Source organism: Calonectris borealis, chromosome 15 (assembly GCF_964195595.1).
Source record: "Calonectris borealis chromosome 15, bCalBor7.hap1.2, whole genome shotgun sequence".
NCBI lineage: Eukaryota > Metazoa > Chordata > Aves > Procellariiformes > Procellariidae > Calonectris > Calonectris borealis.
In genome coordinates, this window is record NC_134326.1 from 14634968 (window position 1) to 14756374 (window position 121407).

General features: G+C 56.8%; 8 protein-coding genes across 10 annotated transcripts; 5 read left to right on the plus strand and 3 right to left on the minus strand.

Moving 5' to 3' along the window:
* The first annotated feature begins 2674 nt into the window (after positions 1 to 2674).
* Positions 2675 to 68793, plus strand: NSD1 (nuclear receptor binding SET domain protein 1). 2 transcript variants are annotated; one of them, XM_075164347.1, is made up of 24 exons: positions 2675 to 2779; positions 3000 to 3703; positions 20175 to 20310; positions 23335 to 23507; positions 25508 to 28082; positions 31741 to 31862; positions 32008 to 32290; positions 34061 to 34170; positions 35345 to 35414; positions 36192 to 36310; positions 41045 to 41188; positions 41600 to 41723; positions 42254 to 42454; positions 43865 to 44044; positions 44326 to 44482; positions 44779 to 44984; positions 45569 to 45681; positions 48386 to 48655; positions 50015 to 50131; positions 51514 to 51655; positions 52113 to 52219; positions 55434 to 55638; positions 59723 to 62056; positions 63062 to 68793. In XM_075164347.1, the coding sequence occupies exons 2-23, from the start codon at positions 3020 to 3022 to the stop codon at positions 62053 to 62055; spliced, it is 8571 nt and encodes a 2856-aa protein (XP_075020448.1). In that variant the 5' UTR covers positions 2675 to 2779; positions 3000 to 3019; the 3' UTR covers position 62056; positions 63062 to 68793. The 2 variants fall into 2 exon arrangements, with proteins under 2 accessions (XP_075020448.1, XP_075020449.1); XM_075164348.1 differs by having other exon boundaries at positions 25508 to 27443; positions 59723 to 68793.
* Positions 64330 to 71672, minus strand: RAB24 (RAB24, member RAS oncogene family). Of its 2 annotated transcripts, XM_075164349.1 has the most exons (8): positions 71528 to 71672; positions 71093 to 71161; positions 70899 to 70977; positions 70686 to 70753; positions 70480 to 70579; positions 70002 to 70052; positions 69835 to 69897; positions 64330 to 69374 (listed from the first exon to the last, which is right to left on the minus strand). In XM_075164349.1, the coding sequence occupies exons 1-8, from the start codon at positions 71642 to 71644 to the stop codon at positions 69310 to 69312; spliced, it is 612 nt and encodes a 203-aa protein (XP_075020450.1). In that variant the 5' UTR covers positions 71645 to 71672; the 3' UTR covers positions 64330 to 69309. The 2 variants fall into 2 exon arrangements, with proteins under 2 accessions (XP_075020450.1, XP_075020451.1); XM_075164350.1 differs by lacking the exon at positions 71093 to 71161.
* Positions 71673 to 71773: 101 nt separating this feature from the next.
* On the plus strand, positions 71774 to 73886 carry PRELID1 (PRELI domain containing 1). Its single transcript, XM_075164351.1, has 5 exons — positions 71774 to 71970; positions 72373 to 72598; positions 72676 to 72789; positions 73067 to 73145; positions 73595 to 73886. The coding sequence occupies exons 1-5, from the start codon at positions 71879 to 71881 to the stop codon at positions 73729 to 73731; spliced, it is 648 nt and encodes a 215-aa protein (XP_075020452.1). The 5' UTR covers positions 71774 to 71878; the 3' UTR covers positions 73732 to 73886.
* A 129-nt stretch (positions 73887 to 74015) lies between these two features.
* Positions 74016 to 75485, minus strand: MXD3 (MAX dimerization protein 3). Its single transcript, XM_075164352.1, has 5 exons — positions 75304 to 75485; positions 75196 to 75225; positions 74961 to 75075; positions 74680 to 74845; positions 74016 to 74602 (listed from the first exon to the last, which is right to left on the minus strand). The coding sequence occupies exons 1-5, from the start codon at positions 75471 to 75473 to the stop codon at positions 74493 to 74495; spliced, it is 591 nt and encodes a 196-aa protein (XP_075020453.1). The 5' UTR covers positions 75474 to 75485; the 3' UTR covers positions 74016 to 74492.
* A 1023-nt stretch (positions 75486 to 76508) lies between these two features.
* On the minus strand, positions 76509 to 80142 carry LOC142088516 (lateral signaling target protein 2 homolog). The gene is made up of 12 exons (XM_075163900.1): positions 80101 to 80142; positions 79229 to 79369; positions 79015 to 79152; positions 78647 to 78849; positions 78477 to 78566; positions 78285 to 78374; positions 78048 to 78149; positions 77480 to 77955; positions 77289 to 77402; positions 77008 to 77106; positions 76723 to 76838; positions 76509 to 76640 (listed from the first exon to the last, which is right to left on the minus strand). The coding sequence occupies exons 1-12, from the start codon at positions 80140 to 80142 to the stop codon at positions 76509 to 76511; spliced, it is 1743 nt and encodes a 580-aa protein (XP_075020001.1).
* A 2442-nt stretch (positions 80143 to 82584) lies between these two features.
* Positions 82585 to 91267, plus strand: FAM193B (family with sequence similarity 193 member B). Its single transcript, XM_075164353.1, has 10 exons — positions 82585 to 82917; positions 84896 to 85135; positions 85856 to 86078; positions 86257 to 86466; positions 86777 to 87191; positions 88193 to 88388; positions 88803 to 89039; positions 89575 to 90601; positions 90711 to 90786; positions 90874 to 91267. Exons 1-10 carry the CDS (start codon positions 82585 to 82587, stop codon positions 90968 to 90970), a joined length of 3054 nt encoding a protein of 1017 aa, XP_075020454.1. The 3' UTR covers positions 90971 to 91267.
* A 180-nt stretch (positions 91268 to 91447) lies between these two features.
* On the plus strand, positions 91448 to 98004 carry DDX41 (DEAD-box helicase 41). The gene is made up of 17 exons (XM_075164355.1): positions 91448 to 91534; positions 91632 to 91730; positions 91828 to 91987; positions 92070 to 92144; positions 92501 to 92561; positions 93179 to 93315; positions 93573 to 93645; positions 93822 to 93975; positions 94089 to 94225; positions 94427 to 94589; positions 94690 to 94821; positions 95003 to 95074; positions 95372 to 95468; positions 95819 to 95968; positions 96111 to 96182; positions 96393 to 96503; positions 96748 to 98004. The coding sequence occupies exons 1-17, from the start codon at positions 91511 to 91513 to the stop codon at positions 96882 to 96884; spliced, it is 1854 nt and encodes a 617-aa protein (XP_075020456.1). The 5' UTR covers positions 91448 to 91510; the 3' UTR covers positions 96885 to 98004.
* LOC142088723 (PDZ and LIM domain protein 5-like) lies at positions 97411 to 118972 on the plus strand. Its single transcript, XM_075164356.1, is given in 32 exon segments — positions 97411 to 97686; positions 99086 to 99379; positions 99521 to 99614; positions 99700 to 99872; positions 99954 to 99993; positions 102508 to 102614; positions 106219 to 106370; positions 106677 to 106707; positions 108365 to 108381; positions 109001 to 109155; positions 109511 to 109547; positions 109642 to 109699; positions 109740 to 109871; positions 109873 to 109995; positions 109997 to 110103; positions 110271 to 110309; positions 110439 to 110593; positions 110952 to 110988; positions 111598 to 111636; positions 111760 to 111914; positions 112264 to 112300; positions 112719 to 112757; positions 112887 to 113041; positions 113403 to 113450; positions 114463 to 114636; positions 115009 to 115045; positions 116134 to 116192; positions 116333 to 116567; positions 116645 to 116825; positions 117010 to 117130; positions 117617 to 117732; positions 117989 to 118972. Coding segments are annotated over 32 exon segments (3291 nt in total). The 5' UTR covers positions 97411 to 97629; the 3' UTR covers positions 118076 to 118972.
* Positions 118973 to 121407: the final 2435 nt, after the last annotated feature.

Sequence of the window (121407 nt, forward strand, 5' to 3'; positions counted from 1 at the left end):
AGAGTCCCGTGGGGCTGTGCTGTGCTGCATGCCCACAAGCAGGGGGCTCAGCCCCTGGCAGGTGGCACCCAGCAGGGACCAGGCTGGGACATGCCCTGCCAGCAGCGCTGCCTCTCCCAGCCCAGCCAGCATAAGGGGGCAAATCAGCAGAGCTGGTGACAGTTGGGGGCCAGGTTGGGGCCGGTCCTAAACTCCTCCCCAAGTCAGCCCTCGCTCGCTGGCTCTCAGGCGCCAGGCTATGGGGAGACACGGGGCGCTCCCACCCTGCACAGGGCCTTGCCCGCCCCCGGGGATTATAAATAAACAATTAGCTTTATTTTGGGAACGTGGCGGAAACGTGTGTGGCAGGTTGCTCCAAAGAGAAAGGAGGAAAGTTGGCTGCTGGGCCCCCGCCCGGGTGTGCCGGGGTGCGGCCGCTGCAGCCAGAGTTGATCCCTGGGTTGACTGGCTATGCCGGAGCTATTTCCCTGTTTGGGGAGAAACAGAGGGACCCCAGCCATGCTGGGTGCTGCCCCATCTCTGCGCGGGCGGGGAGGACTGTGGGAACGCTATGCCTCGGTGCCGAGTTCGTGCAGCACTGGGCACAGCGCAGTCCCAGCTCCCACATGTCGCCGCAGCACGCGGGCACCAGGCGAGATGGCCCGCGGTGGGTTGGGTGCCGCTGGCCGAGTCTGTGGCTGGGACCTCGGCAGTACAAACATGTCACAAGCAAAACCTCCGACCATGGCGCTTCCTGCCAAGTCACCCCACCCTCCGTGGGTGTGCTGGAGTGGCGTGAGACTGAACATGGCAGTCTCTCCATGGTGGCAGCGATCAGTGGGGGCACAATGGGTCAGGGACCTTGATGCTCTGGGGGAATGGTTGCCCTGTTGCCAGCTGCAGGCAGGGAAGGAGGGAGCGCCCAGGCAGGGCCAAAACGGCAGCGGGGGAAGCCGGGAGCCCTCAGAGGATCTGCCAGGCAGGGAGGAGGCAGGGCTGCCCGCAGGTGGGATCCCACCGCCCTGCCGAGGTGCCAACCCGCAGCCGTTCCAGGACGGCGTTTTTGGCGGGGGAAGGCTGCACACCGGCAGGGCATCGAGGGCTGGGCAGCGGGCGCTGCATGCCTGAGTGTGCAGAGAGGCTGCTCCGGGGCCCCTGCCCGGTGAAAGGGAGCGCGGTGCCAGCACGGCCGGGGGCTCCCGCACGGCCGGGCCGGGGCGGCGGGGGGGGAAACAAAGGGCAGCGGCGGGCGGGGAGAGCGGGTCCTCCGGGCAGCGCCGCGCCGAGCCCAGCCGAGCCCCGCGGCGGCACCCAGCTCCCCGCCCGGCACCCCGGGGGGCGGCCGGGCCCTGCCCCCCGCGCGGCCCGGGCAGCACCGCCCCGGTGCCACATCCCTGCGCTGCCCCGGCCGCTGCCCCCCGCCCGGCCGCCCCCGCCCCGTGCCTGCCCAGCCGTGCCGGTGCGGCGGCGGCGTGGCGCGGCGCCCGGACCCGCGCGGCTGGCGGCGGAGACCCCGGCCCCCATCTGGAGGTAGCGACGGAGCCGCCGTCCGCCGCGGGGCCGCCGGCCGGCCGAGCGGGGGGGTGGCGGGGCGCCGATGGCGGCCCGGCCCGGCGGAGCGGGCGGGCGCGGGGCCGGCTGCGCGCCGCTCGGCGGCGGGAGGGCGGGCGGGAGCGCGGCGCTCGCTGTCCGGGAGCGGCGGAGCCCGGCGAGGACAGCCAGGCCGCGGGCACCCGGGCGCCGCTCCCCGGCGGGCGAGGCTCGGCGAGGCTCGGCACGGCACAGCGGGCCCCGCGGAGGGCGACGGCCCGGCCCGCCGGTGCGCGGGGAGGGCGGCGGGGGAGCGCGGCCGGGGCGCCGGGCCCGGCCCGCGGGGCGCGGCGGACAATGGCAGGGGGTAACCCGAGCCCGGCGGGGGCGGGCGGCGGCCCGCGACCCCCGCTCCGCTGGCTGCCCGCTGGGACCGGGGCTGGGACCGGGGCCGGGGGCCGAGGCCGAGGCCGAGGCGGGGCGGGCGGCCCGCGCCGCCGGGCAGGAGCCGCCGCCCGCCGGGTGCCCCGCCGGGGCGCAGGGCCCGGCCGACTCCATTTTGTTGGCGCCCGTTCCGCCGCCGCTCGCAGGCCCGCGGCCTGCCCGCCGGCCCCGCGGCCGACGAGGCGGAGGGGGGGGGTGGCAGCCGGCCGGGGCGCCAGGGCCCGCAGGTGAGGTGCGGCCGGGCCGCCCCGTCCCGTCCCGTCCCGCCCCGTCCCGGCGGGGCCGCCCGGTGCCCCCCGCCGCCGCCTAAGATGGAGGTGGGGGCGGCGGGCCCGAGGGCGCGGGGCCGGGCGGGCCGGGCCGCCATGTGCGCGGGGCTGGGCCGGGCCGGGCCGGTCGGGCCGGGCCGGGCCGCAGGCGGGGAGCGGGGCCGCGGCGGGGCAGGCCGGGCCGCGGGGCGGCCGCTGGCGGCGGGGCACGCCGGGGGGGGGCAGCACTGAGCGCCCCCTCCCCTCCCCCACCCCCCCGGGCGGGCGGCGCGCGGGGGGGGGAGGGGGGCGCCCGCCGAGCGGTGGGGGGTGAGGGGGGGCCCGCGCGGGCGCGCGCTGATTGGCCGCCGCCGAACCCCAAGAGCGGGCGCGGGGGGCGCGCGCGCAGGCGCGGGGCGCGCGCCGGCGGGATGGCGGCGGCGGCGGGCGCGCGCATGCGGGGGAGGGAGGAGGGAGGCGGCGGAGGAGCGCTGGCGGGGCCTGGCCGGGCCGGGTCGGCGCGTCTCCTTCTCGGCCCGCACCGGGGGCAGGCGGCGAGCCGGCCGCGGCGGCCGCAGGTGAGCGGCGCCCCGCGGGGCGGCGGCGCCCGGCGAGGCGGGCGGCCCGAGGCCAGGCGGGCCGTGCCGGGCCGGGCGGCGGGGCCGCGGCCTGGGCCTAGCGCGGCGGCGACGGCGGCGTCGGCCCGCGCGGGGCCGGCGGAGCGGAGCGGGCCCCCGGGCGCGGCTGCCATTTTGCGGCGGCGGCGGCTGGGCTGACCCCATTGTGCTGTGCCCGCAGGTGGATGCCCGCGGCCCGGCATGGAGCAGGCCTGCGAAGTGAGCCGCCGCAGCTGCCTCGTCCCCTTCGGCACCTCGCTGGCGGCCGCCGAGGCCAAGGGCGGCCCCTTCGGCGAGGGCCGCGGCCCCGAGCCGCCCGCCATGCAGCTGGCCGCCGCCAAGCCCGTCTACGGCCAGGACCCCTCGTCCTGCTACATCCCGCTGCGCCGGCTGCAGGACCTGGCCTCCATGATCAACGCCGAGTACCTCGGCGGCGCCGCCGACGGCGCTGAGGCCCTGCCCGACCCCGGCTCGCCGCCCCCCCGTCTCCCCGCGGCGCAGGACCCGGCGGCCGGCGCCGACGGACCCGGCCCGGCGGCCGACGCACCCCGCGGGGCCCTGGCCTTCCCCCTGCTCCTGCGGGACGGCGGAGAGGAGGCGGCGGAGGAGGAGGGCGCCGAGACGCCGGAGGAGGAGGAGGAGGACGACGACGACGACGACGACGAGGAGGAGGAGGAGGAGGAGGCGGCGGACGGGGAGGAGGAGGCGGCCGAGGCCGGCTCGCGGGAGCGAAGCCGCGGCCGCCCCGGGCCGCAGCAGGGCCCCGCCAGCCCGCTACCTCCCCGCTTGCAGCTGGCCGAGCCGGTGCCGACGACGGTGCCGGACGGCGGCCCCGGGGAGAAGCCGAAGCCTCCCGCCACCGCCGCGGCGGCGGCCCTGCAGCTCGTAAGCACCGGCGGGGTGCGGGCGGGGGGGCGCCGGGCGGGGGGCCGCGGCCGCTGCCATTTTGCGGCGGAGGCCGGCGAGGCGCGGTGCGGCCGGGCCGGGCGCCCTCGCAGCCGGCACCCTCGAGGGCGGGCAGCCATCTTGCCGAAGGGACCCTGCCGAGGCGCGGGGGGAGGCCGCCGGCCTCGGGGGCGCGCTGCGGCCGCCCCTGGCCCGCTGCTCGGGGCTGTCTGCTGGCGGTCGCCGGCCAGCCCGGGCTGTCACCGGGCTCTGCCGCGCACCTGTGCCCCGGCGTGTCCAGCCGCGCTCCCCCCGCGCCGCCTTCTCCCCTCGGGCGTGAGAGGCACCGTCCCTCCGCCCGAGAACAGCGGATCGCCACCAAGTTGCGGTGGAGTTTTTCCCCGTTACAAGATTTTTTTTTTTGGGGCGCACTGGAGATACTCAAGGGTGGGAGGAGAGCTTTCCCCTCTCCTGCCGGCTCCGGCTTTACCGCTGTCAGACGGCTCTCTTTGTCTGGCCTGGCTTCAGGTACCCAAGCTGTGAGACTTTGGCGATGGCCAGGGAGGGGCTGTGCCATGACCTCACGGGCAGGAAACCTTGCGCGTTTTTCAGGCTGACTTTTTTTTTTTCTTTCTAATTTCTCTCTACACTCACAAATTCCTTTAGTTTGTTTTCTAATACGCTTAATAAGAAGCAAAACTGATTGAACTTTAGAGTTCTGAAAGGAGTTAGGTGCATGCAACTTTTCTGTTCGATGCCTTTTGAATGCAAGTATAATTTTTGCGTTCTTTTCAGGGTGATTTTCTAATTTGCAGATATGTATGTATATTTCCTGCAGTTCTTCAGTAATTTTTTGGTGTATTTCTTAAATTTGTTTTTGTAAACTTAAGGTTCCTTGCTGGAGGATGCTCTGGGTTTTAAGTATTACTTGATGCAGGGTGTGAAAATGAACTCATGTGACAGCACTGACACCAAAACCATCTTACTCTCTTTAATTTCAGTGTAGCCACTGATGCTGGACAGATGCTACTGGTGCATGCAGCATTTCAGGAGAAGTCCTTGCTTTCATCTGTGTTCATTTGGGAACCTGCAGTGTTCCTGCTGTGTGCACTGGGAGGTGGGGGAGCACTTGTCACAGAGTGCCCACAGAAGGGGTGATTTCAGGAAGATACTGACAGCGGCTTAATTTGTTTGTGGCACGGTTAGGCTCGGCTCTGGGTTGTGGATCCTCTTGAGTGTTCCTTGGGAAGAATCCATCTCGTTATGGAGATTCAGTCTTCAGTTTTTGCGGGTAGGAGACTGCTGTCCGTCTGAGGTTTGTGCATATACTTAGCTTTGTTTTGCAGAGCAAAGCAGGGATCTCTCAGCAGACATGTGCTCAGTGATGCGGTTGTGGGAGGGTCTCACTTTGTAAACAGAAGCTAGCAGAGGTACTTTCACAACACTTGCCTCTGCTATCAGTGGCTTTACGATGTGCTCCACAGAACTGCAGCTTGTACGGTGACAAAACTGTCTTAGTGATTGAGCTTGTTATTTGAATATGCAACGAGGTGTTGACTTTTCAGTAAAACTGCCTTCCTGTCTGCTATAGTATGACGTTAGCCTTGCTGAATTGTTCTGGTGACTTAAAACCATAGCTGCGTTCAGAAAAAAGATGCAAAGAAGAAAAGCATTTTTTAGGGAGCCTGGGATCCTTCTCTCCTCGAGTCTTGCATTTTTCCTTTAGTAAGTAAATGCAGATTGTCTGAGTGGTCCTTCTTTTTAGCTCTGCTGCTTGTGGGATGGGAAGAGAGAGGGATTTTTCTCTGTGCCAAGTTACCAATGAGACAGTTAAAATCGTTTAATTGTTGAACATGACATAGGTAGCTAGAAATACCCAGGCTTGCTCCTCAGATCATGTATTCATATAGGCATTTAATTCCGGTCTCATTTGTATTTGGGTAACTGGTATCAACTTTTTTTGAGAGGCTGCTAAAACGTAAAACAAAAAAACACCCTAAAACAACAACTACAAACCCCTGGGAGTTCTGCAGTGCTATTTTTAGGGTGGCTTGTCATAGCTGGGCTGCTCTTTCAGATAATCACTTTTACCCAGCCTGATGATGGGGCTCCTCCACCTTACAGCGAGACTTTCTCAGAGCTTTTATTCTTGAAGCTCATGGCTTTGAGTATGCCCACTGCTGCTCAAACTTCCTGTTTCGCCAAGAGGAAGATGTGCATGTATCTCGGACCGCTGTGTCTGCCCCTTGCAAGTTTTGAATTTTTCACTAGAGCATTGTGAACTTGCTTTGAAAAGGCTGATTTACAAAATGTCAAGAGTGCTTCCAGCAGAAGGGCCAGCATTTGGTTTAGTCTTTAGTGGGATGCAAAGTCCAGCATTTAAGTAATGCCTCTGGGTAGGAGGGGTGGTGGCAGGTATTGTTTTGCATGGGGATTTGTTAATAGCCCTGGCATCCGTTGCACTCAAACATTGCCCCAAACAGGGAAGAGATTGCTCAGGTAGCATTCAGTTGTAAAGAGGGATGTGCATATTCTGAAGTGAAGTTATTTTAAGTGTCAAGTTAATCTTAGTTAAGGTTGACTGAAGCTCTCCATGCTCCCAGCAGCTACTGACAGATTTTGTGTTGGAGAGAAGGAAATTACAGCAGTGGTTCTTGGGTCTTGTTTCTGCTCCAGAAGTGACGATGCAGTGACTGCTGGCAGCTGCTGGCTTACTTCCTTGTGCGCATGTTGGGTTATTGCCATTTAAGTTGAAATGTGTGGTCATTTTTTAATTTCGCTATTTGTTCTTTACCATCTTGACGTGAGCTTGTCTGCAGTGCTTTCTTGGCCTTCGCAAGTTGTAGAGGTCCTGGACAGCATCATGTGGAGTTGGAGGGAGAACTGGGCCCGGGCTCCAGCGCTGGGGAGGGCGGGTGCAGCCATGTAAGGTCTGAGCGCGTAGGTTGTGCTTGATACTCGGTTGCTGAGGAATTGGAGCAGGTGGACTCGTTTCTGACAGAACTCTTGTGCTGAAGTTTTGCTTTTTTATGTAACTTTTGGTGCCATATTACTTGGCTTTTGCTTTGCCAGTTTGCTGGTTTTTAATTGCTACCCACAATGTATGTTAAAGTAATTTGGTTTGCAGAGTTGAGCACTCGGAAGCAGAGAGTTCTTGGATTCAAGTACGTCTGTGCCTCTCTCGGTGCGCGTACGTTATGCAGTGTATGATCCTGGGTTACGCGTTCACGAGCTGTTTTTTCCGCAGGACCCTGATGGCTTCAGGCTGCAGGATGTGCAGAGCTCACGTGAGGCACTTGCTCAATGTTGCTTTTCATTCTTCTCATACTATTTCCATGCTGTAGGAGTGTGATGTTCGGGTAACGGCAGTGAGGAAATGAGGTACAGGGAAATCCAGAGCCAGATCTTTCATCGCTAAGGATGGCTGCTTCCAGTGGCTGGATCTAAGGAATGAGTAGGGCATGTGTGTAGGGCTCCTGGAAGGTCTTTGCTGTAGCAGAACCACACCATACGCAATGTGTTAGAAGTACTGAAGGCTGGCCAAGTCCTCTCTTTAAGCCTAGAATTAATCTGTGATGTGCTTCAGAGTTCTGTTGCAACCTGCAGCTGTGGGAGAGTACTCTCGTTATAAAGTATTTCTGTCCCTGTGTGAGAGTTACTCTGGTTCTTTGTTTATTAACTGACATGTTTAGTGCCATTTCTCTCTTCGCTAAAAATAAAATAAAGGAACCAATGCCACGTGATACTGGCTACTCCTGTAAACGTTTCTGAAAGAATCTCCTACTACAGACTGTTGATTTGAGGTGTAACTAACTACTGGTAACGTTATATCCCTGAGATACAATAGGCATGGCAGTGGTTTGTTTGAGCAGGGAACATAAATTTCCTTGGTCAGTTGACATCTTCCTGGTGGGGAGATTAATTTCGTTTGGCCGTCTGTGCTTCCTGCGGGCATGGTCTCCCTCTACGTGCACCTGGTGAGAACAGGCTCTCGGTGTGCTACTGTCCCTGTGTGTCTGATCTTGCACACACCCCTCTCTGCCACTAAGATTTACACTGGAAGACCTTATTTTTTTTCAGAAAAGAGCATGTAGCTGGATCTCGCCTGGCTGTGCAGTCTGCTGGCATCCACTGGGCCCCTGTACTGAAGTGCATTCATGTCTCGAATAGCTCTAAACTTACCCACAAAGGACTTCAGCCATGGTCAGCATCCAGAAGAATGGATATTTCCACGGTTAGGGCACTGTCCTGGGCTGTGTTACTGCTTGACCATATATTTTTGAGGTCGTTAATGACTGTGGTGCTTTCATGATGTGATGGCGTCGCTGCATCGCCTCTTCGTTGTGGTGGTGGTGTGAATGGGTGGGTGTTAAGATGCTGCCACAGCAGGACAGTGTAGCCTAGGTGTGAGGAGCAGCTAGCTTTGAGTGACGGCAGTTTTTTGAACAGTCTGTAGGATCTGGAGCTCTCCTGCACAGCGGATTGGATCCTGGAAGTGTTTATTCTAGCGCTTGGCTGTGATTGCTCTTATTCTCCTTGTTTCATTTGTATTTGTCTCTAACATCATATTGCTGAAAATATCTGTTTCTGATGTTACAGAAAATAACGTGGTTTCTCTAGTAAATATGGATGTTCTGGCTGCCTGTTGTGCGGTGTGAAATTTGAATGATAGATGCCTCTGCCGTTCATATGGGGCCGTGCAGCTCTCTGAAGCTGAACATGTCTGTGTGCAAATAGCAAAACCAGAGGTATTTTCTTGCAGATTGGACAGTCTTGAAGGTGAGGTTTTGCTGAATATAATGGCAGAAACCTCTAGGTCGTTTCTGCTTTCTATGTTTAAAACTTATTTTTAAAGCTTGGATGAGAGAGACTTTGTTCAAGCGATGTGCTGGTTAACATACTGTCCTCAGTCATAAATACTTCAAGTCTCTAGTGAAGATTGTTGCCAGAGGAGCGTAGACTTCACTCAGCTATTCAGCAGTGAGGTTCTGCTCTGTACAGTGTGGCATACTTAGTACATCGCCTGCTACGGTTACAGGCAAGAACGGCCAACAGTAGTAACAAAATCGGCTTTTGCAGTTGCTTTTTTAGGATGCGTGCTGCCTCTCAAGGCTGGCTACCTCTGCTAACTGTCTTTGTATTTACTTGCTGGTGATTTCTTTTCCAAAAGTGCATCTCCCAGAATTTGAACCTTTTTTTCTAACAAGCCTTACATTGTTGAGGGTACAATGATTCTAGTTCTGCTGTTACAGCTTCTTCTAAGTCTAAGCCCGTGCTAAAATCGGTGGTAGTGGCTCAGTTTGATGCTGTAGCAGTAGTGTTTGATTTCATGCAAACCATAAATATGTTGCCCTGAAGTCATGGATTTGTTGATTGCCTTTTCTAGTATAGCAGCTTCTCGCTGCACCTCATTGCACCCCGTTCCCAGAAACTGTGTGATGTGTAACAATTATTAGTTTGTTGGTTTTTTTTTTTTTAATTTTCCCATGTTAACTGAACAAATCTGTAGCTCACTGAAGAGATGTCAACTCTGAATATGATTAACAAGCTACTTGAGCTCCAAGAAAAAAAAGTGGTATTTTCTGAGTTACAGTTGAGACAGTATTTCTTAAAAAGACATTAACTCAAAAATCAGTATTATGGGTGATGATCAAGTTTCAGTCTGGTTGCTTAGAATATACTTCTGTTTTTCTTGCCTGTGACTGACAGCTTCTTGTATGTAGTAATTTTGATTTTTTTCAGTTATTTGCTCTGGCATTTAGAAAGGCACAGGGAATAGAAACACCTGAAGAAAGAAACTCAATCCTAGCAGGCGGGGGGAGGGCTTGTCCTGGGAGGTTAAAAAAAAAAAGTCAAGTTAATGCCATTTTTAATACCAAAAAAATATGACCTATGTTTTGTTCTGTCTGCACAGAGCCATCTGTGCTGCGCAATGCAGTCTTCGCTCAGTAAAATGGGAGTTAAATCCTTTATGGTGGTTAAGGCATTGCCAGGATTTCCAAGTTAATGGGTGGAAAAGGTCTGTAAAAGAGTCTGCTTTGAATTAGAGCAGCAGTTTTCAACCTCCATTGATTTGCGGACCCCTAAACACTTCCCAGGTGCAGACTCTTGTCTAGTGAATTTAGACCTATCAACAATAGCCTTGCTTGCTTTCATATAATTTCATGGCATCAGTATTTTTTCTGTGGCTGTGAGTTTGCAGACTGCTGAGTTACAGAACACGTTGCAAATGTTAGTTGCGATGTCTGACCTGTGTGAATTTTGTGTTGAGTCAAATGTAATGTTGCATTTGTGCTGTGGTCGCTGCTGGAGCAGGCAGGGCTGCTGTCCCCTGCCTGACTTGCTGCTGTCGTGTGTTGCAAGAATACTTGATAAAAATTGCAGTTTGCTTTGCTGAAATAGTTACTGGAAGTTTAAGTGTTACTTTCGGGTGTGTTGGCGTGAGTGCAGTGTTACCGGTTAAGGTCAAGCTGGTGTTGGAAACTGCAAGGTGTGGTGACATCAAAGAAAAGGTTTGGCGCTAGTGCAGAGGGTTTATGGCTTTTTGGTGTGTTGTGGGACAGGACTGTCACTGGTCACCGGCGGTGGGGAGAGCTGCAAAGAGCAGTTCATGGTTTAGCCTGTGGAGGGGTCAGAGTCAGGTGCAGGTGGTGTGTCCTGTGCCTTTTAGGTTTGGAGATGCTTGAGCGTAGTCCTTGCAGTTGTGCCTGGGCATTATAGGGGCCTCCTCGCTAAGTTTGCAAGGTTTGCCGGTGGTGCAGGAACCAGGGTGCTAGCGGGAGTGTTACTGAGGACACGCGCAGGGCATAGGTGTGTGTTTGGGCTCCTTCAGGAACGTCACGCTCCTCCCAGCAGGTAGCTGCAGCAAGGGAGCTGAATGGTAGCACGAGGGAGTTTGGCATGCCGGCAGAGTTGTGGTGCCGTGCAGAGGCAGACTGGAAGGTGGAGGGCTGGTGTCCCACTGGTTCAGTCCCGGGTAGGAGCACGGGCGTCACTTTGGCTGATCTGAGCGGGTGCTCCTGACCCCAGTGCCCAGGAGAGGGGAAGATGCTGCTGTGTGATGGAGGCAGAGGCTGACACCCCTGGCAGGTGCCAGCTGAAGTCCTCTGATCTTGTTAAATTAGAAATCTGTTTCAGTGTGGATACTCACAGTAGCTTTGCAGCAGTGATTAAATGTGCAACAGAGATAAAGATGGACTTGGTGCGCATCCATCTCTCATGTGTCCAAAAGCATTGATGAAGCCAGGAGGGATTTCAGCAGCGTGCTTTGCCTCTATTGAAGGATGGAAAAGCACTCGGTAAAGTTGACATGCTGACTTTCTGTGGTTACCATTAAGATTGCATCAAGATTTATCTCGCCCAGGTCTTTGGAAGAATGGCAAAAAGAAATTGGGAGAAAAGTCCTTGTGTATCATCTCTCTGTCCCAGCACTTGTGAGGGCAGGCTGGGCCTGGCCAGGCACCTTCACTTCTGTCTCTAGCACAGCCTGAGCAGCGGTTTTGTACCAAATTGACCTGCTCAGCTTGTTGCCGGGTCTGGTTGTTGCCTCGGCAGCAACGAAGCTGCACGATCCGCAAACGAATGGCTTGTCTGGCAGCCAGCGCATCCGCCTGCTGTCTCTTTGGGGCTGAGTTGCTGCCGTGGCTCTGTGCGAAGCAGCAGGTCTGCAGGTGGAAGGGGCACTGCTTGTGATGTGTGTGGCATCAGGGAAGGGAGTGGTTCAGGAGTGTTGTCAGTGGCTAAACCACAGGGAAGGGGCAGCACGTTTCCAGTCCTGGAGGCTTCCCCATGTCCCTCTCCCTCCTCTTCCTTGTGGGGTGCAGGTGGGTGGAGTGCTGGCGTGGGGAGCAGCAGGTAGGGTTGCCAAGCAAAGCTTTGTTTGTGTGAGTTCTTGCTCGGGAACTTGTTCTGTGGGTTACATATGGTATTGGACAGCTGCAAATGCTGCTGGAGATGGCACGTTCACACTGCTGTGGTCTTCAGAAAAAAACCCAACAGTTTTATAGGTAATAAAATAGCAATGTAACTTGTATTAACTTTCAGACACTCATCAGAACTAATGCATTGGGGACTCATTTTTCATTTTCAGACATGCAGAATTTGACTTTTGTGTTGAAGTGTTGAGTTGGATAGAGCAATCCAACACAGTGTTGCATACTAACCAAAGGATGGGGAGCCTTTTGGTTTGGTATTTTTTAGGAAAAGGTAAACAGAAAATTCCTTGCACAGTAGTATCTCAGCACACTGGAAACCTCCAGCTTCTTTTTTCAGCTCCTGTAGGGCCTCCGGTGTTGAGCGTGGAGCAAGGTTCTCGCCGTGAGCCCTGCTTGAAACTTCCGTGTTCCTCTTGTTTTGGAGGAGTGTATTAATGACCTTCCCTCCCACTCTTGGTGGAAACATAGAAACCTGCCTGTTGCCTAATGCGAGAAGAGCGAGGAGCAGGGTGATTATCTCTCTTTTAATAGTTCCTCTGCTTGCCCCGATGTTACTTTGTTGTTTGGCTTTCCCAAGGACCCAAGACTTCTTAGTATTCTGGCTAATGTGGCGACTGCCCACAGATCTCTAAATAGCAGCAGTGAAACAAGTCAGATTACTCTTAATTTTAGTTGGCTGTCCTCTCACAGTATGTGCGCGACTATGTTTAGGAAGCTGGATTCACGACATAAAGGTTAGGAAGCCTCTGAAGCGTAAGTTTGCAGGACCTAATGATTGAAGCATGAACCTTCCTCAGGACATGGCTCTAAGTGTGGGTATCAAGAAATAAATAAGCACAAGTTAAGTTTATTGCACTGCTAGTGTTCAAAAATTCTGATGTCATTTTCAGTAGAGATTCAGCAAAAGCAGTTGAAATTTTAAATGCAAATTAAAACTTAATTATATGTGACCAGAACATTTATAATCTTTGTTTGTTTGTTTTGGAAAAATGGTTCGATTGGGCAGGGGGGATTTGCATGCTGAATACTACCTTGTTTTGAGGAGGTTATGGTCTTGCGTAAGTGGCATCTTTGCATTTGGACTAACAAAGTGGGATTGTACCTTCTTCTCCTGGGCGAGTCATAATTTCTGCAGAAGATTAAATTTGCAAGCCCAGGTTAAATGTTTCTTGCTTTTAAAGAAGTCTGTGGAATTAAAGAAAACCCCAAACAACCAACAAGCATGTGTTAGTAGTTGCACATTTAATTCAACCCAAACTCTCAATTTTTAGCTGTTAAGGTTCCAATACGGGACTCACCCTTTGCACTGCATGTACATGTTGTTCTTTAGTACTGCTTCATTCTGGTTACAGCTTAAGCTGTAACGGATACAGTTTACATATATAAATTAGAATAGCCAAGTTTCATTTTGCACAGTTTGAATCTGTTTTTCATTTCATGGATTTAGAAACTCCATTTCTGAAGACAAACATTGCGTTTATCAGATGTCTTGCTTGTGAACAATTCGTTTGATAATATAAAGGAGCACAAAAATAAGGCTGAAAAGGGGGCAGATCTGATGACCTGGTTTCAGTTTGGGTTTTTTTACTAGTTCTCTGACATAGGAAGATAATTTGTTGATACATGTCCTTTGTGAGACTTAGCAAAGTTCTGGTAATGCCTGCGGTTCCTCTTGCTTGAAACAATTAGTGCTGATTAAAAGAGCCAGATTTAAAGAGAACTTGGTTTATCATTTAAAACGTATGCAGATAAGCAAGTGTGAGAGTTTCTCCTCTGTTTCAGGCTCTTGGCAGTGGTTTGAAATCTGCATGTTTGTGCGTCTGTGGATTTCTCTGCACCGGGGATCTGGGTGAGATCGTACCCCTTCTCTCCCACTTCCTGCTCCTACCTTCCTCAAATCCTCAAATGCTGTCAGGTGCATTTCTGGTTATTACGATGCTGAAGTGCCAGAGCTTTCTATCATACTGCTGTTCTATCCAATCCATAAGGAAATTGATCTCCATTAAGAAAGCAGTGAAACAGAGATGCTCTTAGTCAGTTATCTTGGTGTCTGAGGCTTTGGTGTTCTCACATCAGTATGTTCTTTATTTAAAATCTGTACGTTTATCGCTCCTGAACTTGATACGGGTGCTTCAGGATCTATGAATTACCCAATGTAGTGCAATCAGCTCGCTCTATTTTAACGTTTCACGGCAGTTCATTCGTACGTAGCACCCTTTGCATTTGTAGGCTGCCACAGCCTGGAAAAGGGTACTAAAAACTAGCCAAACACAACAAATATCCACAGGCATGTAGATAACAGAAGTGTGGCATGTATCATAGTCTCTGCTATATTTTTTGCTAGTGAATATTTAATTAGTGAGTATTTAACAATTCTGTGTGATAATGGTCCCAGATAAGACTTAGTATGCTTTTTCAGACACAAATGTAGGTCAGATGCCTGTTTGCTTTTCACTGCAGTCCTGAAGCCGAAGGAAGACTGGAGCGGTGGGGGGACAAAGAGCATGTCCCCTGGTCCCCAGCAGCGCAGGCTGCCTGTGGGTTTCCAGCAGGCTTCTCTGACTTCTGTGTTTGACTTGAAGCTTGCCACAAAGTTAAGGGCCAGTGTGATGATACTTCTGGCGAGGGAGGTGATGGTTTCAGCAGATACGCCGTGCAGGTCTTGTGGTTTGGGTGGGTTTTCTTAAATATTTACTCAGTTGGGCTTACCCCTTTCCCTGTGCAGGGGTTTATTCCTGTAAGTTTTCTTATAGCGGAGCACAGAGGGCTGCTGCTCTGCCTGCACGAGCGCAGGCTCAGCGTCGCAGCCGCTCTCTGTAAAGGCTTAAAGCTCTGTATGGAGGAAAGTTTGATTGATGACCTCTTTTGCTTGGCTTCAAATACTTCTTAAGCTATGAAGTAGATATAATTTAATTTTCTTTGCATTTTATGTTTTTTCGACCAATTTGGTTTTGATTTCAGAAAAGCTTCTTTAAAACAAGAATCTTTGCTAATGAGAATTTATTTTTTGGCTTTCATCACAAGCAGTTATTAATTTTGGTTCTTGACTTTGCTTCAGTGTTGTTCTTAATCTCATCTCCCCTTTATCTTTCCATGCAACGTTTACAAGCAAAGATTATTTCCCAATTCCTGTCGTCTTTGCTTCTATCTGTGTTCATTCATTTCTGAGTGCATGAGTGTTGGAGCTGAGTGAAATAATGAACGGTGGATCACTTAGACTTCTTTCTACGCTCCCATCCTTGAGAGCAGGACAGTGGTAGGAGTTGTACTTTTAACTATCTCTGACTGTCAGCAGCAGTCACTGTACAAGAGTTGCAGCCATCGTTGCTTCGTTTCTATGGCCGGAGTTAAAGGATCTGGAACCCCTGTGATAGGAGCTGTATGGACTCAGGACAGAAAGATAAGCCAGAGCTCAGAGGGTTGAGGTTGAAGCTGCTCTGCTTTGTCTTAAATGGTAAGTTAACACAATGAGGTTGAACTTTAGCTGGAAGGAGACACCGTCTCATGAAAACTTTTGGCATAACTTTAGCAATGTCCTTCCAGGGTAGTTCTGGGAGTGCTTTTAATAGAGAGAATTTCCCCCAGTTGCTGCTGCTCCTTTGCGAGGGCAGAGGGTCAGTAACCTGTTGTGTGATGGTGAAATGGCAGGAGTTGGGAGTGTCATGTCCTAGGCATGGCATACCTGTGACACCAATCGTGTGGTTGGTTGTGCTAGTGGATACTACTTCAAGCAGACTGTTTGGCCCAGGCCAAATGTCATCTCTGCCTCAAGTTTGCTTTGTTAGATCCCCCCCTGCCCCCGCCCCCGGTACAAAGAGCTGTTGATCTTCAGCCAGTTCAGCCATATCTGGGGGTGGGTTGGTGGCTCATAGAAATTAATGAAGTCCTTGTCATCTCATCCTGTTCAGGAAAAAACTAATGATCATTGAACTTTAAGGAAAAAAAGGTGGTGGCGGGGAAGACAGTGGACTGACCTTCATCAGGCTTCCAGTTCTAACTAGTAAGAAGTAGGTATTGGGAACAGCTTCTTTGCAGTCCTGGGGGTTGATGGGCTGCAGGGAGAAACACGAGAGTTGCTGCCCCAGGAATGAGAAGGTTTGAAGAGAGCACTGGAAGCTTATGGGGCAGAGTTGTTGCTGCCTTCTGCCCCTGGCGCTGAGGTACGCGCTGGCTGGTGTGCGGGGTGTGACTTACCTGGCAGCTACTAATGTGGTGAGATCCGCTCACGAGATATCCTGTGCTCCTGCTGCAGGGCCCTGGGCAGGTATCTGCTGCGCTTCTGCCCACATGCTCAGCGGAAAAGGCTATTAGTATCATTGTTTATACTGTATTGTTTAATTATCATTTGGATGTGCCTCCTCATTTTATTTTCTTCCTTGGCTTTGATTCTGTCCACTTCTTGCCTGAAACAGGCTCGGCAGGATCTTCCTCCAATATTCTTGGGAGTTAGTGGCTTCCTTCTTTCTTTTCTCCATCCTTCTCACACGCAATCTCTTTTGCTGCCCCAGCCTTTCTCCAAAAGCATGTTCTTGTCCCTAGCTTCATTGAATGATGTCATGTTAATAATTAAGTCAGGAATAAACTATAATAAACTACTTTGGCCAAGCATTTCCATGGTGGCTTTCCAAAGCAGGTCTGAATTTGAAGTCTGCATGGCAACAACGGCTGCAGCTCAGTGCTTGGACTCTGGACAGCTGGGCTTTTTGGTACGATATTGAAAATCTTGGCACATAACAATATATATCTGCCCCTTTGCGTGCAGTTTGGTCTTACCGTGGCTCTGCCAAGATGTTGCATCCCCAGTCACGCTGCTGGGGCACATGGGGTGTCTGCAGCCGTGCCGCGCCACGCTGGAGATGATGGTACTGCTCTGGTTGTTACACAGAGATGACCAGTGCTGCAGGAAAGGTGCACCCCGTGGCCTTCAGCATATGTGTGTCTTTGTGGACTTGTGCTTTGTGCCACTTCTTCCAGCAAGATTAATGGATTGAACAGCAGCCTCAAGTGATGTAGCCAAGAGTGGTTACTGGACAAGCGTTATGTTTGTCACTTTTTAATGATGTGATTATTTTAAAGGGAAGAAGATTGGAGAGAGACAGTTGTGGACCAGCAATATGTGTACAACATTAAAATCACTTAGAAAAGTAAGCTTTCTCTGCTTGATCAATGATCTTAAAGGTCTTTTCCAACCTAAATGATTCTATGATTCTGTGTTTCAATATGTTTCATATTTACCTTATGGTGAGAATTTCAGGAGGGCAGAGATACTGCTTGTGTAGTTGTCTTCTCTATGAGAAAGTCTGCTTTCTCATGAAATAACTGGAAGTCAGTGCTCGGCTTCACTTAGTGAATTGCAAAGACTGGTGTGTTTGGAATAGTACAAATTCAGGAAGTGGCTTTCAAGGTAGAAGTGTTTGCGTAATCCCTGCTGAACCTCGCCTTGGGATCCCTTCCTCAGTGATCATTTGGCGTCTTGCATTGGTGGAGGGGGTTTGATTAAAAACATCCGCAAGATACATTCTTGTTCCCTCCAAAAATAGGATGAAGTGATCTGAAATACTGCGTATCATCTAGAGTTTAGGCTGTAGCTTGTCCCATCTGAACAACAGATTAATGCCAAACAGTTGATAACAGACTGGACAATACTTGCTCCTTTTAGGAGAACATCTAATAATGCAAGAACTGTGGTACTCACTGACGGAGCAAGGCACTGTCCTTCCCTTCCTCACTAGCCCAGTCTCTTACCTGCTTTGACTTTTGTTGGTGTATCTCCACCGGAGTTACAACATGGTACCTACCCAGTATGCAGTGGCTCACAAGTTTTGTTGTTATTTAAACACTTGAACATTTCCATGCTCTGTAGGTAAACAGTACTCTGACTGTATGGAGGGATTACATCTGAAGTTCATGTGTTTAAAAAAACTTGGGCTTTCCCTAGCTCACAGAAAAGTCACCATTACTGCAGGGCTGAATTTTTGGCCATGGGGTTATATTAGCAGTTTGATCTTGGCATAGTAAATGTTAATTGTAATAGGAATGAAATTTGTGTTCTGACCCAAGAAATACATGCTTTGGGGGCTGTAATTCTGGCATCATGCAGCAGAGTTTAAATGAAGAGACTTACTATACCTGGAAATGATAATAACTGCTGCTTTCACTCATCTGCTAGTTTTGTTTTTTTAACGTGAAGGTGTCTCTGGCCAGGTGATGGGGATTTAGGGGGAGTGGAGAGAAAATAGTGCAAGACGGTCACCTGCTGCAGCGTGTCCTGTCGCAGAGCTCTTCCTTGGGGCATCAGAACATGGTGTGCTTCCTGATCTGCCTCTTCCACCCACCGGTGGGGCCTTTGTGGTGGGTGATGATGAGGCCAACCTCTGACTGCTAATGCAGGGGAGGGAGCAGACTGGGGAGGAATGAGAGAGAATAGCTGCGGAAAGAGAGGTAACTGTGTAACCATTGTCTGAATAGTTTCTTGAAAGCCATGTTTTCATCAGGCGTCTGTGTGGGGTATTAGAGGGTGACAAAGAGTTGATTTAAATGCAGACTTGCCTCTAGGCAGGGGTTGTGGGTGTCCCTCAGGTGGATCAGTGTGAATGGCTTTGGCAAATCTCCAGCATAGTTTTACGGCTCTGTCCAGCTGACTGTGCTCAGGTTACAGTTGTCAGTAGGATGCACGTACATTGTGTGTGTACTATGCACTGCATTTGAGATGATCCATTAGTTATGATATATATATGTCCCTTTAAAGCCTGGGGCTGAAAAATGTGTTTAAAAAAAAAAAATTTGAGGCAAAAATCACATTTACAAGAACACCACAAGCTGGAAACGGACCAAAAAAAAAAAAAGGGGTTTTGCATCTGAAAGTGCATCAGCATTTTAAAAGACCCAGCAAAGGCAGCACCTCTGGTTCCCATGCTCACAAGTGCATATTTTTGTTCCAGAAAGCCTGTGTCTGTGGTGCGGTGGAGGCACGGAGGCTGCAGCAGGGCAGTGGCAGCTCCCTGCCTGGTGCTCCTTCACGTCCCCTGTTCCTGAGCTCCAGCTCAGGGATAAGTTATTGCGTGGCTTTTTGATGACTGAGTGAGAAGAATTTCAGCAATGTAGTCTGTAACATCATTACCTGTTTTTTTTATGTAACAGAGGAGTTTATCCTTTTGTATTTTTTTTCACCACATGAAGAAAACCCATAAAACTCAACCTGAAGCGGAATATACCTTTTATTAGAGAGGTCTGTTGTGTTTTAGTTGCTGAGATGTTGGACTGTGAGTTGCAAGAGACGTGCCTCGGGAAGGGTGGTGAGCGGGATGGAGAAGTGAAGTGAGAAGGTGCGTATTTATGCTATGACAGCTTTAATGAGGAGCGTATTGCTGATGCTTATCGGCAAGAATAATACCTGCAGCACTTCTTAGAGCTCTTAAAATGCCGAACCCACCTAGGACGTGTCGTTGGCTGGTGCTGGTAAAACAGGCAGGATACCCCACAGCTGGGCGCGGGGACGCCTGTATCCCATGAAAACCTATTGTACCCCGTCTTGGCTCAATTAGTCACAATGCCGGTAAGCTCCTGAATCCTCCTCTTGGCAGAGGTCCTGCTGGTAGCACACTGCCCAGCCAGACGGTGTGCGTACTTAGCAAACAACATGGGATCTGCTCTCCAGCGTCTCAATAGCGAGACAGAAATGGCATTAAGCAGCATTAGGTTTTTGTGTGTTGAAAGATTTTGACGTTCTCGTGATTGCTGCGCAGGCTTAGGAAGCCCTTAGGGCTCGGGTGTCTGTTTCTACAGAGTCGATACTTGCGAGCGGGTTTTGGAGACAGGCGAAGTCCATGTGTCCGTCTGTCTCCTAGAGGGGGGATGACTGCCATTGTGCTCCCTTTCTCCTGCTCTGTAGTTTTGGGGCACAGCAATGGCAGTTCTGTTCATATAAACTAAAAACTAGGACATAAGGGTTTTTTCTGGTTGTACCTGCCTTTGGTTTCAAATACTTTGATTTCAGATACTTTATGGTGAAGCTTTTTCCTGAACACATCTGAGAAGCAGGGAAGTTATTAGCTTGCACATACCAACCTTTTTGTTTTGTTTTGGTTTGTTTTTTTTTTTTTTGCAATTGATAAACACTTGATTTGTTGTTCTTATCACCTCCTCCAGTCAGGAATATTTCATTGTTTCTTACTACTACTTTTTCTGTACACTGCAACCTTTGAAATGAACAAATTGGTGTTAGTGAAGTGACTCCAAATATTTACCTGCTCAAATGTGTGAAGTTTGAGTGCAGTCATTTACCAGAGGTCATGTTCCTTACTAAAAAATAACAAAAAAACCCTCAAACCCTCATTTATTGTTTTGTTCTTTCAGAATGATGGGGAGAACCATTGTGTTCTTTGAAGGTGTAGGAGTCACTAAGTAAAATCAGGACTTGCTTTTTAATGTAAATGTCTCTGGTGGCCAGATGTAATCTGCACACAGGGGGGAAGGCAAATATCTTCAAAAGCATCTGGAGCTTTAGTGATTTCTTGTGTTCTGGTTTTTCCCCAAAGATCCGAGCCAAGAAGAAACCTACTCCAGTGAAGTATGAAGTTGGGGATCTTGTTTGGGCCAAGTTCAACAGACGCCCATGGTGGCCATGCACAATTTGTCATGACCCAGTGCTGGATTGTCACTCAAAAATGAAAGGTACTGTATCTACTCAGACCTCAAAGTGGAGGCATTGTGTATGACAGGGTGCTGCAGTTTTTAATTAATTTGAAAAACATTTCTGGCCCTTGAAAGGTATGAAGAAATAGACTCTACTGTGGAAAACCTGGATCTATAAAGTAGACCTTGATCAGGGAGGTGACAGGAGGAGGACAGGGCTGAGGCTGATGGAAGTGGCACCGGTAGCTGTTGGACATGCAGGCTTTTCTTCCCAGACTGTAGGAAGGATGAGTAGCTGGGCTGAGCTCAGGCCAGTGCAGAAGGAAGAGCAGCCTCTTGAAAAAGGGATGCGGAGGAAGAGCAGAGCAAAAGGAGGTGGATCAGGGAGGTGAGGACAGAGACCTGCAATGGGTGGGCAAGCAGAGCTGGGAAGCCTGGAGTGTCTGAGTACACGGAGGCCAGGCTTGGAGAATGGGAGGCTGGAGAGGCTGAGGAGCGGGGTGTGGGGTAGCGCAATGTAGCTGCTGAATGCCTGAAGGTGTGGTGGGAATGTGTGAGAGGAAGTAAAATTTTTTTTGGTCTTGTTTGGCACAAGGAGGCAAGGGGCTGTTTATGGGGAAATACCGGAAAAACGTGGAGATGGAGCCACATATGTGAAAGTTTAGGGCATAGTGTGTCAGAGAGACTAAGAGCCAGCTGAGTGTGAGGGGAAGAGATGGGGGAAATAAGACAGAGCTGTGCATGCATGAACGTAGGGGAGAGCCAGGAAGGAAGAGTCTTAGAAGCTCAAGGCAGAGAAGTGTAGATGGGTGATGGAGAGAACAGAGGGGAAGTGATTGTTTGGAAATTGCAGCTCATTTGAAGGCTCTCACAGTGCTTTTAGGATCATACTAGCTGCCATGGGGAGACTGCCACAAATGGAAGGGCTTATTTATTTGTCCCTGGTTTCCCCTTCTGATTCTTTTTGTTCTGTGGGCAACTGGAAACGCCTTGAACTGGTGCCATCTGCCACTGACAGCTCTATAAGCTGGTGAGGTTACCACTCACCGATGTATTTCTCTCCAGTTTTTTTTGTGGCCCTGGCCAGCCTAAGAACCAAGTGCTGAGAGCAAGTAGACTTTTTTCCAAGTGGCCATCAGCTCAGAGCCCTCTGCTCTTTCTCTAGAGACATGAAGTAGCTTTTTCTACATTGTGCTCACGTCATCCCTAAGTCTTCTTACTTGCTATTTCTCCACCTTTCCCTCCATCCTTTGGGAGGCATTCGTCCTGATTCTAGATAATACTGAATGTGCTGTTTTAAATAGTCCCTTTCGAGCTCTCAAATTCCTGTTGAAGATGTTGCTGGAAGATATGCCAGACACATAGTCTACCCCCGCATCCCTCCCCATGAAGTTTTGGACAGGATTTAATGTATATAGCTGTCCAGTAATCCCCTCTCAGCCTGTGTATGAGGATTTCTAATAAAGGAATTCTGCGGGGAGAAACATGCTATTAACAAATTCCAGCAAGGTCTGATCTCCAGCTACATGACAGACTCTCCCATCGTGTTTTATCCATGTTCAAACCAATAGAGCTCTGGGGAAAATTGCATTTTCCAGTCGTAGCTGTATGTAATCTGCTCATCTCCCCTCCTCGATGCCGCAGTGGCTGAGCGGGTGGATCTGAACGCCGGTGCTTTTGGGCAGGGGGAGCTGCCGGGGCTCTGTGTGCACTGTGGGAAGCACAGTCCTGCCTTGGCTCTCCTGTTGCCATGGGAACGAGCTCTTCAAAACAAGGCAGGTCGCTTCAAACTCATCACTTGCGCAAAACCCTCTTCTCCTCTTGGGTTGGAGGCACGGTGTTTTGTTTAAAGCAGTTTGCCTTTTCTTGGCAAGCTCTTGACTTGAAGATTTTTGGAGCTGGAAGATTGAGGCTCAGTGGCTTGAGTCCCGGTACTGTGAATGGGACGGATGAAGTCTGTCATCTTTGCCCTCGGTTTGATGTTGCCCTGGTCATTATTTGTCATCCTCTCAGTGGTCTTGGTCAGAATCTCAATGTCAGCACGGCTAAACGCCAGGCTGCCGCACCATGCTGGCACTCCTGGAAGAGGCAGCACAAATCAAATGGGCTGCAAAGTTTAGGCTACGTGTTCAGAGGGTGAAGGTGTTCCCGGGAGAACATGAAGCACAAATTGCAGCGAAATGCAGGGAGAAGTTTATATCCCTTGTTCAAGCTTTGTTTGCTCTGTTCTAACGCCTGTAACCTGTCCTTTTTCAGAAGCACACCCAGTACTGGTTCAGTTCTTAATTGTCCCATGTCTCTTCAGTATTCTCACACAGAAAACACCTTTGAAGAAATCTTTGATTGTGCCCTTATGGTTGAGTTTCTTCTCTTGCTCTGTACCTTTGTGCCCAAAAGTATGGAGATACTCATTACAACTAGCATTTTGTCACATTGCACCAGTCCTTGTAGAGTGTGCATGCATGTGTGTACTTAAATGCTGCTGCTAATGTTTTATGTCCTAAATAAGAGTTTGTCTGGTAACAAAGCATTGAACAAGATGGGATATATCGTGGTGGGGGAGGTTCAACCTGTATCAGTAAACCCTATCCAGAAGGATGTCATTTCTGGGTGTTGCCGGCACACTGTTGCCTTTTCCCAACGGTCAAGTGGACTGGACTGTTTAATCATTAATCAGGGAGTAGCGAAAAAGAAATGTCCTGCCTAGTATGTTGTGTGTCTCAAGGAAAAAAAAAATTTGGCTATTTTTGCAAATTTTTTTGCAGCCAAACTATAGTCTTTGCTCTAGGGAGGTGACCCATCTTAGACCTGTTAGTCAACTGTTTGTAAGACAAAAAATACATTCAGAAATAGAGTGTAGCAACACAGAACATAAAAAGCAGAGATCAAAGGGGTCTCCCTGACTTCTGACTAGAAATTCCCAGAACTGTCATTCATGTGGCAATGTTATTAAGCAAAAAGCAGTTGAAAATTAACTGGCAAATTGCTACCACTTTCTGTGATTCTCTTTGTCTTTATTCCGTTATATGCAAGGGGTTAATTCTGTTACATTTCTCAAAATAGTTTCCAATCGGAGACCGTACCGAGAGTACTATGTGGATGCCTTAGGAGAACCTTCAGAGAAAACCTGGGTTGCTGGGAAAGCTATTGTCCTCTTTGAAGGAAGACATCAGTTTGAAGAGCTGCCTGTTCTTCGGAGAAGAGGAAAGCAAAAGGAAAAAGGCTACAAACATAAGGTGAAAGATCTGTTTTCTTTAATATGTTTTTGATTCTTTGAATCTGCATAGTACAAAGTATTCCTTTATGCCTGGAATTGCACTTTGACAGCTTTCTTCGTTGCTGCAGTCACTGCCACAGCAGCCAGGGAAGTGATTCTTTGCATCCTTACGAGTATAGTTTATAAGCTGCCAGAAGTTTCTAGGCTCTCTTTTATGTCGGGGTGTGGCCTGCTGCTTTTATTGCCCTAGACAGCTCTGAGAGGCAGAGGAGTCAGGTCTCTGTCGGTGTGAGATGTGTTCGGCGGCGCAGTCCTCTCCTGATGTCTATTACGGCGCGCTTCTAAATAACTTCCTGTGCTCTCTGGCAGCCTCCTTTGGCTGATCTGAAGCAGAGGTGGAGTTGCACGCTTCACTAGATCACTGACGGAGATAAAGCAGTGGAGTTTTTAGCCCTGTTTCAGTAATTCTCTTTATAGAAACCTGTTAGGACTTAAAATTTGACTTGGAAAATGCTTTGTCAGTGGGGCTGTGGGAATGAGTTTTGTGGCTCATCGCATCATCTCTGTTTCCAAACATAACAGCCCGGAGCAGTTGTAGCCAGTATAATGTAACGTGACACAGGGGTCTGGTCTACGTCTTTAGGAAGGTGACTGGGGAAATTAACTTTTTAGAATTGCTGAAGTGAAGAAGGACAGAGGCTACTGCGTTATTGTAAGAGAGCAGATAGTCATACTAGGCAATGGTGTCTGGTTTTTCTTTCTCTCTTTTTCCAAGAGGTTTATTAGCAGTTACGTACTTAACCTGTGTTAGTGCAAAACCATCAAGTGAAATGTGTTCTTGCAGATGTGAGTCCCCGGGTGTAATGCTTTCATTTGGTTTTCCTTTTCCAAGGGCATGTTCAGTGTCTTCTCTAAGGACTTTTCTCCGTGTGTTCACAGCCTCCTAACCACTTGTGACATTCTTCCAAGTAACTTTTCTGGTCCTAGAAATGCTCCATGACTAGAGTCTCATTCTATATGTAAATGGCAGCACCAGTGTGGTGGCAGCAGCAAAGGGAATCAGATGTTTGTTGCTCGCATAAATGTCCAGGTTTGCATCCCTGGAAGCCAAGATCTGATGCAAAGCTGAGAGTATTTGGCTGCTTTGCTACCAGGGTCCATAAAACTTTTTAATCTGCTGAGATGAAATTTTGTTGGTGTGGGATTTCTTTTTTTAAAGGAAAAGTGTCAGAAATTTGAGTTGTTCCTCCTGCCTTGGAATTGGTTTTGATTTTAGGAGCAGTTGTGAAGCCTTTGATTTGCTGTTGTGCAGCCAAGATAACACATAGATAAGAAACAAGTTTCTTGCTGTTTTTAGATGTTAGCAGAGGTTCCTGTCCAGTATGGAGAGTGCTTTTTGTTTTATGCTAAAAGTACAGAGTTAAAGCTGGGAGACTTCTAGGTAATGGACATCTTAAATTTCTTAAGAGTACATTTTAGATTTGTGTCAGGATCTCATGTTTGTACTGAGGTGAGTTGATGGAGAGGGAAGATTGAATTGTGCTCTGAGTTCAAGGGATGCAGGAAGGAGCAAAGCAAACATGTCTGCTCAAATATTTTGAGGAAAATGATGCTACATTTGCCTTGAGAGGCCTGTTGGCTGTTGCTTTGCATTTCTGTGCCAGGGGTCCGTAACATATGCATATTCCCCTTTACAGGCTGTTGTGTTCAGGGTGTGCTGGGATGCCAGGACATCTGGTTCCTGGGAGACCTGTGCTTGCAGGGACCTTTTTTCTGTTTTGGGAATGCACAGGGATTTTTATTAGGCTCAGCCGGAGTGCGGATTACTTACCCAGGAGAAGTATTTTCTGTGTCCGCTAGGCACAGTCTCTGGAAATCCAGACAATGTGATTGTCTTAAAGGTGCAAAGTGCAGGATTGTCACTCTGTTCTGTGCCTTGTGTGTCTCTATCTCACTTTTATCTTGTTGCTTATCCCATCAAATTTTTCTATTTCTTTTTTTGTCTCCTGCAACTTTAAGGTTCCTCAAAGATTTATGGCTAAATGGGAAGTCAGTGTTGGACAGGCAGAAGACATTCTTCTTGGGGGGCCAGAGGATCAAAAATGCAGCCAGAACTCCAGCGAGCTGGACAGCGAGAAGGAAGTGCAGTCAGAATACTATGCCAATGGCCCTGGAGCAGAAAGGGACAGGCAGCTGAATGGCTGTTTTAAATCCTTGGCATTTGACTCCAGACACCTGGCCAGTGAAAAAGGAAAATTGCACATTAAGCCACATGTGAAAAAGAGCTCTGACAGCAGAAAAAGGACTAGAGTAAAAAAGAGTGGTGCAAGAGGGGAAGCATCTAGGGGAGAAATCAAAGAAAAAACGCCAGAGAGCATCGTTAGAAACATGATTGTTGGGGACCTACCAGATAAACACGCATCTCATGAACTTCGCCGGATTGCCAACAGCCTAACAGCATCCAGTAGCACCAGGGAAAACCATTTGCTTTCCTCCTTTGGAGAAAGACGTTTTGAAAAGACAACTTTGAAACCGGACTATGAGAATCGTAAAAGTGATGCTCTGAAGAACACGCTCCGAGGGGATTTGTTTTCCAGCGCATCTTTGGAGAGAGAGAAGAACTCCCTGGGCATTTTATGCAGTTCCAAATTACAAATACACTATTCTGCATCTGATACTGGTATTGAGAAAAAGCAAACTGAAACGGATTCATCCTCTTCCCTCTCAGATGGTGGGAACAGTGATATAGATACCATGGACCAAAGTTCAGAGAGAGCCTCTAGTGCTCTCGAAGTTAGTGATTCTTCAGATAAAGTGGAGAAGGAATTTCCTATGACGTCAAGTGGAAACATTAAGCTTTCCACCTATCTTTCTCAGAAGAGTAACAGAAGGGCCAGAAAGAAGTCATACAGAGATCGCAAACCTGTGGGAGGTTCAGTAACCAGCAGACTTGATGCTGAATTTGCAGATGGGGAGCTTGAAGTAGGCTTCTCTGATGCTGAGATGTCATTGACGGCTCTTGAGTGCTCTTCAGATGTGAGAAATGACAATCTTTCCCTAGCAAACAAGCACACTACTCCCCGAAGTGTTTCCAAGGACAGCTCCTGGCCTGCTGTTGCAAATCAAGCAATCTTAAAACCGAAAAGCATGAAATTGCCCCGAATCAGGAGTATAAAATGCAAACATAAAGAAAAAGTTGCTGGGTTGGAGCCTTCTCTTGCAGAAGAGGGTGGCGTGAATCGCTGCTCTTCTGATACCAAAGGTTTCTCTGGCCTACAGAGAGATTCTCTTCAGAGAAGTGGAAAAGTTGATGGTCAGAAACTGTTAAACAACATGCATGAGAAACCCAGGGATTCTGCTGAAATAGAAACGGCTGTGGTGAAACACGTCTTGTCAGAGCTGAAGGAGCTGTCTTATCGGTCCATGAATGATGATGCTAGTGACTCTGGCGCTCCAAAGGCCACAGTACCCTTACTTTTCTCTTCCGCCTCTGGTCATGGTCGTTTGCCTATTGAGCCAGATTACAAATTCAGCACCTTGTTAATGATGTTGAAGGATATGCATGACAGTAAGACAAAAGAGCAGCAACTGATGACTGGTCAAAATATAGTCCCATTTCGAAATACCAGTACAGCTGATGGTTCTGGAAGCAATTCTGCGAGTGGTCTGAAGTCCTTGTCTATTGTAGGTCCCCCATATAAAATAGAAAAAAATGGAGATTGTATCCAGGAAACAGTAAATCCAAACTCAGCTATAAGCAAGTCATTTTCACGCAATCCTCCAACCAAGTTGACGGGGATTGGTACTAGTAAAAGGGAGCCCGCGAGTACTGCTGTTTCTGGGACAAACGGCACAAATTGCGTGTCCAAACGCAACTGTTCAAAATCTAAGCAGTCATCAAAGCTTGGAGATAAAACAGTTTCAAACAGAAAGGACTTAAAACCAGGAGGGCCAAGTAAGTTGCTAAGTCGGTTATCCAGAGATTCAGGAGAACATGCATTCCGCGTTCACGGTTCGGTTACCAGTCCTCTAGGTAATGAAGCAGAAGATACTGAGAGGAAAGAGTCTGTTGATTTAACAGAACATTCAACTGATGAAGACTCTGCCTGTTTATCTGATGACAATTTAGATCGTATTGGAAGGAGACCTGAAGCTGGTAGAAATATTAAGAGCTGCACTTCCGCTGAAAATGGGGAGAGTCCAGACTTGGATTCAGAGGCAAATAGTGAGAGCTCTCTTGGTGATGAGTCTAATGATATAAATCACGTAGCACCCAAAAAGCGATGGCAGCGTTTTAACCAAAGCAGTGCTAGATCTAATAAGCACATCAGTAGATCTAGGGGACAAGGAAACTTGGAGAGTGCCTTTGGCCTGAATTGTCGTGGCTTTTCCCTGAAGGGAAATGAGTTCTTGGGACGTAGGCATTCCCCTCATTCAAAGGTGCTTGAGGGAGACCTGACAGATCAGGACTATGAGAATCATTTAGACTTAGTTGAGAAACGTTTGAATGTATGTGGTAAGCCAAACAACAGTGTGATGGACTCAGAAACAGAGCTTGGCAACTTTGCTCCCCAGTCTGAATTCTCTGCACAAGGTAAGGGAGCTGGACTTGCACCAGAGTGTGTATTTGTATACATTTTATACTTTTTCATTTAAAGCATAAGTTATGGAACTTGGGGCTGTTTGACAACGTGGAGATGTATACGTCTGAGCCGAAGAAAGTGTGATACATTGGTTTTGGGTTCTCTGTAAGCATGGAGAACAAAGAAGGCAGAGTGATTATGGGATTTTGCTTAGCTTTTTGGTCAGAAAGTTTAAATACATTACAAATTGTAGTTCCTCCACAGTGAAAGGTAAAATAAGCATCCTTCTGAGTTTGGGATTTTTTTTTTAATTATACCTTCATAATGTGTTGCTTAGAGCCACGTGCTTGGTGTTAGCTGGATAGATCAGCGCTAGAAAGTTGTGGGAAACTGAGCCTCAATGTCTGTTCTCTTTTTTGTTTTTTTTCTTTCTTTCTAGTGCTTTTTGACATAGTCTCTTTGGTTTGTTCTGTAGGATTTCATCGAGACAACGGGGTTGGGGTTTTTTTGGCATTTTAGTGTGGAATTTTATTGGCTGCTAATAATGAATTGGGGAACCCCACAGATTTCCTGACTTACAGCTCTCGTGTGGCTGCCTGAGGGGTGAAGGGGAGAACAGAAGAGGGGGAAGCTGCCAGGGAGGCTGGGCTGGAGGTGGATCTGGAAAATGGCAGGCAGAAGTAAGGCAGCACCATTGGAAGGGAAATGACCTAGGAAGGAGGAGGCTTCTGAGGACAATAAGGTCAGACAGCCCTGCCTCTCCCACAGAGATGGGGACATTTGGTTAAAGCCAAAAAAAAAAAAAAAAAAAAAAAAGGAAAAACGACAAAGAAGAAAACAAAAGGATGAGAAGATGTGTGTGGAAGGAATAAGTCCAGCAGAACCATGTTCAACACATGGCGTCCTCAGACTTCTGCAAAGAATCTGAGGAAGCAAATCTTAAGGAAAACAACAAAATGAAACTTTTACATAGATTGCACCCAACTAAATTGCTCTAATCTATTTGCAATATCATAAATTAATGTAACTTGGCAGAATTTTGAATCTTCGCGCATTTTGTCACTTTTATGTTCCCTCAGTGCACACTTTGGTGTGTTTATTTTGCTATTAGTTGCTGGAGGTTGCCTGCACCTCTGTTTCAGTGGAAAAGGCAGCTCCTGGCTTAGTGGTCATAGACCTACCCAAGGCAAGTCACAGCAGGCACAGAAAACGAGCCCATCGGGTGTAACGCGCGGGGTAAAAGTTCTGGTTTGAAATCAGGACAAGCTCAATCATTCACTGACTCCTGTGGCTGCATGTTTTTGAGGACTTAAGTCTTCACAGAGCAGGTGAGAGGATGCACATTGTTCTGGGGCTGTCAAGGCTCTGCCACAGGAGGGTCACAGCCCGCCGGAGGGAGAGACTTCCTTGTTTGCACTAAGATGCAGCCGGGTTCTCCTGGCTTCGTGATGGTTTTGCAATTGAAGCATCACTCTGATGTTGCTGTGTGAGATGAAGATGCAAGCCTGCAGAGAGAGCTAGAGAAGAAGAGCTGCTGAGAGGTAGTAATGTTAAGAGAAGAGGAGAGAAGCGGCAGAGGAAGGCAGCAGGCTGGTGGGCGAGGTGGCATCGGCGGAGAGGAGCGCAGAGCTGTCCTGGTACTGCATACAGGGATGCAGTGAGGGCCTGGGTTTGCTTTTAAAAGTGACAGATCAGTAATCGCAGTGTAATCTAATTCCCCTGCCCTAAATAGCATGTGAGCCTTGAAACACACCTGAAGCTTATCAATGTAAATGTGCCATAGGGAAGCACTGGAGCCTCTGTGTATGAGGAGCTGTAACATCCCCAGTGTGGTAGTGAGTAAACCTCTACTGCTGTGAAAAGCCCATTTGTGGAAGCCAGTCTTCCTTTTATATCAGGCAAGGCCAATTACATAGAAAGTAGAGAGACTAATGCTGGAAGTTAGACTAACTGTGGCTTACAGAAGAGAAGGAGTTTCCTCTGTTGGCCAGTGCTTTGAGAAGACGTGGCTAATCCTTGTCCGCAGCAGGCAGAGTATCAGTGTAAGAGATCACAACAGATTGCAGTCACAACTGTGTAATTTCCACTAAGCTATATAAAGTCTTCATCATAGTTGAATGGCAACATTTGGCATATTTTTGCTACAAACTTTGTGGTGCGATTTAGAGCAAATAAGGCAGAAGTGAAGATTAGTGGAATTTGCTGACGTAAAACATTTTTATGAATAATAGTTTCGTCAGGTACGTGATTTGCCAGTGCCAATCAGACTGCATTTGGGATTCTTGTACAAGATTCGCTTTGGGAAAAAAATGCAGTTAAGCCAGCCCTTCTGGCACACTGCTGTGTGCTCTGCTGCATGGCTTTGGGGCTCTAAATAGTTGCCCAGTGAGGATATTCATCCCATAACTGGTTATGTGCTGAAATGTGTATTTCACCCAGACACCTGTGCAGAGCATTAATAGAGGCTGAAAATAGCTGTTTGAGAAAGTTGTTCCTTCTCTTTTGGCCAAGTTTGACGTTTTCATGCTTCTTTAACCACAAAGCCACAATAAAGCTTAGCAATCTTGTCCAACATCCCTGTTCTGAAGTGTTGCACTGGAAGGTTTGTTATAAAATGTTTCCGTTTTTTAAAGAAGAAAAAGCCACCTCCTACACATGAAAAGAAGCAAAGAGAATATTTACTGTTTGTTCCTAAACTTCCAGGAGACCACAAATGTGTAGGAGAAATGTGACTAGGAGAAATCTTTCAACAATATTATTTAATAGTTTTGAAAACTAAAAAAGGCGAAAAGTCAGGTATTCTGGGAAGTGAGAAAAAGACATAAACTTGCATCATCTTGCTTTTGCAGCTTGCTGAGTAGAGATGATGTAGAGCGTCGGGGCTCTTTTTTTGGAGCTTGCTGCGTGTTGGGGTGTTGAGGTGGTATAGCATGGGTGGTTAGGTTTGTATCGAGGAAATACCTGTTACCGGGTTTCCCTTGCGATGGTGCAGCGTTGTGCAAACAAAGACATCTGAGCCCTGAAGAGCCTGCAGTCTCTGGCGAGGACTGTTCGCTCCCTGATCTCATTGTGGAACCTATTGTTGGGAAGCAAAGGCAATAAATGGGCTTGCAGTAGCAGATGGGGAATACAAGGCTCTTGTAGTATATACAAAAATATGCCAGGGAGGAGGGGAAGGGAAGGATTTAGGCTTATGTGTTACTAGTGAAACTAGTGACTGAACCGCATTACGAGAACACAGTGTTTTCCTGTGCCCCTGCACTAAAACCAAAGGAGTTTGGGTTGACAGTAAAAGTAGCATGATGAATCTGAGTTGCTAATGGACTTAAGTTTTGGTAAACATACTGCAAAAAAGTTAGACATAGTTTGTCTAAGGAGATGTTGGGTAAAATTCCAGGAGTCCCTCAGTCAGATATCTAATGTTTTTTGGTTTCTTGTCTGAACTCCTTGAAGTCCCTTAGGTCTTTAAAAATCCCACCGCCATGTCAGGATTGTGGAAAATAGTAAGCTCAAAAATTATAAGGGTGTGTCAAAGAAAAAGAAGTATCGGGGCTCCTGGAGCCTCTGGAAGAGAAGGCAGGAGCAACTGTTATCTACAGATCATGAGGAGAATGTTGTCTTGTGATCCTCTCAGAAACACAGTCTTGAAGCTGCTTTCCTTTTTCTTAGTACATTCAGAGAGGAAACGCCTTAGAAAGCCAAGTAAACGGCTTCTGGAATATGCAGAAGAATATGATCACTTATTTGCACCCAAGAAAAAATCAAAGAAGGGCCAGGAGCAATTGCAAAAGGTGGGTGAAGGCTAATGTGCTCTTTATGATTATTACCTGAGGCTCTGGTCTGCATGCTTTTGAAGCGTTCTTGCTCCTGACTGTTGTTGCTGTGTGCGGTGCCACGCAGGATGAAAGTTTTCACCAACATGTTTCGCTACGCTAGGTGAATTCTGTGGTGAGGTCTGAATTTGAAGGAGGTCTTCCTGCACAATGCAGTCCTGACAGAGATACCCAGCGGGGGCTGAGTTCTTTGGTTTCAACTCCATCTTCAACCAAAGAGTCCCCTCCCATCCTTGAAGCAGAGTGTTCCTTCTCAGAACTAGGATCCCATTCCACTGATCAACTTTTAGAAGGACCTTCAGATTTTCCAGAGCTGGTGCTGTCTTCCTCAGATGTTTCTGAAGTTTCTGCTTCTCCTGATGCAGAAGAGAGATTCCTGAAATCAGGTAAGTGGGATGTTGTGTGATTCTGCTCCCGTAAGTGAACACGTCACAAGTTCAGTGAAATTGTTGCTTCGGTCAGAGTGAAACTACAGTTAGTAGCTGTTGATCTGATAGTTTGTTTTTGCTTTGCTTCATTCAGTGACCATTACTGGTGCTGGGAAGGGAGAGAGGGCAGGTGCAGTGAGCTGGATGATTACACTTATGCTATTAGCTTTCTGTAGTGTGTGATGGTCCTCCTTAGGTCCTGGCACAGAATACCCCTTTGTCCAAACGAAGGAAGTCACAACTCCTCTGAGTCCTTGCCGTCTGTGCTTGCAAACAGTGGCATTCCTTTAGCTTGAAGGTCTTGCTGCTGTTAAAACCCTGTGGATGAACCCTGTGCTGAGGTTGATATGCAAAGTCTAATCTGCATAGCTCGTGGGGTGACCTTTTGCTCACCTTTTGCTTGTAGCACAGAAATCCCTCTGGAAAAGCTTTTTTTTCTTAGAGGTTCTAAGCATCTGTAGAAATTGTCAGACTTGTACTGGCAGCAAGCCAGGGCCTTAGCTTTCAGTGAGGCACAGTATACAAAGAGCGAGTGCGGTCTGACAGGCTTTTCCCCTTTCCAGCAGAGTCAGTAGCAGGGTCTACTTTGCAGTACGTTCATTCTCTGGTAGCGTCTAAAGACATGACCAGGGTTAAAGCCCTGGTGTTCTGGCTGTGCTAACTTGGAGGGAACAACCCCAAACAAAAAAACCAACAACAAACACGCAGACGGGGGGGTATGGGAGGTCAGTTAGCCTGTTGTGTTTGAGGGCAGAGGGATTGCCTTTGGGGGCTTGTGGGTGTCAGATGGAAATGGAAAGTTGGAGAGGATTAAAAGAGGAAAAACTGGGGATGTGAACCTGAGGTCAGAGATGCAGGAGAACAGTACAGGGCGCAGCAATGGGAGCAAGCATCCTGTATGCAGAGGTTGCATAGCTCTTCCCCCTCCTGAGAAAACTCACCTCTTGCTGAGGCACACAGAGCCCAAGCTGTGAGCAGAGGCGTGCCTTGAGGACGATGCATAAGCAGTGCATCGGAGGTGTGTGTCACAGAAAGGACACAGCCGAGGCAGATAAAGCGAGCAGATGAACAGGGTAGGATGGGTAGCAGGCTGTTACTGTGGTGTGTCTTGCACTCATAGCATCATCATTTCCTGGTCACTCTAAGTTTATACTGTTGCCAAAATTAGTGTGGATGAGCCCAGGTCTAGCAACTGGTTACTTCCTGACTGTCAGCAAAAAGCTTGAGTAGGAAATGGTGCAAGTTACAGCTAGTAAAGCTGTTGTTTGGGGTGTCTTTTCCCAGGTAGTTTTAACTGGGAGCGTGTCCTTTAGCCTGTTTACTGTGCGCAGCGTGAATGCTGGTGCGAGTGGCGTGGGAGTGGAGGCAGGGCTGTATTTGTCAGTGGTAGGACTGGCTTATGCCAGATCAAAGTGATTGGGAAATTATGATCTGAATTGTGCTGCCAGGATGTGTTACCTGCTGGCATTGACTTCATAGTCTCTCTTCTGCGGGTGGATTTTTGTATTACATATTGAGGTATGCCTGAAGGTTATGGCAGCTTGAGGTCCATTTTTGTGGAAGCTGTACAGAAAGAGGTAATTGGCATCTCTGCCCGAGAAGCTTATGGTCCCAAAGACTGGGTGAAGTAGATTGTTTTGAACTGTTGGCTGATACTTGCTTAATGGTCTTAGTCTGATTGAAGAGAAGAAAAACCCCATTTATCTGATGTAAAGAGTTTCATTGCAGGAAACTTCGAAAGCAAGCGTCAAAGGAAGCCCACTAAAAAGCTCTTGGAATCCAATGATTTGGACACTGCCTTTATGCCAAAGAAGGAGGAGTGGACTCCCCCAAAGAAGGTACTTTCCTTCCAGCTCTTTTGAAAACCAGATAGAAAATGAGCCTTGACAGCAGACCCTGCTGAATGAGACACAGTGCAATGGGCTGTGGTTTTTTGTTGGCTGTGGCCCAAGAGCAAAGGTCCACCCTTCCCAAAGGTGCTCACTGCTGTGTTATGATGAAGAAATCTGCTGAATACAGATGTGTTCCCCACCCCTCCCCACTTGTAATGGGGATTGGGTAGTTTTGGCTGTAAAATCTCCTCTCTTCATTGATTTATACGGAAAAGGAGTCATCTGGACTTGGGTAATGGGGATTGGGTAGTTTTGGCTGTAAAATCTCCTCTCTTCATTGATTTATACGGAAAAGGAGTCATCTGGATGCTGGCTGGGAAGGTGTGAGCAAAAATGTTCTGCGCAGAGGCTTTCTGACACTGTTACGTTGCAACGTAGCTTGAGCTTGAACCTATGGCTCTGTCCTTTTCTGTCAGATTTCCTCTGAGCAGTTTTCCTTTGTTACCGTCCCAAGTGAGCTGGTGAATGGTACGTAAGTGCAAAGCTTGTAGCAGGATGGAGGTTTGAGTTGTATCACATGTAGTATGTAGTGCTTGGTGCAGATTTTTAAAGAAAATGATGCTCTTTTCTGCTAAATACTCGATATTCAGTGACACGGTTTGGAAAAAAGCAACTTGTAAAGAATTATTTCAGGTGGTGTACTTGCACAAGACTTGTTGCCACTGTTTCTAAGGTTGATTAATAACAGTTTTCCTCCTTTCCTTTTTCTCTCTCTATGTGGCGCAGTCTTAATACAGTTATCGTGGTTGCAGTAATGCAGAGGCCAGTGTATTTCAGTCTTAAGCTCCGTAAAAGTGTAAAGCCAGAAGAGAGTCTCTGTTCCCAGCAGCTTACAGGGTGTTAGCAGCCTTTTTGAGAGAGCTCGGGAAACGGTGGATGATGCTGGTGAGCACAAGACACAGCAGCCTCAGCGTTCCTCCCTGCTCAGAGACTGACTTTTCTATGTGGGATCTATCACACACACAAAACAAATGTTTTCTTGTAAAGTCTCTAATCACTGATGAATTCATGACCTGAACTGTAAGTTCCATGTTACAGTCATTCATAAAGGCTCTGAGTGGCTGAGGAAGGTGCATCTCTGATTTGCATCTGGTGACTCGACTCTGTTGTGTATTTGTAGGGCACTGGCCCTTCGGAGAGCGACAGCTCTGAGCTCTACTCACCAGCCCACTTCTCAGACCTGGGAGAAGGTAAGTGAAGGCAGGGCTGCGGGGGCAGATTGTTGGTGACATTTGGATCAGTGCCTGTTGCTCTGTCTGTGTGTGTAAGGGCTTACGTGTCCTGGGCTCTCAGAGGGTGCTTGCCTTAGCTGAGGCAGTGGCAGAAGAAATAGGTTCTGAGATTGTTTACCCAAGGTACCGTGATGTCTTTGATTTCCCTATGGAAAGTGGAGATGGTGGGCTTCTATTTCCATGAGAAGATGTTCACTTCTCATTCATAGTCTGGGTGCTTGAAGGAAACTCGTCAGCACAGGCCCTGTACCACTGCCCTGTCTTTTGCCTGATGGCACGCTGTGATCAGGCTCAATGGTGGCTGCCCTGTCCAGTGGACAGTTGTGCAGTTGCATTGTACTCCCTCCCCGTCTGCCTTTGTATCACATTAGTATTGACGTGAGGAAGTTTTTGTTGCAGTGCGATGGGAGGAGGTAGTTATCAGCATTCGGTTAGCAATGTAAGCTTTGTGTTGGTAGCATTTCTTATTTTCTGCTGGGGGCCTGTCTCAGGAAAGTCAGTGATACCGTTCAGCAGCCTAGCAAAAGAAGTTTAAACCAGTACGAATCAGTGGTCCTCTGATGGTTGCAGGACAGAGGGCAGGCTGCCTGGAGGCTGGTATTGCCTCAGCCCTTATGCCCTCAAATGACAGTAGGACCTGAAGCTCTCAGAAAGGGTGTAGAACTTGCTGGTGGCATTTGTAGCAAGGAAATTATATCTGCGTTTTCTTTGAGTGGTCTTTCTGTTGCATCCCAGCTTCTGAAAAGCTCTTGGAGAAGCAGCGGAAGCGGAAGAGACAGCGCCATCCCTCTGCTGCAATGCATTCCAAGAAGGAGAGAAATGAGGAGGGGCTGGGGGAGACCCCACACTCTGAGGTACTGTTGGGTCTTCCTACATGCTGACATCCCTATAACTTCTCTGCTACTTCCTAGGGCACTTTGCAGAGCCTAGGCCAGGTCATTTTTGGCTGGCATGTCAGTTGGGAGTTTGTCCCGCTGATGTAGTTGCATGAGCTGGGGTTCAAGCTGAAGATACCACCTTGATTTAGTAGCTGTTCTGTGATGACTGCTTAACTCGGGCTCAATTTTTAAGCTGCTACTCAGCTAATTCTCCAGGAGAGAGGCTGTTCTGATCTGATGGAACCAGGTTTTGCCTGGCATCTTGCTTTGCACCTCCGAAGGTCTAACTGCTGTAAAAAGTCTTTTCTGGTGGTGGTGGGAGTCTTGCCCTTTTACGCACCAGTATGAATCACAAGCACTAGACTGGACTTCAACCCCTTCTTCCACTTGCACCTGCCCGCCAGGGTGAGCTAAGAACCATGTTGGAGGGGATGGGGGGGACTGTCTGTGACTGCTCACAGGAGCCTCTGATTACATTCTGCTGTTCAGTGGAAAGGGATAATTGGGGCAACTCCCTTCTACTGCATCCCGGCAGAGTTGGCGTACAAGTATCTCTGACAAGCACGTTTTGCCTTTTAGGAATGAGCCAGGTATCACCAAGTGTAGGGGAAGCAAGACTTTTCCTGGGAGAGGCGGGACACCTCTGGGCCTCTCACCATCGCCTCTCACTTCCAGTGGCCCAGGTTCAGCAGCAGGCTGTTCTGTCAGGATAGTCAGTATGTATTTCAGGAGACAATTATAGACATATATTGTTATATTTGTTGTTGTTATACAGCTTCCAGGAGAGCACAAACCTCACACCACTTTGAGCAGTGCCAGCCACCCTGCTGCTACTGCTTTTTGAAAAGGGCATTTCTGATGGGGGTGATAAAGTGGGGTAGTACCCCTGGTGTTAGTGTTCCTTCTGAAGTGTGCTCATCTGGAATCATGTTTCAAAGAAGCCTGTACCGATACCTTTGCCAATGCTGGGGGGGGGCAGTTAACAGTGTATGCTGTTAGGCACCCACTAAGAAACTGTCTCAGCTCTGAGCCAGAAAATTCTCTGTGAATCTTTTATAGGGAAGAGAAGAGGGGGCAATTCAGAGCGGCAAAGTGGCTAGGCCATGGCTCTGAATCCTGCACCCACCATTCACTGCAGAGGAAGCCCAGGGAGTCTTAGCTGCCTCCAGCCTTAGACATCTCTGTTGAGTACCTGAAGTTAGGTTTGGTAAACCATGCCAAAAAAAAAGGCAATGCTTGACACCTTTTGCCAGCATCCATTTCTCTGTGATTGTGTCTCTGTGAGCCACTCCTGGCTTAGGTGAGTGCATGGGTACTGGTGAGTACTGGGGTGCTGTGGAGATGCAATTGTGCTTTCATGTGGAATTTGGACCACGCTGGTCCCTGAGTGACTTTCCACACACCAGGCAAGGAACTCGACTTTGTACTGAACGGTGCTAGAAGAAATAGACATTCTGATGATACAGCACAGTGAAGCCTTGGATCCAGCTGCTTTCAGAGGAAAAGAGCGCAGAGGAAGGCTTGTCTGCCTAGGCTGAACTAAGCAGCTTTCTCGTCCTTGCCTGTGGAGCCAGGAGTGCAAGTTTACAACATCAGGGCAGCAGGAGACTGAGAGAAGGGGATGGAAAATGCTGTTGAAATGGTTGTCAAAGTTGTGAGCCAAGGTCAGGCTGTGCCAAAGAAGGCCAGGCTTTTGAGGATGTGCCAGATACAGCAGCAAAGATAGCTCTGGAAGAAGACCCAAGATGAGAGACCTGCCCTCTGCAGGAGGTATGTAGTTTTGCAGTGCTCATGCAGGGTAGGGGAAGGAGGGGGAACAGTGTGACAGGTTCTTTTGAGTGATGGCCTTGAATGGCGATCCCCTTCTCCCTGTACACAAAGCACAAGTATCTGGCCTTGCCCATCCTGCCAAGCTCTGACATTCCCTTCCCTATGTGGTTCTGGGAGCATTGATTAAAATAAGGCTAAGATCCTGGCGTGTGAAATGTGCAGATTGGCTAACTGTTCGTGGAACCAAATAGGATGGGTTTAGGCTGAAAGAGCACGGCTAGAGCATGCTGTGCCACACTGGGCAGTGTGGACCCCGTTGTTAAGGTAGCATTGCTTCTAGGAAATGCTTTCAGATCTGAAGAGGGAGTTGCTGGTTAATGTTATATGACTCCTAGATGCATTTTAGTCTCCCATTCCATTAACATGTGAAGCATGGCCATCAGGCCATCAAACCATGGAATCCTAGCAGCCATGGTAGAAAGCGGCCAGAAGGATGGAAAGATGAACCAGTTCTAAATCCCTCCTACCTCTGTCTGTAGCAAATCTGAGTATGCCCCCCCCCACTTCCAAAACACTATCTTGAAACCTTAGCTACAGCAGGAAGCTAGTGCCACCGGTCACAGGACGGGTGGTTCTTGTTTACCAGCACCCTGCCCCTCCTGACAGGGGCCTCAGTGACCACGAGAGGGGCTGAACTCTCTGTGTCTGTAACACTGGGGCCCCAGCGTAAGCAGAAGCTATAGCTGATGTTATTTGCCCATACCAGTAGCTGATTAACCCTGCTCTTGTTCTTTGTTACAGTGACCCCTGCAACCCTGAGGTCACTGCTGAGCTGAGCAGAAGAGGGAGCACCTATGTAGGAATAGGAGGACCTGAGCTGTAACCAGTCCTTGGAGCACTGGTTGCCGGTGCTGCTCCTGGAGCATTCCAGGAGCCAAAGCGAGTGTTTGGGCCAGAGGGCTGCCTTGCAGCAGACTACATAATTCCTAGCAGAAATAAAGCTGCAGGAGCAGAAGTATCTTAGCTTCAGAAGATGCTGTTGCGTATTGAGGCAAAGGTGGCTGTTGTGTTCTTAGATGGTCTTTTTACCAATGCCATAGAGACCTTTCCCTTCCCTCTGCCAGGGCTGTGTGGTAGGGTGGCAGCAGCTTACGTGCTCCTTATCAGTATTCCAGCAGGCTGCCAGCCTTCCAGCAAGATTGTGATGATGGCCTGCAAGGCTGTACACCGTATGGTGTGTTGGACTGGCAGTAGTTTGTAGCTGGGACTTGGCTTTTTTTTTTTGTGCTCAATAAAGGCAATTTATACCATTCATCTTTGTATTGTGTGCTTTAATATACCATCAGTGCACCTGTGCATCATTGCTTCACAGAACTCACATGGCTTTAAAATGTCCCCAAATAAAAGCATACTGCTACATTCAGGGAATGAAAAAAACCCAAACAAACCAAAAATCCCACAGGCAAAGGAAGTATCATTATCTGACCAGAATACCAGCTCCAGGTTCTTCCGACTTTAAACTTTGGAAGATCTTTATGTCCTTGCTTTGCCCAGACTAATACTGTGTTCAGAGGGCGTTCAGTTCAGCTTACGAGCTTTAGTAGTGCCAGAACTCAGACGGATACTCTCCCATACAGAAAGTGGTGCAAAGCTCCCTCTCGTGATTGTTAGCTGGACACCTGGCACCAAGCAGGCTTGAAGGTATGAGAGTGATGGCTGCTGCTCCTGCCAGGAGTTTGAATTCCTCAGAAGGTCTTCCCAGGTCTACAGTTTGTGTCTGGGCATGCACTGGGTATGGCTTGGTGATCCAAGGAGGAACTGGCAGCTGAGACCACTTAGCTAACTGCAGTGAGCTGGGATATTAAAAAATGGCAGTCCTTAAAATGTTCTTGCTCAAAGCACTTAGCTAAAGGCATCACTTTGGTGCAGCATTAATGGCCTTTAAGGCGTACCCCCTCTGGAGTCGCCACTGGGGCTGGTGAGACCACCAAGTGTTGCCTAGACTGTACCTGAGAGGCCTGGAAGCTGGCAGGATGGCGTTTCCTAGCTCTTGGTGGCCTGTCCTGGCAAAAGTGAAGGCAGTGCTGCTACATGCAGCTCCAGGACAGCAGTACCTTGTAGTAGAAACAAGTGTCTCTAGGATTCCTTCCCTCTAACAGTGTCTGGGCAGGTCCCATGGACACATTGGAAGGTGTCCTTCCACCTTGGGAAGCTTTATGGCAGGATCCCTGACTTGGCCCATGAGGGTGCCATTGGACTTTTATCATTTGAATCCCATCTTCTCAGTGGGATGCTCTTTCACCAGTAGATGTTATGGTCACCGTAAGATGTTTTGGTCAGTGCTGTGATACTCATGCAGGACAGATGCTTATGAAAGACTCACTACCCCAGGCAGGATGGTGGTGTAAATGCCCTGCTGCACTGTTCACTTTGGTGTTGGCCAGCTAGTTCATACTAACACAGCCCTTGAGTACCTACCTGTATTTTACATGGTTTAGAACAAGCTCAGACAAGTGTGGGGAAAAATCTGGCTCATTTCCTGGGTGACAACTGCAATAAAGGTCGTTTGAAGTTTTTAATTTGCATTTCCAATGCAAGCAGACATCAGCAGGATGCTTCAGACTATTCCAGCTTACCTGATTTGTTTCTATGCAGGGCAATACCTTTCTTCCTCAGCCATGATTCCTTCCTCAGAGGGGGTTATGCACAGGAAAATAGTTGTGTTGAGTGTGTATTTTTTAATGATCTAGTAAACTAAGAGCTCTTTCCTTTCCTTTCTTGTAAGTCTTTTGGTGGAACTGTATGGGGAATGTTCTCTCCAGGGTGGGTAACACACACAGACCAACTGCCAAACCTGTTATGTGCTCAGTGGCTGAACTTGTAGTTTCCAAGTCGGGACAAGAACTACTGACAGCCCTGATTCTGGATTTCTTTTTAAAGGGGGAGACATCGGTTCATGGGACTGCTGCAAGCCCCAAGGAGGGTAATGAAGAGGGGTCAGAGAACGACCATGGAGTGCCTTCATCCAAAAAGATGCAGGGGGAGCGTGGAGGAGGAGCAGCTCTCAAGGAGAACGTGTGTCAGGTAGTGTCCTTGAAGAAATCTCTTTGAAACTTTACCACTGTAATGTGTTTTTGTGTAAGTTCTGGGACACGTTAGTGCTCCAGGTAGCCTCAAGGTGCTTATTGTAGAAGCTCTTTGTGCTTTGAATTGAACCTTTCCTCTGCGATTGCCTCTCCTTCTGCTAAAGTTCAAAGATGTTAGGGAGACGTGACCAACATAGCGTTTATTTTAGCCAACGTATGGTAGCAGGGACTGGATGGCAAATGGCAGTGGTGATGCACAAACTTCCTGAATTAACTACACAAGGAAAACTTAGTATTTTTCCGCAGGGGTCTCTGCTGACAGTCCTGGCCAGCATGCGGATTGTTGCTGTCTGGGATGAGCTGGGGAAGCAGGTTGCTCTGAGCTGACGATGTGCTTCTTTCCCTGCAGATCTGCGAGAAGCCAGGGGAATTGCTGCTGTGTGAGGCGCAGTGCTGCGGTGCTTTCCACCTGCAGTGCCTTGGGCTCTCCGAGATGCCAAAGGGCAAATTCATCTGCAATGAGTGTTCCACAGGTACAGATGACAGCTTTTGTGAGCGCAGAAGGACCGGGTGCTTGCTGCGTGCTTACCTGGTGCTTCCTTTGCTGGAGTGCCTGCAGTAGGGCTGCTAACTAGCTCTCAGTCCTCTTGGTTATGGGTTTGATGTTTAATAATGACTTTCTAATTAACTGGTCTTACTGTTGATTCAGGCATGTGAGGTGCAAAGAAGCGAATGTCTAGGATCTGGTGGGAAAGAGAAGGGGAGATTCTTATCTGAGGCTAGGGACAGAAGGCCGACAGAGAGGATGAGTCTGGAGCGGGCTGGAAAGGAGGGAATGTCTTAAGTAGGGTTGTCAATTTTTGTCTGGCCTGAAATCACAACTATAATAATATTTTTTTCGATCTGGAGTTTTATTGCAGCTGCAGGCAAAAACAGCCTGCTGCAGAGACCTGTGCTTTGGGATAGGTAGTTGTGGGAAGGGAAGTTGTGCCGTGCTAATAGTGTCAGGTCTTCATTTAGCCCTTCTATGTGACTGGTGTTATATCTGCTGCTCTTTCTCCAGGGGTCCATACCTGCTTTGTGTGCAAGAGCTGCGGGGAAGATGTAAAACGGTGCTTGCTGCCCCTCTGTGGGAAGTATTACCATGAAGCATGCATACAAAAGTATCCACCCACGGTCATGCAGAACAAGGGCTTCCGATGCTCCCTGCACATATGCATGACTTGTCATGCTGCTAACCCAGCAAACGTCTCTGCATCTAAAGGTACTGAAATCTTCTAGGGTGGTCCAGGGGATGCAGTCAGAACCGTTTTCTTTGTTTCATGTCTACTGTGCAGTTACCGGGTCCACTAGTTCTTCATGCTGATTTTCCGTCCTTGCCACAGTGCTTGCTGTAGCATTTGCTGAGGCACAGCTTCTCTCAGGGGAGTGGAAGGGGTGCCGTCGGTATGAGGTTGCTGCTCATCAGCACTCCTGATGGTCAGACATGGCAACTAAAATGTTCTCGTCTGTCCAGACGCTTGGATGCCTGCACGTCCAGCGATGCCACATGCCTCTCTGGGTTTTTGAATAAGTCTCTGGAGCTGTACAGACACTCTCGTGTTTCTCCTACGTACTTTTCACTTTGCCAGTGCTGCAGACGATGCCTGCTTAGCAGCACTGGCTGTCGAGGCAATGGCATAGAGAGCAGCATAGTAGAAACTATGATATTGTTCTAGTTCTCCTTTTTTTATAATGCAAACTTTCATCTTGCAGTAGTGATACCCTTGGGCTGAGCTTCTCAGGCAAACATTTGTTTGAGCTGTTTGCAGCAATACCTTGACCTTTATCTCACATGATTAAACTTAAAACTTTTGTGTGATTGCCTTGTATATTTGCTTCTAAAGCTGCCTGCCTTTAAATCCTTGGTATCTTAAGACGTGACAATAAGACCAGCTCTATTTTTATTCTCAGGGTCTGTGTTAAAGTTGTCTTTTTTCCCTATGTATCAGTATTTGGTGTAGAAGACAACACTAAGGCCTAAAGCCCACAGCCGACTATTTGCGTTGTGTTCCTCTGGCTGCTGCTTCTCAGTGGCCAGATTTACCCCTTTCCTCCCACCTCTTCTCCCTGTTAATAGTCTCCTGTGAGAACTGAAAACAGGCTCTCAGAAACCTTGGATAAATTAGGCCTGTAGGCAATTCTGAATTCTCCGTTCCGGAATTTCAGGGTAAAATCTGATAAAGTGGAGAGGCAAGTGCCGATGTTTTCAGAAGCTACACGGATTGGTTTCATTATGTGCAGCTTGGAACACCCCCTCTGTAATTACTGTCTGAGCTGATTTACTAATCATTTGTGTATGATAGGAAGCAGTCCCAGTCTGTGAACTCTTGAACTGTTTCTGCACAACATGCAGGAGGTTTTTCACTTCGAAGTAATGCAACTGTGTATGTGTTATATACAAATATATATAAATGTAATTTTATATATATTTTGTTATATTAAATAATTTCATAGGAATCTAATGAGTATGTCATGTATGGTCTATAAGAATTTAAAGTCAGTTTCCATTTCCAAAGATCACCTATGGTTGCTTGTTTTGAGCTTGGTTATCAACAGAGACTAGTTTTGGGAGGAAACAAAGTATCGGCCTCCTTTAGAGGTTCACTGCATTTCCGACATGTTCTGGTGCTAGGTCGCTTGATGCGCTGTGTTCGATGTCCGGTTGCATACCACTCCAACGACTTCTGCCTTGCTGCTGGGTCCGTGGTCCTCGCCTCCAACAGCATCATCTGCCCCAATCACTTCACTGCACGGAGAGGCTGCCGCAACCACGAGCACGTCAACGTCAGCTGGTGCTTTGTCTGCTCGGAAGGTGAGATGGTCTGTGCTGGGTCCCCTGTCACCAAGCAAGGCCCTGAAAAGAAGTCACTAGAGCAGGCAGAAGTTTTGCCCATCCATTTAAGTCTCAACTTCAGGCTAGAACTTTTTCTGGATCCTTAGAAGAGTTCTTTGTGTAGTACAAGTAGGGCACGAGCTGTTGAAAAGGGTTTGCAGAAGAGCATCATGCCCTTTCCTCAGCTCTCTCTGTCTGGACATGTGGAGTCCAGGGCTTCTGCACAGTGACTGATAAATTCCTCCTCCTTTTCTTTGCAGGGGGCAGCCTTTTATGCTGCGAGTCGTGCCCGGCTGCATTTCACCGTGAGTGTCTAAACATTGAGATGCCAGAGGGAAGCTGGTATTGTAATGATTGCAAGGCAGGCAAAAAGCCACACTACAAGGAAGTAGTCTGGGTGAAAGTTGGGCGCTACAGGTAGGTGAAGGTAGAACAGACTTGTCCCCGTCCCTTCTTCATGCAGTGCTCATGGTGATTGAGGTGAGAAGCTGCTCCTCTCTGCAGGGTACAGTGCAGCAGCCTCTGACTGTTTTGCATGCATGTAGCAGCTGGTAAAATGCGTGCTTTCCTCTTCCGGTAGCCTCTTGTCTTCCCACCATCCTTGCTGGTAGCCCTCACACACTTTTTTGCCATGTCTCCATGCAATAGCATGCTTCTGAGGTGGTTGGAAGTGGGGAAGCCAGAGGATTCATCGGCCCTTTCCTGTGTTGCAGGTGGTGGCCAGCTGAGATTTGCCATCCGAGGACAATTCCTGTCAACATCCAGAAAATGAAACATGACATTGGCGAGTTCCCTGTGCTGTTCTTTGGCTCCAAGGATTACTTGTGGACCCACCAGGCCCGTGTGTTCCCTTACATGGAAGGTGATGTCAGCAGCAAAGACAAGATGGGGAAGGGCGTGGATGGCATATACAAAAAAGGTAACTTGTCTTCATCCAGGGAGGTACATGTTCTGTTTCTCTTCATTCCCATTTGGAGAAATGGCATTCTTATAACAGAGAAAATACCGTTTTATAGCTAACACTAAATTAAATTTGCAGAATGAGCTGCTGCTTATCTAACATCCAACGCACCCAGAATGCGAGAAGAAGGAGAAGGAGAAGGGTGTGCAGATCTTGAATGCTTTTCCAGCTCTGACATAGCTGCTCTAAATCTGAGTGAGCTGCTGCTCTGTCAGCTTCCCTGTGTCCAATACAGTCATTATCTGTATATAAAAATGCACTTGAGGGTTGTGAATGCAGCTGCCTGACACTTCTGCCCAAAAGCAGGCAAAGCTAGCTGACAGTTTGGATGCTTCATCGCCCACGGGCAGGTCCCTTACTGTAACTCCTGTGACTGCCCTACTGCATTGGCCTTTTCTTCACCCTCCTGCAGCGAACCTCTGCCTCTGACGTACGCAGCCAGGGAGGTTTGCTTGTGGAGCTGCGAGCACTGGGTGAACACTGGCAGCCCAGCTCTGTGTGAGCAGAGGGAGTTCCTCGTAACACACTCTTCTCTCACTTAGCTCTTCAGGAAGCTGCAGTAAGATTTGAAGAGTTGAAGGCACAGAAAGAACTGAGACAGCTTCAGGAAGACAAAAAGAATGACAAGAAACCTCCTCCCTACAAACACATCAAGGTGAGGGCAGGTGGGGGGGGGCAGGTGCAGAAGAGAACTCTTGAGCTGTTGGTGCAGGTGATTTACAGGTATACAGAAACATATCTACTGTTTGGGCATGTGGCTGCATTTGAAGGTTATTTTGGTCCTCTTGGCATCTTCAGTCATCCTCTAGAGAAAGGATTCATATATGCACAGAGCTGTATGGAAGCTGGACACCAGTAACAGAGGTCTCTGATTTACTGGAACAGATCTGGACATCTCTGTGCTATTACATGTCAGTTGTGTGGTCTGAAGGAAATGTCTCTCTACCTCGGCGCCTTAGGGAAGAGTGCTAGTAATACACAAGTACTGTGTAATTACTGTAGTAATGCTCAAGTACTTTGTGCTACTGATGGCATGGTGGGCATCCCAGGTGGTGCGAGACAGGAGATGGTCAGGGTGCGGTGGAGCAGAGCTGTGGGGAGGATGGTAACCCACACTGGAGCTTGGCAGTATCTTTTTTCATCTCTGCTATTGTTTTATATCTTTTTCTGTATCAGTTGGTGACTGAACAGAAATACTAAAGCAGATGTACGTGTTGGAATATCAGCCCTTTTGCTGAGTTTTGGGAAATTCTTCATGTTTAGGGTTGTATTTTGAGATAGAATTGGAGCAGCAATAGAAGTCATACAGGATGGAGGTGACTTGAGAGGAGAGCTGGGGCCAAGCGGGTACATGTGCTTGTACCCACCGGAGGTGTGGGTCCAGACCAGAAACCCAGTGACTCAGGGACTGTGTTCCTCTTTTCATTGCCTCTGTCTGCTCCTTCCATTTTTTATGTGGCAAACTATGAAAGCTTAACTGATTGCTGGCACTTTTTGTTTCTAGCTAGGATTTCTAGGCAGGCAGGTATATCCTGCATGAGTTACTGTACAGTGTAAAGAACACAACTCAATGCTGTGGCAGCAGTATGGGCCAGGCAGCTCCAATGGAGGAAATACAGTTTCTCATTATAGGTATTTTTAAGCCTGTTTCTGGTCGCAACATGAAGGAACTTTGGAATCAGTTTGGTGCCTTTGAATTACCCTTTTAATATAAACAATAACGGCCATGGTCATTAGCCATGGCAGCTCTTCTGAGGTCTGGGTTTGTCTTTGTGAAAGCTGTTTGTCTTTGTGAAAGCAAGGCAGTTTGCAGGAGCTTACGGTGAACTGGAGAAGGCTTCAGGGTGGAATGGCCGAAGCTGGCTGTGTCTGCTCCCATCCTGGCCTTCTAAGGAGATCAGCACTTCGGAGTCCATCCCGAGGAGCAGCAACGTGAGAGTTCGCTGCAAAATACACTTGGGATCCTTCATCACATCAGGGTTGTGGCTAGTCCAAGCATTGCCCTGTTTTGGAGCTGGTTTTGTACCAGCAGTGCCTTGGAAAGTAGGGCAGGCCTGCTGGGCATGCGTGCGTGCTGAGAGGGGGGCACCACGCTCAGACACCGTGGTCGCTTGGGGTGGCAGTGCCAGAGGCAGCAAGGGCACCTCTGTCTGCCCGGTGATGGGCAGCCCTAATCCTGTGAGTCTCGTCACTCTTAACAAGGTGACGCGCTAAGAGATGGGAAGCAGCAGAGGAGAACGCAAGAGTGACAAGGAAGGTCGGAGGTGGGAGGCAATACTAGGAGGAAGGGGAGACTATGTGTGTTGAAGAGATTAATCTGGGGGTTCTGCAGGGTTTGCTTTTAAACGAAGGAGGAGGATAAGGGCTGGGCCGGCTTCTGCAGGCTACCAGCGCAGAAACTTTGCTCTGTGGGTGGGACTAGATAAATTGTGTGTGGGGCTGGAATAGTTTGCTAAATGATCCTCTTCTTTCGTGTTCTGGGAGAGGAAAGGGAGCTGATGGTATTGGTTGCCTGGGCAAAGAACAGCAAGGAGCTTTTTTTCAGTGTCTCCAAAGTCCTGACTCTCTATTGCCTGCCTTTCAGCGTTCGCTGCCTTTAACCAAAACCAAAGGACCCTGCTCGTGCCGCAGACATGCCAGTCGCTTCTCCACCTGGTGCTGTACTCTGCTTCCTTCCGGAGCGGTTTTTAGAGAGCTCCTTGGCTTAACTCTGAGCTCCTCTTTGGGCCTTCCAACCCCAGCCTTGTCTGGTTTTTCGTTCATTTACATCTGCAGGACAGTTGGGTAGGGAGCTAACTGCTTGTGGCCTGGTGCGTAGGTAGGCCCTCTGTATTCTGTCACGGGCATGCCAGCCTGGTTCTCGTAGTGACAGCTGAGAGCACAAAACAGCTTGAAGGTAACAGATTCAAAACCCAGGGCTGTAAGGAAAAGCTAAGGAAAAGGACCTGGCACTCAGAGACTGGACAAGGTGCTGTTTCACGCAGAAAATGGTTCGGTGTCGGTCACAGGTATGGTGTGCACTCAGCGAGAGCGCTGGGCCACCTGGGCTGGATGTCGGCACAGCGGTGATGGGAGGGGGACGCTTGGCAGCCTCTGCCCGCTCCGGGGTCACAGAATACACACTGCACTCGTTGATGCTAATGGGGGACCTGCATCCTCCTTAGCTCTTTCCTCTAACCGTATACATCTTGAAATAGTGTGCCCAGAAGTACATATGTGCCTGTACTTGTGTCCTTCTGCCCCTCACTGTAACGAACTTGCACTGCAGCCTATCAGCTCGTAGGCAAGGGTTGAGTATAGAAGTGACTGTCAGGATAACCTTTGTTCTTAAGAGCTAACGTCCTTCGTGTGCGTTCAAGGTGAACCGGCCGGTGGGTAAAGTGCAGATCTTCACTGCAGACCTGTCTGAGATACCACGTTGCAACTGCAAACCAACAGATGAAAACCCATGTGGCCTGGACTCCGAATGCATCAATCGCATGTTGCTCTATGAATGCCACCCCATGGTCTGCCCTGCTGGGGAGCGCTGCCAGAACCAGTGCTTCTCCAAGCGGCAGTATCCCGAGGTACAAATTTTCCGCACGCTGGCACGAGGCTGGGGCTTGCAAGCCAAAACAGACATCAGAAAGGTACATACTCTGTTTCTGCGTGTAATTTTCTCTTGCCACTTCTCTCTTGCTCAGTGTTGGTTTCAATAAATTAGAAAAATTACTATCTTCCGTAATTTGAAGACGACTTTTTGCCATAGAATGCCATTTAGGAAAGAAGTGGATGAGTTTAACTTTTCCAGTCCTGACAAGGCTGTTTTGGCTCAGCCAACCAAGAAAATGGTTTGCATGTTGATGTTCCACAGGGTAAGAAAGGTGATTGCTCAATCTGTCTGCTTGTATGGACGATGAGCTTTATGAGTACACCAGAACACTATCCTGAAGACGGTGGTCGGGATTTCCACATGGGGAGCAGTGATTATACCTCGCCCCCATTCTTGAATAGCCAGGCTTTTCCAGCATGAGAATCTTGTATCAGAAACTGAAACCAGAGCTTGACTCTTACAAAAGGGTAATGTCTTGGAGATGGCTGTTATTATTGCTGAAACTGGTATCTCCGGCTAAAACACTTGTATATATTTTTTTAAATCTAGAGAATAGTAGTTCTGTGGACACACGTCTGTGCTGAATGAAGAAGGAAGAATGGTAAAGCAAAGAGAACCCCAAAGCTAAGAAAGGGTGAAGTGAAACAGAGGACAATTAGCATAGTAGGAGAAGAATGTCTGAAAAAGGAGTAGGGACAACATGCTGTGGGGGAAGGCTTGATAGCAGAAGGAAAAATGTGAGTCCATCCTGTTTAGGCTTTGCTGCCTGCTGTGATATAGGTTAAAGGATCTCTCTGCCATTCCATGCGCCTGTTATGTTTCACTTTCAGTAGACAGTCTGAAAACAGCAAAACTCAGTTATTTAATGGAGGCACTTATTAGCCCCAGTGGAGCAGAGCTGGGGTTCCCTTTGATGGTCGAAGTACAGTCTCTGCAATACTTCACTACAGGGGAACTCCACAAATTCACTGCAGGAGCAGGTGCCCTAGGTGTGCCTCATGCTGCTCAGTGTGGTTGGTCCCCAAAGGGATATTGGTTCCAGCTGGAATGCAGTTATGCAGTGCTTTCAGCTTTGCAGCAAAGAGCTGTTCTTGTGATTTACTTTCATGCTGTCCCTGAATGTTAATTCTTTCCGTAGCACAAAGAATAATCTGATGTCTGTTGTTGCTTTATTTAATTTATTTCAAGTTATTTGTTGAGTGTGTGAAACAGATGTATGATTCAGGGCTCTTAGTGAAGATTATAGGTCAAGCTGGCTGCAAAGCACAGAGGAAGATTTTTATGAAAAGGTTTCCACAAAGGAAACAGGAACTAAGTTTTAGCTCAAAGGTGGATGTCCCTCCATCCTGGAGGGAATTTGTCTTGTCTTATCGGCTTGTTGTTTTCTCTCTGGCAGGGCGAATTTGTTAATGAGTATGTTGGGGAGCTAATTGATGAAGAGGAGTGCCGAGCCCGAATCCGCTATGCTCAGGAGCATGACATCACCAATTTCTACATGTTGACACTGGATAAGGTATGTGGAAGGAATTTCTCTTGCCAGGATCCTAGACAGAAGTAAAATGATTGCAAGGAAGGCATGGTAGGGGTCTTCTCCAGCAAGTAAAAAGGTGCTAAGAGTTGCTGATGAGCTTGGTCTGCATTTCCAGTAAAGAGAAGATTAAAAGAACGGACTTAACGTGCAGTAGAGAAGTTTCAGGTTAGATATTAGGATTAGGAAGGAAGTCTGAACCGACCATTAGAGTTTGTTCAGAAGAGGTGAGGCAGTTGTCTGAGGATTGTGGATCCCGTTTCAGCATAACAGGGTGAATTGTAACCTCAGGAGCAGCAGCTGAACCATGGGGAGTCCAGAACTGGGCTGGTGTGTGCCAGAGAAGGCATCAGTCCTCAGGTGTACAGCTATCAGGTACAAGGAGACCCTCGTTTAAGTTCAGATCCCAGGTCTTGCTGATCTAAAGAGGGGTGGAGTTTGTTATTCCTCAGTGAGTCCTGGAGGCCACGTTGTTGGTGCGAGCTCCTGGCTTTCGGAGGTAGGTAGTTTTGTGAGCTGCTTTCCACACTTTGTCACTCAACCTTGGAAAGGTTAGAAGGAAACCATGAAAGCAGGCAGGGGAGGAAGCTGTCAAGTGTGGGATAACAATGGGGCTGCTTTCTGGCCCTCTCATCTTCTTGCTGGAAATTCACACTGACCATACCTTGTTCTCCTTGGCTGGCTGATGGGCGGGAGCAGGGACAAAACTAAGTATTAGTATCTCCCTCATTATTACAAAACCAAATCTCAGTTGCAGCTGCTCTCTTCTCTCTGACAAATGGTAGTGTACTGTACAGAAGTGTACCTCACAAGTTACATACTGTTCCTGTTTTCCTGCTACATATGAACATACAAAAAATAGGAACTGGTATTTTGCTTTTAAGCAGAAGTGGGGGTCTGGAACCACAAGTGCTGCCTTGGAAGTGTGCTGGTGTAGTGTTTATCCAGTACTGACACCGCAGGGAGAGCTAACTTCACAGAAAGCAGCGGTAGCACTTTCCTGGCTGTTCAGGAGCCCGTGTGTCTCCTGAGGGGAAGGAGATGATGCTGCACAGGAGACTCTATTGCTGTATGATTTGCCAACCCCGACCAGAGACATCAGTGTGTGGAAACTGGCTGGGTGTCGGTTGATTGTCCAGGCAACCCTGGCAACAATTTTTTTGTCCAGGCAACAACTGTCATTTACGCTTGGTTAAAACACGTGTAGGTACTGAGCTGCTTTGCAAGCGTCATCAGATGCCTCTGTTGTCATACTTTTCACTACTGATTAATGCTTTCCTGGTATGCCGTGGTACCTGGGCTGCAACGGCTTGAGCCGTTGACAGTTTATTAAATGTGTTTTTCTGGGGTTTTTTTTGCAATTCCAGGATCGAATCATTGATGCTGGGCCAAAGGGCAATTACGCTCGATTCATGAACCATTGCTGCCAGCCAAACTGTGAGACTCAGAAATGGTGTGTGAATGGCGATACTCGGGTTGGGCTCTTCGCAATTGTAAATATCAAAGCTGGTAAGGAACCCCACTCTGTCAGTACTTGCAGTTAAAAGCGTGGGAGCCTTTCTGTAAGGAAAGGGGAGGGTTTGTAGCTCCCTGGGAAGGTATTTACTTTTTGTTTTCACATAGGCAGTCATGAGTCTTAACACCAGCACTGACATAAAGAAATACATATATCCATGGTATAAATGGAGGTTCATAGTTCTAATTTACAGGACCAAGAAATGGAACTTAAGTGTGCTACAGCGTGGGGTTGAATGCCCTTTTTGGCTGTAGTATGTGGTAGGAGTGTGGGGTTGCACTGGATTTTCAATCCACACAGATCTATGGGGAGATTAATAGTTGGTATCCTTGTGTAGCTGTGACAGTCATTTGTGTCATTATATTTCAAAAGTGCTTTTACTTCAGCAGTAAGATGTTCTGCCCCATAGTTCATTACAACTTGCTTGGTTTTGATCTGCTTTTGTGCCAGGGACTGAGCTGACTTTCAACTACAATCTGGAGTGTTTGGGAAATGGAAAGACCGTTTGTAAATGTGGTGCCCCAAATTGCAGTGGCTTCCTAGGAGTTCGACCAAAGGTATGATGCCTCCTTTAAGCTTTTGTTCTTCCAAATCACCTCTTTGCATAGATGCGTATCATTTGTTGCAGAGATCTCCGGAAGTGTAATCCGGTTTTAGTGCGGCTATGAAAACATTGCTTGAATGAGTTGCATATCCAAGTTTTCATTCTGAGAGCGTAGATCTTAGACCTGAATTATTAGAGTTGCTACAAATAATGACAGGAAGTTGTATTTTACAACAAAAGAGTAAATGAAAGATTTTTTTCAGAATTTTCTGCTTACTAGCATGACAATTTCCATCACGTTAGAGGGGCAAAGGACAGGCATGGGAAAGACTTCCGTCGTATAACTAAGAAACCACAGCTCAGCCCATTTCCCAAAGTAAAGGCCTGAGTAAATTGTGAACATGCATGGAAGGCCAGCAAACTCGCATTCCTTCAGACTTGGAGTTGCTTTAGAGCCAGAAGGCTTCTACATCACTGTCTCTGCTGCAATAAGAAAGTTCCTGGGTTTTTTTCCTCCTTTTGGTTAAGCGACTGAAGTGCACACATCAGACAGGATTAAGAAATTTGCCGTATCTGTAGTAGAAAAATCACTAGCTTTTAGAACTCACGGACTTTTGAGAGCTTCATGTTGTAACTGTAATGGTGCAGTAACAGGAATTGATTTAAATTACCTTCTTGTGTGAACTGGTTCTCAGTGGGAAAAGGAAATAACAGGAGCAGTTGGCCGAGTTCCCAGCTGTCACCAGCTAAATCTATGTCTCAGCTGTTGGTTTGTTTCAAGAGCTTCACCAAATCAGCCTGTAATCCATCTGCTCTGGCATGTGGATACTGGCAGCTTGCTTACCCACAGTTAAGGGTTAAAAGCTCCAGCAGCGCAGTTGTTAAGCCCAGTCAATATATAGGGAAGGTTTTGTGAATTCTCCAGAGAGCTTAGTTCTGCAGAAAAATTAACTTATGATTAAAAAACATTGTTGTCTTCAGAAGTTGACAGATGAGGTGAATTACACATCTGATGCATTTAGTTCTTTTTTGGGTTGCGATGTAAAGTTCAATTGATTTTGTGCTGCTCCTGTGTTATTCATGGCTTGACTGTCATTTTTGCCCTGAAATTGCAGGTTGCATGATGGAAATCAGAGAAAGGTGTCCTTTAGTTGGCATTAATGTTCCATTGTGATGCGTGAGGCCACTCATTCCATCCTGATGAGATGGGCTAAGAAACAATACCCAAGAAAACAGTACCTTGGGTTTTGATTTTTTTTTTTCAAATTCCTCCCACAATAGATGCATTTTTAAGCTTTCTGAAGATACAGCAAGACAAAACTTCGCTGATTATACTCAAGTTCACTCTTACAAGTAACCTTTCTAACTGGGAGTGTGGAAGAATGCTTGGGAGTCTATTGTACTGCAGTGAGCAAGTGGGAATCGCTTAGTCCAGCTGTTAGACCTTGCTTAGGCATTCAAATTAGCTGTGAAAGGTTTTTCTTGTTCTCTTTGTAATTAGATGGCCGAGGTAATGGGCGCTGAGAATAGGTGGAATAGTTTAGGTGGAGTGATTTCACTGCCTGCATTTTCAATGTTAAGAAAGGTCTGACTTGTCCCCATTGTCAATGGGAATAATGGTATGAAAACAGAAATATCCACATGTGAAGGGGAAGGAAACAAATGTAACTCCCTGGTGGCAGGACAGCTATGTAACCACCGCTGCCAGATTCTGAAATTGTAGATCTGGAGACAAAGGTTTTTAAACGTTTTGGTGTTTTTGTTTTTAATCTTGATAGGAGAGTGATGAAAATAGTGCAATATTTATGCGGAATAAAGGATGCAAAAATCGCCTTATAGGTGTCGTCTCGGCACGCAGAGATGTTCTGCATGGAGAGAGCATATTTGGACACGAAGATATGTGGAAAATGGCATCAAATTTAGCTCATGTCTGTTTAGATAAACTAAACTGATAGTGCTTTGATAAGGTCACTGACTGGGGATAGGAAGCATCATCTTCGTGGAGTGAGTGTTTGGTACAATGGGAGGCTTAGGCTGGAGAGGATCCGTGCTAGGGGGTTAGAAGTGGCCTGAGGACCTAGCTTGAAGGGGGAGACCTTGGAGGAAGCCTTAGGCCAGAGAAGAGAGCACTTAAGCCATTTAGATGCCAATCTTGGGACCAGTTGTGACTATTTCCTTGCTGCCTGTAACACAGCTGTTGGAAGCGTGGTAGTTTAACTGTACTGATGACACAAAGATGTCAGGTGTCATCAGTGTGGGAGAAGGAGAGGAAGGGGCAATTACGAAGGAATAGCTGAGTATAACTGGGAAGGGGCTGGAGTTCAGTCATTCAGCACGCCAGAGTACTCACCTGGAGGGTAATAGCAGAAACAAATCTGCAACGAGAAAGTCATCGCAGAGCAATCGTGATGGAGAAGGAGCCGCTGTGCAGTTCAGCTGCCACAGGACTGAGCTGCTGTGGTGACGCAGCTGTGAAAAAGGCAAATGCGGGCAGCGCTTTGGGAGAGATTTCTCATTTTCTTGGAGAAGTGTTGATGTCATTCTATACGGCCTGTATACATTATATGAAGTAGCGTGCATAATTCTGTAACTTGTGTTTGGGAGAAATAAACTCAATAACGGCAGAGAAAAGCCGTTAGGAAGGTTGGAGGTGCAGACTGTGAAAGTGTTTGGTTTGTGAAAAGGAGAGTACGTCCTGGTGGTTACTGCAGGGAGAGGGAAAAACTGCAGAACAAGAGCAACGTTGATGCAAGAACAAATAGGTCTATACCAATCACAAATAAATTTAGACTGAAAATGAAGAGAGGGGTGAGGAACATCAAAAAGTGCAGGAAGGCCTGGGAGAGACTACTTGTGAGAGTCACGGGTGCAAGGAGACCTGACTGCTTTGACTGAGGACCTGAAGAGTCTGAGAGAGTGGCAGAAGCTCAGCAACACCAGGCATCCCCTGGCTCCTCGTTACACTGTGGCTAATTGCATATATCACATGTTTAACCAGGCTTTCGTACAGGAGTCCCAGACTCTTTCCAAAAAAAAAAAAAAAACTATTTGCTGTAGTAAATTCGTTACCAAGTACTCAGAAGCACTGTAGAGATGCTACATACGTTTCAGGTATGGCTGGCAGCAGGATTTTTTTTTGCGGTGTTTGTAGTTATCTTCACTGTAGCAGGAAGGGAACAGATGGAAGGGGCAGAGACCTGCATTAACTGACGTTGTCTCACCCGCAGAGCCAACCCAGCCTCACCGAGGAGAAGTCCAAGAAGCTAAAGAGACGGCCGCAGATGAAGCGCAGGTCACAGGCGGAGGTGATGAAGGAGCGAGAGGACGAGTGTTTCAGCTGTGGGGACGGAGGGCAGCTAGTTTCTTGTAAGAAGCCAGGCTGCCCCAAGGTGTACCACGCAGACTGCCTCAACCTCACCAAGAGACCTGCAGGTCAGTGCTCCGCACGGCTGGGCTCTGCTTGGGTCATGGCGTTGGCGCGAGGTGTCCCAGGCGCTGCTCACCACGTTGCACTCACTTCACAGCATCTTAAAATTTAGAGAAATTTTTCTCACTTGAACAGACTTTGTGGCCCACACGACACAACCCTGGTTTGCACCCTGCTGTGACTGCAGAAAGGTGAATTGATTGCTGAAGGGGGAGCTGGTCCTTGCCTAAGAAATGGTGCTTGTGAGCTGACCCCATCCTTGGGGCCTGGCAGAGGACAGTCCCAACAATAGTTGAGGTATTGGTTCCTCAGACTGGCCGTGTTCGCAAAGTTGAAGACAATTGAGTGAATTCGTAGGAGTTAAGAGAAAAATGTGTTAGATGTCTGAATAGCCGTGAGTTCATCGTTAGGAAAGAGAATGGTATCAAAGCATATCCTAGTTTGTGTTGAAATGAGGGCAGAAATTTGAAATAAAAAGAAAAAATATTGAAAAAGACTTCTAGTTGAGTGCAGGGAAAGAAATAGGCTCCCTGTATGAGTGATAAAACAGTTTCTAGTTTGTTAGTAGCTCCGGGGGTGTAAAATAACATCTATTAGAGGAAAAGATTTAAGTTGCATTTAAAAGTCTTCAAGGAGCTGGTTGAGGGGAGTGTTTCCTCTGTTGTTGCAGTTTGTCTTGGTTACTAAAGGAGTTCCTGGGACCTTTAATGAGTGATCAGGTTTAATCAATGCTCAGAAAGGGAAGAAGTCTGACCTGAGTCTTGGTAGGCCAGTTGGCCCGATACCTGCCAGGCCAGGAGGATGGAAAAGGTGGAAATGGATGGAAAATATGGAATCAGGTGCCTAAAGAATTAAATGGTAAGAATATAAACAATACCAGATGACAAGTTTTTAGGTAGAATAACTCATCAAACCTAATTTAGGGGTTTTTGTTAAGAATAATAAATTTGGTTAATAAAAGCAACTGCATTGAAGTAATTTGTTTAGGGGCTGTAAATCTTTTTATTTAATACTGTAAGCATTGTCATAATTAGAAATTCTCTATGCAGCTCTGTACAGTATTTTCTGAACACATCGGAGACAGGCTGAGAAACATGGAACCAAGCGGTCCCTGAAAGTAACTGCCAGGAGAGTCACTGCGACAGAGTGTTTCTGTCAGCGCACCGTGGGGAGACGGAACTGGGCGTTCAGCACCTCTAGCTGTAATTTGGCAGAACGTGTAGAAGGGCTAGTAGCATATTTTGTAGATGACAGAAATGATGTGTGTGCATGCGTTAAGTTTTGGGGAGAATAGGGCATTTATACATGAGAGCTTGGATTGCTCATTGAACAAACGCTGTACCAGAGCAATGTGAAAGCCAACGGGAGTGCAGGTCATTCCTATGGAAACATCATCATTCAGGGTGAGGGAGTCCTGAATATCACCTTTCTGCCCATTTTTGTGTGCTAAGACAGGGTGCTGTAACATCCTGGCAGGTTTTCCCATGCTTTAAAGTCTCCAATAAAGGAGAATCCAGCATTTAGGCTGTTCCCCTGCTTTCCATTTGAAAATTTTATCCTAACAGCCTGACGTGAAAAAACAAAGGATTGCCATCTCTCCAATACCCATTTTTTTACACACTGGCAGACTGTTATCTCCTTAGTCCTTTTCCAGCTTAAGCAAACACAGCCTCTCCTTGCAGCTCTTATTTTCTAAAATTACTATTCTTGGTCTGCTCTGGACTGTGTCCCACCTGCCTACATGTTTTTTGAACTGTGGTAACAAGAGTATTTTAACAGTATTGCAGCTGAGGCCTTGCTAACACTGAAAGAACAGAATAATTGTATTTTGTGTATTACATAAAATATCTCAGAAAATGAGATTTGACTTGTTTTTCAAAAATAACTTTTAAATTTATGTGATGTTTGTGATTTGCCCTATCATCTTTGAGTCTTCTTGTCTGGATCATTTTCACATATTTATTTTATTTCTTCCTCCTGCAATCCTGCTTTGCACTGGTCTTTATTTAATTGCACTTTGTTGATGCAAGAGCATCTGTCCAGTTTAAATTCTGAGCCTGTCTAACCACATTTTTGCAGTTCCTCACAGCCTTGTTGTTATCTACCCGTTTCTGTATGAGTATTTGCTGTTCTGCTTCCAGGAATTTAAATTAAAATACAGACTAAAATAGACTCCTGAAGGACGTAATTGGAAATGCCCCCTCAGTTTGCCAGGAGACCATTAATAGCAGTTTTCTGAGAATGTTTTTCAGCCAGTTGTAGCCATTTTTACACGTAGGTTGTTATTTTCATAGCTCACTCCTTAGACTATCATACAGGACGTGAAAGGTTCAGCACTTTTTACTTCAAATGTTTCTTCTGCCATGGGCATTGCTGTCGAGTAATTGGAATTTCCTGCTTGTTTGCATGTTACTAATTGTGTGATCTTACTTCCGAGAGCTCCTCTGCTCCAGGCTGTCTCTGGAGAGGCTGCTTATTCATTAGGCCTTTTATCCTGTCAAAGACCATTAGAGTGGTTTGATAGGATTTATCCTTCCTGCAACGTATTGGCAGGTTTTGACTTACTTTATTTTCCATCCATGGAAATGACCTCTTATAATTATAATCCCAGAGTCTTTCTGGTGGCCGAAGTGAGTGTTGAGTGTGGCTTTCTGGGTTGCTGCCGGTGCAGGGAGAGCAGCGACAGCCTGTGCTGCGGCACTGCGAGCCCGAAAGAGGGAAAACCATGTGTAGTGTTACATCTCCCCTCTGAAAAGGGTGCTGAAAAATTGGAGAAGATGCAGAAAAACGGTGTAGTGTATGTATTTTGAGACCGGAACAGAAGCCTTGGACTGGCTTCAAAGGAGGGGAAACATGCAACATGTTGTCTTCAACCCCAGGGGAAAAGCAGCGTGAGAGAGGGGAATGGAAAGCTGTAAGTGCATGGAGAAATGCCCACAGCTGCTCAGTGCCGTGCAGTCGCGCTCTGTTCCAGCCTCCCTGGAAAAGAGCTGGTAGCCAAAGCCACAGACGTGTGGGCTTGGTTCAGGGAGGCTGGGAAGTGCTGTGGCCCGGCTGGTGTCTACGTCTGCCCTCCGTCATTGCTTGTGTTCGGAGCGCAGGCTGGCCTGCGCGAGGGCTGCTCTGCAGGGAGCTGCTCTTCACAGCAAGGCAGGGAGCCGGGGAGGGCCATGGGAGCATGGGGTGTTGGGGGAGCATGGAAGCAGGAGGCGTATTTGGAAAGGCAGGTGTGCTGGTCCTCTGGTGAGAGGTCAGGAACTCAGCATCGTGTATCCCGGGTGCAAATGGTCTCACTGTTCCTTGTGTCCACAAACTGGTGAGAAGCGTTTGGTAGAGACGGCTGCAGCCTTGGCTGGGGGAGCAGGGGGCTGAACCAGTGAGGTCATCTACAAGTGAAAAAAGCAGCACTCTCTGAAGTGTCATGTTGTTTCTTTCTTCCGTGATAGTGTTGATACTGATGGCGAATAGATTCAGCATGGACACGGAGTTCCGCAGGGAGCAGCTTGGCTTTGTGTTAAGCAGTGTTTTTATCATGGCTATACACAGAGGTTAAGGAAGATGCCTTTGGGTACTGAGACAATGGAAACTCACTCCCTTGTGATCACTGCCCGCCCTCTCACTTCTTCTTTCTGATAAACAGGAAGGGAGGTTGTTGGCCCAGAATTAACAAAGACTTAGATGAACCTGACGCATCTACTGAAAAAGTCCGTTGGGTGTATTATACACAGATACCACTGATGTGGTCTGTGGAAATCAGAGCCACAGAGATGTGCAAGCTGGGGGTGTCTGCTCTTCTCTAGTCGCCCATATTGGTTAGTGTCGTGCTGGAGCCAGATGGGTTTTTGGTCTGACCTGGCGTCGCTTGTGTTTGTCATGATTATCATTGCCCTTGTTGCTTCTGGGGATGCAGGTTCCTGTTAACTGCCCGTCAAGCCTGGGAGCTATGGCAGAAACTGAGGACATGTAGAATTGTAGGGGAGTATTACAGAGGTGTTCCCCCTCTCCCTTGAGCTCCCTTTGCAGCAGGCCTTGTTTCTTCCCCTTGTACCACTCCTAAGGTATGTCTTTTCTCCTGTGTCTGTGCTGCAGGAAAATGGGAGTGCCCGTGGCATCAGTGTGATATGTGTGGTAAGGAAGCAGCTTCCTTCTGCGAGATGTGCCCCAGGTCCTTCTGCAAGCAGCACCGGGAAGGCATGCTCTTCATCTCCAAGCTGGATGGACGTTTATGCTGCACAGAGCACGATCCCTGCGGGCCTAACCCTCTAGAGCCGGGAGAAATTCGTGAGTATGTTCCTCCCATAGAAGCCCTGGCTAATGACGAGGACACCCAGCCACCAGAGCAGCCGCCTGCAGACACAGACCTGAGCGTTCAGCCTCTGGACAGCCTACCTCAGTCTGTGGCCCTCAGACTGCAGTCACCAGAAAAGCCCCCCGCTACCCTAGCGCTGAGGCTGCCGCCGTCAGACAAGCCCCCCACCACCCTTGCCCTGCGGTTGCAGCCATCAAACAAGCCCCCCACCACCCTGGCCCTCAGGCTGCCTCCACCAGACAAACCACCCGCCACCCTGGCATTGAGACTGCCACCGTCAAATAAACCCCCCACCACCTTGTCACTGAGGCTGAAGCCATCCAACAAACCCCCCACCACCCTCTCGCTCCGGCTGCAGCCTTCGGACAAACCTCCCACCACCTTGTCGCTCCGCCTGCAGCCGTCGGACAGGCCCCAGGCTGCCCTGTCCCTAAGGCTGCAGTCAGAGAAGCAACCCATCATCGTAGCGCTGAGGCCTCAGCAGCCCGACAAACCTCCCACCAACGCAGTGCTGTGGCCACTGGATGAGTCCTCCAGTGATGCCTCGCAGCCTCATCTGCCGAGCAAATCTCCTCCGGGAACTCCACAGTCGTCCGATGAGTCGCTTGTTACTGCTGGTGCCCTGCAGCTCCAGCTGTCGGACGAGTCTCCTGCTGCCCCCGGGGTTTTGGGGTTATTGGACAAGTCCCTCATTGACACCAGGACCCAGCAGCCTGAGCTGCTGGATGAGTTCCCAACAAAATGCCTGCATCCTCAACTGTCGGACAGACTTCTCGCCACGGCGGGGACCCTGCAGTCCCAGCTGGTGGATGAGCTTCCTGCAGCCGATCAGCTTCAGCCGTTGGACAAAGCTTCTGTTCAGAGTCCGCGGCCTCAGTCTGTGGAGAAGGCTCCCAGCTCTGTGGTGCCGCAGGTCCCAGCGTCGGAGGTGACTCCCGGTCCTGGGGTGCTGTGGCCTCTGCCCATTGAAAAAGTCCCCAGCTCCCCAGTCTCACGGATCCTGCCCATGGAGAAGGCTTCTGGATTGGCTGTGCCTCGGCCCCCACCTCCAGAGAAGGCTTCCTTCTCTGGGGCAGCGCGGGTCCCAGCCACGGAGAAGACTCCCAGCTCTGGGGTGCCCCGTCCCCTGCCTCCGGAGAAGGCTCCTGCCTCGGGGATGCTACGGATCCTGCCCACAGAGAAGGCTTCCAGCTTAGGGGTGCCACGGCCCCTGCCTCCGGAGAAGGCTCCTGGCTCCCGGTCACCACATGTCCTGCCCATGGAGAAGGCTCTCGGTTCAGGGGCCCTGCGCATCCCACTCATGCAGAAGGCACTCGCCCCTGGGGTGCTGCGGCCCCTGCCTCCCGAGAAGGCTGCCGACTCCGGGGCCCTGCGGGTCCTGCCTCCGGAGAAGGCTCTTGGCTCCGGGGTGGCCCGGCCTCAGCTCCTGGAGAGGCCCCTCACTCTTACAGCCCCGTGGCCTCAGGCATCGGACAAGCTGGGCGCTGCCGTGGCTCCTCGGCCTCAAGCCTTGGACAAGCCTCCGGCTGCGTCGGCTCCGAGGCTGTTGCTGTCGGAGAAGGCACTGCGGCCTGTTGACCAGAATGCGCAGCCGAAGGAGAGAGGAGCCCCAGCTGTGGAGCTGAGTCCCCAGCAGAAAGAGAGGACCATGTTAGTTGGCGAGCAAATCTCTTGGTCTGCTGGGAAGGTGGTGACGCATGTCGGACAGGTACCTTGGCCTACGGAGAAACTACAGACGCATGAGCAAACCCACTGGCCCACTGCAAAAGCCCTGATACCTGCAGAGCAGTCTCCCCGGACAGCAGAGAAGCTACCAGAGCCGACCCTTCAGCCCGGCTGGGAAGTGGCCTCAGCCCCTGCAGAGCAAACCCCTTGGACATCAGAGAGATTGCGTGCATTTGAGCAGACCCCTCGGCCGGCCAGGGAAGCGCCGGTGCCCCCGGAGCAGATGCAGTGGCTTGTCACGAACATTCAGACAATTGACCAGATTTCTTGGCTGAGTGGAAAAGCACAGACTCCTCGGGGGCAGGACCCTTTGCCTGAACAAAACACAGCGCTAGCCCGTAACCAGGATTCTGTCTGTCGTGAGTTGGCTGACTCAGAGCCAAAGTGAGGTTGGTGAATATGGGAGGCAGGTTTCAGTCTTTTAATGTTTAGGGAGGGGGAATCTTTGTTTTGTTTTTTTTATTCACTTCCCTGAGCCCAGCCCCTAACCCATGCACATCCCATCCATACTCTCTCGTGACACGAGCAAGGACATTCACTTAAGTCTGAGTGTGGCCCAGCCAAAGGGAGAGAGCATCCGTGACCTTTTCCTCTTCCTTTTACAAATGGTAAAGCTGAAATAAAGAGTCCACTCTGGGTAAAAATCTCCAATTCCATTGAAATGGTCACATTACTGATGCAGCGTGTTCGAGCTCCAGGTCTGATTCGTAGGCGAGTTCCCAGGTACAGCTAAGGGGCCTCGCTCTTGTTACTGTATTTAGAGGAAGCAGATCACTCAGGCTGCCCTGGGACTGGAGATGTTTCAGGGATCAGGCGGTGAGCAGTCAGGTGTACGCCCTTGCCGGACTCTGCGGAAACAGGGAAGGGATTTATCTGTCGTCTGCCCAGGTCTCTGTCCCTGGGTGTTGCTTTGTGAGGTTTGTCCATACGTTAGCTGGGCCGTGCTGCGTGCATGGTTCATTGAAGGACAGGTATCGTCTCCAGCTGAGCTGGGAGAGGAGCCCGCCGCACTCGCTCAGTGCAGTTTTCTCCAGCAATAGACAATATCCATACAGGCTCCTTTGTACAAAGCTGCGACTGGCCAGGCCCGAGTAACGGGGAATCTGAAGGAGGTCAGGGAAAAGAGAGATCTTGGAAGAAGCCATCTGGCAGTTTCTTCATTCTTGTGTCTTAATCCTTTAGCACAGGACACGCAGAGTGTTTCCTGCACTGGAAAATGTTGTGACCTATAAAGCAGCAATAGCAGAGTAGGGCAGAGTGGGTTTCCCCAAGGTGCTGAGCACCGCCCTGGTAGGGTGGTGGTGCTCCCTTTCAAATTTCCATCCGGTCTCTTCTTGACTTCTGTCATCACCGTGAGCCAGCAGACTGAGCAGTCTTTTCTCCCCTTGCCTCAGACATGTTCAGGACGTGTTCGCATCACACCTGGTCTTCCCAGCAGCGGGACGCGCTGCCGAGCTGCAAGTGAAGGCTGTACCATTTGCTACACAGCGCGGAGGCAAGGGTGCCGTAGCTGTATCAGGACCCATCTCGACACCTTCCCCTTGGGTAGCTTCTGGCTTAACTCTTCTACAACCAAAGGAGACTTGAATTAACTGGACTGCGTTGGTGTGCATGTATGTGTGTGCGCGTGTGTGTCCTTCCAACTGAATAGTAGTTCTCACACTGGAACACAGTGGGCTCCAGCGGCTGGCTGGCTTTCTTTTTTCCTCTTCTCCCTTTTCCAGTTAAGGAGATGTTTAGTATCTGGTGGTCGTCAGGCTGGTGTCCAGACTAGGCCTGCTGAAAGCCGTTTACTCAAGCGTTGAGGCAGAAGTTTGCTTGGCCGTGGTACTCGCGGGGCAAGCGGTAGAGTCCCAGGGACCTGTGGAGTGGCATCTTGCAACCACGGCCACCCTCGCAGGCAGGAGGAGGACGGGCATTCCTGGGCGGCGATGCCCAGGCTGGATGGGGTCGGTATCCTGCCAAGGAAGTGCTGCTGACCAGCACACTCTCCCACTCTCACAACACATTACCTCTGTGGTTTGCCTGAGCTCCACCGATCCGGGTGCCGCAGCCTCGGATCTCCGTGCCCACCACCAGACCCTTGCACAGCTCCAGTGTATCCTTCTCCTTCCAGGCAGATCCGCAGGTCCCTCCCTGGAAAAGGAGCGTTCGGCTCCAGGCTGACCCTCTCCCTCTGACATCGGAGCAGGTCCTTGTTTCCACCTGGCTTGCAAGTGCCTGCTGCTCCGAGAGCAGACGGTCGTGAGCTTTGCGGTTTTCTGTGAAGTGAGGCAGACACTTGTACCGAGACTAATCCCGATCCGTTCTCCTTTCCTGATACACGCACCCCAAGACAATGTCCTGCTGTAAAGGCCGGGTGTGCTGGGCACGAGGGGACATTACCAGTGCTATGGTGCATCTCTTCTTTAGTCCGAATCATTTCAGATCCTTTGTAGAATAGCTAGCGACTTCAAAAAGCTTTATGGCTTATGGAAACTTACTGTTTAATGTTGTTTTTTTCCGGGAAGACTGGCAGGTCAGTTCCTGCTTGCTGCTGAAACTGGGGAAATGCAAGCAGCTTGTGTTTCTGCGTGACTCCTGCACAAAGGGAATCAGGACAACTCCTCAGAGCCATTGAGAGAGAAGATAATCTAAGGGCATTCATTAACTTTTTTAAACAAAATAAAAAAAATGGTAATGAGGTTCAGTATATTAAGTATTTATCATGTGTGAGAAGGAAAATAAAATCTTGAATTTACATTTATAGGCCTTCCCATGAGCTGGACTTAGTCATGTAGATTGTGTAAGTAGGGTTATCTCCGTGCCAGCCACCCAGCCAGCTACAGCTGTAACCAGAAAGGTATCTGCACTGCTCTGTCCACCTCCGCTTTGCATTGTCACGTGTTAACTAGTTACTTGTTTCATGAAAAATAAACTGTGAATATTTTTGGTGCAGGCTTTTTTAAATCTGTAAAATGGAGAAGTTCTCAATGAATTCTCATAAGTGCAGGTTTGAAAAAATCACTTCTATAAATCGTGTGCTCACATAGTAAGGTGAGGTTCGCAGCAGCAGCAGCCGCCTTTCACACAGCAGGCTCTTACCCAAAAGCTTGTTTGGAACGGTGAACATGGATCAAACCGTTGCATGGCATTTCAAACTCACAGCCTTATTCCTTGCATCTGACCATACCCCACCTCTCTTCTCGTCTCCCTTCATGTCTTTTCCACGAAGATCCAGGTTCCTGGCTTGCTACCTTCCAGCTCTGCGCTGGAAAGTTGACTTCAGCATAGCTGGGAGGCTGCTCAGTGAAGTTGGTGTTTGGAAATGTCATTGAAAGAGGAAGCCAGCAAGCTGCTTTTCCCTTGTTGGGCCCCTGGGAAATGCTCCGTCGGATCAGGAGGGCTTTTCAGATGTACGTGGGGCTGGCAGAGGGACTAGTGGTGCTGTTAGGAATGGCTCTCTCTGCTGGGTCACTTCAGCACGATGGGCAAGGCCTGACCAGGTGTAGAGATAGGTCCTGGCAGCCCTTCCCTGCCCAGCCTGCCTTCATCGGCTGTGAGCGTGGGCTGGGAAAGAGCTCCAGGCAACACAACCCTCACAAAAGAAATGTGGGCTTCTTCAGCACTGGGGTGACTGGTTGTTGGTGGCAGCTAGTAGCGCTACCTTGGAGGAGGAGAGGGAGATGTCTGTACTGAAGCAGCTGGGTTCATTTTCTGCAGTTCTGTGCTGCCTTCAGAGTTCAGCCAGTTTGAATCACTGGGGGTTTTTTAACGTGGAAGAAAGTGGCAGGTAACACCTACCCCTGGCAGGCCGCTCCTGCAGGAGAGAGATTGCTGCAGCTCTGCTCTGGCCTGCCTGAGCCCTTGTGCTGGGCTGGAGCTGGCCGAGGAGCTCGGCCAGCTTTGCTGTGGCTTCGTGGCCAAGGCCACAGCGCTTCTTTGCTGCGTTGGAGGGATCCAGTCACCTGGCCACTAACAGTCTTGGGTCAGGCATAATTGCACCCAAGGTGAAGGAGAGATGCCGCTTGTGTTGATCTGCTGTCGTGGAGAGTTGTAGAAGCAGAATTAAGAGTAACTGTTGTTTCTGCTCAGAGCTGTACCCCTTTCCTTGCCATTCCAGGGAGGCTCACGGGAACTTTCCCGGCTCATGGGTTCATTCCCACTTGTAGGAATGGCTCCCCCTTCCTAGTTCTGAAGGGGCTGAAAGATGTGCTCCCATACAAATGCTTCACCAACCAACATGCTTGCTGTCAGGATGGCCTGGCTGCCCCTGCTGGGGTCACCAGCTGTGGCCTCTGTCCCACGGCGGGACCCACTTCAGTAATGGGTTTCCACAGCGGGCAGGAGAGCCCCAGTTGACCTTTGGTGATGGAGGAGCTCTGGTGAGGGTAACGGCGTGGTCAGGGACTCACGGCATGATCTGCCTGCCCAAGCCGGGGAGGAGGGTTGCAGAGGAGGAGCCATCGCAGGGCCTGTGGGACGTGTGGGCAGGAGGGGAGCAGGCACTGGCCACCATCCTGCGTGGCTTGTCCCATCTGCACCAGCTCGCTGGGCTGGTGCCTGCTGTCAGCCAGGGCTCTGGTGAATCTAGCAGCAAAGTGACCACTGTAAGGGATAATCCCCTACTGCGCATCTTCAGATACTAAGTAGCTCGTGGTAGCTTGCTTTATTGTTCTCAAGTTAAAACTTTTCCTATTTAACAAAAAAACCCCACAAGAACCAGATTCACTTCAATGCACAAAGTATCCAGGTGGTACTGTGGGAGCATGCGTTGTAATTCAGGGTTTAAACCCCCCACAGGCACGGGCTTGGCTTTGAAGGTATGGCTGTAGTTAAAATTCACGAGATGAGAGAGAGGGTTGAATCTAAAGGACGGTAACGTACTAAGGTGAGCCGATGCGGATTGAGGGTGCTAGAAGAGCTTCAGCTCAGTTTCACAGGAAAAAAAGGAAGAGAAAGAAAAAGCAGCCCTAACCCTGATGCATCTCGGCAGCGGTTTAACCCGAGCATGCTGTGGATGTGCGCTGCTCCTACCTGAATGCTGCAGCCAGCGTTGCGACAGGGCAGGGGGATTTTGTTTGAGAAACCTCAGACCTTCAAGACCTTCTGTTTATTTTTTATTTCAGCCTTAACTTCTGATTTTGCTTGATGTTTGGAATAACCGTAATTGTAACCTGCTTGTAATGTGCTTTGCCCTAAATTACTGATGAGGCTTTCAGCCTTTGCCAGCCAGTGAGTGTTAAAGCAAAGTGGCAAACCGTGCAGCTACTTTGAAAGTACGGGGGGGTGGGCTGGTGAGGGCTTGCGCCCGTGTTTGATCGCCTGGGCTTTGTCTGCGCTAATTACTCCCCTCTGATAGTGATAACGCCAGTGGCAGCATTTGCAGCCGAGGCTGTGCCTCTTGCAGCAGCACCGCCGGGCTGATGGGTGCTCGGGGCTCCCAGGGCCTGGGAGATGGGATGCTGGAGCTTGGGGACTGCTCCGCCGCTTGCCTGGCTTCAGCAGGAGTCTCGCCTGTGGGGTGGCAGTGCCCTGGCTTAGCAGGAGGTGGGAAAAGGCAAGATTTCTGCTCTGGGTCCTCCAAAAGCGATCTAAGCCAAGTCCGGTGCAGGGGGACAGCGTGCGTGAGCTTGGGCTAGAGAAATGGCGGTGATGGACAGTCCCTACAGCACTGAATCTACCTCCTAGGGAAATCTGAGAAATGGGTGTTGCTATGTCCTATTTCAAGGTAAAGTTTTAATCAGCTTGCCCTTGGCGAAGCACTTGGGCTATTGTGGTGCTATTGTAAACCGTTTGGCAGCTTAGCACAGTAGGGCTGAACTCACGGCTCCTAGCCCACGGGCTGGAGGTTTCTTTGCTGGTTGAATCCCGTCCCCGATAGCTGGGGCTGGGCTTCGGCACATGTGACAAAAACAGGACGAGGCGTGACTCGGTTCCTTCGATTTATGATGGTTTTGAGACTCAAACCAGCGTGCCAGTGGGCCCCATGGGCGTAGGGAGCGAGTGGAGCCACGTGAAGCAAGGCAGGCGTCCGCTAACTGCATGTTCTTTGTGTCCGTTTGGTACTGAGCTGGTTTCAGTTTTTGTTTTTTTTTTCTGATGTTTCCGAGTTGTTGACTTCAAGGAACTGGGTTTTGTGTATTTTTTTAGACACTGGGAACTTGTTAAAAGGAAAAGCAGCAGCACCGGGAGGCTCAAGGTAGAGCGTGGCTGGAGCCGAGGATGGCCCTGGCGATGCGGGTGGGAGGTCAGATGTGTCGGCAGCGGCTGGCGCAGGCAGGCAGGGAGCAGGCAGGGAGCAGCTCTCCCTGCTACGGGCAGGAGAAGCCTTTTGGCAGCGGCACTCCTAGCCCTGCTTAACCGCGGTGCCGCGTTCACTGCCCCACCAGCCTGCTCACCTCCGAGACACTGATCGTGTCCGGCGCCGTGCCTGGCTTTGAATGTCCCCTGCCACCCTCCAGTGCCACGTGCTCTTGGCTGGGGTCCTGGCTGCTGGCTAAGGGGTCCTGGGGAGGGTGGCCCTGGCTGCCCGCTCCCCCTTCCTCACTGTCTGGGCCTGGGGAGGAGGGACATGGGGGGCCACCCGTGGCAGCGGTGTAAGTTTGCGCTGAAGCCGTGAGCGGGAGGTTTGCTCAGAGAGGGGGGGAAGCCTTGGTGTGAGCAGCCCCACGCTGCATTCCTCCCCCACGGAGGTCTGCTGCCCACGGGGTGGTGACAAAGGGGAGTCCCCCACAGGGTCCCATCCTGCAGGCTTGGCCAGAGGGAAACACGGCAGGAGTCGGGGTGCCCAGCTGAGGTGGGGGCCGGCCGGAGCTGCGGGTGGGCGCTGGGGCAAGCACTGCGTGGGGGACCTGTGGGTGCTTGGCCCTGGCCGGGACTTGTCTGTTGGTTCTAAGCAGGGATGCCAGAGCGGGTGAGAGAAACCTACATATTTCCAGCATGTATATTATTTTTAGAAGAGGGAGAGGGGAGAGTCTTGGACCATTGATTACTTTCATTTTGCTCCCCTTAGACTGTTGGCTGTGTATGTGAAACTTATAATGAAAAGAGGGTTGCCCTGCCCAGGTGCTCCCAGAACATGTACTGTAATTCTTTGTATATAGAAGAAAAATTACTGTAAAGTAAAGTTTAACTTTACTCTCGATGTCCTCTTGTGGTTTGTCTTGCCGAGCAGGGGGGCACGGGGGGGGCCTCGCTGTGCCCAGACACCCGGGGCAGGGATGGGAGAGCCCTGACAGCCTCGCGCAGGCAGGGGGACGGCTCAGACCACAACGCGTTTTATTTACATTGTACACCTCGAGAGAAGACGCTTAAATATATCTGCAAAGAATCGGGCAGCATCTCCAAGAGAATAAGTTAACAGCCGCCGCTGGGCCACAGCAGTGACTCGGGGAAGCAGCTCCTACAAACGCTGGGTGGCAGGGAGAAGGTCCCCAGGGGTGACGGCCCGCGGCTCCCAGCACCGCAGGAAGCTCCCGGCACCGCACGGCAGCCCTCTGCCGCTCCGCACGCCGGGAGGAGAGCAGTCCGCGGGGCTGTGTGCCGCTGCCACGTTGCGGATGGGCCCATACAGCTAAAACACAGCAGGTAAAAAACCGGAGGAGCCTGGCGCGCGCCATCTGCCCGGCCGGCAGCAGCGGTTCCCTTTTGGCAGGAGGTCTCAGTGGTGGCAGCAGCTGTAGAAGTAGGCACCGCTCCTCTGGCCCAGGTCGACACCCTTCTCCTCTGAAAGAGAGCAGGGGCGGCAGGCTGCCAGCACGTCCACACCACGATGCCACATGGGAGCCCAAAAAGCTGCTGGTGCCCCCGCAGAGAAGCAACAACGCTCATGGCCATGGCACGGCGCAGGGCTGGAGGCATAGCTGGGCTGAGCACGCCTGGACAGGCCTGGTGCAGAGCTGAGAGCCAGTCCCACAGCCGGGCAAGGCTCCTGGCTGCCCGTTTGCCAAAGGCCACCCGTGGCCCAGTTGGCCGGACGTGCTGAGCCTGGGCTGAGTGGGGACGAGGACGCCGTGACGGGACCCAAGCTCCACAGGACAACCCCCAGCACGGAGCCGCAGCGGCCCCAGAGGTGGGGGCGAGGAAGGGCCCTGCCAGACCCCACAGCGCTCGTCCTCCCCAGGGGCACGTGCACCCCCTGGCATGGGAGAGGGTGCCTGGGGAGAGACAGATCCTGCCTCCTCACCTGTCATCACCTGGAAGGCGGTGAAGTGGACGTAGTCCTCGGCCACCTTCTGGAACAGCTCATCTAGGGGGAGAGCGGGCAGGGTGGGTGCGGGCAGCCCCGCCGCCAGGTAGAGCCCCTGGCCCTGCTTTGGCAGGGGCACAGCCAGCAGCGAGGGGGCTACTCACCCACGCTCTGCCCCGTCTTACTGGAGGTCTCGAAGAGCTCTGCCTTGATCTCTGAAACGAGGCTCTGGGTTAGCGCCTGCGGCTGCAGGATGTGGCCCCGCAGGCTTGGCTCCCCCCGGAGTCACCCCTCGGGCACAGCTGCCAGCAGCGAGCTGGCGGGGGCCCAGGGCAGGGCTCCGTGCTCCCGTCCCCTCGGCCCAGCTGGCCGCGTGCCGGCCCCTGTGTCAGGACACGCCGTGCCTGGGGAGGTCCCTGGCAGAGCCGGGGCCTCACCGTGCAGGGAATCCTGGCGCCTGGAGCCACCGGATCTGCTGCAGATCCAGGGCAAGGGCAGACCCCCTCGCGCCTCCCAGGCACACGTGGATGCAGCAGTTTCATCCCCCCCTCACCCCCCACCCGCTTGGTGCTGCAGGAGCCCGGGAAGGGCCAGCACTGCCCAGCCGCGAGCATCCCGGCCCCGTGCGGTGCCCGGCCGTACCATCGGCATAGTCCTGCACGTCGTGGAAGTCGACCCCCCGCTTCCTCCTGTCCTCCTCCAGCAGGTCGCTCTTGGTGCCGCACAGGTAGATCCGGCAGCCCTGCGGCAGGCAGAGGGGCGGGAGGGATGCGCCCGCAGGCCCGGCACCACCACCGGCTCCCCTTCCCCTCCGGCGAGGCTCGGCAGCCCCCCAGCCCGGCCGTTACCTCCTCGCAGTTCTGCAGCTCATTCACCCAGAACTTGGCTCGCTGGAAACTGCTGCTGTCCGTGAGATCTGGGGGAGAGGAGTCAGGGTCTCTCCCCTCCCTCCTGTGCCCACCCTCCGCCGCAGCACCCAACCCACCAGTGCTGCCACCCCCCCAGCCCGGGACCCTCGCAGCCGCCGGCTCCTTCCTCCTCCCACGGCGCCGTGCCCTTACCGTAGCAGACGACGGCCGCCCGCGCCCCGCGGTAGTAGATGCGGCTCATGGCCTCGTAGCGCTCCGAGCCGGCCGTGTCCTGGGGGCGACAGGGAAGTGCTCAGCGGGTGGGGGGGGTCTCGGGGGTTCTTGTGCCAGTGGGGTGGCTGGGGGTGGCAGCGGGGTGCTGGCACAGCCCTCGCCCCCGCGCTTACCCAGATCCCCAGGGTCACCGTCTGGTCCCCCACGGCCATCACCTTGGCCACGAAGGCGGCCCCAATCGTCTGGAAGAAAAGCAGGAGGAGCGGCGGGCACCGGCCCGGGGACGTGGTGGGATCCTGCCCAGGGATGCCGGGGGCATCTGGCCTGGGAACACGGGGGGAACCGGCCGAGGGGCACGGGGGAACCCACCCGCGGACGTGGGAGGCACCATCCCGGGGACACGGTGGGAAAACGAGGGGACCGACGCGGGGACACGGGAGGGATGCGGGGGGCACCAGCCCGGGGATGGGGGGGGACATGAGGGGGGCGTGGGGGGGGACACCGTCCTGGGGACGTGGAAGCACCAGCCCGGGAACACGGGGGAGGCCGCCCCGGGGACGCGAGAGCACCGTCCGTCGGCGGGGCGGGTGCCCGGCGCGGTCACTCACGTTCTGGTAGGGCCCGGGCCGGAAGCGGCGGTGGGCGCAGCGCTCCACCAGGCTGCTCTTGCCCACGCCCTCCTGCCCCAGCAGCACCACCTTGGCGTCCACCCGCCGCCCGCTCATCCTCGCGCCGCCGCCGCCGCCGCGGGGCGGGGCCGCAACCGGGCGGGGCGGGGCCGGCGCGGCGGAAGCGCGCGGCGGGGAAAGGGGGCGGACCCATCGGCGGAAGTGCGCAAGGGCGAGGCGGAAGTGCGCGGCGGGGGCGGGCGGAGGCGGCGGGCAGAGGCCGCATGGCGGCCGCCCAGCAGGCGCGGGCCGGAGCGGCGGCGCGGGCCTGAGCCTGAGCGGCGGCGGCCCATGGGGAAGTACTGCGCCAGCCTGGGCGTCCTCAAGGGGCCCTGGGACCAGGTCTTCGCCGCCTTCTGGCAGCGCTACCCCAACCCCTACAGGTGCGCCGGGGCCTGTCCCCCCCCCCGCCTCAGGGCTTCCCCTGGGGCCCTCCCCTGCCCACACATAGGCCCCTTCCCGGTGTCTGCCGCGGCCCTCTGCCCCCCTCACAGGGTCCCTCGGGGTCCGTGTCCTCCACCCCGGTCCCCCGCGGGATGGTGCCCCCCCACACCTCGGCCCAGCCCTTTCCCCGGGGGGCCCGCGGGGGCAGGGCCCTCTGCTCGCCCCCCACCAGTCTTCTAGGATGGTGCCGCACACCAGCAGTTCCCGGGGGGCAGCTGGTTACTCCTCTCCCTTAATACCACAGCCCTCTTCCCCCCACCGCGGTGCCTGATGGTTCCTGGCCCCGGGGAGGTGTTGGCCAGGAGCAGGGTCTGATGTTTTCTTCCCCCTCCCCATTTTAGCAAACATGTCCTGACTGAAGACATTGTGCACCGGGAGGTGACAGCGGACCACAAGCTGCTCTCCCGGCGGCTCCTGACCAAGACCAACCGGATGCCCCGCTGGGCGGAGCGCTTCTTCCCGGCCAACGTCGCCCACTCCGTCTACATCCTGGAGGACTCTATTGTGGACCCCAAGAACCGAACCATGACCACATTCACCTGGAACATCAACCACGTGCGTCTCATGGTAGGTGCCCGCGGGCGGGCGCACAACCATGTGGCAGGCGCTGGGCAGCGCCCACAGTCAGGTTGTGCCTCGTGCAGGTGGTGGAGGAGCGCTGCGTGTACCAGGTGAACCCGGAGAACAGCAACTGGACCGAGGTCAAGCGGGAAGCCTGGGTCTCTTCCAGCCTGTTTGGTGTCTCACGGGCCGTCCAGGTGAGCACTGCCAACTGCTCGAGCAGCACTGTGTACCCCCTCTTTGGTGAGGCCTTAAAGCTGCTGCTCCCTTCTGCTCTACCCCTTCCCTGTGCTGGTTTTTCCACCCTTTCCCCTCGTTCCCCCATCCTCCTGAGCTCTTGGGGCACTCGGGACCATTGCTGCTGGTGGGCATGAGCCGCCAGACGTTTGGGACTGGTCAAGCTGGGACAAAGTCCCAGGGGCTCTGTGTGACCAGGGAGCTGGGCTTGCACCTTCACTGACTCTTCCCTTGCAGGAATTTGGTCTGGCCAGGTTCAAAAGCAACGTGACCAAGAGCACTAAGGGATTTGAATATGTGCTAGCAAGAATGCAAGGTGAGCACCTGAGGGCAGGCTGGGGCTGACCAGGATGGGTCTCTTGGAGTTACAGGTCACACTGGGAATACTCGAGTCCTCGGGCAGGTCATGGCTTGAATTAATCCGACTGTGAAATCCTCATCCCTTGCCTTTGCCCCCGTGTCTTGGCACAGCCGGTTCTTCCTGGGCAGAGCAGCCAGGCAGCACTTACAGGGCCAGGCAGGGCTGGAGTGCAGGCAGGAGGGGGACGTAACACGGCAGCAGTCACGTGCCTGCAATTCCCTTTCGTGACGTGCCCTGACACACGCAGCTCAGGAGCGCCGGGCTCGGCTTCCCCCTGCGTGGGGAAATGGCCTCCATCCCGAGGTGACGGGGCCGGGGCTGGTCTAGCTTGCATCAGCCGGCACTCCTGTGGCGGGGCAGGGTGGGGGCCTGCTGGGGCTGGGTTAACAACTTCCGTGTTACAGGAGAAGCTCCGTCCAAAACACTGGTGGAGACAGCCAAGGAAGCGACCGAGAAAGCCAAGGAGACAGCTCTGGCTGCTACGGAGAAAGCCAAGGACTTGGCAAGCAAGGCAGCCACGAAGAAGAAGCAGTACGTGTGAGGGGCCGGGCACAGGCAGGCGCCGGCTGCACCAGAACAGATAGGAGCCTCCTTAGATTTTATATTTTTAAACAAACTGTACAAGTCTGACAATCAGCTGCTGTTAGACCCTTTCTGAGATGTAATTATCATTAAAGAATCTACTCCCACCTCCAATTTGGCCAGGGCTGGCCTGGCTGGAGCAGAGCCCAGCGCTGCCCTCTGCTCTGGGGGTCCAGCCCGCTGCCGGGGGTCTGGACTCGCAGGCAAGACGCAGGCAGGGGTTTCACCAAGTGCCTTTACTAGAATAGTGTCAGGTATGTACAAGAGAGGGGGGTGGCTGCGGGAGCGTGAAGGCAGGTTGCTTAATGCACTCGTTTCCCCTTCCTCACTCTCCAAGGGTGGCAGAGCCCCTCCTGTAGCCGTGTCTGCTGGGGGTGGCACTGCCCCACACCCGTGCCGGGCAGCCCCTGGCCCGCAGCCTGCCCGGGGGTGCACAGGGGGAGGTAGGAGGTGTCCCCATGACAGCCGGGCCCTCTTCCAGCGCCTCTTGCAATGCATTGCAGTGCACAGCAGGTGCCACGGTGTCGTGCCAGCCCCGTGCATCCAGCGCCGAGCCGATGCTGCTCAGTAGCCCGGTAGCAGGGGGGCCAAGCCGGGCTCTTGCCCCCACCCGTGGCCCCTTTCCCGGGCAGCCCTGACGAGGCCGGCGGAGGCTGCGTTTCCAGCAGCGGCCGGCAGGGAGGAGGCAGGCAGGCAGTGCAGGGAAGGCAGCGGGTGCCGTCAGGCCGCAGGGCCACGGGGGCTGGAGTAGCTGTGGTCCCTCCCGGTGCCGAAGCCGGGCAGCAGGTCCCCGCCGAATACCGCACCATCCACCTCTATCTCTGCATCCTCTAAGCACCAGGAGGAGGCCGGATCAGGCGCCGCCGGCCTCCCCTTCCCTCCCCACCCCTTCCCTTCCTTCACTCACCTCCCTCGGAGGGCTCTGAGAGCTGGGACGAGTCCAAGCTGTCAGCCCGCGCCCGTTCCCCACCGGTGGGTGAGAGCAGCCGTTCTAGCCGCCGCCGCAGGCTCCGCTGCCGGTTACGCAGCCGGTCCTTGGCCCTCCGTGCCCTCAGCTCCTGCTCCTCCAGCCTCTGCGGGGATCCGGTGAGCCGTGAGCGGGGTCCCGAGCTGGGCGACCCTGTCGCTGCTCCGGGCCCTCCGGCCGGGGCCGAGGGCCCCGAGTGGAGCCAGGGCCGCCCCCCTCACCTGGATGTGAAGCCGGGCACGGTGCAGGAGGCTCAGCGTGGTGGGACGGGCCGGTCCCACGCCCACCGGCACTTGCTGCTTCAGCCGCTCCAGGCAGCACCGGAGCTGGGCTCTCCTGCGGCCGGGCGGCGGGGTGGGGGGGGGAACGACACGGCGGTCAGCCCCGGGGGGGGGGGGACGGGCACGACCACACCCTGCCCCGCCGCTCCCCCCTCCCCCCCCGCCTCCCCGGTACCTGTGCTTCTCCAGCGCGTTGTGCACCGACCTGCGGGAGAGCCCCCGGTGATCAGGACCGGCGCTACCGGCCGCCGCCATCCCCCCGCCCCCGAGCCCCGCCGCTCACCTAACGCTGCCCACGGCCCGGCGGGACCGCGCGGGGCAGAGCGAGGCGTAGCCGTGCTCGGCCTCGGCCAGGCCCGGCGGGGACCGGGGACCGGCCGCCCCGCGCTCCCGCCGCTCCAGGAACTCGGCCGCCTGCAGCAGCACCTGGATGCTGGTGGCCGTCGGCTCCATGGCGGCGGGCGGGCGCGGCGAGGCAGCCGCGCGCTCATTGGCTGTTGGACGCCCCGCGGCGCTGACGTCGGCGCGGCGGGGAAACAAATTCGGGCGGGAAAGCGCGTGCTTCAAATTTGAATCGGCGGGAGGGACGGGGCGGGACACGCCCCCCCCGCGCTCGGCCACGCCCCCGCCACCGCCTGGCCACGCCCCCGAGGGGGTGCGCCCGCGCCCGTGTCCGAGCGCGCCCGGAGTGGGGCGTGTCGGTGCGTGTGTGTGCGCGCGCGGTCACGCGTGTGAGTCCGGCGGGGAGCGCGCGCCTGCACGTGCACCCCGTGCGGGGAGCGGGTGTGTGAGCCCCCACTGCCACGCAGCCCACTCGGGGCGCCCGCCGTCCCCAGCCCCTCAGCCCCCACATCCACGGGTGTCCCCGGGCCAGCTGCCCCCACCAGCCCCCCAGGAACTGCCGCGTCCCAGCGCCACGGGGCTCAGCCAGGCGGGTTTATCTCTTTATTAAAATCCGCCGGGTGGAGGCGGTGGGCAGGGGAGGGGAGAGCCGGGCCCACGGGCGAGGGCCAGCCTCCGGGCACGGCACGGCCCGGCCCGGCCCGGCCCGGCTGGGGAGGCACCGGGGCACCCGCCGTCATGTGAGGGCTGTTTGCACCGTCTCAGGCCAGGCCCCGGGGGGGAGACTCTGCCCCGGGGCCAACAGCAGCCAAAGTTCACCTGAAAAAAACCCACCACGAAGCACATTTCCAGCCGGGGGGCAGGCGCGCGGCGCGGCGGTGGCACGCGGCTCGCCAGGAGCAGGGCTCGGCCGCGGCACACCAGGTGAGGCGGTCCTGCGCCCACCACAGCCCCGGCCCCGCCGACGTGGGGCACGGGCTGCCACTGTGCGTGGGGTCCTACCGCCATGCATGGGGGGGCCTGCCGCCATGCCCACCCAGCCCCAAGGGGAGTCGCGGGGCCGTGGAGCCACCCAGCAGCCCCGGAGTGGCTGTTTTCCCCCTGGTCTGCGGCCTCCTCCGGATGCGGATCTGGCACGGGGGTCTCTCACTGGCTCCGGGCGCGCCAGGGCGCGGGCGAGAGGTGGGCAGCATAGCAGTGCGTGCAGATGCGCACGGGTTTCGGCTGGCCATAGTGCGGCAGCGCCGCAGTGTGCGGCGAGCAGCGGGCGCAGAAGATCTGACGGGAGAGGGCCGAAGCGGGGCTGAGTGGAGCCGGGACCCGGGGGGACCCCGCGCACCCCAGCCCGGCCCCCTCCTACCTTCCCACAGCTGCGGCAGTGGTGCCTGCGGCGCAGCAGGGTGAAGGGTGAGCGGCAGGCGGAGCACTGGCTGCACGTGCTGTCTGGCACCCACTCGGGCAGGCGGCGGGTGCCTGCTGGGCAAAACACATCGGTAACATCCACAGGGCTCCCCCCGCCCCATCCTCCATCACCACCCTGGCCCCAGGAATGTCCCCAGCCCCTCGGCTGGACCCCAGGATCAGCCGCAGACTAGCACCCTCTTCCGATGCCGTCGCACGCCGGGCAGCCTGGGCAGCCCCTTACCTGCCCTCCGGAGCCTGGCAGCCTCCACGGTGCTGGAGCACAGGGGACAGTCGGCCGCACGAGGAGCATCTGCCACGCACGGGTCACCATCCTCTTCCTCTGTGGGGACAAGGGCTGTGGTGCACCAGCCAAACCGGGACTGGGCTCAGCCCCATGGGGCTGGGCACTGTGGCCACATTGTCCCCATGCCTGGTGCTGCGTACCCATCTCGCCGGGGAGGGGCAATGGGCAGGGCAGAGAGGAGTTGTGCCCCATGTCCTCTGTCCCCAGGGGTTACTCACGGGTGGCAGCTGGCTCCTCTGAGGGCTCCGCCTGCGAGGCGACGATCTTGAAGACCGTTTTCAAGATGCTCCGCAGGTCACTGGCAAAGTTGGTCTGGAGCTGATCAGCCACCCCTGCACCGGGAGGGAGGGGGGTCAGGGTGCTGCGGGGGGCCCGGGGAGGGCGGGGAGGTGGCGAGGGGGTCACTCACCCGAGATGCAGACAAAGAGGGTGTGCAGCATGTCCTTGGTGCTGCTGTAGCGGGAGCGCAGCTCTGAGCAGCAGGCACCTGGGGGAGCATCGAGCCCTGGGCTGCTCCTGGGGGGCTGGGGGCTGCACAGGGAGGAGGTGACGGTTACCTCAGAGGTGGCACAAAAAGTCCCCATCCCAGGGGGCAGGGATCTGCCAGCCCAGCCCCACTCTCTCCCCGACATGCACCCCCACTGCCGGTCGGTGCCCAGGTCGTCCACCGCGCTGTGGGGTCCCAGCCACGCCATGCAGGTTGGGGGCGGTGGGGTGGCACAGGGGACCTCCAAGAGACCCCAAGGAGCAGTGGGGTCTGCACTGGGCATGGCTGCCCCCCAAGCTGGGGGGGTGGCCGGACCGCAGGGATCCTCCGATTCAGCTGTACACAGGCTCCTCTCCAGCAGGCAGAGCTCCTCCTCGGACAGCACCCGCAGCAGGTCCCTGTGGCGAGGGGAGGGTGTCAGCCCCATGTCACGGCCCCACTGCTGCCCCACAGCCCCACCCGCAGGCGCCCATCGCCCCCCATCGCATACCTGATCTTCTTCAGGAGGTTGTAGAAGGGGCTGAAGACCCGGGATATCTGCTCAGGGCTCCGCTCCAGGCTGAGGGGACCCTCAGGGTAGATGAGGAGGCCACTGCGAGGGGACAGAGCCCGGCTCATGAGGGGGGCTGCCCAGGACCCTGACTCCCTGAGGGGGGAAGGGGCTGGTATAGGGTGGGGAGCACCCAGCCGCCCCTGGGCACCCTCTTCTCCAGGAGGCTGCACCCACCTGATAATGGCCAGGCGAGGGATGGTGAACATCAGCAGCGGTTCGTAGCCATCGATCATCTCCTGGGTCAGGTAGCCCAGGCGCAGGGCTCTGGGGGAGACACCCTTAAACAGGGCTGAGCCCCAGGACACTGCCCCAACCCCAGGGCTGGGGTCCCTGCTGCCCCCCCACCTGGTGCACGGTGCCGCTCACCTCTCCACTGTCTCGCAGAAGAGCACGATGATCTCCTGCTGCCTGTAGATCTCCTCAGGAGACTTCACTGCCACCAGTGAGGACACGTAGCTGGAGAGCCAGGGGGACCATGAAGTTCCTCCGGCCCTAGTGCAGCCCCCCCACCCCAGCACCCCAACCCCGGTCCCCACCTCAGCTCGAACTCTGCGAAGAGCCGGTCAAACTGGACAAGCACAGCCCGGACAGGCTCCGGGTAGGAGCTGGGCTGGCTCAGGCTCTGCTCCCGCAGCACCGTCCGCACCAGCTCCAGGCTGCACAGCAGGTTCCTGGCCTGGGGCCGCAGCTGCACCCCGTCTGCCTCCTCCACCTCCAGGAAGGTCCCGGCCAGGAGACACTGCCAGGACCAGGGGCCGTCAGGAGTCAACGCCTGGGGCAGCACAGCCCCTACCCCCGGGATCAGCCCACAATGGGGTGCGCCATCCTGGCTGGCACCCATCGCCCCCCAGCCTGGGGGAGCCAGACCCCATCGCCTGCCCCAGGACGGCATCCCCAGGCTCACCTCGGCAGCAAACAGCATGTGGTTCCCCAGGTTGTCCACCAAGAGCTCCTCGGGGAACTTGACCAGGTAGTCACGGCTGTGTCGCTGCGTGGGGATGCACTCCTCCATAATCCGCTCCAGGATGGCCAGCAGGTGAGCCTGGGGAGGGCAAGGACATCACCCATGGCCACGCGGGGGGACCGGGGTCACACCAGACCCCAGGCTGCCCCCGTACCTGGCTGAGGTGGAGCTGGTTGAGGAGCACCAGGTACTGCTGCGGGTCCAGCTCGGCATCCAGCCCATTGATCTCAGCCACCACCCGTGTCACCCTCTCGTCGGCAAAGAAGAACTGGGAGAGCAGGCGGGGGTCGGAGCGCTGTGGGGAAAGCAGAGGGGCGATGGCGAGAGCATCCCATGGCTCCAGGTGCTGGGCCAGGGGGACCCCAAATTTCCCATGCCCGCAGCCCAGCGGGGCGGGGGCTGCTGGGGTTCGCTCTCCTGCAGCCGATTCTCATGGGGCAGCCCCGGGTCCATGAACACCAACTCGGGCAGGTACGTGGGACCCCCCACGGCGGCTCCGGCTCGGCCGAGCTGTGCCGGGTGCCGGGGGCAGGCGGGCGGCCCCCGGCCGAGCCCTCCCGGGGAGTGCCGCCGTCCCCACCCACCCGTGCCTGAGCTTCCCCAGGGGCAGAGCAGGATGAACAAGCTCGGCCGCATCCCGGCAGCGTGGGCACGGAGCCGTGCGCGGCTGTAAACACCGGCTCAGGTGAAAGGTCCGGGGGGGGGAGCGGGCAGCACCGAGGGACGCTCCTCGCCCCATCTCTCCCCCAGACCCCCGCAGAACCGGAGGGACGAAGGGGACCGGGGGGCGGTGGATCTCCTCGCCCCGGGAGCGGGCGGCGCCGGGACGGGCTCTGAGCTGCCCGGTCCTGCCCGCTGCTGCCCGCACCCTCGCCGCACCTCCAGCCCCGGGGCCGGGCGTCGCTTTCTCCTCCCGCTCCGCTCCGGGGGGACCCGCCGCCGCCCCCCTGCGCCCGGTGCCGGCGGAGTCTCCGGGCAGCCCCGACGGGGTGGGGGGCGGCCCCGGCGCGACCCCCCCGCTCTCACCTTGGGCCGGCGCAGCCAGCGGCGGAGGGCGGCGGGCAGCATGGCGCGCCCCGCAGCTCTGCCGCCGCCCGGCTCCCCGCGCCCGCCGCTCGCCGACGGGGCGGGCCGGCACCGGGCACCGCCCGGGGGGCGGACCGGGGCGGTGTCCGCCCAGCCCCGGCACCGGGACGACCTGGCGGACCGGCCCCCGCACCGCTCCGCCCGGCCCGCGGCGGGACCCGGGGCTTTCCCGCTACCGGGTGGCGGGAGGCGGCCGCCGCTCGACGGACCGGTTCCCCGTGGCGGGGCGGGCGAGGGCGGGTCCCCCGTGGGGTGGGCAGCGTGCCCCGGCTCCCCCTCCCGGTGCCGCACCCCGGTCTCCGTTCCTGGCTCCAGTTCCCGACTGCAACCCCCAGGCTCCCCGTTCTCCCCTCCCGGTGCCCGGGCCCTCCCCTCCTAGTTCCCCGGCTCTTCCCGCCCGGTTCCCTTCTCCCCGCAGCCCCCGAGGCCCAACCCTCCGGGGACAGGGACACCCCAGAGACCCGGCCCCGCAGCCGCCCTCGCCCCGAGCATCCCCGGGCTGGTGGGGGGGCACCGGGGGGAGGCATCCGCAGGCATCCGCCTGCTCTCTGCTGCATGGGCTGTGCAGGGTGTGGGGTGCAGGGCATGGGGTGCAGAGCGGGGTGCTCCAGTGAGAGGGAGGCAAAGCAGCCCCTCGGTGGGAGCAGAAGGGGCCAAGTGGCCAAGGAGGGGTCCTGGGAGGTGCTTGGGGTGCTGGGAACAGCAAACCGCCCCGGCTGTGCCGGAGGAGGCGGCTGCTCCTGCGCTGTGCCAGGCCTGGCACTGCTGGCCACAGGATGTGGGTGCCGACAATTCAGGTGACTGAAAGCCTAATGGGGTGGATTCACGGGTAAAAAATCCACTGAGTATGATTAAATAAACACGGTGGCACCACCTCGGCTTGAGGAAGTCCCTGAGTCACGGCAGCCCCGCGGCGCCCAGGCTGAGCCAGTCAGGTGCGGGTGCATGGCTGGCCCTGGTGCGGGGGCTCTACCTGTCCCCACGGGCTCGGGCTCTGGTTTCAGCCAGGCAGCACGTCCTGCCTCCTGTGGCTGGGGGTCCCTGTGCGCACAGTGAGCCTGGAGCCCTGCTTGTCCCACAGCTGTGGGCAGCGCTGCCATGGCATTTTTGGGGGCACAGTGGGCTTTCCTTGGTGGCCAAGTGCTCCACACGTCCCCATGTCACCAGCACCGTGCTCTGCCCCACAACAGGAGAGCAGCTCCAGTGACACAAGGTGTGCTACAGAGCGAGGCCCAGCCTCACGCAGACCAATGCCACGATGGGGGCTTTTGGGGTAATGCGTGGCATCGAGGCTAGCAGGGAGGCGAGGGGCTGAACTGGCCCCCAGCTCTCTTGGGGGGCACCCTGGGGGGCACCCCAGGGCTGCAGGATCTGGTGCACTGGGACTGCACAGAGGGGCAGACCCCCGCAGGCAGCCTGGGATCAGGCAGCAGCGGGAAGGCTGGGGCAGTGGGCACTGTGCTGCACAGGTGCACTGCGCTGCACAGCTGCACTGCGCTGCACAGGGGGAGCGGGGGAGCCCTGCACTGGGACCAGGGCGTGGGGTGCAGCGTCTAGGGCTTGGCCTGCCTGGACGGGGTAACGCAGCTCCAAGGATGCTGTGGTGCTGAGCATGGTGCTGCATGGTCAGGAGGCACTCAGGGTACCGGGAGAGCACCGCGGCATGGGGATGGGGTGCAGAGGGGCTGGAAACCCACACATGCACCATGGCATCTTCCACCAGTGGGAAGGCTGGGGCAGTGGGCAGTGTGCTGCTCATCCACACTGCACCCGGGGTACCCGTGTGCCAGGATTGGAGTTCAGGGGAGCTGCAACTCATGCGTGGGTCCAAGGCTATGTGTCTTGGGTCATGCTGTGTTGAGGATGCCGTGGTGCTGAGCGTGGTGCTGCACAGCCAGGATGGACCCAGGGTACCGGGAGAGCATCATTACATGGGGACAGGGTGCAGAGGTGTTGGAAACCTACATGTGCACCCTGGGGTCACACAGGAAGGCCAGGGCAGTGGGCCACGTGCTGCACAGCTGCAGGTACCAGTGTGCCAAGATTGGGGTACGGGGGAGCTGCAAACGCACATGCAGCTGTGTGTCTGCGGCTGCAGTGCTGGGATGCACCCAGGGTACTGGGAGAGCTCTGTTACACGGGGACGAGGAGCAGAGGGGCTGGAACCCGCGCGTGCATTATGGGGTACTGCACCACCAGGAAGGCCGGGGCAGTGGGCAGTGTGCTGCTCATCCGCAGGGGGGTACCGGTGTGCCAGGGCTGGGGTGAAGGAGAGAGGTGTCTGGGGCTGGGACGCCCCGAAGGCACCGGCGCTCTTTAGGACCCGGAGGAGTGGGAAGGGGAGCGGAGCCGCGGGCCGCGACGGCGCCGCCACCTCCCCCCCGCCAGGTGGCGCGCTGTCGCGCGTCACTGCCCTCTCACAAAATGGCGGCAGCGGCTTCACCTCGCCGGGCCTTTCCCCCCTCCCTCCTTCCCCCCGGGCAGGGGCCGGACGGGCCGTGCCGCCATATTGGCTGTTGTCCTGGCTGCGGCGGGCGGCGGGCCGCGCTCGCCATGACTCGCAGGCGGAACAAGGCAGCAGCAGCGGCAGCAGCGGCGGCGGGTGGCTCCGGGCCTCGCCGTGAGAGGGTGGGGGGTTCCGACGCTGGTCCTCCTCCCCCTCCACCGCCACCGCCGCCGCCACCGGAACCGCCCGCCCCGCCTGAGGTGGTGGTGGCGGCGGGCAGCAGCGGGGAGCCGGGCAGAGCCACCGCTCAGGTACCGGGTTAGGCCCTGCGGCGGGGAAGGGGATGTCTCTGAGGGGATTTCGGTCGGTGCGGGGATGGGGCAGGGCCCGGGCGGGGGCGGAGGCCTCGGAGCATCCCTGAGGCACCCCCACCTTGAGGCCCTGGCGCCCCCCGTCTCCCTCTTCCCGGTTTTGGAGGGTCCTCTGCGCCTCCGGGGGTGGCGATGGGGAAGCCCCGGTGGAGCCACGCTGCTGGGGTGCACCTTGGTGGGGTGGGGGGCCCACGGTGAGGTGAGCGGGGAGGGTGGGAGGTGAAGCCCAAGCCCTTCTCTGGGGGGCTTGGCTGCCTTGGGGGGTGAGAGCGACTTTTTACAGCATCCTGGGGCACGCGTGGGGCTGGGATGGGTGTGCGGGCAGGGCCTGCCCTTGGCTTTTCTGGGCTGGGTGGTGGAGCCGGCTTGTGGCCTTGGGTTGCGGATGTGTTGAGCTGCAGCGAGACTTTGGGATGCCTCTGGCAGATGGCCGGGGTGTTGGGGGCTCCCACAGGCGTGTAGCATCCTGGAGGCTCATCTCTCCCAGCAGTTAGGGAAAACTGATTTCAGCCTTTGCTGGGGAGGGTGAATCAGCCAGCGAGCCTGTCCCCCATCATTGCATGTTACTCCCCCTGGCATGACCAGCAATGCTCAGCAGCATGAGAGCAAAGGGCTCTGCCAGCCCCAGGGTCTATGCGCCCCTTACTCTGTCCCTGTGTGTAGGAAGATCTTGCAGGTCTGCTCAGGAGACCTGTGTGTACTCTGGAGGGCAGAGCCCCGGACTCGGGGACAGGCAAGCTCGCCCGGGTGGCGAGGCGTGCTTCAGGAGGTGTTCCCACAGCTCCTTCTTGCGGGAGGGTCCAGCCCTGCCACGGGGCGATGGCAGGTGGCTCGAGCATCTGCTGAACAGGCTGCAGGCTGGCTCCCGCGCCTCTCGCTGCCTGACAGCCCTTGATGTGCCTGGCTGCTGCTGCCTGCTCTGGGTCGCGGGCAGGGAGCCTGAGGGTGGGCCCTGGGTCCGGATGCACTGGGTGGGTTGGGGAGAGCCGTGCTCTCGCCCGCTGTGCACAGCGGTGGCTGCGTCTGCCCCTGCCGAGACACGGGGTGGCGTGGGACCCCCCTCCTCCCCGTGGCTGGCCGGGCGGGTGGGCAGGGGAGCTGTGCCCCCCTTCTGCTTTCCTTGGCCTCTGACCTTTGCTTCACCTTGAGCCTGGGAGACGCCATCTGTTTCGCAGCAGCAGTTCAATGTGCGGCTCATTGTCGCGGGGCCCCGCCGTGGCGGCAGACAATGGGGGCCCCCTCGCCTGCGCCACGCTGGGCTCGTCACGGCTGTCAGGCCTCCGGCAAGCCCGCGGGCTGCCGCCCGGCTCCTGCCGCAGCGCCAGGCGGGAAGCCCCGACCTGGCCACCCTGTGCGGGGAGAGCGCGAAGCAGCACCAAGGGCTGCACCCCACCCCAGCGCATCTGCGCTGCCGGCTGCACAGAACAAAGAGGCGGGCGGGAGGGCCCTGGGCTCTTGGGTAACGCAGTGGGGGGTCTGCGATGGGCGAGAAGGGGGGATGTGGCTGCTGGACCCCCCTTCGTATCCCTGTATGGTGATTTCTGTGGGTCTTGCTTTGCCCTGTGAGTCCCCTCAGTCCCAGTGTACTGGAGGTGCAAGTGGGAGCTGCTGGTGGCCTCCCTGCGTGGCATGCTGGTGGTAGGGCTGGCTCTTTAGCACGGCGTGATCTTCCCAAGGGTCCAGAATGCTCCCAGCTGGCACATGGCAGGCTGGCAGCAGCTGGGCAGCCCGAGGCTGCTCTCCTCCAGTGGGAGAAGGTGCAGTCCCACATGTAGCCTACAAGAAATTCTCTGGTTTGGTGTCAGTGTCCCGAAGACTTGTTTCCTGCCTCATCTGCCCCGCACCTACGCTGACCTGGGCCCCTGCCGTGCGGCAGCTCACGCCTGGGGTGACTCGTGGTCTGTGTGTCCTTCTGCAGGTGCTGCCCACCGCCAACCAGTCAGTGCAGACGTGCTGCCTGCTCTGTCACCGGGAGCGCAAGGACTGGGGAGGGCCGTCCCACAATGGGCTGGTTTCCCCGGGCGAGAGGCTGCCACCGGACTTCGTGCCAACGCTCGTGCAGAACCTCCTGGGAGAAATGCCACTGTGGATCTGCCAGAGCTGCCGGAAGAGCGTGGAGGAGGAAGAGCGGCGGGCGGTGCAGGAGCAGGCCCTGGCGGTAAGTGGTTACGGAGCTGGGGTTGGAAAGGCTGGGGCTGTAGCTCCCGGGTCCACGGCATTGACCACCCTATGGCGCTGGCTGGGTGTGCGGGTCCCCTCCTCTTTCAGAGCTGAGCGCATCAGATATCCCAGCCCCGCTGCTCCCTGCAGCCACGCTGCCCTTCCCAGCGCTGCTGCTGGCTTCTTGGGGAGAGACCGTGCTGGGGCAGAGCGCAGTGCCGTGGAGGCTTGTCCGGCAGCCTGTGTGGGGTTGGAGCTGCCTGGCGAGGCTGGCAGCACCGCTGCTCCTCTGCCAGCCCCGCTCCACTGTGCATTGTGCCACGTCCCCCCCGGCCCCAAGGCTGCTCCCTGTCGTTACATTGGGTCTCCCCGGAGCGGCAGCGTGTGCCAGGGCAAGTTCCTGCCCAAGCATGGAGCTCAGGGGAAGAGAAGCTCCCTCCTGCTTGGCTTTATTTAACCCTGGCCTGGTTTGAGTGGGATCAGAGCAGGCGTGTGGCCCTTGGCATGGCCTGGCCGTGCTGGCGGGGGCCTTGGGAGCCAGGCTGTGTTGCTGTTGGATGGACAGGCTGTTTGCCACCCCCAAGACAGTGACAGGAACGGTTCCCGTGTGCTGAGCCCCTGCCTCAGGGCAGTGGAGGGGGTCTTGGTGCCGATGCCCTGGGGCCAAGGATCTCCCATCCCAGCCCGCTGCTGCTTCACTCTGTGTTTTCATTGCCAGGTCTCGTTATCCCACACATCCTGCAAGTCGCAGTCTTGTGGGGGTGGCTCCCACTCCTCTTCCTCCTCCTCCTCCTCTTCTTCCTCCTCGTGCCACGGGAACTCAGGGGACTGGGACCCCAGCTCTTTCTTGTCTGCTCACAAGCTCTCGGGCCTCTGGAACTCGCAGCACACCAACGGGGCCGCACAGGGCAGCCCCCTCGGGGCCCCCCCTGCTGCACTAGGTGAGTTGAAGCTGGCTGTGGGGTTGAGCAGAGCTTTCTGCCCGGTCCTGGGCTCAGGTGGTTTCCTTGTGGGCACCCAACTGGCAGGCAGGGGTAGGCAGGCTGAATGCCAGTGCCTGGGTCCCTTTGCAAAGGCAGAGGGTGCTGGGAGCCAGCCCTAGCTCCGCTTTCCTTCCAGGCGACAAGCACCCCGGCCTCGCTCTCTCTCCGGAGTGCGCCAGCCAGGCGCCTGCCGCAGCGCCGGGGCTCAAGGCCTGTCCCTACAGCCACGCAGCCTCCCCCACCTCCAGCAGCGCCGCCCCGGGCTCGCCTCTGCCTACCTCACTCGACTTCTGCAAGACGCTGCCGAAGCAGTTCAAAAGCATGTGCCGGAGGGCCACCCCGCCAGGTGCGTGCCCAGGGGCAGGGCCGGCCTTCTTTTCCCAGCCCGCTGCTCCACACAGCCCTCGCTGCCCCAGCGCCTTCCCCTTGCTCTGCCCTCCATGGGGCAGGGCTGAATTCTGCGGGGAAGAGGGGGTGCTGCCGAGGCGCCTTGCAAGCAGGGATGGCTTCTAGCCAGAGCGCTCTGCTGCCTGGGGGGGGGCAGGGTTTGTCCCACGGAGGAGTGGCCCATGCAGAGGTGGTGGGTGGCTCCGAGCCTGGCCCTGACCCCTGCGGGACAGCTGGTGTCTGACCGTCTCTGCTCTGTCCCTCTGCAGGTGAGGCCTTCCACTCCTCAGAGCATCATCAGCACTCGGACCTCACTGCTCCTCCCAACAGTCCCACCGGCCTCCCCTCCCAGCCACCAGCGCTGATCCCCTCCAAGCAGACGCCTGCCCATCCGGGGCCCTTCGGCTCCCCCCCCCACGTCCCGCTGGGCACCTCGCCGCAGGCTGCGCTCTTCCCTGCGCCCAGCGCACAGGCGGCAGCCCCGAAGCCGGTGTCTGAGTCCCCTCCCGCTGGCACAGTCTCGCACAGCCCGGGGTCGTGTAAGAGCCCTCACCTGCCCCCTGCCAACGTGCCGCTGCTGAAGATGCCGCCTCCACTGTCAGGCTGCACTCATCCCTGCAACGGGCACTGCAGTACTTCGCTCATCCCTCCTCCTGCCTCCCACCAGCTGCCCAGCACCAACAGGTGAGTAGAGGAGCCCTGCCTGCTTCCAGCCTCTCTCCTCGCTGGGCAATGCGCCCTTTCTCCCACCCCTGCCCGCGGATGCGCTTTCCCCTGTGGAGGGACCGACTGCCCTGGCGTGGTGGTGCGGAGAGACGCTGTGTTTGCGGGCCAGTTCCGCTGCTGCAGACCCCTGGTCTCTGAGGGTCGAGCTCTTTCTCTCTCCAAGTGTCTTCTCCCTGCGGTTGTCCTTTAGTACTGTGGTGCAGAAGAGACTGTGCTTGCTCCTCCTCCAGCTAAAAGACCCAAAGGAACCGCCCGGTCAACCTGCTGTTGGCCAACAGGACCTTTGTCAGTGAGACCCGTCGGGCAGCTGTGACACTGAGCAAAGGTCCTCGAGAAGATGAAGCCGGTGGACTTGTGGTTCGGCTCGCCTGCTCCCCTGGCCCTCTCTGGGCTGCCTGTGCCCTGGAAGAGAGCACGCTGAGTCGTGGGCGCTGGTTCCTCTCCGCTGATTAGCGCTCCCTGCGGAGGGCCAGCCAGGTCCCGAGCCGGAGCTCGAGGAATGGCGCTGTGGGCCGTGCCCTGGCCTCCCTGTCTCTGAGCTGGGTAGTCTGTGCCTGTGGGAGCCGGGCCTGCCTGCACGTGGGGATGTCTGGCAGCTGCATGCAGTTCCAGCGTTTCTCACCTGTGCTACCTGCTGCCCCCAGTGAGTACCGCTCCCTGCCCTGGAATCAGCTTGCGGCCTGGCAGGGGGACGCTGCTTTCTGGAGCTCTGGTGCGCCAGCCTCCTGCCTGCCAGAGGCCCTGGGGGGCGAGGAGCTTCAGATGTCTTCTGCCGTGGGCTCCTCTGGTATCTCCCCCGGAGGAGGAGGATGCAGGGGAGGGGGTTTGTCTGCCCTGCAAATCCTTCTGCTCGGGCACAGGCTGCCCTGGGAGGGGTGTTCCTACACCCGTAGTGTGGGGCAATTTTTGAGATGCTGCTGGCTCCCGCTCACCTCTCGCCCTTCTCCCCTTCTCCTCAGGGACCCCTCCTGCAAAGGGCACAAATTCCCAAATGGTACCAGCTGCCACCCGCCGCAGCCGTGCGAAGCAGACGAGGGGCTCGGGGAGGATGAGGACAGCAGCTCGGAGCGCAGTTCCTGCACCTCCTCCTCCACCAACCAGAAAGACGGGAAGTTCTGCGACTGCTGCTACTGTGAGTTCTTCGGCCACAACGCGGTGAGTGAGGGGCTGGTCTGCAGCCACCCCCGGTCCTTGCACTCTGCTCTGCGGTGAGACGTTACGCAGTCCGTGTGCCGAGAGCGCGGAGGTGGGCAGGTCTGGCCGCGGCTGTTCCCTGCCGGCGGGTGCATCCCCCCCCGCTTCGTTTCCATCCTGCCTCATCAGCCTGCTGGTCCCCTTGCTCCCGACTCGCAGCCACCTGCCCAGCCCTGGGGCTTGACGCAGCCAGCCAAACCCTGTGGCTTCGCGGTGGAAAAGGGTTCAGTGGGGGCTGTGCCGACTTGTCTCGCTGAGACCTCGGGGAAGGGAGCGGTTGGGGGTGTTGGTGGGGACCGGCGGGGGAGCGAGGGCTGCCTGTGTGTCACGCTGGCTTCGCGTGCCTGCCCGGCTGACAGCGCTCGCCTTCCGCAGCCCCCAGCTGCTCCCACGAGCCGCAACTATGCCGAGATCCGGGAGAAGCTGCGTTCACGCCTCACCAAGAGGAAAGAGGAGCTGCCGCAGAAACTAGGGCACAACAGCAGCTCAGGAGAACCTGCTGTGGACCACCGCAACGTGGACGAGCTACTGGACTACATCAACAGCACAGAGCCCAAGCCCTTGAACAGTGCCAAGGCGGCCAAGCGGGCACGGCACAAGCAGAAGAAGAAGGTGAGGCTGGGCAGAGGGAAGCGCTGCCTGGGGCAGGCTGCAGGAGGAAGGTCAGGGCAAGACTGCCCCTTGCAGAGCTTTGCCTTCTCTCCCTCACATCCATTTGGCTTCTTCAACTCTGTGTCCTTTGCTGCCCTCTCCCCTGCGGTGACAGCAGTGCCTGGCTCCATGCAGGGCTTCCTCTCCCTCTCTTCCTGCAGAGGGTGGCCCAGCCCTCCTGGGTGCTTTGGGCTGTGCTGTCCTACCTGCTCCATGCCGCATCTCTGACAAACACCGTGCATCTGTGGTGGGGAGAGGCAGTGCCATGATGGCCTGTGGTGGTGCCTCATGCCCAGAGCGGTGTCCAGAGTACGGTGTGGTAGCTGTTGCAGTGCCCACGGAGGACACGTGACAGTTTCGGGGCTCTGGAAGACGGGTGCTGAGTGCCGGCCCTTGGGTTTGCTGCCTGACAAAGCTGGTGCACGGCTAACTCCGTGGCCTGCGCCCCTGGCTCTGTGGCCCGGGCCACCCGATCCTCATGGCACTTGTGTTGCAGGAGAAAGAGAAAGCCCAGCTGGAGGCGGAGGCCCAGAAGCGGGCAGAGCGCGCCCCTGCAGCCAGCCAGGCCAGGGAGCCGGCCGAGGAGAAGCTGCTGGAGTGGCCGGAGCTGGAGCTGGAGCGGGTGAACAGCTTCCTCAGCAGCCGGCTGCAGGAGATCAAGAACACCATCAAGGACTCCATCCGGGCCAGCTTCAGTGTCTACGACCTCAACCTGGATGTCAATGACTTCCCCAAGAAGGCAGCTGTCCTGGAGCAGAAGAACCTGCTCTCCCACCTCAATGGCTCCTCTGACCTGCAGGACATAGACCTGGCCCTGGCTCCACTCAGCCTGGGCCCCACCAAGAGCCACGCGCTGCTGCGGGGTGAGCTGGGCCCTCGATGGGGCGAGGGGCCTGGGGAGCCGCCGCCAGCCCCGGTGGCCGAGAACGGCGTGGTGAAGCGCCTCAGCGCCGTGCCCAGCCTTTCGCGCATGATCTGGGTGCAGTCCAAGGCTGCGGACTCTGCCGCCGACGGCAGCGGGCTGAGCCCGGAGCCCAAGGAGGGACCGCAGCTCAAAGGGCCAGAGCTGCCGGAGCCGGTGCCCCCCGGAAGCCGGCAGCGGAAGAACAAGCGGCAGAGCGGGCAGGCGAAGAAAGGGGAGGGCGCTGCCGTGGTGCCCGGTGGCCAGGCCCGGCTGGAGAGCCCTGGTGCGAAGGGACAGGTGCTGGGAACCAAGCACCCTTCCAAGGCCAGCGCCCCAGAGCTGCAGCGGGTGGGCGGCTGTGCCGAGCCGGGGGAGAGCGGCAAGGGGCAGCCCTGGGGCTGCGGCAGCGCCAGGCTGGAGAAGGAGAGAAGCAGTGAGTGGAAAGGCCGGAGGGGAGAGGGCAAAGCGGAGCTGCCAGAGCCAGCGCAGCAGCAGCCGCCTGCCCCGGCCGTAGGGGACCGGCAGCTGCCTGCACCCCCTGCCCTGGGGGGCTCCCCCCAGCCCAAGGGCAAGAGCAGGAAGAGCCGGAACAAGGTGGAGAAATCCAATACCTCGATCGGTGAGTGCCGGGAGCGCTGCTCTGCGCCGCCATCCTCCCGGTGACCCCTTCCCCGCCACCCTGCCCCTCCGGCAGCGCTGACCCTCTCTCTGCCCCTCTGCTTTGCCAGATGACGTGTTCCTGCCCAAGGACCTGGACGGGGCGGAGATGGACGAGACTGACAGAGAAGTGGAGTATTTCAAGAGGTGAGGGGGCAGCCCTGGGGGGCCCAGCCCTGCCGGCGGGGGGGCAGAGGGGCTGGTGGCTGACCAGGGCTGTGCTCTCCCTGCCAGGTTCTGCCTGGACTCGGCCAAGCAGACGCGGCAGAAGGTGGCGGTGAACTGGACCAACTTCACCCTGAAGAAAACCACTTCCAGCGCAGCCCAGTGAGGTGCGGGGGGGGGCCGCCCCCCACCCACGGCCGCTCACCTCTCCTCACTGTGCCCCCCGTCCCGCCCCGCAGGCCCCCGCCTCGCCTCGGTGGGGTCCCCTCCTCCGCGGGGGGCCCCGGTGCTCTCCTGCCCCGCGGGGGCCCCCGGGGCTCCCCCCATCCTCCTCCTGCCTCCCCCCCGCGGGGTGACCCCGGCCGTCCTGTCCCCCTCTCCGCGGGCGCCCGGCTCCCTGCGCCGCGGGGAAGGACCGTGCTGCACCCAATAAAGAACTTTTTAATTTTTTATTTTATTTAAACCCCGCTGTCTGCTGCTTCCTGCCGCGCCCGGCGGGGTTGGGCGGGGGAGAGGGGGGCGCGGCCCTCATGCGCCTTCTGCACAAGTTTGGCCGTCGAGGCGGCCCGTGGGGCCCTGTCTCGGCTCCCGCGCGGGGGGGCGTGGCAACGCGTTGCTGGGCGACGGCGCCCGTCCCCGGAGCCGTCACTTCCGGCGCGTGGGATTTACATCCGGGGCGGTGTGGCTGTTGCGTGGAGACGGCGCCATGGAGGCCGGGGCTGAGCGGAAGGTGGGGCCGGGCCCAGCCTGGCCGGTACCGGCAGCCCTGCGGTGCCGGGCGGGGCTGGTATCGTCTCGGGCCGGGCTCAGCTCACGTCTCCCCACAGAGGCAGCGGGAGGAGGCGGCGGAGACGTCCGACCTGTCCGGGGAGGAAGATGACGACTATGTGCCCTACGTGCCCGTCAAGCAGCGCAAGCAGCAGATGGTAACGGAGTAACGAGGCCCGGCGCTGCCGAGGGAGGGCTCTGAACGTCCCTCCCGACGCGGGGCCTCTCATCCCGCCTCCACCCGCTTCCTTCCAGCTGCAGAAGCTGCTGCAGATGCGGCGGAAGGTGGTGTCGGAGGAGGAGCAGCGGGACAGCGGGAGCGAGCAGCGGGGTGATGAGGATGACATCCCCCTGGGGCCCCAGTCCAACATCAGCCTCCTGGACCAGCACCAGCACCTCAAAGAGAAGGCGGAAGGTGGGGGAGCGGATGGCGGTAGGGCCGGGCGGCTTTAGGGAGGGACTGAAACCTCCTCACTGTTTCCCTGACTCTCCCCCAGCTCGGAAGGAGTCAGCCAAGGAGAAGCAGCTGAAGGAGGAAGAGAAGATCCTGGAGAGCGTGGCAGAGGGTCGAGGTGAGTGGTGGGTGCTCTGTGTCTCTCAGACCTGTCTCCAGAGCTGTCGGGGCAGCGGTAGGGGTATTACTTGCAACACTCGGGGATGTTCACACCCGGGATGGGACAGGAGATCACAACAGGATCCTTCAGCAGCCTCCAGCTGCCTGGCTTAGCTGAGACGGTGCAGGCCCCTAGGCACGGCAGGCTGCAGCGTTTGGTGTTCTGTACCCAGAGGGGCTGTCAGGGGTGCTGTTTTTCCTCCTCCGTCTCCGGGCACGGTCTCCCAAACTGTTTGCCCGAGTAGTTCTCTGCTGAGGTTAAGTGCATCTGGAGATGGAGAGCTTGTATTGATCTTGTCGGCTTTGTTCTTGCAGCTTTGATGTCAGTGAAGGAGATGGCAAAGGGCATCACCTACGATGATCCAATTAAAACCAGGTGTGTTTCACAGAGGTTGTCTTCCTGAAAATGCTGCTTCCTCGCAGCTGAAGAGAACTAGATGCTGTGCAGCCTCGCAGGAGGAGCACCGCTCTGCGGCCACTGCCTTCGCTCTTGCTCCACTGCCTGGCTTCTTACCGCTGTGCATCAGATTGAAGGCTGTTGAGTCACCTTGAATGTTATTTTATATACAGTAAAGATTTTCTAGAGTACATTTATGTTAAACTTGAAGACTTGAGGTGGATCTTCAGATCTCAGAGGTGACTAAGCTAGAGAAAGAGGCTGGGGGAGCCTACAAAGCCAGCACTGCTCGAGGCAGTGTCAGAGAGATGATCAAGATGTGTCCAAAAGATTTTGGCATGTTCCGTCCACCATCCATAGCCTGTTCTCAGCTGTTAGCTTGGGACTTCTTACTGAGACTTTGGGGAAATGTTTAATGCATGGAACTGGCGTGGTTCTGCTCCCGTGCTCGCACCCTGAAGCCCCTTGGAGTTACCTGTTTTCCCTGGTGGGATATCGGAGCCCGACGGAGAGTTCCCCTGGGCCTCTGTGGGGGCTGCTGCCTCTGGAGCCCCAGCCTCATTCTGCACCACGACCTTTCTCTGTTGCCTTCGCAGCTGGAGAGCACCTCGTTACATCCTGGGCATGTCGGAGGCACGGCACGATCGCGTGCGCAAGAAGTACCACATCCTGGTGGAGGGGGAAGGCATCCCGCCCCCCATCAAGAGCTTCAAGGAGATGAAGTTCCCAGCAGGTGGGCTGGGGGAAGAGCCTGGCGGGGTGGGGGACAGCATTCTCCTGGGAAACACGTGTTAGCGCGCGAAGCTGTCGGATCTGTAACGCTTAGTGTTAGTGGGCTCGCAACTTAAATTCCCAACAGTGGCTGTGTCACCTAGCTGCTGGCCCGAGGGGTGTTTGTCACTTGTGGAAGAGCTGCTGCTGGGACGTGAGTAGGAGGGAAAGGGAGAAGGCTTCAGGTCACGAATGTGTGTGTCCCTTGTTCTCTGACAGCTATCTTGAGGGGCCTGAAGAAAAAAGGAATCCAGCAGCCAACACCCATACAGATCCAAGGCATCCCCACGATGTGAGTGCTCTGTCCCCGTCCCAGGGTGGGGAGCGGTTGCTCCCTACAGCCCACGCAGCGGTGTGTGCCGGGTGCTCTTCGCTGGTGACAGATGCGCCCCGTCGCCTTGCTCAGCCCCGGAGGTCTGAGCCGTTCGGTGATTCTCCTCCTCACCATTGGCCCCATTTCTCTGCCAGCCTCTCGGGAAGGGACATGATTGGCATTGCATTCACTGGCTCTGGGAAGACCTTGGTGTTCACCCTCCCCGTGATCATGTTCTGCCTGGAGCAGGAGAAGAGGCTGCCATTTTCCAAGCGAGAGGGACCCTACGGACTCATCATCTGTCCCTCGGTGAGTGTTGGGGGCATGGTGACGTGCAGGAGGAAGCTTTGATTGATATTCAGTGGCAATTCCAGATCCTCCCTGCTCGGAGGTGTAGGAACGAGGAAGTTTTGTCTCCGCAGCGGGAGCTGGCCCGGCAGACCCACGGCATCATTGAGTACTACTGCCGCCTGCTGCAGGAGGACGGCCTGCCCCCGCTGCGCTGCGCCCTCTGCATCGGGGGCATGTCTGTCAAGGAGCAGATGGAGACAATCAAACAGTAAGAGCTTCTGGGGGGGAGGTTGTGGGGCTGGAGCTGTGCTCTGTTTTCTGGCAGAGGACTAAGGGGTGGCACCCTGGCTGGATGGCTTCAGGAAGGTGTGGGGGCGAAGGCGATGCCAAGCAGGTGTTACCTTCCCTGTGTGTTGCTGCACGGGGCAGGAATCTGAGTGCCTGACCGTGGCCTTCTCTTGTCCTACAGTGGTGTACACATGATGGTGGCAACCCCTGGCCGCCTGATGGACCTGCTGCAGAAGAAGATGGTGAGCCTGGACATCTGCCGTTACTTGGCCTTGGATGAGGCTGACAGGATGATCGATATGGGCTTTGAGGGGGACATCCGTACCATCTTCTCCTACTTCAAGGTACTTAGCTGGCACGATACGAGCACCCTGAAGCCCAATCCCTGCACCTGCTTGGTTGGGTGAGTGCTGAATCCTCGCCTGTGCTGTGTTCCCTGCGCAGGGCCAGCGGCAGACCCTCCTCTTCAGTGCCACGATGCCCAAGAAGATCCAGAACTTTGCCAAGAGCGCCCTGGTGAAGCCCATCACCATTAACGTTGGGCGAGCGGGTGCTGCCAGCCTGGATGTTGTGCAGGTGAGGTAGTTGGGAGCTCCCCCATGCCTGTGTGAGAGGCCAGCACCATTCACGAGGACACTTGATGCATCCCTTGTCAGGGAGCTGGGATTCGTGGCCCTCCTTCCCAAGAGGTTAAGGGATACCAAGCAATGGCAATTTCTCTGCTGCCTGCCTGACTCATCTCTGTGCTTGTTCCTAGGAAGTGGAGTACGTGAAAGAGGAGGCCAAGATGGTGTACCTCCTTGAGTGCCTGCAGAAGACCCCGCCGCCTGTGAGTAGTGCACTCCGGCTGCTCTGGCAGCACGGCTGGGGGCAGCGCGGGCACGCCGCAGCCCCGGGGCACAGATGGAGCTGGCAATGGGGATTTGGCCGTGATGCTGCAGGGCTCTGCCGTGAGTGGGGTGGGCGTGTGAGTGAGTCGTGCTCCACGTATGAGCAGGTCCTGGGCCCAGAGCTGTGGTGTGTTCTGCTCAGCAAGAGGGAACGGGTTTCTCGGGGGGGTTGTGCTGGTGCCAGCAGTGCCAGCCTGCAGAAGGGCGGCTCTTCCATGATGTCTGTGCTGCCGCAGGTGCTGATCTTTGCAGAGAAGAAGGCAGATGTAGATGCGATCCACGAGTACCTGCTGCTCAAGGGTGTGGAAGCTGTGGCCATCCATGGAGGGAAAGGTCAGTGAGGGTGTTGGGGAGGCCTGGGCCGCGGTGTGGCCCTGCCTGACCCCGCTCCTGCCAGGGTGGTACGTGGCCACGGGAGGTCCCAGCATGCAGCAGTTTGTGATGGTGTGAGGAAGGGCTGTGGCAGTGTCAGAAACGAACACCGCGTTGTATGTAGCAGGCATAAACACAGTGCAGGTCCCTACGGGACCTAGAGGTCCCTCTGCTGCTTTATTTGGGGAAAGGCTGCGTGGGTCCTCTCACTGGGGGAGCCCCAGTTGAGCGATGCTTGGCTCTGAGTGGTTGCTGCAAGAGGTGGGACTGGGAGCTCTGCCTTGCTGATCTTCTCTGCTGGGCCTTTGCAGATCAGGAGGAACGGACAAAAGCCATCGAGGCCTTCCGGGATGGGAAGAAGGATGTCCTGGTTGCCACTGACGTCGCTTCCAAGGGCCTGGACTTCCCAGCCATCCAGCACGTCATCAACTACGACATGCCGGAGGAGATTGAGAACTATGGTGGGGACTGGGACCAACAAGGGCATGGCAGGGTGGGTGCAGAGGTCAGCAAGGCTCTGCGCTTGTCTCTGCAGTGGCTGGGGGCAGGGATGGTCTGTCACGTTGCCTTCACCCAGGCCTGATCCTGCTTCTTTCTCCACAGTTCACCGTATCGGGCGTACAGGCCGTTCGGGCAACACTGGCATTGCCACCACCTTCATCAACAAGGCCTGCGGTGAGAAACAGCGCGGGGCTGGGGGCTGCCTGTGGGGGGGCTGCAGCTGTAGGAGGCAGCTGGGCGATGGACCTGCCTCTGCCTCAGCAAGGGGGGTGTTCCTGAGCAAGCAGGGATGAGTCGTGACAGCCCGTGAAGGGGAGATGGCGGTGTGAGGCAGTGCCCCCCACACCTGCGCGGGCTGTGTCCGATCCGTGTCTCTGCCCCCAGATGAGTCGGTGCTGATGGACCTGAAGGCCCTGCTCCTGGAGGCAAAGCAGAAGGTGCCGCCTGTGCTCCAGGTGCTGCACTGCGGGGACGAGACCATGCTGGACATCGGAGGTGAGAGATCCCGGGCTGGCACAGGGACCTCCCGCAGGGCTGTTGAGAGACCTGGGCTGCGGACAGGACCCCCAGCTCCCGGGGCGGTTCCTGCCTGCCTCAGGGCTGTCGTTGCCTGGCCATGCGGGCAGCCCGGTGCTGCAGCAGGGGGGGAGATGCTGGCGTAACCCCTCTGCTTCTGGGGTGGGGGGGCTGCTCTCCTGGCGTGGCACAGCTCCCCCTGACCTCCTCCCTCCCATTGCAGGCGAACGGGGCTGCGCCTTCTGCGGCGGCCTGGGCCATCGCATCACCGACTGCCCCAAGCTGGAGGCGATGCAGACGAAGCAAGTCAGCAACATCGGCCGCAAGGACTACCTGGCCCACAGCTCTATGGATTTCTAGCCTGGGGAGCGTGCTGCCCAACGCTCCCCCTGTGCGGGCCTTGGTTGCCTTTCAGCTGGGGCAGTGCCCCAGCTGCCCTCACCTTTCCCAAGCCCAGGGGCCTGGCCTGCACTGCTGTGGCCCCTTTTCCGGTCATTTGGCCACTGGGGCTGTTGCCAGCTCAGCCTGATGAAGCTCCTGCCCCGGGAGGAAATGTGTGCGGCTGTGCCGCAACAGCGGCGCGTTGGGCAAGCAGGTAGTGGTGCCTGAGGGGAGAAGGAAGCCCCAGGTGGGGCAACTGGTCTCTGGCCGGCTGCCTGCTGCCCCTGCCAGCCCCCTGCAGTGGCGTGGCCGGGGTCTTTATAGCACTTCTCTCCAAAGCCCCTTGATTCCTCCAGAACCACCCCCCTCACCTGGTTTGTGCCTCCTCAGCTCGTGGCTGTTCCTGTATCTCCCAAACACGCGCTCGTGCAGCCGGGGCGAGGCGGAGCGTCCTGCGCTCGTGTCGGGCGGTCCCCTCGGTGCTTCCTGTGCTCTGCCTGGCACGTTCTGCCCCACTGCCCCTCTGCGAGGGGGAGGGCGGACAGACGGACACCTCCTGTGGCCCAGCCTCTGCCCCTCATCCCACACACCAAAAAGGGGAAGTTGCTGAGAGAAGGAAGTCTGCCCCATGCAGTTGATTCGGCTGCAGCAGTCACATTTTCTCTGCTGCTGGTAGCCCAAGTCCCTGATCCTTGGCGCTGGCTGCCAGGGCGACACTTGGCCCATGGAGAGACCGGTGAAGGATGGGATCCTCTATGTGCAGCACTGCAAATTTGGAAAGGTAAAGGGTGGATTTGGGACTGGGTACAGGGTTTGCTCTGATCTGTCTTGATGGCAGGCCTGGGGCCGGGCCCTCGGCAGCCTGGGAAGGGGGGACTGGAGCCAGACCCCTCGGAGCTGCCGTGGGGGGGGCCTGGGCTCCACAGCCCCAGGAGCAGGGCTCTCCCTGCGGCCGAGGGGACTCATCCGTGCAGGCACCTGCTCGGGTGCAGCCCTACGCGCGGGGTCCCTCTTCTCGCTTGGTCACCACGCGCTTCGCAATGAAACAATAAATGCGTGTTAATGAGGCGCAGCTCCAGCGTGTGTGTGGGAGCGGGGCACCGGGGCAGCACGTGGGACGTGGCTCTGCACCCAGCCCTCCACGAGCCTGGCCCTGGGGTGCCAGTGCCAGCCGTGGGGCACCCCTCACAGCTTGGCCTGCTGCCCTGGGCCCTTGGGGTGGGCACCGGGTGCTGCAGGCCTCTGGGCACGGTATGGGTGATGTGGTGGGAGTCCCTGCAGGGTTGAGCCAGCTCTAGGGACGTGTGAGGTGGGTGTTGGCGAAGCAGGTCCCACTGGCACGCTGGCCTTGCCTTAATGGCATCCCCTCTGCCACGGTGGGGCGGCCGTGCCCCCGCAGTGGGCTCGGTGGATGTGCTGGGATGCGATCACGCTCCGACCTCCCTGCCGAGCGAGAGCCGGGTCCTGGAACTGAAGCGGGCAGGCCCTGCATGTGCGGGGCCGGTGCCCTGCTGTGTAGGAGGCAGGCGGGCTGGCGGCGGTGGGTATTTTGGGTGCTTGGCTGCATCTGGTTTCTGCAGGGCGGAGGCTCTGCTGCGCTTTTGAGGTGCGTGGGGGTATGCACCCACTCTATCCCATGACAGGCTGGGAAGGTGCTGGTGCAGCAGAGCCTCCCCTGGGAGGAAGCGGGCTGCGAGCTGCAGGGCCTGGCCATGCTCGGCAGATGTGAGGCTGCCAGCAGGAGCCTCAGCAGCTCAAAATGGCTTTAATTTGCATCAGGGTCTGTCCTGAGCATAGCTCGAGAGCTCAGCTGCAGCGGCGGCAGGCTGGCACTTGCAGCGGGGAACAAAGAGCAGGACCTGGTGCTTGGCGAGCCGGGAGCGAGTGTGACTCACCCAGCGAGCCATGCCGAGCTCGCTCAGGGCAAGGCCCCCCCTCGACCCAGCTTTGGGACTGCCCTGCCCCACAGCCCGGGGGATCTGTGCTGGCCCTGGCTCTCCATGCCCTCCTGCAGCACCCAGAAGATGTGGGCAGGGACCCCATGTGCCCGATCCTGCCCCACAGAGCTCTTCCCAAGCACTGCCAGCCCCATGCGGAGGGCAGCACAGCGAGGACGCAGCAGGCAGCTCTTTGCTGACCCTTTTTTTTTTCCTCCTGTCTGTGCCGTTCCCACGCCGCAGAGGTCCTGGAGGAAGATGCGAGCCCAGCTCTTTGCCGCCAGCCCCTCTGGCGTGGCCCGCATGGAGAAGTTTGACGTGCGGGATGATGGCACGGTGCTGGAGAAGACCTCCCTGCGGCGATGTGCCCGCCGGGTGATCCGCCTCTCGGACTGTGTCTCCGTGGGCCCTGCGGGCACCGAGAGCTGCCCCAAAGCCACCGCTGCCTTCTACCTCACCACCACGGAAAAGAGCTACGTGCTGGCGGCTGAGCAGCGGGATGAGTGGATCGCCCAGCTCTGCCAGCTGGCCTTCCAGGTACTGTGGGGTCTGTCATAGCTGGGACCCCTTACGCTGCTCCTGGATCGGGTGAGCCGGGGCGCTCTGGGGTGCGTGGGCAGGCAGGGGAACTTGTGCTCCCCCGGTCCGGGGGGCTGCTCTCACATCCCTCTATTTCAGGGTGCAAAGGAGACGGCGCAGAGCAGTGCTAGGACCCAGCCCAGCCCTGCTGTCCCCATGGAGGAGAACTCCCTCTACTCCTCGTGGCAGGACCGTACGTGCATGGGTGGCGGATGAGGCTGGGGTGGGTGCCAGCTTGGCACCGTGGTGCTGACCCCTGCCTTGCTCTACTCCCTTAGTGACCGAATTCCCGGTGCTGGTGGTCCGGACGGACGCGGCCGCCCGCTGCGGCCTGCACGGGCACTACCTGCTCTCGGCCCTTCCCCAGAGCCTGACGCTGAAGGACCTGCAGTCCCGCCAGCCCCTGCTCACCTGGCCCTATCCCTTCCTCCGCAAGTTTGGCCAGGATCAGGTGTGTGCCTCCCCCTCTCCCTGGGGCTGCTGGCTGCCCAGGGCCAGTGCCAGCCCCTGACCCTGACCTCTGGCCCCGCAGACCATCTTCTCCTTCGAGGCCGGCCGCCGCAGCGACTCCGGTGAGGGCACCTTCACCTTCAGCACCCCACGGGCCCCGGAGCTCTGCCGGGTCGTGACTGCTGCTATTGCCTGCCAGCAACAGGGCAAGGACACCCCGGACCCCCGGCTCTTCTGTGCCCCAGACCCCCAGCTCTCTGCACAGGGCCTCGAGCCCCAGCCCTGGGGCCCTGGGACCGAGGAGCCCCAGCCCAGCCCGCCCCTGGGGGGGGTACAACCTGCCTCCCACCCCCCCGCCAGCCTTCTCCACTTCCCCCTGCCGGAGCCAGAGGCCACAGGCCCCATCGTCTATGCCTCCATCGCCCGCAGCCAGCAGCCTCTCTTCGGGCCAGGGCGGCCAGGCCCCGGTGAGCCCTGGGCCACAGGGAAGCTGCCCCGTGAGCATCTCTATGAGAACATCTTCACCGCGGAGCCAGGTCCTGCTGGGGCAGAGGAGGAGGAGGAAGAGGAGGAAGGGCAGTGGGAGCTAGGGTGCCGGCAGGCCCCTGAGGGCCACAGCAGTGAGGCGGGTCCCCTCTATGACAACCGGGCTGCCCTGGCCCAGCTGCCGCGGAGCAGCCCCCAGCCCCCTGAGCAGCACTGGGGTCGCGGGCAGGAGGCGCCGCCGGGGCGCCCCGGGCACAAGCCCCAGAGCAACCTCCGAGCCAAGCTGGTGCGGCTGCTCAGCCGGGAGACCCCCGGCCCGCGGGACTGGGCCTGAGCCCGGGCCGGATGCTGTTTGGTGGTGCGGTGCGGTGAATAAACAGCCTGGGCCGGACTGGGCTCTGCCGGTGCTGCGGGGGCAGGAGGGGATCGGTCCCGCGGCCGGGGCCGGGGCCGGGGCCGGACGGGGGCAGCCCGTGCCTCCCCGCCAGGGGGCGCTGCCGTGCCCGCCCCGGCAGGCAGGCGCACGCGGTAATTGGCCGAGTCGTCCGCCGGCTCCGCCCCCTCCCGTTGCTATATAAGGCGGGGCCGGGCCGGGCGGGGGCGGTGCCCCAGTTCGAGTCCCGCGTCCGCCCGCTCCGCTCCGTTCGCTGCTGCGTTCCCCGCTGCGGCGCCGCCCGCTCGGCCCCGCTCCGCCGGGGGCCCGGCCGGCCGCGGGTGAGTGAGTGCGGGAGGGCCGGGGCGGGGCCGGGGCCTCTGTCCTCTGCCGGGGGGGGCGGGCACGGGGGAGTAGGGCTGGGACCTGGGTCTGAGGGAAGGTGGTTGGTCGGGGGCGGGCAGGGCCCGTGTGGGGCAGGGTCGGGGTCTCCGCGGGGCAGGGCTGGGCCTAGGGCCGGGGCCGCCGTGGGTCTCCGCGGGGCAGGGCTGGGCCTAGGGCCGGGGCCCCCGAGCCCGGGGAAGGGAGGCTCTGTGGGGCGGGATGGGGAGGGGGGCCTGGGGGTTCCCGTGGGGCAGGATGGAGAGCGGGGCCCGGGGGCCCCCATGGGGCAGGCGGCCCAGGGCCTGCTCCCTCAGGAGCAGGAGGGCTCTCCAGCCTGGGGCTGCCGGGGATCCCCAGCCCCGCCGGGGGCTGCCTGCCCGCTCCGGGCCGCCCCGGTCCCAGCGCCTCGCTGGGGCTTGCGCGGCTGCCGGGCGTCGGGAATGCCTGACACGCAGCCTTCCCCGGCCCTCCCGAGCGGGGAGCGGGCTGGTGTCGTCTTACACGCCTTATATAGCCCGCACCGGCCCGGGGAGAGCGGGGGCACGCTGGCCCCCAGCCCTGCAGCCTCCGCCACCTCCCAGCCGGGAGCCTGCCGGCCCTTGCGAGAGGGGTGGGGAGGGCCCCGGGTCCCGGAACTGGCCCTGTCCCCCGCCTGGCAGCGGCAGGAAGAAGGTCCTGGGGGGCTTTGCAGGGGCTTTGCAGCTCCTTCCAGGTGAGGGGTGGCCGGGAGGCTGGGGCTGGCCCGTCTGCCCGGAGCCTTGGCCGGCTGACAGCTGTCAGCGCAGCCCTGGCAGGCAGGGGAGCATCGGGATTCCCTCCCCGCCGAAGCCCCGGCTCTGTGTGCGGAGATGGGCTCGCTCCCAGGTGGCATCTGCTCGGCCGGCTGCCGGAGTGCCAGCCTGGCTGCTCTGCCAGGCGCCTCGGGTGGCATCACGCAGCTCCTGCGCTGCTGCTGCTAATTCATCTGGCAAAAATGCTTCTGGTTCCCATCCTTCTGTACCTGCTGCCGCTTCTCCGTGGTCTGAAATGGTCTCAGCTTTCAGCAGCGTGAGTTTCTGGGGTGCTGCAAGGGAGAGCACATCCCGGGTTTTGGAGAGGGAGAGCGGAGCCCGCGGGCGCTCCACTGTGGGTGGCAGCGGGGCTGTACCTGGCTCCCTGACACCAGTCAGCGTTAGCCTGGGCCCCTCGGCTCTGACGCCGCTGGAGAAGATGCTGATAGATTTGGGGTGCGTCTCTAACCACAGTGTAGGATGGTCAGGGTGGAGTTACTGCTGGAAATATGAACTGTCTCTTCCTGCCCCATCCTGCCAGGCGCCGGGCCCCCTCCTCGCCTGTTCTCCCTGCGTTGTTCCTCTGCACCCTAACGCCAGGATCACACCCTCTTCCCTTGCAGAGATGGGCGACATGGAGTCCTACAAGGTGATGCTGAATGGGCCGGCACCCTGGGGCTTCAGGCTGCAGGGAGGGAAGGATTTCAGCATGCCGCTCTCCATCTCCAGGGTAAGAGAAGCCGAGCCTGGTGACACCCATCCTTCCCCTGCCTCTGTGGGTGGCAGCTGTGGCGGCTGCGTCCAGGTGACTGAGTCAGAGCCGTATGGGGGATGCGGATGAGCCAGGGCCCCGGGAGCGTTGCGTCCTGCCCTGCCTGGCTCTGTGTAGCCTCCTCGGAGCTTTATCAGCTGCGGTCTGGCATGGGGGTGTTCCAGGCAGAGGACCGCAGATGAAAAACACTGTACAGCCTCTGCAGAGTCATTCTGGCAGCTGGGGGGGGCAGGGGAGGCCCCTTCCGGAGCGTGCCCACCGCAGGGGGAGGGGAGCTGCTCTCACCATCTCCGAGCCGCAGAGCCAGCTTCCTGGTCCGCACCGCGACACCGCGCTCAGCATCCCAGGACCTGGCTTGTGCCCTTCCACCCTCCCTCCTGCTGCACGGCTCCCAGCTCCGCACCCGAGCTGGCCCTGGAACGGGCAGGGAAGGGAAGAAGCCTGTGGTGCTGCTGCCCGCACTGCTGCCTGCACTGAGACGTGGCTCCCTCCACAAAACTAGCCCGTTTCTCCAGCATGAGCGAGAGAAGTTGTGCTGCTGGCTGCTCATGGCTGAGGCGCCTGGTGCGAGCTGCTCCTGATGAGGTGCTTGCCCAGGCCAGGTCTGGCCCCTGGGTGCGTGCGAGTCCCTGTCCCCAGGGCGGCCCAGTCCCCTGGGTGGGTGCTGGCCACAGCTCTGGCCACGCAATTGCCTTATAAGCCTTGGAATGTGACTGCATCGCCCATGCCGCTGACGCTCAGGCAGTTGGCACGGAGGCTGCTTCTTGAAGGATGGCTTTGCTTGTGGCACCGAGCGCTGCGTGGGGGCCTGCTCCCGGCACGAGCCCAGCACCGTGCGCCTGTCCCAGAGGGCGCAGGTCTCGCAGCACCCCAGCACGGAGCACAGACCCCGGGGGCATTATGTGAGGCTGGAGTCGCCAGCGCTGCTGCCCCAGGGCCTGCCGATCTCTGCTGAGCACGCAGAGCCGGCTTCAGCGAGTTTATTCTCTAAAAAATGTTTCTCTTGGCTGCGAGCCAGCACTTAACAAAGGGTCTGGTCGGATGGAGGAGCCTCCCAGGGCCCGGGGCAGGGGCCTCGTGAAGCATGGCCCCACTGAGTGCGCAGGCCAGCGCTGCCCTCAGGGCTTGGGTAACGCTGCTGTCCTGGGCAGGGCAAGCGGGAGCAGCGAGGACATTCCCAGGGGATGTAACCAGCTTTGGGGGGCTCTCTGGTGAGGCTGGGCTGTGTGGCGGAGCGGTGGGCCCTGTGTGATGGGGAGGAGTGACCCTGCGCTGCTCTGCACCTCGAAGGCATCCCCAGCCCTAAAGCTCCTGCCTGGAGCACGTTGCTGTCCTTGGCCACTGCTTGCCTTGAGCGAGGGTGCTGCTGGCAGGGCAGGCCATCCTGCCAGGCCTGGGGCTGCTGGAGCGGGCTGGAAGGAGGTGTCCTCCCCGGCTTCGAGGGCTGCAGTGGGGTCCTGCTCTGTGGAGCACAGTGGGAAAGTAGCACTGGCGTGCGCTTTGGCTCTCGGCTGCGTCCATCGCTGTGACACTACTGGGTGAGCTGTGAGGCTGCTTCAGCTTGGTGGTCACACAAAAGAAGTGCCACCCTGGTCCTCTGCACACGCACTCTCGTGGCAAGGGGCGCTGCTGGGGTCCTGACACCTTGGCTAGGCAGGCTGTGAGACCGTGGTCCTGAGCTGCTTGTGGCGGAGCCAGGGTAAGGGCTGGCGTCTGGGTGCTGTGTGGCACATCCTGGCATCTGCCAGCTGGGGAAGAGGAGAGACCGTCGGTGCTGCAGGTGGGAAGGCACTGGGGGATGCTGCCTGGGCCCTTGTGCAGGCGCCCCACTCCCCTCCATGCTGGGTGAGACTGTCCGGGGTGCCCGAGCCCTGGACGGGGGCGGCTGGTGAGCACCTCACTGGACGGAGGCACGGGGAACAAAGGACTGGCTGGGCGGAGAGGGGAGGAAGGAAGCCCTGGTTAGCGGGGCCGGGCAGGAAGCGGGAGGGCTGGCACTGCCACGGCTCCCGGCTGAGCTGGCACCTGCCGGGGGGGTTTCCTGGCGTGCTGACGCGAAGGGGAAAGGGGAGCATGGCGGTGCTGGCCGGGCTGGGTGCGGCTGCGTGACGCAGCCTGCCGCGCTCTCCCCTTCCCGGGCAGCCGTGTGAAAACCTCTCCCAGCTCCCGTTCCTGCCTCCAAACCCACGCAGCCGCCCCGCGCCTTCCCCAGCCCTCCAGGGCAGCAAGCCAGGGCTTGCAGCAGTGTGGCCAGGAGCCGGCCAGCACCACTTGCCGCCCCGGGCACCCTCCTGTGCCGGGCAGGAGGAATGGGCGCTGGGCAGTGCAGGGGCACTGCAGGGGGTACCCATGTCCTGCTGGGGATGGCAGTGGGATGCACGTGGAGCTGGGCCACATCCAGCCCGGGTGTGGGGTTTGGCCTCACATGGAGGGCTGGTGCAGGCACGGGGAAGGGGGGCACGGCTCTGGGGCGAGCTGGGCCCTGCTCACGGGCAAGGAGGGGCCGGGGCTCGGCGGCAGGGATTTTTCAGCCCTCTGACAGCGCTGGGAATCTGGCTCGCTCCTTTTATGTTCATGTCGAACAGGACTTGAGGAAATACTTGGTCCGGGTCCAAGTGCCTCGAGTTCTTCTGTGCTGGAGGAGCAGGAATGGCTGCAGTCTGCCCACGTCTGTCTGTCTGTCTGTCAGTGCCTGGGAGCTGCATGCGGTGCTCAGGGCCCTGCTCGCCTTCAGCTGCGCATCCCCGGTGGGAGGGGAGGGCAGCCTCTGCTTCCCGGCACAGGGCTGACGTAGAGCCGTGCCGTAGAGCCACGCTGGAGGCAAGGCGCATCCCCGGCACCGTGGCCGGGCAGGGGAACCCCTGGCCATGCTCCCGGCTGCCCCGGCGAGGCGAAGGCTGGGGGGGCAGCGTGGGTGGGGGCGGGTGTCTCCCTGCCCTGGGGGGGCTCCTGCTGCTCTGCGGGGATGAGGTAACGTCTGCGCCTGCCGGCACCAGGAGGGGAAAGGGATAGGAGCGTGGGCGGCTGGGGGGAGCGCCCGGAGGGTGCCTCCCCTGTCCCCCTGCTCTCCCCCAGGCGAAGGGCTGGAAATGCCTGTGGTTCGCAGCGAGACGTGGGCTGCCTGACGGGCCCTGACTCACTGTGCTAGCTTCCCACCCCAAGACTGCGGGGACGGCTCCGAGGGGCGGCCAGGCCTCCCGCCGAGGCTGAGCCAGCGCCGCCTCCGCCGTTTGGCATCATGGGGATGGGGCCCCGGGGTGCTGGCATGGACCCAAGCCATGCCAGAGGGCAGGGGCTGGGCAGCGCCCTGGGGTAGTGCTGTGCCCTCCACTGCTGTAGAGAAGAGGCTGCTCTGGGCTAATATGCTGGGAAACAGGGGGTGATCCGGGGGTCTCTACCTCCCCCTGGGTCAGGTTTTTATGGTGTCATGTGCCGGGCTGGTCTTTGCACAAGGGAGCCTGGGCTCTGGCAGACCCCTGCCCTTGTGGGGACAAGGGTGGCCCCCTGCTCCTGCATTGCCGCTCGCCTGGCCCGGCTGTCCCTGACTCTGTCTGTCCTGCAGCTGACGCCGGGCGGGAAGGCAGCCCAGGCCGGCGTGGGAGTGGGCGACTGGGTGCTTTACATCGACGGGGAGAGCACCAGCTCCATGACGCACATCGAGGCCCAGAACAGGATCCGCGCCTGCGGGGACAGGCTTTGCCTCACCCTGAGCAGGTAGGATTGATGGGTCCTGCAAACCTGGGGTCCTGGTGTGGCCGGAGCAGAGCCAGGGCCCTCTGCCCAGTGCCATCTCCCGGCATCGTTGCTCCTTGCTCGGAGCCTGGCAGCCTCTGATTGGGTCCGAGGGCTCTATTTGGCTGGATGAGGCTTAGCCTGGCTGCTGGCCCTCGCCTGCGAGCCCTGGGGCAGTGCCAGCCGGCCGTGGCTCCCCTCGGGTGGGTGCGGCATCCCTGGGGTACCAGCATCCCGGCGGTGGCTGGGCTGATTCCAGCACCTGCCCGGCTATCTCCTCTCTTGCAGAGCCCAGAACCACCTGGGGAAGCCGCAGAAGGTACGTGTTGCTCCTGGCGCTGCAGCGGCAGCTCAGCCTCATCTCAGGGCAGGGGAATCTCTGAGCCTAGACGGACAAATGGACTTTGCTCCTGGGGCCTGCTGGCTTCTGGAGGACCAGGGTGTGTTTGGAGGGCTGGAAAACTCCTCGCTGGAGGAGCAGCTCTGACCCCTGGCACCGGGATCTGCCCAGCAGGCACCCGGGCCCTGGCTGCTGCGGGTCTGCCCCCGCCGGTGCCGGCTGTGGGCAGGGCTGCAGAGGGGCTGACGCAGGGGAGGAGGCCGGGCAGCCGCAGCACGGCCTCGGGGCCCCATATTTGCTAGTGCTGGGGAGTGCCCTGGCACGGGGAGGCAGGGCTGGGGCCAGTGACCGGTGGCTCCTGAATGGAAGCCACCTGCATGTGTTCAGCTTCGTGCTGTGGGATGGTTGCGATCCGCGTGTGTGCATGCACCACCCCACCGCGGGCAGCAGCGGGCGTCTGGGGCACTTACTAATCCTCCAACGACCCTCGGGCTGGGCTTGTGACCTGCTGTTGCTGGGCCGGGTGCCCTGCAAAGAGAGGTGCCAGCCTGGCAGAGCCCAGTATCTGAGGTGCATGTGTTGTCCAGCTTTCCTACCTGGCTGCCTGCTGCGCTGCCTGGCCCGGGGCTGCCCCTTGCATGCTGCTTGACGTGTGAGCCCGTGTCTGTGTGTTTTGTCTCGCTCAGGACTCACTCCCCTGCTCTGAACCCCTGAAATATAACTTCGCTCCCAGCACCGCCCTCAACAAAACAGCTCGGCCCTTTGGGGCCGGCTCGCCTCCGAACCCACGGCCTGGGCTGGTGACGAAACCCGTGACGTACGCGCCCCTGGCGCCCGCCTGCACCACCCAGCACAATGGGTATGTTGCTGTCCGTCCTGGTCCCCGAGGATCGGGGGGAGCCTGCTGCCCAGCCCTGCTGCGCCTTGCATGCCAGGCACCCGTGGGTGGGAGTGGGTGACAGTGCCTGTGCCAGGATCCCCCGATGGCTGGTGCTGAGGTGGCACAACAGGACTGTCATGCGTGGGGACGCACAGCCACGCACATGCCGGTCCCTCGCTCGGGGACGTGTCAGCCTATGAGGAGTCCTGCGGGGCATGGCACGGCGGTTGTAGCAGGACACTCACTGGCATCTGCGGCGGCAGGGAAGCAGTGGCTGCGTTGTGGCCACCAGCCAGCGCCTGCCCGGGGACGTCCTGCCGGGATGGGCTGGGCAAGGTGAAGCTCTCGAGCCCTGCGCAGCGCCGTCCTCACCCCGCTCACAGGGAAGAAGTTCCCACCTCTGCAGGCTGCCCACCCAGCTACCGGGTGTCTGGCAGCTGCTGGTCCCTGCCCCTCCAGCCGAGAGCTGCTGTGGTGCCCTGGAACTGGGCAACGGGGGGGGATGCAGCCCTGGCTGCCCTGGGCACCCAAGCCTGTTTTGGGGGGCTGAGGGAGGCATGGTCTGATCCGTTGGTGTCTGCCCTTGTGTCCCAGTGTGCTCCCAGCCCTGGGCAAGCTGGGCATGAGTCTCGGGGGGTAGGGGAACTGGTGCAGGCCATAGGTGAGCTCTGGAAACTTCTTGGGTGCTGCGGGTCTAATTTCACCTTCCTTTTTCTTTCTTTCTCTCCTCCCTTTCTCTTTCCCTCTCCCCTACAGGTGCTGAGCCTTGACAAGTCAGTAAGCCTTTTGCCTGCTCTCTCTGTCCTCCCCGCATGCCTCTTCCCTGCCAGTGCCCTGTTCTCTGGGGCAGGGCCAGCCTGGGACAGGCGGCACGCGCTGCTCTGCCCGGGTCACTCCTGGCAGCAAGCTGTCCCGAGCCTGAAGGGCGAGCCCTGCCTGTCTCTGCTGGCTGCTGGGGCCCTGGAGCGTCCTCGCGTGTGGTCCCTTCCCCTCCTCCCCAAGACGTGGCTCGGCTGCGCGAGGGCTGCCGGGCTGTGCTGGGCCCCCTGCCCAGGGCCAGGCAGGCGGGTGGCACTGCCGTGGGCACCGTAGGTGTTCATCGGGCTCTTGTGCAGCTCCCCTGCCGGTGATTTTTTGACCTTGGCTTATTCTTGCCCTGTCCTTTACTCTCTTGGCCCCTGGGGCCAGTCTCAGACTGCCAGGAACGCTGGTCAGTCCTTAATGGGCCCTTCCTAGGCAGAGGAGGAGTAGGGGGTGTGGGGAGTAAGGCAACGTGCGGCGTCTCAGGTACTGGTGTGCAGTGGTTCTGTGCCAGGGAAGGTGTGGGGCAGCCCCGGGGAGGTGATGCCATGGGGATCTGTCAGATTTGACAGATGACTCTGTCACTCGCAGGCAGCCCCTGCAGCCGCTGGAGCCCCCCAGTACCCCCATGTGCGACCCTGTGAAGTTGCGGCTGATAGAGGACGCTGAGGACTGGCAGCCCCGCACCGGGACCTCCCAGTCCCGCTCCTTCCGCAAACTGGCCCGGCTGACGGGCACAGACGGCAGTAAGTTCCCGCAGGGTCCGGCGCTGCCTGTCTGCCCGGGGGTGCCCAGCTTTGCCGGGGCAACTGGAGCCCGATGAAGGTGCATCGTGGCACCCGAGTGTTGGTTTTGGCCCCGTGTGGCCCCTCTGGGGCAGCTGAGCCAGTGGGAGCTGCCCAGAGCTGTGCGTGGGCTCGTTGTGGTGCCTGGGCTGGGGCCGTGCTCTGCCCCGTGGCCGGGCAGGGCTGTGCCTTGGGGCAGGAGGGTGCCAGGAGGAGAGGTTGGTTTTCCTGCCTTTCCCTTTCCCTTCCTGCTGTCCCGGGGCCTTGGTTACCGCAGACTGACTCTGTCTCCTCCTTTCTCTCCTGCTGCGCTCAGTGGAGGATCGCGAGGATGAGCTTGTTAAAAAGCCCAGGTAAGGGGAGCGTGTGCCAGGGCGGCAGCAGGAGCCACAGGGGTGCCCAGCCGGGGCTCAGCCCACCCGGCTGGTTCACCCTCGCTGCTCGCAGTGACTCCGGGGAAGCTCTTTGCCCTGTTGCTCTTTCTTCTCTCCTCTCCTCCTCCTCCGTCCTCCTGTTCCCTCTCTGTCCTCTCCCTCTCCCCAGAGACGAGCTGTTGGCAGAGCCTCAGAGCCCGCCATGCGCTCGCTCCACGACGGGCACCGCCAGCGCTCAGCCACTGCTCTGCCCATCACCTTGGGAGGGTTCTGCCTGGGCACCCGCCTGCCAGGCAGGGCATTCCCAAACAGGGTGTCCCTGTGCTGGGTGTGCTGGGCAGGACGCACCGGGCACTACTGGCACAGAGCTGGGGAGGCTGAGCTGCACCGTTGCTTCTTGAGCAAATGGGATCTGGAGGAGGCTGGTGGCACTGGCAACACCTTGCTGGGGGTGTTGGGAGGTGCTGGGCCGTGCCCGGACCTGGGGCATGATGTCCTGTGAGCCCGGCATGGGGCTGCGGGGTGGCCGGGCAGAGCTGGATGAGTATCGCCGGCTTTTCCGTGAGGCTGGGGGTGGCTGGGAGGCTGGTCTGGAGTGGATGCTGCTCGTTTCTGCGTGGGGCTGGGGGTGCGTACAGGAGGGATGCACTGAGCCATGGGTCAAGCATTGACTGTTGTGCCGCCGTTTTTTTGATGCCACAGGGATGCCCGTGGGTCTGGCTGGGGCACGGGGGAGCAGTGGTGAGTGCCGGGGTCTGGCGAGGGGGTCGGCGTGTGTAAGGGCACCTTTGGGAGGGCTGTCCCATGCCGTGGTGCCGGGCAGGGTCCATGTGTGGTGCCGGCTGAGTGCCTGCCCTCTGTCACTCGCAGGCAGCCCCTGCAGCCGCTGGAGCCCCCCAGTACCCCCATGTGTGACCCTGTGAAGTTGCGGCTGATAGAGGACGCTGAGGACTGGCAGCCTCGCACCGGGACCTCCCAGTCCCGCTCCTTCCGCAAACTGGCCCGGCTGACGGGCACAGACAGCAGTGAGTTACTGCAGGGCCTGGCGCTGCCTGGCTGCTTGGGGGTGCCAGACTTTGCCGGGACTGCCAAAGCCTGGCAGAGGCTGCGTCGTGGCACTGGGGCTTTGGTTTTGGCACTGTGTGGCCCTTCTAGGGAGGCTGAGTTGTCAGGACCTGCCCAGAGCTGTGCGTGGGCTCGTGGTGGTGCCTCTGGGCTGGGGCTCTGCTCTGCCCCGTGGCCGGGCAGGGCTGTGCCTTGGGGCAGGAGGGTGGCGGGAGGAGAGTTCGGTTTTCCTGCCTTTCCCTTTCCCTTCCTGCTGTCCCGGGGCCTTGGTTGCCGCAGACTGACTCTGTCTCCTCCTTTCTCTCCGGCTGCGCTCAGTGGAGGATCGCGAGGATGAGCTTGTTAAAAAGCCCAGGTAAGGGGAGCGTGTGCCAGGGCGGCAGCAGGAGCCGCAGGGGTGCCCAGCCGGGGCTCAGCGCACCCGGCTGGTTCACCCTCGCTGCTCGCAGTGACTCCGGGGAAGCGCTTTGCCCTGTTGCTGTTTCTTCTATTTCCTCCTCCTCTGTCGTCTCCCTCTCCCCAGAGACGAGCTGTTGGCAGAGCTGCACAACAGACACTGCCAGCACTCACCCACTGCTCTGACGGTCACCTCGGGAGGGTCCTGCCTGGGCACCCAGTGGCCAGGCAGGCTGTCCCCAGCTGGGCTGTCCTCATGCCAGGTGTGCCGGGCAGGATCCGGTGGGCACTGCTGGCACCGAGCTGAGGAGGCCAAACTGCAGCATGGTGTCCTGGACACAGTGGGTAGGGGCAGCTGGTGGCACTGGCAACACCTTGCTGGGGGTGCTGGGAGGTGCTGGGCAGTGCCTGGACCTGGGGCACGATGTCCTGTGGGGCTGTGGAGTGGCTGCAAGGTTGGTCGGGAGTGAATATTGTTGGCACCTTCATAAGGCCTGTGCCCCCATGGGACTGGGAGTGCATACGGGAGCCATGGGTCAATCACTGACTGTTTTTTCCAATGCCGCAGGGATGCCCGTGGGTCTGGCTGGGGCACGGGGGAGCAGTGGTGAGTGCCGCGGTCTGGCGAGGGCGTGTGTGAGGGCACCTTTGGGAGGGCTGTCCCATGCCGTGGTGCCGGGCAGGGTCCATGTGTGGTGCCGGCTGAGCGCCTGCCCTCTGTCACTCGCAGGCAGCTCCCGCAGCCGCTGGAGCCCCCCAGTACCCCCATGCGCGACCCCGGGAAGTTGCGGCTGATAGAGGACGCTGAGGACTGGCAGCCTCGCACCGGGACCTCCCAGTCCCGCTCCTTCCGCAAACTGGCCCAGCTGACGGGCACAGACAGCAGTGAGTTTCCGCAGGGCCTGGCGCTGCCTGGCTGCTTGGGGGTGCCAGACTTTGCCTGGGCTGCCAAAGCCTGGCAGAGGCTGCGTCGTGGCACTGGGGTTTTGGTTTTGGCACTGTGTGGCTCCTTTGGGGAGGCTGTTGTCAGGACCTGCCCAGAGCTGTGCGTGGGCTCGTGGTGGTGCCTCTGGGCTGGGGCCGTGCTCTGCCCCGTGGCCGGGCAGGGCTGTGCCTTGGGGCAGGAGGGTGGCGGGAGGAGAGGTCGGTTTTCCTGCCTTTCCCTTCCTGCTGTCCCGGGGCCTTGGTTGCTCAGACTGACTCTGTCTCCTCCTTTCTCTCCGGCTGCGCTCAGTGGAGGATCGTGAGGATGAGCTTGTTAAAAAGCCCAGGTAAGGGGAGCGTGTGCCAGGGCGGCAGCAGGAGCTGTGCACAGGGCCGCATGTCCCAGGCAGGACTCCGGGCACTGAGCTGGGGATGCCGAGCTGTACCGTGGCCTCTTGGGCAAACGGGGACTGGAAGAGGCTGGAGGCACTGGCAAAAGCTTGCTGGGGTGTTGGGATGTTCTGGGCAAGATCTAGACCTCATGCATGATGTCTCATGAACACGGCAGGGGCTGCGGGGTGGGCAGGCAGAGCTGGGTAAGTGCCACCGGCTGGTTTGCCCTTGGTGCTTGCAGTGACTGGAGTGAATGCTGCCGGCGTCTTTGCGGGGCCCGTGCCTCTGGCGCTGGGGGTGCGTACAGGAGGGATGCACCGAGCTCTAGGTCAAGCATTGACTGTTGTGCCGCCGTTTTTTCCAATGCCACAGGGATGCCCGTGGGTCTGGCTGGGGCACAGGGGAGCAACGGTGAGTGCCGGGGTATGGTGAGGGGGTCGGCGTGTGTGAGGGCACCTTTGGGAGGGCTGTCCCATGCCCTGGTGCCGGGCAGGGTCCATGTGTGGTGCCAGCTAAGCGCCTGCCCTCTGTCACTCGCAGGCAGCCCCCACAGCCGCTGGAGCCCCCCAGTACCCCCATGCGCGACCCCGGGAAGTTGCGGCTGATAGAGGACGCTGAGGACTGGCAGCCCCGCACCGGGACCTCCCAGTCCCGCTCCTTCCGCAAACTGGCCCGGCTGACGGGCACAGACAGCAGTGAGTTACTGCAGGGCCTGGCACTGCCTGGCTGCCTGGGCGTACCGGACTTTGCTGGGGCAGTTGGAGCTGGATAAAGGCTGTAGTGCATTGTGGCACCGGAGTGTTGGTTTTGGCCCTGTGTGGCCCTTCTGGGGTGGCTGAGCCAGTGGGAGCTGCCCAGAGCTGTGCGTGGGCTCGTTGTGGTGCCTGGGCTGGGGCCGTGCTCTGCCCCGTGGCCGGGCAGGGCTGTGCCTTGGGGCAGGAGGGTGGCGGGAGGAGAGTTCGGTTTTCCTGCCTTTCCCTTTCCCTTCCTGCTGTCCCTGGGCTTTGGTTGCCGCAGACTGACTCTGTCTCCTCCTTTCTCTCCTGCTGCGCTCAGTGGAGGATCGTGAGGATGAGCTTGTTAAAAAGCCCAGGTAAGGGGAGCGTGCGCCAGGGCGGCAGCAGGAGCTGTGCACAGGGCCGCATGTCCCAGGCAGGACTCTGGGCACTGCTGGCACTGAGCTGGGGATGCCAAGCTGCACCTTGGCCTCTTGGGCATACGGGGACTGGAGGAGGCTGATGGCACTGGGAAAACCTGGCTTAGGGGCGTTGGGATGTTCTGGGCAACACCTGGACCTCGGGCACAATGTCCTGTGGGCCTGGCGTGGGGCTGTGGGGCGGCCGCGCAGAGCTGGGCAGGCGCCGCGGGCTGGTTTGCCCTCGCTGCTTGTGGTGGCTCCAGGGAAGCTCTTTGCCTTATTGCTGTTTCTTCTCTCCTCTCCTGCCTCCTCTGTCCTCCCATTCCTTCTCTGTCCTCTCCCTCTCTCCAGAGCCGAGCTGTTGGCCGAGCTGCAGAGCCTGCCCTGTGCTCGCCCTGCAACGGGCACTGCCAGCACTTGGGTGCCACCAGCACTCAGCCACTGCTCTGACCATCGCCTTGGGAGGGTCCTGCCCGGGCACCCAGTGGCGAGGCAGGCTGTCACCAACTACGGTGTGCTTTCAGGGGGATGTCCCTGTGCCGGGTGTGCCGGGCAGGACCCGCTGGGCACTGCTGGCACTGAGCTGAGGAGGCCAAACTGCAGCATGGTGTCCTGGACACAGTGGGTAGGGGCAGCTGGTGGCACTGGCAACACCTTGCTGGGGGTGCTGGGAGGTGCTGGGCAGTGCCTGGACCTGGGGCACGATGTCCTGTGGGGCTGTGGAGTGGCTGCAAGGTTGGTCGGGAGTGAATGTTGTTGGCATCTTCATGAGGCTGTGCCCCCATGGGACTGGGAGTGCATACGGGAGCCATGGGTCAACCACTGACTGTTGTGCCGCCGTTTTTTCCAATGCTTGGGTCCAGCTGGGACACGGGGGAGCAGTGGTGAGTGCCGGGGTCTGGCAAGGGGGGCAGCTTGTGTGAGGGCGCCTTTGGGAGCGCTCCTCTGTGCCAAAGCAGGGTTCATGTTTGGTGTCAGCTGAGTGCCTGCCCTCTGTCACTCGCAGGCAGCCCCCGCAGCCCCCCAGCACCCCCATGTGCGACCCCGGGAAGTTGCGGCTGATAGAGGACGCTGAGGACTGGCAGCCTCGCACCGGGACCTCCCAGTCCCGTTCCTTCCGCAAACTGGCCCAGCTGACGGGCACAGACGGCAGTAAGTTCCCGCAGGGCCTGGCGCTGCCTGGCTGCCCAGGGGTACCCAGTTTTGCCGGGGCAGCCAGTGCCCAGCAGAGGCTGTGGGGTGATGTGGTAACAGGGGCTTTGGTTTTGGCCCCGTGTGGCCCCTCTGGTGAGGCTGAGCTGGCAGGAGCTGCCCGGCGCTGTGCATGGCGCAGGCCATGTGTGGGCACGTGGTGGTGCCACGGGGCTGGGGCCGTGCTCTGCCCCGTGGCCGGGCAGGGCTGTGCCTTGGGGCAGGAGCGTGGCGGGAGGAGAGTTTGGTTTTCCTGCCTTTCCCTTCCTGCTGTCCCGGGGCCTTGGTTGCCGCAGACTGACTGTCTCCTCCTTTCTCTCCGGCTGCGCTCAGTGGAGGATCGTGAGGATGTGTTTGTTAAAAAGCCCAGGTAAGGGGAGTCTGCACCAGGGTGGCAGCAGGAGCTGTGGGGCTGTGTTTCCTGGGCAGGACCCGCTGGGCATTGCAGGCACCGAGCTGGGGATGCCAAGCTGCGCCGTGGTGTCCCGGACACAGCGGGTTGGGGGCGGCTGGTGGCACTGGCAAAACCTTGCTAGGGGTGTTGTGATGTTTGGGCAGCACCTGGACTTGGTGCGCAGGGCAGCCGGGCAGAGCTGGGTGAGTGTCGCTGGCTTCTCCCTGCGTGGGGGCAGGAAAGGGAGCTGGGGCTGAGGGGACGCCGTTCCTTGCCCCGTGCAGCCGGGCAGGGGTGGTGCACAGCACCCCTATTTTTTGCCTTTGCCTCTCCGCAATGCCTCCTGCCCTGGTGCCGTGACCATTGGGTCCCAGCTCTGCCCAGTTTGCTCTGCCACAAATAAATGCTCCTGGTTTTGTAGGCATCTGCTTCTTGTCTTTGCCCTGGAGAGGCATGGAGCCACCGGCTCTCCCTCTGTCCCTGTCCCCTCTCTCGAGTGGGCCGTGCCTCTCTGGCCCCGGCTTGCCCTGCCTGCTCCCAAACCCAATGTTGGCAGCGTGCCAGGGGGCACAGGCCTTACGCCTCCCAGGACCAGCCTGGCCCTGGCTTGCCGGCAGGGATGGCAGAGCCCTGCCTGTCCCCAGCTCTGCTGGAGCTGGACCCCGGGGCTCCCCGCGCTGGGTCAGGTCCAAGACCCTCTGCACCCTGATGAGGTTGGGGGCGACCGTTGTGTGTGAGCCGGCAGCTGGGGTCTCTGTGGTCCCCGGGGTCCCTGGTCAGTCTGGAGCAGCCCAGAGCTGGGTGTGGAAGACCAGCAGGCCTGCGCTCCCTCCCACCGCTCCCCAGACCACCACGATGGGTGCCAGAGAGCCCGGGGTGCTGTGTCTTCGCAGGGCTGAAGGCGCTTGGCTCGGTACCCCATCACCAAACCAGCTACTGGCTGGGCACGGGGGCTTGGCCGGCTCCTGCCTGCTTGTTGGGGTGGGGGGGCCCTGCCTGCACACACAAACCCGCTGGGGAGAGGAGGTGAGAGGAGCAGGCTGGATTAACTGCTTGTTCTGTAGCCAGGTCTCCGTGCTGGACCCATCCCAAGGAGCAGCGATGAAGACGGAGCCAGGACTGGGTGAGCAAAACGTTTCTTCTGGGCTTGGAGGGGGAGAGGGGTGGGGATGCCGGGGGATATTGCTTGCCCAGCCACGGGTGCTGGGAGGGGGCTGCGGAGGGATCAGGTGCACCATCTTGGAATCTTGCATGTGCGTGCAGCCCCCAGGACCCCCGCCGCCACCCCTGGCCCTGCCAGCCGCCCACCCTGGGCTGTGGACCCCTCGTTTGCTGAGCGCTACGCCCCAGACAAGACGAGCACGGTGGTGAGCAAGCACAGCCAGCCGGCCACGCCGACCCCCATGCAGAACCGCAGCTCCATCGTGCAGGCGGCACAGCAGGCCCCCGAAGGGCCCGGCCGCACGCCCCTCTGCTACAAGTGCAACAAGGTCATCAGGTGAGCCCTGGCCACCACTGCCACCACGCCAGCGTCCTGGGCCCCGGAGTGGCTGACGTGGCTCTGTCCTGTTGCAGGGGACGCTACCTGGTGGCGCTGGGACATTATTACCACCCCGAGGAGTTCACCTGCTGCCAGTGCAGGAAGGTGCTGGATGAGGGCGGCTTTTTCGAGGAGAAGGGCTCCATCTTCTGCCCCAAGTGCTACGACACGCGCTACGCGCCCAGCTGTGCCAAATGCAAGAAGAAGATCACCGGGGTGAGTGTCCGTCAGCCTGCCCCACACCTCCTGTCCCTGCTCCCCACTCACCTAGGTGTCCCCAGCTCTGTCCCTTCCCATCCTGATTCCATCGCCAGGGATCCCTTGTCCCTTTCTACCCTGGGAGGGGGTCCCCCATGGCGCAAGGTGGTCCTGCCCCTGGCTGACAGCAGTTCCCTTCCAGGAGGTCATGCACGCGCTGAAGATGACCTGGCACGTGCAGTGCTTCACCTGTGCTGCCTGCAAAACTCCCATCCGCAACCGTGCCTTCTACATGGAGGAGGGACAACCCTACTGCGAGAGAGGTAGGACCCGGGGACCCCACGTGCCACCTTGCATGGCCCCGGGGCACCGGGCACTGTCAGGGCTCAGCACTTGCCCACAGGGGTGGGGGGTGAGCTGCCCTGTGCTGTGGGGCTCTCCCCAGGCTGTGGGGAAGGCAGGGATGCCCCTCCCACGGCCCTGAGCCCTCCATCCCTGTCCTCCCCGGCTGCGGGGTAGTGCCATCACTCCCGTGTTGCCATGGCGATGACAGAGGATGCACATCAAAGGCGAGCGCTGCATCCTGGGAGATGAGGTTTGCCTCCTCCCTGTGGCCCGGTGGCGGCCGGGGCCACCCTGCATGGCACAGGCATTTCGCCGGGTGTCTCAGGCATCGTCCCCCCGGGGCTGGCAGCGAGTTGTCCCCAGGCTGTGCCCATGGGATCCCGGCTCTGCTGCAGCCCTGCTCCCCTGGGATGAGGGGCTGCAGTGCGGGGGAACGCTGACCTGGGCTCTGCCTCTCCTCGCAGATTACGAGAAGATGTTTGGCACCAAGTGCCGTGGCTGCGATTTCAAGATTGATGCTGGGGACCGGTTCCTGGAGGCGCTGGGGTTCAGCTGGCACGACACTTGCTTCGTCTGTGCGGTGAGCCGTGTGCCTCCCTCCCCGGCTGCTGGTGGGGGCCGTGGCTCTCCCTGGCAGTCGTGCCCTGCGTGGGGTACACCGGCAGCACGGGGTCCCTGCTGCCACGAGGTTTTCCCCACTTGGCTCTGCGCTGGTGGCTCGGGCCCCTGCTCTGAGCCTGCTGCTCCCCAGCATCTGTGAGGTGCTGGTGCTGAGCCCTGGGGCCCAGGGGCTGACTCGGCCCCCCTGACCTGACCCCCTGCGTTCTCCCCCCCAGATCTGCCAGACCAACCTGGAAGGGAAGACGTTCTACTCCAAGAAGGACAAGCCGCTCTGCAAGAGCCACGCTTTCTCCCACGTGTGAGGGGCGGGAGTTCAGCTGTGCCCACGCGTGCCCCTGGCCCTGCATGCTCCTCTCCCCTTCCCTGCTGCCCCCAGGGAGCCAGGCTGGCCCTCACCCCTTCCCCTTGCTCCTGCCTCTTTCCTGGCAGCTCTTGGCCCAGCTCCAGCCGGAGGCGGCGCTGGGCCCAGAGCCCCTTATAGCTGGGTGGCTTCTTCTGTGTCCCCCGGCTGGCCCTAGGAGCCCCGGGAATGGGCCACTGCATGCGTCTCCTGCCCCCGAGCCAGGCAGCATGGTGGCCGTGGCCGTGCTGAGGCTGGAGTCGGGGGGGTCTGGCACAGCAGGGCTGCTCCCTCGCTCAGCTGGGGCCCGGCTGCCTGCCAGCTCAGTGCCAGGGCAGGGATGCTCCTAGCACATCCCTGAGTGGGTGAGGACCAGCCCCCCCAGCCCCCTGCCAAGCTCTCCCCCACCTTCCCTGCTGCGTGCTTCATGCACGGGGCTGGAGACCCGGCCCTGCTCCCCTGCCAGGGCCCTGCTCACGGCAACCCCCCGGCCGCCCTGCAGACTTCTGCGGTGGCTTCCTCCCCTGGCTGTGTGTCAGGGGGGGTCTGTGCCTCGTGTTCCCCCACCCAGCTGGCCTGCTGCTCTCCTGGGGCTGGCGTGCGGCCGCACCCCCAGCCCGGCCGTGCCGGGAAGCAGGGCAGCGTGCCAAGCATGCCCCGGCTGCGGGCTGGCAGCGTGTATTGATGGCCGGCCGGCCGGCGGGCTCCCGCAAGGCTTGGGAACAGCTTCCCACCAAAGAGCGCCTGCCACCGCTGTCCCAGGCCTGTAAATGCCTCTCCCAAACCCACGCTCTCCGGTTGGACTGCCGCTGATGTAGCCACGGTGCTTTTAGTGCCTTTAATAAACACTTCTCTGCAAGTGCCGGCTGTCTTGGGGCCTGCGGTTTCAGCGAGCGAGGTGTGGCCGGCTGGGAAGGTCACACTCGGCCCTCGCCCCGCTCCCCCCCGGGGCCTGACTCAGCTCCCTCCAGCTTTGCAGGGGAAATCTTCGCCTCAGATTTCTCCTCTGCCTGCATCAGCCCGGGCTGGACCCCTCATGTCACCTGGGTTGGCCCTCTCTTCGTAGCAGGCAGAACCGCTAACAGAGGTGGTAATTAATGCGGGGGGGCAAAGCTGCAGCAAGGGGGGATGGGGCAGATGTCCAACCCTGCAGGGGGGTCCCTGCTTACCCAGCGGTGTCCCCCGGTCCCTGCTGTGCCCTGGCCCTGAGTCCTGTGCAGAGGACAAGAAGTCATGGGGCACGCGTGGGCCACGTGCACCGGCTCTGGGCGTGCTCCAGCGTGGAGCAGCCAAGCGTTCGCTCATGCGATGCAGCTGCTGTCCCGAAGGACGGGTGCGAGGCCGCGCCGGCACCTCCGGCTGGAACGGGCTCGGGGGCAGCGGGTGTGGGGAAGAGCCGCTCCTCCCACTCCGCTCTGGCAGCTGGAACGGTCATTAATAATTGCAGCTCTTACCATGATGAGCAATTGGAAGGAAAATTGTCTTGCTAATCTACTGGAAGGTTCTGCCGAGGGCAGGAGCTGGCTGTGGGAAGCCAAATGCCTCCCGGCATCACCCAGAGTTGGCCTGCAGCTGCGGTGCCACATCTCACCGGTGCCACATCTCCCTGGTGCCAGCTGCAGGAGCGCAAAACCCTGTCAAAGATGGGGAGGTGAAAGTGGGAGTGATGGAGGCAGGTTGGGTCTGGGCCGGGCGCTCTGGATGGGGCACATGCAGGCGATGGGACGCACCGAGGTCACACCGAGGAGCAGCAGGACACGGCTGCGAAAACGGACAGAAACAGCCGGCGCCTGCCTGGCAAGGCCAGGACGAGCAGGGATGTGGTAAGTGCCCAAGCGTCAGTCCCAGCTGCGCAGCCAAGGTCAAGGGAAGCGCAGGGCGGGCGACTGCGGCCCCACGTGAGCAGCCACCGAGCCAGCCCTGGCTCAGCCGGGGCAGCAACCCATGAGCGGAGGGCAGGGAAGGGGCAGGGAGAGGCAGCCATGCGGGACGGAGCCTGCTGGGGTAGCACGGCCTGGGAACAGGTTGTGCCAGCTCAGCCCCGGGGTACCCAGCCTTGGAGCAGGGCCAGGGCTGAGCTGCGGTGCCGCAGCCAGCCTGCCTCTCCCCAAGGGAGAGCCAAGCATCTCCCTTGTGCTGCTGCAAGGCCTGCACCCACTGAGGACTCAGCCCCTTCTGGTTGGCACCCTGTTGCCTCTGGTCGCTACCGATGACGCCTCTACCACCCAAGGTGCCTCTGCGCTTTGCCAGAGCAGCTCTTGCCCACCAGCTCTGTGCACCATGTGAGGAGCTTGTGCACAGGCAGCGGAAGGAGGGTCTCGGGTGGGCTGCGGGGGTGGAGCCTGGGGAGGGGCTGCGGCACGCTGCTCCGAGAACAAAGCCTGGCGGTGGCGGGCTCAGGACTCCCACCATGTCCCCGAGCAGGGTCTCACCACATCCACCCCCAAAGCCAGCTGAGCCACTTGCGGGGCGCCTGCTGCAGCCCCGGCCCCCGCGCTGGCCCCGGCAGCTGTTCCACAGCTGCTCACAAACTCTTGCAGCCTCTTAGGGCGGCTCCGGCTCTGGCCTAGCTCAGAAATGCTGGTGCAAAGAGGGCGTGCAGGCGTGGGGGAAGCAGGCAGCACAGGCAGGGCCTGCAGCACCCTGTCCCGTGTCCCACTGGGCTTGGGGGGCTCATCCACAGGCTGCTCTGAAGGGCTTGGACTGGGAAGAGCCAGGCCGGCATCAGCCCCAACCTGCGGGGATCAGGCCCTGTACGCTCCAGCACAGAGTCCCCTTCAGCGCCGTTCTGGTCCGGGATGTGGGCAGTGCCAAGGGTTGGGCAGGGCGATGCTGCCTGCCCGGACCCAGCTGGGAGCCGCTGCAGAGCCCTGCATGGGTCAGTGCAAAAGCAACTTTGTGCGTTCACGTGGAGGCAAAACCTCTTGGAAAAGGCACCGTCGTGCACAGCCTGGCAGGGTCCCGAGGGGCCTGGGGGGTTTGGGAGCGGCGGGTATGGAAGGGGGGACGGGCAGCAAAAGGGCCCCCACAAAGGCTGTGCCCACTGCCACCTTGTGCAGCAGCGAGGGCACGGCTGGGTGTGTGGGGCAGAGCCCACAGTGCCGCGTCCTTGGAGAGGAAACCTCAGGACACGGGGTCTTGGGGCACAGAGAAGCTGAGGGAACAGGGTTCCCCGTGTGCTGTGTCCCCAGGGTGGAGGGGACATGGGGCAGGGGAGGGTCTGGGGTGCGAGGTCCCCAAGGTCCCCAGGAGGGGGTAGCACAGGATGCCGGTCCCCAGGACAAGAGGAGAGCC

Bases quoted from the DNA above. Each gene is read 5' to 3' on its own strand.
- NSD1 (XM_075164347.1), top strand. From the start codon at position 3,020: ATGGAGCAGGCCTGCGAAGTGAGCCGCCGCAGCTGCCTCGTCCCCTTC. The intron at 44,483-44,778 runs GTAGGTGAAGGT...CCTGTGTTGCAG, and splicing joins GTGAAAGTTGGGCGCTACAG to GTGGTGGCCAGCTGAGATTT. The intron at 52,220-55,433 runs GTATGATGCCTC...TCTCACCCGCAG, and splicing joins TCCTAGGAGTTCGACCAAAG to AGCCAACCCAGCCTCACCGA.
- RAB24 (XM_075164349.1), bottom strand. From the start codon at position 71,644: ATGAGCGGGCGGCGGGTGGACGCCAAGGTGGTGCTGCTGGGGCAGGAG. The intron at 70,053-70,479 runs GTACGGCCGGGC...GCCTCGTTTCAG, and splicing joins CGTGCAGGACTATGCCGATG to AGATCAAGGCAGAGCTCTTC. The intron at 69,375-69,834 runs GTGAGGAGGCAG...GCTCTCTTTCAG, and splicing joins CGCCTTCCAGGTGATGACAG to AGGAGAAGGGTGTCGACCTG.
- PRELID1 (XM_075164351.1), top strand. From the start codon at position 71,879: ATGGGGAAGTACTGCGCCAGCCTGGGCGTCCTCAAGGGGCCCTGGGAC. The intron at 71,971-72,372 runs GTGCGCCGGGGC...TCCCCATTTTAG, and splicing joins CGCTACCCCAACCCCTACAG to CAAACATGTCCTGACTGAAG. The intron at 72,790-73,066 runs GTGAGCACTGCC...CTTCCCTTGCAG, and splicing joins GTGTCTCACGGGCCGTCCAG to GAATTTGGTCTGGCCAGGTT.
- MXD3 (XM_075164352.1), bottom strand. From the start codon at position 75,473: ATGGAGCCGACGGCCACCAGCATCCAGGTGCTGCTGCAGGCGGCCGAG. The intron at 75,076-75,195 runs GTACCGGGGAGG...GCCCGGCCGCAG, and splicing joins AACGCGCTGGAGAAGCACAG to GAGAGCCCAGCTCCGGTGCT. The intron at 74,603-74,679 runs GTGAGTGAAGGA...CCTGGTGCTTAG, and splicing joins CTCAGAGCCCTCCGAGGGAG to AGGATGCAGAGATAGAGGTG.
- LOC142088516 (XM_075163900.1), bottom strand. From the start codon at position 80,142: ATGCTGCCCGCCGCCCTCCGCCGCTGGCTGCGCCGGCCCAAG. The intron at 78,567-78,646 runs GTGGGGACCGGG...CTGGCTCTCCAG, and splicing joins TTCGCAGAGTTCGAGCTGAG to CTACGTGTCCTCACTGGTGG. The intron at 77,403-77,479 runs GTGAGTGACCCC...CTCCCGGTGCAG, and splicing joins CCTCTTTGTCTGCATCTCGG to GGGTGGCTGATCAGCTCCAG.
- FAM193B (XM_075164353.1), top strand. From the start codon at position 82,585: ATGGCGGCAGCGGCTTCACCTCGCCGGGCCTTTCCCCCCTCCCTCCTT. The intron at 86,079-86,256 runs GTGAGTTGAAGC...CTTTCCTTCCAG, and splicing joins GGCCCCCCCTGCTGCACTAG to GCGACAAGCACCCCGGCCTC. The intron at 86,467-86,776 runs GTGCGTGCCCAG...GTCCCTCTGCAG, and splicing joins CCGGAGGGCCACCCCGCCAG to GTGAGGCCTTCCACTCCTCA.
- DDX41 (XM_075164355.1), top strand. From the start codon at position 91,511: ATGGAGGCCGGGGCTGAGCGGAAG. The intron at 91,988-92,069 runs GTGGGGGAGCGG...ACTCTCCCCCAG, and splicing joins CCTCAAAGAGAAGGCGGAAG to CTCGGAAGGAGTCAGCCAAG. The intron at 92,145-92,500 runs GTGAGTGGTGGG...TTGTTCTTGCAG, and splicing joins GAGCGTGGCAGAGGGTCGAG to CTTTGATGTCAGTGAAGGAG.